The sequence below is a fragment of the Momordica charantia genome (assembly GCF_013281855.1).
Source record: "Momordica charantia cultivar OHB3-1 chromosome 6 unlocalized genomic scaffold, Mcharantia_2.0 BLBB01000006.1, whole genome shotgun sequence".
Lineage (NCBI taxonomy): Eukaryota > Viridiplantae > Streptophyta > Magnoliopsida > Cucurbitales > Cucurbitaceae > Momordica > Momordica charantia.
In genome coordinates, this window is record NW_028275164.1 from 5336944 (window position 1) to 5475259 (window position 138316).

Sequence of the window (138316 nt, forward strand, 5' to 3'; positions counted from 1 at the left end):
CCATGATAGTGAAGCAAAAGATAGTGGGACCCACCCGGCATTCTCCAAAGCCGATGCTGCTTCCGGACGCGCCATACTGTGCGGTGGTGGGGTACCCAACCTGTACCTGGGCCCCACAGAGTTCTGACTCCTGAGGTAATATTCTCAAACCTCTATTATTTTCCGTATATATTTTATATTTATTCTATTTTAATTTTTAATACATACATTATCCCCATGTTTTTCAAAACAACTTTGTTTCCATCTTTCCTATTACAACTTACAGATATTAATCTTCCTATTAATTTAAGTAGAATTTAATAAATGAGGAAACATAATTTCTCTTAAAATATAGTGGTGAATGTAATACCATTTAAAATACAAAAAATGAAAAGTATAATTTGAAAATAGGTTGATGAAATGTTATACAAAAAATCTGAATTATTGCACCCACAGGCCGCATCTTTTTTCAATTGAAAATTTGGATAATTATTGACTCGTGACTGTATCTAGAGACATTGCTTCTGTTCCATGGGATTTATTATTATTTTCTTTTAGTACTATTTGATGGGATTATAGTTTATGCAATCAAGAGATGAAAGAATTTATTTTCAAGAATCATAAGATGTTTAAAATAATATCCTTATGAAAGGAAAAAATGGGCAGCCACATTTTGAACAGCGAAATAGATACGCGGACCTGGTAATATTCGTCCAACCACACGGACGAGCCAGGTCAAGCTCGTCTTATCATTGCAGCCATCAGTGCGCTTAAAAGGTGAACTCGATTGAGTGTATTCAGCGCCCATCGCCAGTCTGGCCACAACCAAATTTGAGGGAGAGAGTCTTGACCTTCCTTACCAATCGATTTAGCTTCTATCACCCATAAGAAGGTTGAGTAATCTGTTACCTAAGTATGTTCGAATCTCTTCTAAATACACTAACCGCCTTCTCCAACCAATACTGACTTAGGCATCGGAGTGTTCTCCTTTATTTTGTAGGTCACTCGACTTACAGAAGAGACAAACCTTACTGTTTTGACAGGTCTATGCATGAACAAATATTACTTAATAATATTTAAAAATCATTTGGTTAGTTTTGAAATGCATATTTATAATAAAAGTTCGAGATCCATTGATATAAAATAAAAGATGAAACTAAGTGTTGATATAAGTATAATTCAACTAGTCATGATATTACATTTGTTTTTTAAATTAGAAGTTCAAATATCTACCCCGGTTAAATTTAAAAGTAAAAATAAAAATATTAAATCTTAATTTGGACTTTTACTTATTTTAGGATGGTCTCAAAATGTTTAAATTTTATATTTAAAGATTAAATCTTTGGATTTTATTTTTATTTTTAATTTTGCATATAGAATCGACCAAATAGTGGAAGGTGCAATAAGTGGGGTTGAGGGAATTCCAATTCTTGACCTATTCATTGGAAACATGTGCAAATTACCACTTAACTAAGCTTATACTTACATTTTTATTGTGTTCCTTTTAACTGTCTAATAACTAGTATTTTATTTATTTATCTTTTTCTTTTTTAAAGGTTAGCTTTTGTTTGAAGTTTTTTTATTTTTTATTATTATATTTTTTTAGCACGGAGGTAAGAATTTGAACTCACAAACTTCTAGTTATAGATAAATGTCTTAATCAGTTAAACTATATTCAGATTAATAATTTTTGTTAAAATTTAAATTAAGACTTGAAATACAAAAATTAAATAAAAGATAAAAATACCAAAACGAATATAACTCAGCAGTAATTAACATATATGTCAATAAAAAAATTGTGGTTTCGATCTCCAACCTTCATGTTGTACCTGAAAAAACTAGAGAGTAGTAGAGAAAGGTAGAATTAAATTTTGGTCATTGGTTGAAAAATCACGAGAAGATTGGGTATATGGGACACACGGAAGAGTGCAGGCTGCAACTTTGACTTCACTGATCGCCCCCAGTTGGTTTTCTGGAATTGTCCCACCCGCTGCCTCTCCTGACTTTGGTCGGTAAAATCATTTCCAACCAAAATAAAAACCAAAAAATACAACTTAATGTTTTTCTTTTGAATAGAGAGAATTTACCTTTTTTAATTAATTGAAGGTTTGGCCTATGCTATGTAATTGGTTGTTTGGAAATTGGAAAATAAGCGAAGCCCACGTGAATTTGAATATTATTCTGACAGACTTTTTTAAGCCACTGTATATGCCGCGATTGTTGCTTTCGTCAACCAAAAATAAAAGATGATAACAATAATAATTATGGACTTATAATAATTGGTACTTTGATCTTGGAAATATTATGAATTGAATTGTACACTTGCCAAGTCCTAGCTTGATTCAAACTTCATTTTGGATCATTTGCAAACCATCTTACACATCTTCAATGTAGGGCTGGTTGGATACAAGACTTGGAAACAAAGTTCAATATTGTTCAGAGAATAGAGTAATTCATGGTATATAGATATAGACAATTATTTTCATTGATATGAGGTATTTTGGGTAAAATCAAAAGTAAAGTTGCAAGAATTATGTCCAAAGTAGACAATATCATACAATTGTTAAGATACTTGGAGATACAATGATACCATTGTATCTTCTAGCCACAACGTTTTTTTATAGTGGTGAGGAGTGAAAGCAAATGACAAAGAAAAAATATCTAATATCAACTAGGGGTAGATCAATAGTCTATGAAAAAATATTTTTCTTATAGAATTATAATGATTTGTATCTCACGTCGACTTAAAAAAACTCAATGTTATGATGTTATTAGTTCTAAGGCTAAAAAACACATTTGGTGCTGGTATTTTTACAACAATTTAATTCATCAACTTTAATAGGTAACAATTTAATCTATGTACTTTCAAATTGTGAACAATTTAATCATTGAACTTTAATATGTAACAATTTAGTATTTATAATTTAAAGTTTGTAATGATTTAGTCTTTATTATGAATTTTTTTTTCAGTTTCTTTAATATATATATATAGATAAACTAAAGAGGGCCTCAATATACTTATAAGTGGGAAAGATTAAATTGTTACATAATAAAATTTGAAGCTTAATTTTTAATTAAATTTTTTACAATAGGGATTAAATTATTACAAAATTTAAATTACAGAGACTAAATCGTTACACATTAAAGTTTAGGAACTAAATAGTTACTTTAGTGAAAATAGAGGGACTAAATTGTTATAAACTAAAGTTTAGGAACTAAATCGTTACTGGACAATGACCAAGTGTGTTTTTTAATCCTATTTGGACCAAGTTTACGAAAAAGATTCGATATAATAAATTTGTAAAAATCAAGTAAATTTTGATATATAAATGTGTCTATTATAATGCACGAGCTCAACAAATGGACGGGCATTTGACATTTGTGTGATGAGTTTGATAATGTAGCTGGAATTCCAGTTTCATAATAAATTAAAGGCCTGGTGCCTGCAAATTAAGCCAATAATTATTATTAGAAGCACTAACAATGGGAGGCTTCTCAACATAATTAATCACACGCCTCTCTTCTTCCCTAATTCTAATCTCTGTGATTTGTCTTTCACTTTCCAGTTCACATTTCTTAAATAAGAAAAAAAGAAGAGCAGCTTTTTGTGTCATCTTTTTACATGCAATTGCAAACAAAACCAACCCCAATCCGCTCCTCCACTGACAAAACGCCACTTGTGCTTGCCTTTTGCCATTTGCCACCTAAACAAAATCAACCCAAATAATTTGAATCCAACTATACATCATGAGCCGATTTCTTTAATTTAATCCATCAGAAAAGTTCGTCTTTAGATTATATTTCATATGTACATTTTTGTTAGGCATTATAATTTAAATATAAAGATTCAATATTTTTAATATAAAATATGCAGGAGTAAAAATTTTAACTCATCAATTTTTTTGGTCAAAAGTTTGTTTTATGTCATATTGGTAAACCTATAAATTAAGATATATGTAGTTATAACGAAGGTGAGTTCAACCATCGATATTGTTTACTTTGACCTTAAACTTGCATAACTTTTTTTATTCTTAAAAGAATTTCATACTGAGTTATACTTTACTTATGTACCTGTGATCCATAATTTAGGTAGGACTATTATTTGCATCCCCAATCTAAGGCTCAATTTTAATAGGTTTAAATATCATTTTGGTCTCTACTATATACTTTCCACTTTGGTTTATTTTGATCTTTTAAAAAAGTTCATTTCGATTTATGTAATTTCAATTTTTGTTCATTTTAATCATTTTACTACGAAAATATCTGTTTAAAGACAGATATTTAAAGACGGACGATCAAATATTGGTAATTTGCTGCATATTGACTAAAATCACACAGTTTAAAGACACAAATGGACTAAAATGAACAAAAAAAAAATTATACAGTTTAAAGACACACATTGACATTTTAAAAATATATAATCCAATATATTTAAAGTATTCTAATAAATTTAGAAAAAGCAAATTCAAACTTTTGTGTAAACGACTCCGTTTAGACGGACAACCAAATATTGGTAATTTGCTGCAGATTTCAGTCTAAGAGAAGAGAACTGCGAATAGAAATCCGGTGGTCCATGCGAGCGCGACACACACGTCCAGAAGAGACCTTATCCAGCGGGGCATGAGAGCGACACTACTCAGCGTGGGCCTCCCCTCTCAGCCGAGCGATTCCAAACGAGCTTTTTTAATCCGGCCCATTTCTAATCCAATAAGTTGGCCCACTGGATCCACTCATGAGCCCAAGTTGGCCCAACTGTATACGTTTCTCGCAAAACCTTATTTCTCGTTTACTATTTTTGTTCAATCTTAAATTACTGTTGAATGTTGTATCAAAAATAATAATAATAATAAAATTATTCTGTTGAATATATTTTTTAACTCAATCTGATCTGATGATGTCTTAAATTTTGGGCACAGGAATGTTGGGTTGTATTTTAGGAATTTATAATGGTACTTGATATCCCCTACAAATTCAATAATCTTCTCATCCAACAAATTACACCTCCCTTCTCCTCGAGTAGTTAACAACAGTCCAACCACTCTCGAGTCGAGTCAGAATGAAAACTAGCTCACTGCTTCTTTGTTCGGCATTCGAGATTTCGCTGACACAGTTAGGTTTAGACCATGACTATGATACCACTAAGGACAAGGGTACCCTCATACCCTTAAGTATCTCCACAATAATACGATATTGTCTGCTTTGAGCATAACTTTTACGTCTTTACTTTTGATTTTATCTAAAATACATCATACCAATAAAGATAATTGTCATCATTTATATACCGTAAATCATTTTCGTCTAATCAATGTGAGACGTTGGTTACATTCCCCCTATAATCTCAACACTTCAAAATTGTTTAAACATGGATTTACTATTCTCTTTTCCTTTACGTTTCCTTTGTATAAATTCTGAACCTTTAACACATTTAAATTGAGGCAATTAACGAATATATTTATTGATACTTTATTTTAAATAATATAATTTCTGATTTTTTCTTTTCTTTCTAAAACTTGTTCTAAACTATATTCTGTCAGATCAAATCATTTAAAAAGTTCTTTTTTTTCTTTTATTTAAATGTGGCTTCCAAAAAGGCTGCTCTACTCGATCTCCAGTAACCCAGTAAGAACTTGAACGATTTTCGAAAACCATCGTCTCACAATCATTTAATGAGACATAGAACAACGAGCAGATAAATTAATTACGTAAAAACAAAATCGTAATTTTATTTAAAGAAAACTGATCACTTCTGAGTTCTGTCACTCCTTTTGGTTGGGTTTTAAATGTGCAATAAGAGACAAGAACCATAAGGCCTACTGCCTACGCGAAATCAGATCACAAGAAAAAAGGGGCTTCCCGCTACGTTTTCTGCCGCTTGGTTGCAGAAATTTGAGAAGACCCGTGAAAAAAACTCGAGTGGTTTCTCGATTCTCACAACCAAAAACGCTATCCCCAATTCTTTCCATATTGGACAAGAGCTCCGATTCAAAAATTCAGTTTCTATATGTGGAATACCAATTCTAATTGGGCGCTGCCCCTGCTTGGATTCAGCTATAACTACAACTCCGTACTTCTTACAGCAACTTCAATGGCGTCAATTTCAAAATTCGCTTTCAAAGATTGCAGATTACAGAGAAACGATGCTATCTGTAGGCGAAGCTACTCTGCCTCTGCTATGAAGCCTCAAGCTCATCTGGGTATGTTTTATAGCTATAGTTTAGGGCGATTCTCTATCTGGGTGCTCTATTTTGTGCTTGTAGTTTAAAGTTTCCCGAGATACGAGTTCTTGTTCGCTGAATATGGTGGACGGATTTAATTTTGGTTTCGTTTTGTCCTTGTCTTTTGATTTAGACGTAAAGGGCAAGCTCTGTTTATCTGATAATGGGAGAAGTTTAGTAGCCCAGTTCATGCTGCTTAGGCCGGTCCTTTCTTCTGCTTCTCCTTGTGCAGTAGGTCAAACTTCAAGGTGTGTTCTGGAACTTGTGGCTATTTCTCGTATTCAATCTTTACTTTGCTAATTGTCAGGACCATGCATTTTTTAACTCGTTCATACTGTGAAGTCTTTGAATCAAACATTTATTAGATACTTTTTAAATATCAGAACGTACCCGACATGTTAGACATTTTCTCTGGCTCCTTTTTTTATTTCTTGTTTTAAAGTAAGCATTTAAACGATCTTGATCAGAATCTGCAGTCTAGAATTTCGTCCATTCTCTATGCTTATTGGTACTGTTCGTGGATATAGTTAGGTATTCATATGTTAGAGACCATACCATATAATCATGCATGATGAAACATCAACTCAGGAAACTTCAAATGTTATGCAAAGCTGCAAATGATGCATCTGGAAATGTCCCTGGTAATTCTCCCAGTGGAACGAGCCTGTACGAAAGAACTATTGAAACTTTAACAACACTTTTTCCTCTTTGGGTATGTTTATTACTTCTGTTTTTTGTGAATCTGATACTAGTGCATTAGTTATTGCATTTTGTGCTAAAATGTGATGCTTTAGCTTTATATTCTGGAGCATTGCCTTTTAATCTCAAGTTTTCCACTTATCAACAGGTTATCCTTGGAACTGTTATTGGTATCTATCGACCCGCTGCAGTAATGATCTCACTCTTATTCTTCTCGATTGATGATTGGTGAATCAACTAGCACTCACCATGAGTCTTCCTGCAGGTAACTTGGTTGGAGACTGATCTTTTTACCGTGGCATTGGGTTTTCTTATGCTTTCGATGGGATTGACATTGACGTTCGAGGATTTCAGACGTTGTTTAAGAAATCCATGGACTGTAAGAGGCATTGTTTGCTTTTGAGCCGTATAATACTGATAAAATGTATATGTTTATATTATTTACATCTCTTTTTCTGGTTGCAGGTTGGTGTGGGATTTCTTGCCCAGTACTTAATTAAACCCATGTTAGGCTTTACCATCTCCATGGTAATTACTAACTACCACTAGTTTCACGATGGGATGTATTAGCTCCATATCAAGATGAAATGATAGAACCGATGAAGATAACAACTAATTTTTTTTCATTTCAGACTCTCAAACTGTCTGCACCTCTTGCAACTGGTCTTATATTGGTCTCATGCTGCCCTGGGGGACAGGCATCAAATGTTGCTACTTATATATCTAAAGGAAATGTTGCACTTTCGGTTCTCATGACGACGTAAGACATGTTTGGATAGTAAGATTTTCCTGTTCGATTTGAGCAGATTCTGGCGATCATTTTTTGCACACTAATATCCTACTCTAGTAGTTTGATTTTTGTTTGCAAATGGCTGTCCTTACTAACTAACCTTCTCTTCTCTTCGAATTTATCCAGGTGTTCGACCATTGGTGCTATCGTCATGACACCGCTGCTTACCAAGCTTCTTGCTGGTCAACTTGTTCCAGTTGATGCTGCTGTAAGTTCAGATCACAAGCTCACCTTTCCTAATATCCATTTGTTAAGTTGTGCTTAGATCCGATCCGACCGATGATCTTTAGGTTCATTACTTGGCACAGTAACTTAAGAGACTCATCTAAACTATAGTTGCTTGAGGCAGGAGCATGACACCAGTGATTTCCAAAACTCAAATTGGCTTAAACATTGTTTGCTTCTGTAAATGATCATATGTCAAAAAACAAAAAGCAGAGGTTTCCTAATAAAAAGTAATCTGAAGACACTTTTGAATCTGCTGACAATGACATTGATCATTGAAGAAAGAAACTGAAAAAGTAATTAACATTTAATTATCAGTATATTTTGTTGGAGAATTTATTTGAACATAAAGAAACAAGATATGATATGAGGCTGTTTACACTTAAAGAGTTTAGAATTCCCTGATCTTATCCTCCAATCGTTTTGACCTAAGGTTGTCTCTCTTTTCATTGCTGTTCTTACAGGGTCTTGCTATCAGCACTTTTCAGGTGGTTTTGGTTCCAACTGTTATTGGAGGTAACTTTATGGAAAAAATGCCTTCGAAGAATGAATAAATATTCAAATTTAGTTAGCGAAATTCATCCTCAACCGTCATTGCTCTTGGTGGCAGTTTTAGCCAATGAATTCTTCCCCAAATTCACTGCAAAGATAATCACAGTGACACCTTTAATTGGAGTTATCCTTACTACTCTCCTCTGTGCCAGCCCTGTAAGTTTCAAAAATATTATGCAGTCTTAGACTCAGTTTTTTTTTACATTCCTTTTCTCATTTATTTGTTGTAATGTCCTTTGATCAATGTCTCTGACTCTCTCATGTTGAAGATTGGGCAAGTTGCAGAAGTTTTGAAAGCTCAAGGAGCCCAACTGTTGTTGCCAGTTGCCATTCTCCATGGTGCTGCATTTGCTCTCGGTTACTGGATTTCAAAAATATCATTCGGGGAATCCACCTCCCGCACAATTTCGATAGAATGCGGGATGCAGGTAACAGCTGGCTTCGTGACAGAGAGCGAGACTTTGAGAGTTTTAATGTCATTGAACTATGTTTAGGTTGACAAGCAACAGAAACTTCAAATAACCTTTTTTCCTTTTCTAATTGTTATCTGTAATGTCATTTTGTTTTCAGAGCTCTGCACTTGGGTTTTTACTCGCTCAAAAGCATTTCACGAATCCCCTCGTCGCGGTCCCATCCGCAGTTAGTGTCGTTTGCATGGCTGTAAGAGTTCTCTCTGTTTATTGGCTTGGATCTTCATTTTCTTGCTCTTGTTCTTGCTTCTTTTTGATTTCCATATACCATTCTATGAACTATTTTGTTGGGAAACCTGTGTATAAAACATTTATGTTCTTCATTTGTTATCTTCCCAACAGCTTGGTGGCAGTGCTCTTGCTGTCTTCTGGAGGAACAGGCCGATTCCCATCAATGACAAAGACGATTTCCAAGAATAAAATAGAAAGAAGAAAAAAAGAGGATGTTGTACGAGTTCTAGATCCTTGCTAGTTTAGGTTGATTCTATTGTATTTAGTTAGTGCAATGAATAAACAAGGTTGCCCTTGCTATTCATATTTCCATTTTACTCTGCAAATATTTTCAGTTGGATCTTGGTCTTGCATTTTTACTTTATTTGATTAAATATATAAAAGGGACCAGTTTGCCAACGTTTTCGTTTCTTGTTTTTCGTGTTCAATTCTATTAGGATAGTTAAGCATTTAACCATTATTTATGTCTTTTGTTTCTCACTTTTTTAAAACATCCTCAAAATTGTATATAAATTTTGAAAATAACATAAATTTCTTTTTTCTCGTTTTCATTTTGTTTCAAAATATAAATAAAAATATTTTTTTATCATTCTCGAATTTGTGATAGTTAACATGATTTAAGTATAGCTTTCCCCTCCAGATTGAGGTGGTTAGCATGTACTTAGAGAACTCTCTCAGATGTTTTATAAGCAATAGACCAAGAAAAGTGGATCGTTGATTACCATGAGCAGAAATAATATGACTTATCATTCGAATAAAAGAAAAAAAAAACGTTACCAAACGGGTTCTAAATAAACCGTTTTAATATTTATATGTACATTGTCTATTCTCCAACCACTGGCATAGAGTTTTTTTATTTTTTTCCTTTAAGAATTGCTTAGTTGAGACGGAGAGAGTGGCGTGAAGAAAGCAGCCAGTTGGTGAGAGGGAGAGAGTGCGTGACGAGGCCACACCTGATGCGTGAGAGAGGGGGAGAGAGAGACTAGAGTCGCCTTGGAGGGTAATTTTCTAAGTCTTTAATTTTAATTTTGTCATAACCACTTTTAAATTTTTAATTTAATCCTTATCATTTGAATTTAATTTGTATGAGTTTACATTTTTTTCTAATTTAATCTATATAGTTTAGTCATATTTCACTAATCTGTCTTTTGTTGTTATCTGAATTAATACTTTACATTTATTTTTACTTATATAGTGTTTTCTATAGTTTGAATCTCCAATATTAAGAGAAGCGGTGGGTGTGTTGAGTTTTGTTTATGTGGCCATGGTATTTTCTACGAAAAAAAAAAAACATAATTTGATAGCTTATTATCATCATTAAATGTTTAACAACTAAAAGAGAGAAATGTAAAAACGTAGACTTTAAAAAATTAATAATGAGTTGTCAAATTTTCAATGGTGATGAAGACAGTATTTGATCTTCACTGTTTTTTTTTTTTTTTTGCATTCCTCTTTCTTGGTTGTGAAACATTTATTGTTGGTGAGGACAAAGTTGTTCCTTACCGTTAAGAGCGAAGTATTTTCGTTTTTTTATATGTTTTCATATTTCAGGAAATTGAGACTTTTTTCTTTTTACCAAAATTACTTCTCTTACAACAAATTGAGGTATGAGATTTCGAACATTTGACCTCAAAAGAAAGAGTATGTGTCAATTACTGCTGAGTTAAACTCAGGTTGGTAATCACTATTCTCTTTTATTATGCTGATTTTATTATTACTAGTAAGAAACACGTGCACCAAATTTCATATTTTTTATTTCAATGTTTAAAAATATAAAATTTAATTAAATAGTTAAAATTTATAATCTAATTTGGTTTTTTTTTATCTCTAAATGTTTACCTCACCAAGTTTTTTCGTATTTTCAATGTTTATCTCATAAAAGAACGTCTCAATAATCCTTATCACTCATTGATGCGGTTAGTGTGACTAAAAGTATTATTCTTCAATTACTTTAAAAAAAATCTAAATAAAACACATATTCATGGATTTTTCATTTTTTTCCCTAAACATAACGATACATAAAAGTAAATAAAACTTTGTTTCAATTTCTTATTTGAGTCATTGAAAAATAAAATGACAAAAAAAAATAGTAAGAGATAGAGATGCGTTAAGGACAGTCATTCTTTGTCATGTTCGAGTTCCGGTCCAATTTCTTGCCTTAGCTCGTCGGGAATACCAACCACAACCATGTTCCGATGGATTGCTTCGACTATTTTCATCACACGATGATCACCTTATGAAGGACGAGGTCATTGAGAGAGTCTTCGTGGTTATCAAGTGTCATCCCAAAGTAGATCCATCCAAGGTGATTCGATCTTATCACTCATTTTATCTTTCCTTTTTCCAGTTGATTGAGTCATTTGGAAAAAAAAATAACTAAAAAAGTTGAATATTCGATCAAACAATCTAACTAAATATAAGAAAACACAAGACATTGACTAAAGGAGAAAATTAACATACCGAAAGAGAAAAGAAACTCAAGTTTTGATGAAGAAAAAATTGGGAGAAAAAGTAAGAAAAAACTCTTTATATAGTTGTAGAAAATAAAAAGTTACGAAACTTTTGAAATTCCTTATTAATTATAATTCAAAATAAGTTATAACTTTTTAACATAGAAATAAAGAGACAAAATCCTCAATATTCTAACTCTTTATATTCTAACATTTAAGATGGAGAGTTTATTAGAAAGAAAAAATAATTTTAGAAAAGTAAAATTTGTAATGATGGAGATTAAATATTTTAAAACAAATAAAAAATAAAAGGGAAAGTAGCCTGTGGAGGAGAGAAAGAGGGAGGGGGAGAGAAAAATTTATATTTGAAGGACAAAATTGTCCTCAAAATATTTATGGGAATGTTGAAATTAAAATGACAAAACAGGGAGAAGAAGTTTCTCTCCATCACCCCTTTTATATATACTCTATTATTACCCCTTTTATATACACTCTAGATTATTACGTTGTTTTCTTAGACTTATTTTATTTAAGGTAAGAATTGAGACATTTATTATTGATCTACTTTTTAAAAATCAGCATATGTTTCCGTTTTAATCGAGACATTTATGACACATATAATAAATGGAATTGCTATATTTTGAAAAATCAAAATTCCATTGAGACACTTATTTGGAATGTGGAATAAATAGATTCCATTTGAAAATTTTCTATGAACGGAAGGGAAACGACAATATATTTTAAAATGTCTAACAAATAAAAATTAAATTAAATTAAAAATAAAAAAAATAAAAAAATAAAAAGATATCAATGGAATTGTAACAGCTTATAAGGAATAATGCTCTCTTATTTAATCTTTTCCGATTCCTTTATTTTCCCTCTTCCATTTATCCATTGCATTATTCATCAACACCCGTTCAACTTCCTCATCAATAACATTTTCTACTATTTAAAAGGGTCCAAGAAAAATGATTAAAAATCCTGTTTTCTAATCATTTTATTTTTAAACATATTTATTTCTAATTGTTTTGCTCACAAATTTTTTTTTTTCATGTTTTAACCTTTCCTAAACACGACACGCTTGTTAACAATATACTTTTGAGTCAATCTTTACAATATATGGTCATTTCCATCGTACGTATTTGGTCTCGCATTATTCATACTTGGTCATCTTTTTATTTCACTAACCTTTAATCATCATTTCTTGAGGATGAACTCATATTTATTATTGTCAAAAAAAAAATCATATTCATATAATCAATATTAATATATATACATAATATTATGTAGGTTTGTTAGACTTAATCTATTACTAATTATGTATCATATATATGTCCAAATTCATACTTTCATGAATGCACATTAATACTAAGTTTGTTTTTAGATTCAAAACTCTATTTGTGTGCGATACTAAACCAATAAATCATGTTCTTCAAAAAAATAATAATAATAAATAAATCATATTCCCACCGTTGAAATTCCTATCCTCAAAACATATACATACACTTATATAATTTATATTTGACATGGTAATGAGTACACTTTTATCCAACTAATTATATCCGGATCCACACCAACTTGATTCCAACTCAATTAGTTATAAATATCATACATTAATGACAAAAAATTTAGAGATTCGAATCAACAACTTAAAAAATATGAAAACATGTAATATTAAAATATTATTTAGGTGTGAACTTTAAAAGTCTTAAAAATTTGAAGACCAAATAGGAATAACATTCTAAGTTTAGAGATATGTTGATCTATCTTTTTGGCGGTCATAACCTTTCTTATTTGAATAAGAAACATTTGTACAATTGTGTATAAATTTTAGAAACAACCCAATCGAATTTATTGTTTTTGTTTCTAATTTTTTTTCAAAACACAAACAAAAATATTATTTTATCATTTTTAATCTATAAAAATACAAAATAAACATTTTTCTAAAAATTATTTTATTAATTATCATAACTTCTTTCATAATATAGATAAAATGCTCATGGTACTCTTTTGGGAAAATAGCTTCAAAACACCTTGATGGAAAAGTGGCACTTTTAAAAAGAAATAATATATATATATATATATATAATTCCCAAAATTATTTTTACTTTTTCAATCTAAAATTATATAGACCAAGAAATAAAACATAAATATTATGAAAGGAAAAAAAATGAGAAACAATTATTAAATACAATACAATTATGTTTCTTTTAATTAAAAAAAGAAAAAATGACAAACAAGAATTGAAAACATTTTAAAATGGTCCTAAGAAACTTCAGCAGCAAGCTATAGGCTATAGGGGCAAATAGGAGTGTGAAGGGTGAACTTTTCAGGGAGCGATTACGTGTCATCATTGCGCGTAGCAGAGGAAGATGGAGAAATGGAGGGACTAGGGTCTATGGAGGGAGAATCAGAGCCCCACTAAAACCCGTTTTTTTAGAATCCATTACTTATCCTTAATCGTCCCCCGAAAACATTTCAAAAGCCGTTTCCCAAAACCAAGAGATTTTCTGAGCATTCGTCTCCAGTTCTTTTCGATTTCTTTCAGTTCTTGGGATTATCCGCTGCAGAACTAAATAATACTGTAGTCAAATCATGTCTGAAGCTATGTGGGAAGTTGACAAAATGCAAGTACCATGCAGCCTCTACTATTTCAATATGATACTCATACTTTTTTTTTTCTGGGGTTTATTCATTCTCCCGCCTTGTCCTGTGCTACTGTGTTAGTTTCAAACTTTCACTTCCAGTCAAAGAGTGTTTTCTTCCCTTTTTGGGGGTACAAATTTTTTATTGTATATCCCTTTTTCGTCGTGGGGTTTGTTTTCGTTTGCATTTCTTGTTTTCTACTATTCTTTTTGTTCTTCCTTGCCGCCCAGATGTCGTATCAATCGTAATTTGTTAATGCTTCATCTGCCCTTTGTTTGTTGTTGTTTATGTATCTGGGAGGAGGAACTGGTATTTCCATCTCTTACATTTATTTGTTAGCATTTTGCTTTTTTTTTTCCGAGAGGGATTTAAACCTGCTTACTGGTGGCTGACCATTTTTTGGCTTTTTAGCATCTGATTTTCACCTTGTTTTGCTGCCCTGCTGTTCTTGGTGTCAATGTTCCAACCCTTTTTCTTTTTTGATGGGATGGTGGGTACTTTGGGGTTCCTAGGCATCTGTACACTTTTCTTTGCCTATTTTCTTCCATGTCTTATATTGCGTAGACAAACCGGCTAAAAGGCTAGTAACAGTCCCCTAGTCTGTTCCTTCCACTGTTTAAGATGAAGTTACCATTTCTCATCTGGGATTGTGTAGAAATATTAATTTAGAAATTTGTAGTATTATATTTTATTGGGAACCAGACAGAGGACGAGTTCTTATGATTGAAGATGAGAGGCAAATAATAATAAATATATAAAATAGAATAAAAAGCGTAACAGAGGTGAGGAAGGTTTGGAGAGGAGTTGAACATTAGTTTGGTGTTTCAGTAAGCGAGAGTATTGAATATGTAATTGCTGCTTCTTACTAGACTCTGTTTTCCAACTCAATATAGTTCTATTATTCTTTAATGTCATACTTTTGCCAGGATCTTTTGACTTATTGATATATGTTTTTTTAATCATTCTACATCCTTCTGAGTGGGGTCTGTTCTCGTTCTTTTTGATATAGGCTGGATGTTTATATCTATGACTACCTCTTGAAGAGAAAACTACATGCTTCTGCAAGGTCTTTTCTGGATGAAGGAAAAGTTTTTATGGATTCAGTGGGTACGAATGTGTGAAGGATCACTGTAATTTAAACTTAATGATCTCCCAACTTCCATATATCCACAGCTAAATCTGCCATCTCTTTTGAATCCCATTATGCAGCTATTGACGCACCTGGTGGTTTTCTTTTGGAATGGTGGTCTGTCTTCTGGGACATATTCATCACCCGCATAAATCCGCAGCACTCGGAAGCTGCTGCATCTTACATCAAGGTTCATTTGAGATTTTAGCTGGATTAGATCCCCCAACCCCTCCTGGTGTTTTAAGGAGAGAAGGAATGCTACACTGAGCAAAACAATAGAACTATGTTGTTATGATATCTAATCCCTTATTACATGCATCTTCCAGAACTTGATATCTATAATTAATTGCATTATATATGTGTTATTGGACAAGTATTTCTTGAAAAAATGATTTTATTTTGGATCTAATAAACTCAGTTAAAGAAGGCTGGAGATTGGCAGCTACAGCAACAACATTACTTACAGAGTGTTCAGCAGAATCCTACAACTGTGAATAGGCCTGTCATGAACAATTCGTTCGATATACAGAACCCAACAAATGCAAATAAAATGGCTGCAAAAATGTATGGGGAAAATTTGACACTCCCTAATCAAAGGAATGCATTGATCACCAATGGGCTTCCAAAGGTATTCTTAAAGATCTCAATGTAATTTAATTTTCTGATCCTTCAACTGTAAGGATTCAAACTCACAAATTATATGCATGCTCCTTCTTGCACTAATTTGCATACTCTTTGTTTTTATAATTTAAAGAACCTGTATAAATGTTGATTATGGAATGTAGCTGGAAAGAAAGTCAGCATTTATACGTTTTGCTCAAAAGAGAAATATTGGAATAAGAGTTAAGGATCCAAGTTGCATAAAGAGGCGTGTATCTAGTCCCTCAGGTACTTGTAGACAAGGTCATTAAATATCTCGTTCTTTATCTCCCCACTGTTTGTAGTCGACTTGTTTGAATGTCACCTAAATGAAATTTTACTCATTGATGTTCACAGAGGATCAGTAGTAACTTCTGTTCAATGTTCTCATTTAGAATATGGGATCTAACACGTGTGAACTGAACTAGATTCCCTAAATGGAACTGCTTGACATGCATGTTCTTCCACCTGATATGTATCATGGGGGGTGGTGCTTTTTTAAGGCTTCTTTTACCGTAGTTGCTTTTCTGATCTAATAATTCTAAAGCCTAAAGGCTATAATAAATTAATATGATGGTGAGATTTGTCTTCCTTTCTGATACATTTTACTGCTTTTAGAGATTGGATCCTCTTAGCTCTAGGATTCTTCAACAACCTGAGCTGTTCATCCAGTTGCGTCATACTTCCAATCAGTTTCAGCTGCAGCATCCATTTGCAGTACAGACACCTCGAAACTTGGGTGTTCCTTCTGCCAATGTGGCGTGTAAAAGACCGGGAGTGCCTTTAAGTCAACATATGAATATTGGAAAGAAAAAACAATTATGCTTTGTTGACGTGTCTGGTGTTGATCCATTGGCACCAGTTTGTCCTGTTTTGCCACATGTAAATGCAGATATGCTGACCAAGGTATCTTCTTTTTTTCCACATTTTCTTTTTAATTTGATTGGAGTTGAAAATATTTCCTTTCAAACTTTATTTTTAATATTATTTTTTAAAAAATATCTTGGAAGCATGTGGGATCTGTTTGATGCGTTTTTAATTTTCAGTTTTTAAAAAATTTCTTAACTCATGATTTCTATATTTTTCTAATTTACTTCTTAGATAATGTTTATAGTATCCTAGCCAAAACTTTAAAACTAAAAATAACAAGTTTGGCTTTTGTTTTACAAATATGGCTAAGATTTCAAAAATGTTTTTAAAAATTAAAAACACAGAGAAAGAATTTTCTAGTAAACAAGCTTAAGTTTTGTATGCCTAAAATGGAAGTGTTACCAAACAGGGACTTCTTTATATGTATGTTTATCTTTGATTCTTCTTCTTTTTTTTTTTTTTTAAAAGAAAATATCAGCCGTTAATAGCATTTATCAGTTACAGCAGCAACAACTGAAGATTGATAACCAAAAACAGGAACAATTCATGCAGCATCCAGTTTCAAGTCAACATTCTCTGAATTCAAATCACCTAATTCAGCAGCAAGATAAATTGAACAGTTCGGGGATCACCAATGCTGATAGTTATATGTCCAATAACTTTCAGGCTAATGATCAGGTTGACAAACTTACACAATTATGTTTCCAAATAATATTGATACTTATTTATTACCCTCTTGTTAACTATGGATGTGTTCTTTGGATTTCTGCACTTCAGTGCTGAAGGCTCAACTATATATCTCTCTATTCTTTCTTCTCAACATCAAAATTGCACTTCCAATTGAAATAGAGTAGCCTATAATGATAAGTTTTTGCTAGAAAAGGCACCATATTGACTTGCTATATAAAAGAAGTTTTTCATACAAGTCTTTTTAAGTTTTTTCTAGTCAGCCACCTGAAGTCATCTGGTTGTAGATTTGAGTATTTTCTCATTATTACTTTTACTTAATCTAATTAGCAAAGATAATAACAATGTTTAATTTGGCAAATAAATAATGAATTAACACATGGCAGGCTGATGTGGATTGTCTCGTGGATGATGGACCATATGATGTGGAGTCTTTCCTATCTCCTGACGGAGCAGTTGAGAGAGATAAAGTTGGTTTGTTATCTGATGCTAACGAAGGTATGATGAACTCTTTAAGAATAGCATAAGGCTGTAATTGTAATTTGATCAAGGAAATGCAGTATAATATTTTTCATTCTTATATATTCCTTTCATGTAATTGAAGGTCCTGCACTGAAGGAAATTCGTCGTATTCCTGGCAGTAAAAATAAAGTTGAATGTTGTCGCTTCTCGTCTGACGGAAAACTACTTGCTAGTGGTGGGCATAACAAGGTAAAAAATGTATATTAAGTGGCTTATCAGAATTGTTAAATCTTTTACAGGTCGAACTTTTAATGTTCTTGATGATTTGTCAAGTATGCTACTTTACAGATATATATGTATGTACGTCTGTATTAGTTTCTAGGACATTTCTGAACAATTTTACGGTGCAGGTTACAGTGTGGTGCACAGAGTCTCTTGCAGTGAAGTCTACACTTAGTGAACATTCTCAAATGATAACCGATGTCTGCTTTAGTTCAAGGGCGTTAAAGATCGCAACATCTTCAAGTGACAGGACTGTCAAAATTTGGGATGTCGATAATGTAAGTGAACCTGTCTTCTTCATGCATGACGGATCATATCCATGATATCTTGTTTTGTTTTATTCTGTCAACTTCCTAAAATATTCTCAAGTTTTAAGTAGAGAACAAGAAATTTTACTTTGATAAGCTTTGAAGGACAATGACTCTTTTTCATGGGGCTACGTCTGTCATTTGGTTGGTCCTTGCACTCTTCTCACCTGATTTTCCTTAATGATGAAGATATAAATTCATTTTACAGGGTGGACCGTCGCTACGGACTTTTACTGGACATTCTACTGGAGTCACATCACTGGACTTTCATCCTAGTAAAGATGATCTCATTTGCTCTTCTGATGTTAATAGCGAGATTAGGTACTGGAGCATTAAAAATAGTAGTTGTGTTGGCATTTTTAAGGTATTGATTTGAACTTATGCTTAATTATTCGTTATTAAACTGTACCTTGTATTTAATTATAAAAACATCGTATTCACCTTCTGGATGGTAATATGTTTGACAACTAAATCAGGGTGGTGCAAAAAAATTAAGGTTTCAACCTAATAATGGAAGAATTATTGCCGCAGCAGTGGGAAATGCCGTTTCCATAATTGACGTAGAAACCCAAGTTTGCAGGCTTAAATTACAGGTTTGTGGATGTTAAAATTACAGAGTTTCAGTCTCATTTAGACTTGTAAAAGATATTTTAGGATTTTTACATGGTAGAAATAAGTAACTTCCACCTTTCAGGGGCTGATTCATTTATTGAATTGTGAATTTACATGAAAGATGGTTGTTTTATATGTAAAATTTTTTCATTCATTGATTGTTAAGGATGCATGATTCTGGAAAATTTTGAAATGAATACTTGAATGGGTACTTCCTAGCAAGCCTATGCATAATGTCTTCAATACAATTCTTTGCTCACATACACTAATCAAAATAATAAGTTGTACCCTTGTGGGTGTCGGAAGGATTTTTGTAATTATAAGTTAAGTATTATTCTTTTGGATTGCAACCTCTTCTTATAGGCTGGTCCCCTTTTGTTAGTTTTTTTTAAGTACAACATGTGGGTGTGGGAAATCGAACTCACAGCCTCTTAGTTGGATATATATGCCAATTACCACTGAGCTATGCTCGCTTTGCTAGACTCATTTTCTTTTGTATGCTTTAAAGCGCAGTTTCTTATAAAAAAAATGTATATAGTTGTATCTTCAAATAATTGAACTTGGATCTTATAATTAGTAAACCCTTGATTTACAATTGAAAAGGGAGCAAATTATAGCAGTCTCTGATTGTTTTAGCTTCCCCTCAATTCTCCAAAGTAGTGACTAACACTGTCTTCATACCATCTCTCCTTTTAAATTTCTGGTTTGCCATTTCAGGGTCACAAAAACCATATCCATTCTGTGTGTTGGGATCCTTCTGGTGAATATCTAGCATCTGTAAGTGAGGACCTAGCTAAAGTGTGGAAAGTTGGTTCTGGTGGCAAAGGAGACTGCATTAATGAGTTGAACTGCAATGGAAAAATATTCCATACCTGTGTTTTTCATCCCACCAATACTTCTCTTTTGATCATTGGCTCTCATGAGGTAAGTCGAGGCCGCTCGAAGTTCATGTGCTTTTTACTAATTCTTCTGCCAAGATTTGGAAATTTCCTCTGGAATCAAATAGCCTCTGATAAACGCTTCATTCTTACAGTCTTACTTATCATGGGCAATATGAGAATTGTGCATGAGTTGAGCTTAAGCTCAGCTTTTATGATGTTTCAATGTTCAAGTTCTATAATTTTTATGCATTCTTGCAGTTACTAATCCACCTAGACCACTAGAAACATGTCACTGTAAGATGACTAAATCCATATGGTCTTTTACACTTTATGATATTATTTAGCATCAAAGTCGTGAAACAATGAGCACACCTGTAATGAAGATATTAACATTAAGATTGTTCTGTTCTAAATGGAATTGTTGGTTTCCAGTCACTGGAGATTTGGGACATCACAGAAAACAAGACAAGGACACTGCATGCTCATGGCAAGCTGGTATCAGCCTTGGCTGCATCACATGTTACTGGTCTAGTCGCTTCGGCGAGTCACGACAGCTGTATCAAGCTCTGGCAGTAATGAAACCGACGAGCTCTCTTCTACAACCAAAATGGTAACCTGAAAACTGTCTGTTGTTGATAACCATACGTCCCGCGTCTTTTGTATTTAGATATGGACTAATCCCTTAGTAACTAAAGTCAAAAGTAATATTTCTGTAAGGACAGGTAGAAGATGTCCATTGAAGTTCCAGCATGTAAATATTAACCATACATGATACAACTTTTTGTTGTATGTGATGTGCCTTTGAAACAGCTAACACAATCTCTTGCAAGTGAAGATATCCATTGCCAGACTTAAATCTATGTTGTTATTGAACGTCGTAGATAAAGAGTCTGTTCAGTAACGTTCTTTCTCAATTATATCAAGAAATCTAAACTTTGAACAATTATTTATGTTTCTTATTTCTATTTTTTGTAAATATTTTAAAATTGTATAGAAATTTTGAAAATAAGAGTTTATTATTTTTATTTCTTATTCTCTTTTCAATTTGTTCCAACATAAATAAATATCTTGTTTATTATTCTTAAATTTATGGATGTTGGAACCATGTAACTATATTATTTTTTATTAAAAAAGAGAAACAGAAACAGAAATAGAGAAATTATCGAACAATCCAAAGTTATTTTTGTCAAGTTAGTTTTGTAAGGCAAAATGTCATTGGAATTATAATGGGTTAATATAACTTTAATACTTAAAAAATGATGGTTTATGAAGTCAATATCTTTAAATCTGGATATTAAAAAAAATTAGAGTAAATATTTAAACATATAATTAGACCTTTTAATATCAATATGTAGAGTAAATCTTTTATCTATCCTCTATATTGGGTATCATCTAAGTTCAATATTAATTATCTAAGATCTATGTTAATTATTTTGTAGTCACATTTTTTTTTTCAGAATATTCTCTATTTTACAATGACTTTCATTAAGAACAAAAACTTGGGTATCACAATCAAAGTCGGGCTTTCATCAATAAAATAACAATATCTGTGGATCTTAATGTTTGTGATTTATTTTATTTTTATTATATTAATAAAACAATTTGATTTTTTAAAAATTTTTAATAGCTTCTCAATATTATAAATCTAAACACGACTCACTCATTAGTAACCGTTCTAATATGTTAAAATTTTGCTTTATTTATTGAAAGATAATAAAAAATAAAATGTAGAGGTTAAAATATTGACCCTCGCCCTAAAAAAAATACTGACCCCATTGAAAAAACCATTCTAAAGTTTACTTTTCGTAAACAAGTGATTGTTGTGGGAACATACACATTTAATTCAAAAGAGAGGGTTAAAAAACATATTTATTTCGATTCAAAGGGAGAAATGCATTGGAGCACCGATTTCCACTATGCACCCGTATTTACATGTAGTAATGTCCTCCTATAAAAAAACAAGTCATTTATAAATATTTTTCGAAAGTTCGTACCTGCAAAGTAATCTCTTTTTTCATTTTACAAGGATCAAACTTAAATTAATATTTATTCTCTTTCAATTGAACAAATATATATTTTTAGCCTTTCAAAATAATGGTAAAGCAAAAATTTTATAGTTTGGATCTCTCTTGTAAAAACGAAAGTGAAATTCATGATTATTAATAATTTAATCCAATCCAATGTATGACTCACATATCATTCTATTTTCCAAGCGAATGTAATACTAAAATATGGAAAAATTTGATTATTTATTCGATTTTTCTATTTCTTTTCACACACTCTCATCAATATCAATTCCCTCTATTTATAAGCAATTTGGGCAACAAGCAGTTTCTACCCATAGACATTAACAAAAAATTGCAACTAAGATACATGAAACACTGGGCAATAGACACAAAATTTGGATGCTAAATGATGAGTATTTATGATAGTAAGATTGAAGATATATGCCAATTATCGTTGAGCTATGCTTCCTTTGGTTATTTAAATCATATTTAATGCATATATGACTATTCACATGAAATTTCCAGATAAATTATAATTCGTTGACTAAGTACAATTTGTATAGATATTTAGGGTTCGTATAATATTAGCTGATTATTTTCTTTGAATTCTTGGCTGGTTGATTTTGATCGACTTATTGATTTTGATCGACCTTTATCTTGTCTTGACGATGATCTTGATCGGTCTCTGATTTGATCGTGATCTTGATCGACTTCTTGTGATTTGTCGAAATTTTGTCATTATTATGTGGCAACCCGTGATTTACCAAAATTTATCAGTCAACCATTGGCACCCTGGTTAATAATTGGTTATCGCTTCAAATCTTTTAAAAATTAGTATTTCAACAAAATAACTGTCTTTCGAACAAATTTATTTTAGTTCATCCTTAAACTTTTTGATGTAGAATATATGCGAAAAACATGTCAACAAAAAAAAAAGAAACATTTAATAATATAATTTATCTTAAATTAGGGTATATGATAGACTTTCTTTAGAAGGATTTCCCACGGAAATGTTCGAAGGAATCGGACCGGTTAGTGAAGGCAAGTGCAAATTTCAGCCAAGGCGCGTAATCACATGGAGACGACGACGGATAATTCCGTCGCTGTGCTTGAAACATTACGAGCGAGAGGATGGAGTTTCGGCGATTTGGACGAAGTTAGGGGCGTAATCATGATCAGTAGCGCCTTGGCCGATGATCCGAGCTCGGTGGTTGATTCGGTGGAGTTGGAGCTCTTAAACATGGACCTCAGGTCATTTGGGGGCAAGTCATTGCCTGAACCTTCTCTTCTTCGCAAGTCTTCTCGTATTCTCGGCCCTATTGTTCTCCAGGTGAATTATACTCTCTCCTGGTTCTCAGATGTTTTATAGTTGCTCAAAAATTCATTATTCCTACTATTTTGCGGCGATTGAAAACCCAAGAGTAGCCGAACTTTTCTTTGTATTATTCGCTTTCTCATCCATATTATTTTCATGAATGATTTATTAGTAGATGATTTCAGCTGTTTTAGCAGATATCATCTGTAAGAGACATATCGCGAAGCAGCCTAGATGGTATGTTGAAGGCTTCTAGTGGTCACCGTCTCCTACGGTTCGGTCTCAGTGATGGACACTCTGAGATTACTGCTATAGAGTATTCTCATATACCATCTGTTCTTGAAGATATTCCTCCTGGCACCAAGGTAGGTATTCAGGATAATTTCCCCTTGCTGGTCTTTATAACTTCTATATCTCGAACGGTTAAAGTTCTTGATTTTGTTATTATTTTTTTAATGACTGAAGTTATTGACTGAAGATGATTATCCTGATTAAATCTGTCATTGAGCTATTAATAAATTTCAAAGTGTGTGGATACCCGTTATATATCAAGAACAACTACCCTTTGGTCATATGACATCAAGTTGCTTTACGGGGTTCAAATTGATAGCATAATTATCAGCAAGGGTATAGAGTCCTTGCCTCTTTCAAGCTGCAGTTACTGTGAACATATAAAAGCAGGACGACTATACTTGAACTTGGCTACTGATATGATACTTTTGAGCTCCTTTTCCCTTGGAAAATTTTATTGTTATTTATTTTATGTCATTATAAGCGTGCATCTCATGGAATTAGATAGAACGACTTTTTATGACTGCAATGTTTAGCTTTGGAATGCAGCCAGACAGTAACTGTAAAAGGATAGTGGATGGCTGCAGGCTGCAGCATTTCTTATATTTTCTCTTTTCCTTTTGGAACATGTTTGATGTGGGAAGGCCTCCTCATCGGCTCGGCTGCTTATCCTACATTGTTCAACCTTGTTGAGAGCAAAGGTTTTCCCATCCATTTCTTATGGAGTGTTGCTGCTGGGTGCTAGAATCTGACACCCATAATGAGAGGGATGAAGGAAAGTACCTCAATTTAATCCGAGGAATGGGTAACTTTCAACCTTCTTTGCAAAACGGGGAATCTCCACATCAAACACCTTCCCAAAGGGGAATTTGGAACCTGTGGCTGTGGAAGAGAAGATCTCAAGTAAACTTGTGAACTGGAAGAATCCCATGTGCAAAAGGGGAAAACCAACTCTCCTGCAGTTTGTTTTGTCTAATATCCCTACTATCTCTTGTCCTTATTCTGAATCCCTAACAATGTGGCTAATGCGTTGGAAAATAAAATCAGGAACTTCTTTTTGGGTAGATTTTAACGAATGCAGTATTAATAATCTAATTAGTTGGAAGTTGGAACAAGCCTGTCTTCCATGGAAATAGGAGCCTGGGGATAGAAAACATCAAACACGGGAGCCTAGTCTTGATTGCCAAATGCTGCTACAGAATTTTACACTAACTGGGTGCTTTGTGGTTCAAAATTGTTTCGCATGAGTATAATTGGAAAATAATGGGTGGTGGAAGAAGGCAGGGAGAAAAGGAAGTAGGGGAAGTCCTTGCATCTCTAATTGCATCAGTAAGGTGGCACAATAGTCGTAACTGTCAAGTCAATTAGGAGATGGATCTAAAATTCTTTTATGGGAGGATAGATGGGAGGAGGGACCTATGCTTCAGAAATTAGTTCCTAAGATTTGTATAGGATGTCCCTATCTTATTCTTTGACAGTCAAAGATTGCTGGTTGATCCAAAATCAAAGTTGGATCCTCAGCTCTGGCAGAAACTTATTGGGTTTCTTTGTCCTCTTCAACTTAGGATGTTCACTCGATCCATCTTTTGGATGCTAAATGTGTGGAGGTTGGATAATTTTAAGCTCTTCATGTGTAAATCCTTTTCTAACTACCTTTCTAGCAGTACTAAAGTATTGGAACCATACCTGCCTAAGATTATTTAGAAAGTGAAAATGCCTCCTCTAAGCATCGATGTATTTCTTGGGCTGCAACTTTCTGAAGTTTAGATTACATCCGATAAGAATCAAAAGGAGCTCCCTAACATGGCCTTTTCTCTTTGCAACAAATCAGACGAAGGTCAGAATCACCTTTTCTTCACCTACCCTTTTGCTAACTCCTGCTAGAAGTGTGGGAGTTCTCTAGCTGGTTGGTTTGTTGGGAATACTCCCCATCATGATTTTTGTAACTAAACTTTTCCTTGTATTATGGGGTTTTTCTTTTATATATATTTTTAATTATTTTTTATTTTTATAATCGGGTGCCGGCGCTTTGCTCCCCTATACTTGATCCAAGGGCACCGTGTCTGCCCCAAGGCTCGGATTCGGCAGACATCAAGAGTTTTTGGTATTAGGCTCACCGGAAGGTTCGAACTTGAGACCTCTGAGCCACCCCAAGCTCTTGCCAACCGAGCGGTCCTTGGGGGCATATTCTGGGGTCCTTTTATATTCCCTTTAGCTGACCTACTCCTACACTTGTAACTTTCTAAGTTATTATCTCAGTTACCAATTACCATTTCTTATGAAAAACACCTTCAATGATGTTCTACAAAGAAGAAACCCAATAGGTATCTTTTTCCTAACCTGTGCACTTTGTGTAATAGAAATAGACAAAAAGCATGCACATGTTCTTGGACTACCCATTTTCTCTTAGATAAGCTAGCCCTTTTGGTGTTTCTGTGCTGGCGATGGTTCAAGAAGCAAGGCAAATTTATTCAGATGAATGTTGATCCATGTTTTGTTTTGGGAGCTGTAGTTGGAAAGAAATGGGAGACTTTATATTCAAAGACAATGGGAAGACGAAGACCTTTGGAATATCATAGCTTTTGTGGCTTTTGTGTGTCTTCATTTTTTGTAATTATTTAATCTCTACTATAGCGCCCAATTGATAGCTTCTCTGTAACTCCTTCCTAGGCTTTTATGAGAGTGGTTCTCTCTCTCTCTTGCAAGTCTCATTTTATAAAGTTTCTATTTCTTATAAAAAATGTTTAGGATCAAAGTTTACTGCGATCTGCTGAAGAATTAGCTTGTTACTATTGTTTACTTGACTGGTTCATAATGTGTAATATAAAAAGTACATTTTATGAAAATGTCTTTTAACATACTACTTTTTGGTGGCAGGTCCGTCTGGAAAATAAATCTCCTGTGTATGGTGGAATTGTATGTTTAAGTTCAAAGGGGTTAACTGTGCTTGGAGGTATGGTTCCAACACTTTATGAAGAATGGAAAATGAACCAAAAATACTCTGGTTTATCTCGTGCATCTGTAAGGTTATCTCAAGGAGGAGATGTCGATGGTCCTCCTCCATTTGAGAAGTTGCAAGTTGGGGCTCCACGTAAATTTAGTCAGAAGGAAAAATCTTCATGTCAGTATTTTTTTTCGATGCACTTGTATTCTTGTATTACTTGTATTCCCCTCATTTTGCTAGCTGTTACTGTTGTCAGCTACACATTGTTGTTTTTGCTTTCTTCATTTATAATGCTATCATTAGAGTGGCACATTTTGGGACTGGTGTGCCTTGTGAACTGCAAAGGTTATTAGTTTTTACATCTTTCCATGGTAGACTGTACACCACATAGTTTAGTGATATATAATGTCATGACTTGAGAAACATGTATGAATGCACGGCGGAAATTTTTATCAAGACTCGTGACTGGAGCCTTGGAGTTATAAGTTGTTCTAATTTGTTCAATAAATTAGCGGGACATTCTTTTAACTTACTTTTATTGGCTCCTTATTCATGTTACTTGATGGAATTTTTTTCCCATGTACTTTTTATGGTTGTTTATGCATGATACTTGATGTGATTCAAATTGCTGGAATAACCTTTTGTCTTCAGAGTTTTATATCTTATTTATCTTTTTCTCTGTCCTCTTGGATTATTTACACCATGAAATTTCATACCATTTTTCAGTTGTGTGTGGATGTTGATAAATCTGTACACTATTAAGCACATTCTTGTTCTTAAGTTCTTAGTGCTTCATCTAATGGAGAGAGTCGTTACAGATCAACAGGAGTCGTCCTCAAAGAGCAACACGCCGACTGCTGATTCAGGGAATATTGGAAGTAAATCAACTACATTGCAGCAAAGTATAGATGTGAAAGCTACCAATTCTGTCAATTCTGCTTCCGGTGTAGAAAAGCTTGAAGAAAAACCTAGTAGCTCTGAAACAAGACCAAAGGAAGGTAATTATGTCTTTAAATCTATGCTTTTCTGTCTTCTGCCAGACTTTTCATCTGACAGGATGAGGGAAAGAGTATTTTCAGCATGGTATTTTCTCCTGGATACCCTAAGTAGTGAATGGATTCCAATTCTCCATACTTGGAGATTGTAATAGAAACACGAAACAATACCTTAATAATGAAGTCCATTAAGACATCCTTCCATCTCATAGTTTATGTAATTTTGTTCACATATATGCTAATTGTACTCTGGACCAATTAATTCTTTATTTATTCTTAACGATAACTTACCGTCTTATGTTCCCTCTAGTTGTGGAAGCTGTTCCTGTTCAAAATCAGGCCGCCTCTCAGAAACTACTCCACAAAATGAGTCAACAAGATGGAAACCATCGGCATTTCAATAATAGAAAGCACAGGGGAAAGGGCAGAATGGAAGATCCGGTGGTCTATACTCTAGAAGAATATGAAAGGAGAAAATCTGGGACAAATCAAATACCAAAAAATGCATCTTCCTATACGAGTCATGATGAGCAACTTGCATGGCAGCTTCAAAATCAATTTGATTTGGAAGATTCTCATGTTAGCATCACTCTGGTTTCCCACATATATGTTTTTAATACAACATTCTACTATCCTTCACATTAAAGGTTTGATGTTGGATGCAACTTTTCTAGGTACAAGAGAGCGCAAGCAGAGCGAATGCGGAACATTTAAGAATGAGCATTTTCAACTACGAAAGAGATACATACACAGCACATGATGGTGGGAGAGGAAGGGGAAGGGGAGGAGGAAGAGGGAGGAGAGGAAGAGGACGGGGAAGAGGAAGGTATTTTTGAGAATCTCACCATCCACACAAATGTTTTATCTTCAATTCTTCATATTTCATGATGAATTCTCAAGTTCTGTTATTAGGCTGGGCTCTAACTTGTTTGTTTGAGCATTTTGTTGCTAAGTTTTTGCTTAGGTTTAGAGAACTGGTGAATAGCCATAATTTTGTTAATTTAGTTGGATTACCTATTTGGATTGGTACCTACTCATGATAGTTCAACCAGTGAAGTTCAAATGATGTAAGATATCATTTTGGTTTTTTTTTTGTTTGTGAAACAGATGTCATTTTGGATTTGAATGGGCCAACTTGTGCGTACAGCTTTATTTGGTTGTACATTTGTTAATAAAGAGAGAGTTGCATGGTTGCTTCATCTGATAAATTAAAAATTTGTAAACTTGCCTTTCTCGCCTTCAGAAAATAATGGTTTTTTGGACAATAATTTGTTGTACATACAAATTGGACTTCAAAATTAAAAGTTACAATAGTGAAGAGTTAGAATTTGAGAATAATATAAAAAGTTTATGTCAATTTATTTCTAAAATAAATCTGGTGTTACCTCAAATTGTAAAAGTGTAAATGTAATTTTTTTAATGATATTAACCTTGAACTTTAGGTAATACCTACATTAATATATTTTTAAATTTTAATTTAAAAAATACAAATTAAATTTAAGTCTTTATGAACTTTTCATTTTGCATACTTAACCGATTTTGTCACAAGTCAAATTCTAATTGGTTCATGTCCGCTGTGTCTTAAATATAACTATTGTGGTGCCATGTCATCAATATCATGAGCATTGGAGTGCCATGATAGATGCTATGTCATAACATTACCATGCCCATGCCTTCGTTTTTGATTCACACATTTGTCCAAGTCGTTATGCCACGTAGGATCGCTGTTTTGATCTCTACGATATATGAACACCTCAAAACATCAAATCATTATTAAAGATTGATTATAAATAAACTATATAGTATGATTTGGAGCTCATAATTAATTTATGTATTATAATAATAATAATTCTAACACATCAAAAATATTAATACTAAGTGTGCATGTTATCACAAAACTATTAATTAATGAAATTAATTAATAAAGATTAAGATCGAAAAAGTCACTAGATAAAGAAAAATAAGCACATAAACTCAAACAAATATAGAACCAATAAAATTTACCACCTCAACTAGGCCACATCGTTTTTTCGTTAGTCAATTAACGTAGAAATGGTTCTATTTAGAACTAAGGGACTAAGAGACTATTTAGAACCATTTCTCAACTTTAAGAATTAAAATGTTATTTTTTGAATTTCGCGTTCAAATAGACACTTAAAACTTCAGGGGACTATAAGTAAACTTTATCTCTAATTTACATCATACACAACTTTTACCACCATTCATTTAAGTTCCTTTAACTATTTATAAACTCAAATAAACCTCTTGACATTGTTTAAAAAATAATAATAAAAAACCTCTTGACATACCATTGTCGCCATATTTTTATATTTTTGTAAGTAATGCAATGAGTTTTTTTTAACTATTAATAATTGACATATGTTTTTTTTACACGTCACATTGGAAAAAAAATCAACAAAAATATTTAAAAAAATATTGAAATTTAATAATACAATTTCATTTCATATCACGAACACTGTAAGAGGGTTGTAATCTAAATTTATATTTTAATTTTATATTTTGTGATACATTCCTCTTTAAGGTTGACTTATTATTCTAAAAATGTTAGTGATTGATTTGTATCTTAATGATCAAACAATTAGAAATTAATGTATCTTTTATGGGGCATAGATTTGAATCCATTCCTCTTATTTATAATGTAATTTTTTTTTCTTTTACAACAAGTGGGGTTTAGAGATTCGAATTGATGACCCCTTGAACAAGTACAAATTATTAGTTCGACTTTATAGCTTAGTTTGAAAATGGAAGAACTGGACTAAATTTTCATATTTTTGGCTTGAGTTCAACCACCTCGTAGAACATATGTCGCATGATACATAAATTGAATAATAAATAATAATAGCTAGAGAAAACTCAGAAAAGTAATTAGTGAAGCTGTAAAAAATGGGTTCATCGTTCAACCTCACCCCCACTTTTTCTTTTTCTTTTTCTTTTTTTAATAATAAAAAAAAAGACACTCTGTAGCCTCCCTCCACTCCCAGTTCCGAGGGATGATATGGCAGAGACTCGTACAAGCCTGTTGGAACCACGACTTTCACGCTTTTATTTCCCGTTTTGAAGAAACAGATAATCCGCTTGAAGATCAAAATGGAGTATAATCTGATTCAGCCCTCTGTTGCGGTTCTAATCTCATCGATAATCGCTCTTAGGGCATATCGAAGGAAATCCTTGGACCTCTCTGGAGCTCTAGCGGGATTTATTGTTATGTCAACACACTTCGCCATCAGTTACAGGTTTGCTAATTCCATCTAGTTGTTTTGGTTTTATTGGGAAGCTGAATCTTGCTACTTCTTTGCTATTATCCGCTGTTGAGTGTTAGGTTTGCCAATTTAATTGTGAATTTCCCGGTTCTCTGAATACTAATTTGATATAGCTTGGGCTGTTTTGGTCTGGACTGTTGAATTAATACTATCTTTGAAGATACGGAGCCGTGCTTTTGGTATTCTTTTTCACTTCCTCTAAGCTTACCAAGGTTGGGGAAGAGAAGAAACGAGTCGTTGATGCCGATTTTAAGGAAGGTGGTCAAAGAAATTGGTAATTCTACCTCCTCTACTTTTCTCCCCCGAGTGTTATTTGTATCAGTGAAGCAGCTCGTAACAGATTTTTGACAGGATTGTTGTTTTGGTTTATTTCAGGATATTCACCTTTTATATTTATTGTTTAGTTGGAAGTTTTGTTGGAAATTTTGATGGAAAATACTGAAATTTGTGTTTTAGTCGTTGCGTTGATTCCATACTTCAATGCCAGAGCTTAAAGTTAAAAACTGAAATGTCACAATTATGTAAATTTTGCTCAATTGTAACGTCGGATATATGATTCAATTCAACACAGAATGTAGTCAATGATATCTTCACGAACTCAAATCATAATGAACAAATAAGAAGTTCTGTTTGTCCTCGTTTGATGGTAAACCATCAGGCAAAATTGTCTCTAATGGTTCCAGAAATTGAGTTGCTTCCACATGTGACATGACTAAATTAGCTTGTCATGCATACTGCATGGAACAACACTTTGAGAAGAGATGAAAAAATTAATTTGTAACCGTGATGAAGTCAAAGATAAAGCTTGATGGAGAACAGCATGTCACTGATTTTTTGTAGTTAGATATTTCAGTACCTACTCTACTGAAGTTTTGGCCAGATCATTGATTAATTTTTTTTGCTCCTTTTCAGGATTCAAGTTCTTTCTAATAGTGGTATTGCTACAGTTTTGGCTGTGGTTATTTGGAACGTTTCAGGATGGCAAGATAAATGCCTGGACTCTAAAGACTCGGCTCTTGTCACTGGCCTCATTGGCGGGATTCTTGGGCACTACTCCTGCTGCAATGGGGACACGTGGTCTTCTGAGCTTGGAATTCTTAGTGATGCAACACCTCGATTGATCACAACCTTCAAGGTGTGCAGTTCATTCAAATATATCTCGATTCTAACATTTTGTCTCATTTATTAAATATTTCTTGATTATAACATGTTCTTTACTCGTTTGATACATAACCTTTCTGGTCTATTTTAGCCCCTACACATCTCTAGCATAAGGGACACATATAATTTGAGCTGTCATTTTCCTTTTCTAGAATATGTTTCATATTGAATTCGAAAATAGCAAGCCAAATTTCTGCTTTCTGATTGCAATTTTTTGTTGTTGTTGTTGTTGTAAAAGATGTTGGTATTTGTTTCAAGTTAGGAATTTAGTTTTCCTTCGTTGATTTGACTCTTAATGCATGTAACCGTAGGCGTAGGTCTTACCAGCAACCTGACATAAATTCATACTGAATGGACGAATAAATTGTTGTTGATCTGGATATTGTTTCATTCTGGATGTGTAGCCTGTTCGTAAGGGTACAAATGGTGCTGTTACAAATGCAGGGCTCCTTGCAGCTGCAGCTGCAGGTGGTGTCATAGGATTGGCGTTTGTTCTCATCGGTTTTTTCACTACAGAATGTGCTTATGGCACAGCACTGAAACAGCTATTGGTAATTCCCCTGGCAGCCATGGCTGGACTTTGTGGAAGTGTCATAGACTCTCTATTGGGAGCAACAGTGCAATTCAGTGGATTCTGCACTGTTCGTAATAAGGTAGGCTATAGTTATTTCATTTTCAGGTTATGGATTTAAAATGTATTCTAATTTCCCACAACTGTAGTTCACATGCCCTTTAAACGACTGATTTTGTTCTTAGCAAACTAAAGGACCAGAATTGTTATACAGGGGCATTACCTTCCATAGAGGACAGAAATATTGTGGTATATTAGTGAAAAGTAAAGCCTGTTATAAATAATTGAAATTTATGCAGTTACTAGAGACTTGTTTGGTAATGTTTCTGTTTCTTGTTTCTTGTTTCTTATTTCTCGTTTCTAATTTTATTAAGAAACATAAGTATTTGGCAGCCATTTAGGTTTCTTATTTCTCATTTTTTATAAACATTCTCAAAATTTTATTGAAATTTTGGAAACAATAAAAACAAGTTTTTTGTTCTCGTCTTTGTTTCCAATTTGTTCCAAAACATAAATAAAAATATTGTTTCATCATTCTTGAATCTACGGGTGGTGTGATTGTGCAATTCTATTTCTTAAAAGGAGGAAACAGAAACAAGAAACGTGAACGTTATAAAACGGACCTAGATCAAATAACCAGCTAACCTATTAGCTTCTGAAATAACAAATATTCAACATGTCTGATTATCGTTATTTGACGCTCAAAGAAAGGAGTTTTTATTTGTGCAGGTCGTTGGAAAACCAGGACCAACAGTAAAAAAGATATCAGGTCTCAACATTCTTGACAACAATGCTGTCAACCTTGTCTCAGTATTATTAACCACACTGCTCACTGCAATTTCATGCATCTACATTTTTTGAACGATATCTACAATTTCAAGATAAAGCCAGAGGCATTTTCTACAGATATCGGGATAGGCAAGGTAACCATTCTTAATACAATAAACTTGGATTTGTTATGGTTGTCGTGTGTTTCTCTGCTCATTTTGAGTCACAAAGGAGGAAGACTTTTCCATTAATTTATAAAGCCTTATGTCTAAGATTTTGTTTTAATCCCGAGCCCCTCACATGGAAGGGGGAGAACATGGCCACCAAACCTCTGGACCTACCTGTTGAAGCTACGTCAAGATTGACCTCAGACTTGTTTATCTAAATTAGGGGGGATTGTATTAGTTCATAAACATATATCCCTTTCACTAGTTGACTTCGGGTTTTGGTAGTCAGTATGGTTTCCAAATAAATGGACAAACTTTAGGTCTTATTTGCTTCTTTTTTCCAATTTTTTGTTTTTTGGTGTTTAACCATTGTGGGTGGGGGATCAAACTTTTAACCTCAATAAAGATAATTGGTACTATACCCACTATGCTATACTTTGATTGACACGAACTTTAGATTTTTTTGAGTTTATAGTTGGTGAACACACTTGCTTCTCATGTAAATGCAGGTTCTGATTCGGGTTGTACGTAAATTAGTGATATAATTGGTTTAACAAAATCCATATCTCAGATTGCTAGCTATATCTACACTTAATATGACTCTGCCCTCCAAATTACCCTCACTCACTTGATCATATAAAGTAAGAATGTTATTTGGGGCAAGTAATATTGTTACATTGATTACTTCAAAAAAAAAAAATTTAATTCAATAACATGGGTGAAGATTCGAACTTTCAACCTTTTGATTGATGATATTGATAGGAATGACCTTAGGGATATTTAGGGTTATTATTAGAGTATTAAGGATACATTAATAATAAGTAAGAAAGTTGTTAGTAGGGTTCTATTATAAATATAATTGAACGAGGGAGTAAGTATGAAGGTATGTAATTATTTAGTGGTTCAATCTTGAGTGATATCTGGGGAGGGTCTAAGTACCTCTAATAATAATCTTAAATACTCTTAAGGTCCTATCAGATATATACTTCAATCAGTTGTGCTATATTCAGGATATGCTGTAATTGTTTGTAATTATCGAATACTGTAATATCTAAAAAGATTACTATTCAAATTGACATTTATTATACAAAATTAACGAAGGCCTAATCACATAATCAAGCCCGGGGCCATAACTACAAGCATGTTTTGAATACAACTTTAACAAATTAAAAAAGAAAAAGAAGAAAAAAAAGGTTGTTCATCCAAAAGCTTCATCTCCTCCTTTTCATGGGGTTCTTGGAGCTGCATAAAAGTGAACGACAAACTCACAAATCAATAAAACATGCCCTTTTTTTTTTTAATTTGGGAAAAAAGAAAAGTGAATTTCCTAATTAATAAAGAAAAATACCTATACCATTGGCCTCTGAGCCTTTCATCAAACGAATACGATTGCAAGATTCAATAAACAATCTGGCAATTTAGAAAGGGAGAAGTTTAACTAATTAAATTATATCATGTAATACTAATAAAATCAAACAAAAAGTAAGTGATTAGGAGAAATAATAATTAATCAAACTTACTTCCAAGGGACATCTCCAACCAACATCCAATCCCCATCTTTATCTTCATAAGTTGGCAAGTACTCATCTGCTCTCTTCATTGGGTTCAAAATATTGCCTTCTTCCAAGTAATCACCTAAAACTTTAACTTTTTAGCAATCTTGTTTAAATTCCAATCCTTAATTAATATCAAAATTATATGGGTTGAATTAGAATTGAAACTCACAACATATGGGAAATGAGATGAACAATTTCCGAAATGTGTTGAATAGCTCTTTGTAGCTGTTGAACATCTCGAGATCGATCTTACGCAAATATGGCGCCCCATCCGCTGCCACTTTTACGTACTTGCAGTTGTTCATTTCTATTGTCTTTTTTCTGTATGATCTCACCGGCGGCCAACCCATTACTGCCCGCTTTTGCCCTTCAAAACACTTCATTTTAATTAATATTTTCGAGATCCAATGAGTGACTATCAATATTAATGAAAAATAAATGATGAAAGTTTGAAGGCAAAACTATTCTAATACTTGGTTCCTAAACTGTAAGAATCAAATCTTGTCCTTACTACAATGTAGTAAAAGTTAAAATGTTCTTTTTTTTTGCATTTCTCTCTATTAGTTATGGTATATTTAAACTTTACCATCGGCGGAGGAGATGAGTTTCGCCTTGTCGCAACTGCCACACTGCTCACTTATCGAGCTCCCGACGCTGGAATCAATGGTGTCATGGAAGCCACGTTTGGCTGCGTTGGGTCTGTGATATACTTTGTTCCCCTCCGCTGGCCGGAACTCGGCGCCCGGAAGGCCCAAGGTGAGCTCTGTTTCATCGAAATTGACGTGGGTCAAATCAGATTCCGGTGACTGGGGGGCGGTTTCCGACGGCATAACGAACACGTTTTCCAAATACTTTTTTTTTTTTTTTGGGCCTCTGATCTTTTGCAGTGAATGAACCGTTCGTTGGTTTGGGTTTCATAAATAGGAACTGAAGTTGGTACAGACTACAGAGAGAGAGATTGTATGAGGAAAGGAGCAAATGGGAAGAGGCCACGTGTTGAGCGGTGGGCCCCGCAGTTGAAGCATTAGCCCACGCAGGAACGATGCAGAATTGAAAATTGGGTGGTGATTGTCGGTACATTCAATCTTAATGCCTTTTCCGTCTCCTTTGTTCTCTTCTTTTACGTAATTTGTCAGCAAAATCAATTCTTCACACAGTATTTTGTTTTTTAAATAACTCTCGAAAATATTCATCTTAACTTCTGGTACCACCACTCAAATTTTTACATGCGGTAGAGAGAATGGAAAAGGAATTTATTTTTTAATAACTTCTTACTGCTCAAAATTGGATGTTGTCTATTCAATGTGATATTTTAATGACCAAATTTATGTTTTTATTATTATCATTATTATTATTTTGCATAATTTTGCTAGAGATGTTAAATATCAATTCATACATATGAGAGAAAATTTTGTGCATCTTTAGACTTGTGTTATAGGATGAGAGAGTCAAGTGGCACCAATCAATTTTTTTTTTGTGGAAATTGGTAGGTTACAATAATCATGTCACATAATTGGATGAGATACAACTTGAAGTTTGATGCTCAAATATTCACTGTAAAATTAGAAATACATTTATCTTCCAACATCCTTACAATTACATCTCAATCATCTATATTATATTTGTAAGAATCATTAATTGGTCTTTTATGTTTCAAATTAAAGCTAATATCAATCAAGATAAAAATTTATGTTATTAGCCTAAGCCTATTAATATCGTAGCCAAGTAAGTAAGTATTCTATTCATCGATATTGTATATTTTCTTGAAACCCAACGGAAACATTATAGGAAGATGCAGCACAAGAATTCAAAAGGGAAAAAGAGAGACAAATCTTTTTTTTTTTCACATAAAAATCACATTTTTGAGACATGGGGAGGCAATTATGGGAATATGATTGGACCCGACCAGTTGAGAGAAGGGGCCGTGACGTGGCACATAAAATGGAAGGGAGTGGGACCCACAAAATGCTAAAAAAAAAAAAGAAAAAAAAAAGTCAATGAGCGAAGTGATTGACTCTGCAAGGTTTGGGGCAGCTTCCGACATTGTCGACATCCTTGTCGCTTTACCCATTCATTCATCGTATCCTATTCTTCACAAAATTTCATTTATTAAAATAAAAAATAAAAAAATAAAAGAAAGATTCAAAGCATATTGGATTTGGATACGTCTGCGACTGTGTGTGTTGCTGCCAAAGCCAGTTGCCGCACGCGGCTTCATATTAAAATTACAAAAAAAAAAAAAAAAGAAAAAACCCACTGATTATGCAGTGCATTAAACTTCGACAGTTCTATTATTAGATTTGGAAGATTACAAGAAGTAATTATCAAAAAACTTTGATATGTCGATTTTGGTTGCTACAAATAATGATATATGATACCATGGTTGGTATGACAAGCAAAGCAAGGCGTTTTATTTGTGTTAATTTTAGATTAATGTTAGAGAGGAAATATTTTAGGTATTGGTCGTTGTATATATTGTTTTAATTTTGATCGCGATCAAGACGTTTGAATGGCTATTCATAAGAAATAGAAAAGTGATTAGACCACCATACAGTGTTTGGTTGTCTAGTAATAATGGCAGGGTGTTCAATAATGTAATACTTTCGACCCATCGGGAGGAATTTTTGTAGATTATATGTATTTTACCTTCACTTCAACACAACAAATCTACAAATATAGATGTGGAGATTTGAATCTCAATTTCACGAGAAAGAATAGATATATTAATCGGTTGAACTATATTATATTTTTACCTCATATTTCTCAACAAGTTTTCCGACAAAATTTTTACCATTTTTTCTTTTTTTTTTTGCAAACTCATTAGCATATCTCACATATTTAAATTAAGGCTCACAAAATCTTACATACTCATAGTTTACTAATACTTACAAATCTAATATAAAATGTGCTTCATAATGTCTAGAGTTCACTAACAAAGACAAAAGACAAATGGGAGGAAAATTAAATGTCTCTAAACTAACTTAACTATATTTGGACCAAGTTGTAATGGGTAACCTCTTGGCTCTTGGTTTATGAGTTGGGTCCATAGTTCTAAATATCTATCCACATATCGACATTTTCATATTTCCATGGGTTCGACATCAACACAAGGGGTAAATTGACATTTCTATCATAGTATAAGAAAATCGACAAAATATGAAAAATATCAACAAGATGTCACTAATATATACACGATATTAATATTAGTTATTTTTAACTAATTTAGAAATAGGAAAATGTTATTTCTTAATTTAAATATTTTTTTACGATTTTTAAAATTTTTCTACCTTTTACACAAATATCCATCGACATCGATATTTATTGATATTTTCATCGATATTTTCATGAAATTGATACGTGGACGAACATTTAAAACTTGGTAGGTCCAACAAATCAATAACTTAACCATAATTTTGTTGAAGGCTACTTTATTTTATAAGAGAGAGAAGCATTGTACTAATGCTTGACATGTGTCTCAAGTAGAATGGTGTTTGTGAGCAAATACATTGCATTACGTTTTTGGTAGTTGTTTAAGAATTGAGTGGGAAGCTTCCACTGAATGTGCTTCCATTTTCACACACCCAATTCCTTTATTAATTAGTACCACAGTTCATGAACTTGGGTTTTGCTAATCGCTAATCTTTATCCTCTTTTTACGCTTAACAATCCAAATCTAATTGGGAAGAGACACCAGAAAAAGAGAAGAAAAGAAGAGAGGGAAGTGTTTTAATCTTTTAAATATAAAGTATTTTCGACTTTGATTTATTTTAATCTATGTATATTTTATGTACTTTTCGAACATTTTTGCTTTTTTTTGTTTTTTAATACAAATTTATAGTTACATCTCAAAAAACTTAATGAGTGAAGTATCATGTTAAAATTTTGATTGAAACAGATGAAATAAAATAAATTAATTAAAAGATAAAAAATATATATTTTTTAAAAGTATATAGACTAAAATAAATTTTTTAAAAATATTTATATAAAATTATAAAAAAAAAATGGAGAATATATAGAACGAAATAATAGAATATTTAAACCTTTCTTTTTATACAGTTTATGTGCATTGCTTTATTATTACGAAAATAAAGGTTCTTTGTCAGAGATATTATAATTGAGGATAGTGGGTGCAATTATAAAACTATACTTTTTTTTTTTTGTCTCAATAATGAGATCGCTGTCTGACAATTGGCTATAATTGTCTAAAATGATGGTGTGGGCTTGATTTTGCAGAAGGGATGGATAAATTTGTCCTGAAGGGCAACCTAATTATTAATTAAATTTCCTAATCTATCAAATCAAGTTTTGGATAAACGCAAGGGATTAGCACCTTTTGAACTAATTCTATGGTAGAAATTGTCATGTTTGATCATCATCTCAAATATCAATCCCAAATACGAAACTAATAGTGATGATAGTAATGACTAACGAACCGTTTCTACTCAGTGTATTTAAAAAGTATCAAAATTTTATTAGATAATGATTTGATGATAACAAAAATTAATGAGTGAATGACTCCAAATTGATTCATACATTACTAATTTAGTTTGCTCAATCTAGACATGCAATTAGCTATTTTGAGATGAAGGATTAAAGTTTCTTTAATGGAGGGGTACAATTAGAATTCGTCTATTGACTTTTGATTTTACTTCTTCTGATTTTATTTCTTCTTTCACGTGAATATATATATAGATATAAAGCTTCTTTAAACCAGAACTTACTCATATGGATAAGAGAAGAGAGCTCTCCCCACGAGATGAATTGCCCCATTTCCTTTTCGAGGAAATGTCAGTCGAAAATTCCTTCCAATAAATCAAGAAGTTTACAATGAAGCAAAAGAGGAGAAAGCAAGAAGAAAATGCTAAACTACAAAAAGTACTCTTGAATTTGACATTTGTTTAAAAATATCCCTATCATTTTTTCAATATCACAATTGACCTTTCATAAACATTTTAAATACTATGTAAGCAAACATCCATTAATATTTGAATGAGAAATTTAATTTGAAACTTGCCTGGATGAAATGTAGAAGCTATTGGTTTTAAAAAGGGGATTAGGGCCAAGATTGGATAGACAAGGGAGAAAAACTATGATGACAATGGAAGAATTATCCTTTTAAAATGAAATTGGGAGATTAAGGTCTGTTTGGTAACGTTCTCACTTTTTGTTATCTTGCAACTAATTTTGTTTCTTGTTTCTCCTAAACCCATTTTTCTTCATTAAAAATAAACAGAAACAAGAAACAGGAACGTTACCTTTTTGGATATTACTTTTTGGGTATTTGTTCATAAATCTTTTTTTTGCAACTCAGCCAGGAAGAAAATGATAGCAAACAGAAACGCAAAAATGGCCAAATATGTCTCCATTTCAATGTTAATAAATCCTTGCATTACTTGTTATTGCCATTTTCTCGATTATTAATCATTTCAGATAAGGTCAGTTTCACGTTATCTTCTTTTCAACACAGAGAAAGACAAAGGTGGAGCCATTACAGAACGTGAAGGGAACTGGCGCCGGCAACCTGAAAGTCTGTTTGTCCAGCTAAGAAGCCAGGCTGCAAAATACTTATAAAACGAGATATCATCATATCCTGCTACGCTATACAAAACTATAATAAAAATAATAATAATATTAAAATAGCCATCCCAATACACAACCAGGCTGGCAAAGAATTAAAGATCAATCAGTACAGAATAAAATGAATGAACCCATAGAGAGAAAAAAGGAAGAGATTCCACAGTTTCAAGTCTAAGTAAATGAAGGCTCACATATATGCAATGCAACCTAAGAGCCAAAAACATTAGGGAGGTGTTATCTATATTACCTTTAACGTTGGGGCAATAAAAGAATGACTAATTACAATGGGGCTGCATAATTCTTCTTTCTTTTTTCTTCCCAAGGAAAACAGATAGTTTAGGGAAGGACTGGAAACAAATAAATATATATATGTATATATAAGGGGCTTTTTTTAAATCCGAGAAAAACAGAAGCCTCTAACTACACAAGCAATGAATGCACAAGGGGAACCCAGTGGGGGCTTCCAGCTACGAGGTAGCTTCTTGAATTTATGTATTTCCGGCGGGAATCTGACCCACCATCCCGAAGTTTGTAGCATGCTTGGGCCTCCACCCGGTCCTTCCTCTAACAATCTCTGCTCCACTTTCAAGTCGAAGTAGGTGCTGACACTCAATGTCACCAGCATCCGCTAAATTGGTGATACCAGCATCAGATACAGCAGTAAGGGATTGCAGCACGCTGTCCCTTCCACATTCTCTCCTGTATTCCAAAGTCATGGTAGAGAGTTCATGACTTTCCAGAATTGGCAGCGGGGCACTCTGTGATTACAAACTCTTGTGGTAAGAAACGGCTGCGGGTTCTGAGTTTGACACTCAGAAAAAGGAGGAACCAAGATAATTATGAGGAGAGAAGAACTACCTCCAGAATCCAGCCAATGTACTTCACGTTGTTAACATGCTGGTTGATATCTAAATCACTCCATCTAGGCTGTAATTTGAAATACAGGTCATTCACGAGAACCACACGAGGGAAAGCGTCCTACAATAGGAAGTCACTTACCGTCAAGCCTTTACGAATGTAATCAGCACTATCATCATCAAGTTTTGGAAGTTTTCTGCTATCTTCTTCCACAATTGGGGGTGAATTAGCAAAATAAGGCTCTATTTCCTCTCTAACTTCTCCAGGAATCTTCGATAATTTTCTTGTCAGCTTATTCATCATCACCCATACACTGCCATTGGAAAAAGGAAAAAAGAAAACAATCCCACATAGTTATTAGAACTGCAGCAATGACTTATATATAATAACCAACTGTTTCCATCTTTTTCCTTCCTTTCTTGGTTTGGGTATAATTTCTGGACTGGTGGATGTTAAAGAGTCACAGCAAGCTTATTTACAAGCCATAGGCATTAGATTTGAGATGCAGAATTCAGAAATAACTACTACAGGCACCGAGAGAGGGAAAGAAATAATAACTAGGACTACTTGCAGGCAGGGAAACCTATACCTTGAGGCCCTAGTAAGAGTTTCACCAGTTTTACAATCACGAACAAGCCAGTCTCGTCGCATGCCATTCTTCCCAGATGCACAGACCCACGTGTCTACTTGAACGACATCACCCCTGAAAGAAAAGACAACAATTCAGTCTGTCAATCTCCAATTCGTCAGCCATTAAAACATCCTCAAGAGTTTTAACCTATAAATAATTGGCAAGAGATATTTAACTCGACAGATACAACGACAACCATGGGAGTGAAGTTTTCCAAGTAACATATAACATATTTCATATTAAGATAATGGAAGCAGTTGCAACTCTGATCTGAACCAGCTATAGATAACCTAGAAAGCATAAACTGGATGTTGCCTAAATATCCTGAAAATATAAAAAGTTATGAAAGTCAAACCTCTAAATCATTCATCTTACATGATCAACAGAGACATAAAGCTCACGTAGAGATATGAATAAATATCAGCAGTCGCCAAAGTATTTTGCCTTTTAAGGATATATATATAAAAGAAACCTATGACTTACCAAGTAGGGTATCTATCGACCACAACCTGCATCTTTGCAACTACCCATATCAAATTCTTTTTGCACATTTCTGGTGTCGAACCAAATCCATCACCTAGTAGTCCGGCGGTTTTTACATGATTAAGTGCAGTTTCCTGCAGCAAAGACCAAGATATCATTTTACTGTTCCCAATAAATGAAAGAAAATAAGAACTAACAACCCATTATGCAGACCTAAAACTAAAAAATTTTGAATCCACTACAGATAAACATCATAAGAATTGAGAACCAACAGGAAAAGAGTACATGATTAATTATGTACCTGTAAATGGTTCATTAATGTTTCTATAGATGCAGTTCGATCTGCACCAATTTCATATGACCTAATTGAAAAATTCTGCCGAAACACAAGACCATCCTGAACAATTCTTCCCAAACCAAATGGATCGATAAGCATGTCAGCCCGCCTAGGCTTCCAGTCAAGCATCATCCACTGCTTCTCAGCAGCCAGGAATATGGTAGTGATAGCAGCAAGAAGCATACTCCAGTCAGGTAACAGGTTAATGAAAGTCCTCGGGGGAGGTGATGTCAGATCATCATCAAGCTTGACACCCTCCAATCCAACGGAAGTACCATTTATTTTTGGAGGAGCTTGGGCATTCGCCTTAACTTGCAACCCACGAGAAGAAGATTTTGGCCTGCTTCCTCCAGGATTGACAGACCCACTACCGAGCTTAGGTGTCTTTGCTCCAGAGTCCAAGGATGGAGAAGTAACAGGAAAAAAGGCGGATGTAGCTGCAGTTGCAACCATGACGAACTTCTTATCAGAAAACCCGTCAATGCACCAACCAGAGACTTGTTCCAACGAAATTCCTCCTCTATCAATGGAAGCCTAGGTACATGAAAGATGTCTGAGTTGTTGTGTAAATAACCATCAGCAGCCAATACACAGTTACATGGAATTTTGTATCGATTCAGATAGCTTAATGAAGTTGTAATAAAACTCATCAACATTCTATCACATACAATTTACAAATTCTCTTTCTCTACAAGCATAACAATAATAATCGGAAATTTCAATATTCTAGAAAATTACGGAAGTGAAGACAATCGTGTACAAGAAGGCCAGATTTGGTGGAAAGTCATAAAAGGAAATAGAGAAAAGGAGTATCCATAGAAATGAAGACATAGAACCAAAGATTGGACCTAAAACAACAAATTTCTAAGGTATTTCAAAGCAAAGCTTCAAGAATCGGTAAGCTCGCATGAAAATGAAATTCATGAAGCCTAGAATGATAGAGAAAAACAAAAATCTGATCCAAGATCGTCAAGAGACAGGTGTTCAAGCGTAGCCAGTATTTACAAAAACAAGAAGGAAAATCGAAAGAGCACAAAATGAAATGGTTATAAAATGATAATGATAAAAATAAATAAATAAATAAAAATGACACCAACACTCAAAGAATGCACGAGCTCAACAGCGAATCATCCACTTGCATGGTTATAGCAAGATCAGAATAAATCCTTCCTTAAATGTACAGAAAACAGAGAAAGCAGATCTCGTCCAAAATGTAGAACCACAAGAGGAACGACAGGTCAAAATAAACAAAACCTTGAAAACTGAAATGAAAATAAGGCATCCGGTAAAATCACAGTGTAGGCAGCGGCGTAGAATCAAGAAAAATTTGTCACACCAAATACAGAAACCGTATGTGAGAGTAAAAATAAGAATAAAAAGCGTGCAAACTTCCAAGACACGTCCCTTCGCCGACGAAATGAAGAACGACAAACAACAAAAATAAGTAAAAACTTTTAAAACGTAGATCTCAAACGATGTGTCAGTTAAATACACGACAGCTCGCACATCAATAATCTTCAATACGGAAGAAACAGCAGAACGCTCTCATTCTCCACTCCAAACCTCAAACATCCAGATCAGACAAGAAACAGAGGGAAAACGAAGGAGAAATCTCCGGCGTACGTACCTTGACCGTCGGTGGACTTATGAAAGAGAAGCAAAGCAAAAACAACTCTAAAAAATTCTCCGGCGATGAGCTGATACGTAATGGAAGAAGCTGGAATGCAGATCCCTCCTATTCTGCCGCGGATCGTAGGGTTTGGTATACGATTGTCTGTTCTCCGGCGTTTCGAATTTGATCTTGTAGTTTTTTAGAGAGAGAGAAAGAAGAGAAGGCGTTTGAGACCAACGGTTCGTGTTAGTGGTGGGGAATTGTCTTCCAGTTTCAGCGTTCAAAATAAATACATATATCCAGCGGACACCTGCCTTCTTCCTCCGCCTTCCCTCCCTTTTCAGTCCATAGTTCCAATCTCCAATTTACGATTTTGCCCTCCTCCCCATTCTCCAGAACAATCTTATTTTTCGTTCAAACGACAATTTTAAATTACATAATTAATCTCTAATTTTTTAAATTATTTCCATTCTGGTCTCTGAATTATTAAGACATTGTAATCTATCTTTCGACTCTCTATTTTAATTTTCATCAGCTTTTACTTTTGAAAGATTTTTTTAGTATAACTTATTTTTTACACTTGAAATTGTTATTTAAATGTGTGATATGATAAGCCAATTGATATAGCACAATATAATAAGTTAATAGAATTAGAATAGAGGTACAATCATGTGTACTAATTTAAGTATTAGTTCACATTTAAGTTATATTTATTATTATTATAAACCAAAATTTTAAAAGGTCATTTTATTTAAATTACTGTTTTAAGAAAGTATATTTTGCACTAATATAATATTTTATTTATTTATTATTATTTTAGTACAATATAAATAGAGCGGGAGATTCGAACTTTTCACTTATCAATTAGAAATAAATACCCATAATTACATTGAACTAAAACTAGTGTCCGGATATGACTATTGATGTATTTTCTTTCCGTCGTTTTTTACGTTTCAACGGTGCATAAAAATTAGGACAATGGTTTTGTCAAAAAAAAAAAAAAAAAAAAAAAAGTTTTCCATAGAATTGGACCGCATTAAAATCAGCTTTTTAAACGGTTAAGATTTTTAATTTAGTTTTAACAAAAAGACATAATGGCACACGTCATTTCGAAAACTTCTTTTACATATTTATCATCTCGTTTAAGAAATTGACAAAGAAAAAATAATTAAATAATTAAATCTTCTGCAAATTTTACTTTGTATTATATATCATCTGCTTTCTAAGCAATTTATCATAGGATCTTAAATAAAGTTTTCTTGAACTATGCAGATATAATCGTGCAGCTACCATGTGGATGAAAATAGATTTTCTATCTTAATTCCTCAATCAATCAACGAAAAATTATATAAATATTGTTCAGTATGATTGTGATGGTTGTTTATACATTATAAAACAGCTCATGAATAGCTGATTTAATAAAGGCTTATAAAAATTTGAAATACAGAAAATAAATTGAAACTGAAGATAATAACATAGATGAATCTCAAGTTGTATAAAAATATATATATAATAATAATAATAATAATATAGATGAATCTCAATGTAAAACAAATAATACTAGAAAGCGACCCGAAATATCGGATTCAATAGTTAAATTTGACTTTTATTTTATCTTTCTTTTTGGTTAAAGCCAAACAATAAATGAGCTTTATTTATTTATTTTTTTTTAAAGAAAAATCAATGAGCTTTATTTGTTGGCAACAACGAATTGACCAATATCAGAATCCAACTCTTTAAAAGAAGAGAAATAAATATATAAATTTTTTTAAAAAAAGAGGGTAGCTCAACTGTACTCTGCTTTCTTTTGAATTTAATTAAATTTGACTTTCCCTTTTCCTTTTTCACCATTTTGCAAGTAATTTTGCGGTCGACCACTTCATCTAATTTGTTTATGATTTTTTTTTGTTTAAAAAAAAAGGATAAGTTAGGTTGAAACTTGACGAGTAAATTATCGTGTTAGTATTGTATAATTTAAATCTTCATTAATCGTTTTAAATTACTACACTAGAAGATTAAAGATTTGTACATAAACAAGCTACTCAAAATGAATGTCAGTGAAGTTTTGAACTTCATTGACAAAAATTAATTACTTCTTTTTTTAATGAAAAATAATCATAAATAGAGCAAATATCTCATTAACTTATAATAATTTAAACGTGAGTAATCCTAATGAAATTATTTAAAATATGATTTTATTTCTTTGATATTGTTTACTAAAAATTTTCTTAGAATCAGATTAACGTTGTTTATTAAAACTGTCGGTAATCGAAATGTAGAATATCTAATTCTTATTATTTATAACTAATTACATAGTTAATATCATTTTTAATATTTTTTTTATGACCGTAAATATTTTTATTATAATATTAACAAATAATAAATAATAAAAATATAACTAGATCAATTAAAAAATTAGTATACTTTTTACTAGAACTAACCATTATTAATAAAAGAAATGTTGTTATATTTGATTGTTATAATATTTAATATAATAATTAAAATAACAATTTTATTGATATTACTTAATAATAACACAATAAAATTAAATAAAGGATAAATTAAATAAAATAGTTGTAATATTTTATAATTAAACTACATTAACTAATAAAATTAAAATTATTTGTATAAATAAACAAATAAATAGTAAAATTATAAAATCATGAATGAAAAAGTTATTAGTTTCACTAATAGATGGTAAAGAAAAAATAAGAGTTGTAAAGTAATTATTAAAAAAGTATAATGCCACCAAATAAGAAATGAGAATAAAATTATAAAAGCGAGCATAGTTCAGCGGTAATTAACATATATTTCTATCCATGAGGTTGTGAGTTCGATTCTCCACCTACATATTATACTAAAAAAATAGTAAGAAGAAAAAATGACAATAAAATTGATAAAGTTTTAGGAGGGCAAATTAAATTAATTGGTTCCAAATTTGAAGTGTTTGCACCAATTTGATGAAAAACAATCCTTTGGAGTGACTAAACTTTCGTGATATGTATTTTTTAAATGAGTGGACAAATTTTATCATTATTTATTATCTTTTGTCAAAGTGGTATTTTTCTCTCCTCCTATTACTCTCTCCCTTCTCTTCTCCTTCCATTGTTCCACAATTCCAACATCATCACAATCCTTTACGTGTACTTATCTCCAGTTTAACATGACTAGGTTCTAATTTACCATGGGAATCATCAAGACAGTCAACTGAATTCATTGACATTCATATTGGGTCATTTGAGAGACTTTTTATTGTCTAATTAATATATGTTAACTATCGCATTATCATTCCATTAGATTAACTAACAGTCAATCCAACTCAAGGAGCAATTAGAAATAAAAAAAAAAGTTATAAAACAAAATTCAAACTTCAGAGACAAAACATATCACTTTTAAGACTCAAGATCAACCACAAACGGTTTTTTAAACTCATAGACCAAATAAAAACTATATCGACCAAAAAGTGTATTTAACCATTTTTTTATTACAAATTAGGATATTTTAATTGTTTGAAAATTGAACTCAAACAAAGAAATATATGTAATAATCCTTTCATTTTTATTTAATTTTGAGAATTACGTTTGCTTCCCAGTAATTTTAAATTTTAACAACTAATTTTTTTAGCTTTGAAGAAAAAGTAGATAATAAAAGAAAAATATTAGTGAAAGTAGTATTGATACGCTTAGTTATTTAAAACAAAAATTAAAAATTAAAAAATAATTTTCATAAGAGGGAAAAGAAAAAGGAATTAATAAGTGTAGAAAGTATTTGGTGACCAAACAAAATATTGGGAACGAAAAGTAGGAAAGGCACATTTGGTCTTCTGAAGTGCTTTCATTATCCTTCCCAGAAACAGCTCAAAAGCCGCGGAATATTTTTCTGCGTTTAAAATCTAGACGCTTCTCAATGCCGCCTCCACGATACACGTGTCCACTGCCAGTTGTACGTGGCAGTCTCGTAATTAATGCTGTTTAGTAGCATCAATTCCCATTATGTCGGGAACAACGTTGCCGTTAGCCTACTATTTAACGCCGTATATTCCTCATCTCGGCCCTGGCTTGGGTCCCCCCCCCCCCCTCTCCCCGGTTAATTATTATTATATTTTTAAATTGTTATTATGTGTGCTTAATTATCTTATAATTTTAGTTTGAATTTTATCTCGGTTGGAACGTGACAAGATATTTGTATGTTAATTTTAGAGGAGAGAAAAAAAGAGAGGGTATATAGACAACAATAATTTCATTAAAATTTTAAAATTTAGATATAAATACCGAATACCGAATATCAAATATCGAATATCGAATACGTATTATTAGTCTAGGATTTTTCCTTTTAAGCATAGTTATTCTTTAAGGGTAGTATGGACTAATGAGACATTGAGATTGTATATGAGAATTGGAACCATAGAAATTTGGACATTTATTACTTGGACCATATTCGCAATTATTTACATAAGCGAATAAATAAAAAATTTGAAGGTGTAAATTCCCGAGAGTTTTCTTAAAATTTGGATTTGTCAGTCAATCTATCAAAGATATGACTATATAGTTATGCTTCAATTACATTAACATCTAATTTAGTAAATTAAGGAAAAGGTATAACTAGCAAACATCTTAATAAAATTTATCAATACGAATGTGCCAAATTACAATTCTAGTATAAAATAAATTTAATTCAAATAATATGGTCTCTAATTATATCTAATTCAAATAACATAATTTAATAATATAATCTAACATCATAAATACGACAGATGTCATGATATTTTGTTTAATTATTTGGGTTTGATAAGCTATAATATAGATCACATTTTCAAGTATTATTTTTATTGAAAAATAGAAATCCATTATATGTATTTTGGAGTGAAACTAATGATGCTTACTATATTTTCTAAAAAAATACATCTACCCTCTAGCTTGTTCCATTGAAAATTTGTCTATTTTCATTTAAGGATACATATGACTAAAATTTTGTAACTAATGAAAACCATTAATTAGGGTGAATTTCACTTTGCGGTGGTAACAAATTACACTTGTAATTCTATTACACAATGCATGTTACATTTATTTAAAAAATAGTATAAAAAACGCATCAGATTTGTGATTATGTATCAGACAATTCTCTCACTTAGTATTATCAAAATGAATATATATGACACATGTAAATAGGTTAATTGTGACTCATTGGTCTAAAGGACTAGATTAATTAAGAGGAAATTGATTCAAATCCCGTGATGAGACTTGATAATTTTTATTAACTTTTGTAAAAGGAGGATAATGAATTTTAACATAATACTGCAGCTGGAAGCATTAAAATGAAAATGACTTGTCGTAACTCTGGCAAGTGCAACTGCCAACGCAGGCTTTTTATTTCAAAAAAACGGTGGGAATTGTCGGCTATTTGATTTGAAATTTGAACCAAAAACAAGGATTCGTTTTTCAAAAGTGTGATTCGTTTATCAACATTTTAATGTAAGTTCGTCCTATACAGGAAATAACAAAATCAGCACAGTAGAAATGTTACTATTATTCACACAAAATCACCTCAAATCGGGCAAATGAACCTCAATTTACAAAGTTTTCTTTACAACATAAGAAAATTGCAATGACCATATAATTAAACACTCCCTCCCTCCTACAAAGAAAAAGACAATAAAATGAAATGAGAAGGAACGAAAGAAAAATGTTCCCAACTGTACAAAGAACTTTAATATACACAGAATTTATGCACCCAGGGCCGTAGAATTGGGGTGATGGCTACTGTTATACTTCAACATGTTCTAAAGCTGATTCTGTTTTCCATTAGGAGGCCTTGAAGATTGCCCAGGGGGTGCAGCAAGTGCGTAGGTTAATCTAGACGATGAATTCTCTATTAGACCAGCAACTCCGGCAGCGGCAGATTGAGCATTTGATGGCAAGAAAAGATCATGCTTCTGATCTTTATAAGCACTCCAAACCTACAATAACACAGCCAAATTAAGAGAATAGATGGAGTTAAAAACTACAATCACAATCTGTATGTTGACCTCCATCATTCCAAACAGCACTAAGAAACACAGAGATTAGTAGTCTAGTCCCTGTGTGTAGGTAAGTATTGTTTTTTCACTTTAGGAAAATCGTGTTGTTTAATTTTCCTAATATCATTCAAAATGTTGTAAATATGTGGTCCCTGTAACAGAGGATTAGTCCCTGTAACACACTGAGTTATTTTCTGTGCATTTGTCATCTCTCTTGATGTGGGTTCTCCAATGTAAGCTAAATGCAAAACTATGGAGTATCTCGAGAAAAACCCTCCTCAAAATAACACAATGACATAAAGCGAGTTATGATAAAATCTTAACAAGTAGATAGTAAATGGTCAGTAGCAGTTTAAGTTCCAATTGAAGTTATTCTTATTCGAAATAAAGTAATTCAAGGGCCAACTTTAAGGATACTACAGTTAAGGGGCTGAATATATGGTTTATTAACTGCACAAAAATAGTAAATAACTAGCTGATTGTGCAGGCACAAAAACCAATTGCACCTGTTACCTTGCACGACTGGCAACACCCCTTTTCAAATATTGAAAAAGGATTCAGGGACATTTATGCAGCATGAAAGATAGAAAGGTAAAGGAAACCCATATTTTAAAAATGCAGGATTTAACTATCCGTCAATAGTTACCTCTGAGACATCCAAAATATCTCGCACTTTAGAACAATGGGCCCCTTCTGTGGCAAACGCATGCAAAACCTGTATGAACAATGGACACATGAAAATAAAAAATTTATATATGTAAAACTGTTGCGTTAGTGGAATATTTTCCGACACACATATTAGTTCTAAATTAGAAAGCTCCTCCTACTTTAAGCCAACTTGTTAAATTATTCAGTTAGTGAAAGGGTAGCTAAACAACGAAACTTAACAAGATCTCATTTCTCAAGAAATATTGGTATTTAGCGATAGGCAAAAATTAAAGGAATACATAAAAAGTTCCAGCAAATATCGAGCAAAACATCTGAAGATGATGGTTCTTTGCTTAGCCTTAAACGACTTTCAAGGATATTCAAGATCAACATGCATATCCCTTTTTCAACCAAATCTCTCTCCAGAATCCTACCTGATTGGCTTCCCCTCTACTCTGATTCATCTCTTCAGCCACGTCCATTATTTCCTCCAAAAGCCTGATCTCATTTTCACTCGTCTAATAATTCTTCTTCTAAATTCTCTCATAAGTCGAAGTTATAGTCCGTCCTTCCGTTAAAATCTTTATTGTTTAACCGAACTCATTTATTGAGAAATCCATTTAATAAATATAATTTCGGCCTAATGAGATTCACATTGTACCAAATGTTTAATGACTATAAAATTTTCTAGAATGAATTAACAATTCCAAAAAAATCAGTTAGAAGATTACTCATTTTCCATGATTTGTTCCAAAAAGGAAAACAAAACTATAAAATATTTCAATTCAGATTCCTATAAATGAATTCAATTGAAATAAATTTAATTCTTCATCCTATTTGCTGGGTAATTCCTTCCAGAAAAATCTTTTACTTTGAGAAGTCATTAGTAGATTGCATATTCAATACCAGAAAAAGATAGAAGCAGTGTCAAGTGATTAAAAACAATAACTACAACACTCAACAACAAAAAGGCATTTAGAACTACATACCTCTATTGCAAGCACCCTGCCAATAGAGGCTTCAGATTCATTCCATTTCATTTGAGAGCAAAGTCCATTCCTTCCGCCAGCTCTCCAATCAAGAAGCCCAAGGAGTACTTCGACAAACCCAACCCTTCATCATAATGCAATGCATACTGATTATAGAAAGCAAATGAAGAACGAAATTCCAACCACACTTCGTACTTCTCTTTTCTCATGCACAAAAATCCTACAACATTTCTGTTTTATCAGATCGAAACTAAAACTACCCTTGCAGTAATTGACGGTCCCTAATCCCACGAGATATTTAACATAAAAAGTGGATCAAAGGGGTCTTGAGTCATTTTTCAACATCATGCCGAAATCAATCCATGAGGTTTTCATCTCAAAGTCTACAGTATATGTAGATCAATAAAATTTTAGTCAATAAAATAAGTTCCCATCAGACTTACTCAACAAAGATAGAGATAAGCAAGAGTCAAAGGTACCTAACCACAGGAACAAGCACAGAAAACAGTACACAGAAAAACATTATGTTAACTACTAGACACATACTGGATCAACCTAGCATTAGAACGTTACATTTGTTGAGTCTTTTTTTTTTTTGTTAAGTACAGTTTTTTAGTTAAATTAGAAACATTACACATCTAGAGGATTCTTTTATGTGTAAAATTATAGTACATACAAGTACAATAGTTACATGATACTGATAGCCCCCGATTTACTATACAAATACTGGGAAAGGAATGGTAAAAGGTAGGGCTCACTGCCATGTGTTAGTTGGAGAAAATTACAGCTGACGGTTAGTTGTAGACAGAAATGCAACCTTAGAGGGAGGGCTGAGAGAAGTGCAGAAGAGAGAATAAAGTATTTAGAAATGTGTGGAGAGATCAGGCAAATTAAAATCTCCCTAGGTGTACTCATTTGAAGTTTGAGCCCCTAATAACATTCTACTTTGAGTCCTATCAAGGTGGTATTAGAGAGTAAATTGTTGTTGATATGGTAACCAACAAGATGGAATCCAAATAGGATGCCGTGGAAGAGAATATAACAAACATTAAGGGTGCTTTTTAGAGGAGTTGAGTGTTAATGTGAGTTGAAGGGAGAAGGAAAACGACCAGTCTGAATTGGCCAGAACTGACCGAGCCAAGGACACAGAAGGGGAAGAAGTACAGGTAAGTAGGAGAGTTGAATCGACACGATAGGAAATGTCTATTTCTCATGGCATTAATTTGAATGATTGGGGTAGGACAATATTTGTGTCAATACTTGTATGAGAGTTAGAAACTGTATAGAGAGTAAGGCAGTCGCATGGTTTGAGTGTAAAGAAAGAAGACGTCCTTTCTGAGTTGGATAGATGGAAGCTATTAAGTAGGGTTCTGTTAGACACAAGAAAGGTCCCTATGCAAGCAAGTCTTGCCTTTGAAAGAAGAAACAGTGAAGGTGCACTGAAGACAATCTGAAATAGTCACATCACATTTACTGAACGCTTGTATGGGTGTTAGGAGTCAACTTTATCAACAGTTTGTCAAGGTTTAAATGTTGCAACCAGGGGGGATTGGGCTCAAAGATGAGGTTGGCCCAATGTATAGAAGATGAGATCCAATCCTTACATGTCGTAAGAGAAGCACCCTTCATTTCAAACACAAAAACTACTGTACAAGGCATATTGGGCGTAAATGCTAATATGGTGTTAGCAGAGAGTAAGCAACAAGCAAGAAAAGAAAAAAGATGAGTAAAAGTGTCAAACCCTCGATAACCATCAATATGAAAAGAAAGAGTTGTAGGTGGCGTACAATGGAGAAAATGAATATGAAGGAGCAGTATTTTTTAAAAAAGAATTGCATGGACAAAAGGAGATGGATTTGGTCACAGAACAAAAGTTGAGCCGTTATCTGAGTTTCATAGTTGGTAGACTCACCTCAAACTATGTAAATCTAGAGCTAGATTAAAAACATGATGTCATAGAGGTCAAAGCCTACGGGCTATGGGCCACTCACAATTTTATCGCAAAAGAGGAGGTAAAAGAAGTGAATGTCCTAGTGCCGAAGACTTTAGGTTATGAAGTTATTATAGGCACTCGTGTACCAAGAGGTAAAGGAATTTGTTAAAGTGTTGAGCTTGTGTTACTTTAATTAAGCTCATTTGGGATAGAGAATCCTCTCCTTGGAATATTATAACCAGAAGGACATTGAAGGATGGGGAGATCGTGGAATTATCTGAGCTACTATCTTGGAGAACTCGGGTCTCTTTTCAGTTTCATCTCTTTGTAAGCTTGGAGGTGTAGAATCGCAGTTTTCAAAAGCTGTTATATCTTCTCTTTGGAATTTGGGCAGTCCTAAACGAGTGAATATGTTAGTTTGGATTCTCCTAAATGGAAAAGTCAATACAGCAGAGGTTCTATAAAAGAAGTCCCCTAATATGGCTTTGCAGCCATCCATTTGTTTGTTGTGTGCTAAAGAGAGTGAAAGTTTGAACCATGTGTTTTTCTTCTGCCCATATGCCTCTGCCTGTTGGATTTCTTTCCTCCAGACATTCAATATGGATTGGGCATGGGACCGTGTGGCTGCTTGCAACATTTTCTAGATTCTTAATGGAGTTAGTCTGATGACTAAAAATAATCTTCTTTGGATTAATGGCTTTAAGGCGATTATTTCATAATTATGGTATGAGAGGAATCAAAGGATTTTTTAATACTCTAGCCGTTCATCAATTGAATGCTTCAATCTTGTCAAATTCAAAGTCTCTCAATGGTATGCTCTATCCGATATTTTCTCATCCTATTCTCCTAATATGATTTGTATGAATTGGGAGGCTTTTATAACTCCTCTGTAGTTTTGTTCTAAAAGTTAAAACTTCTGTTTTTTTTTTCGTTTTTCTTTCACTCCCTAGGGAGTTTGTATCCTTGAACAATTTTTGTTCCTTTTCATTTATAAATTTTTCATTTATCATTTATCAATGAAAAGTTCTCATATCTTGTCAAAAAAAAAAAATTAAGCTCATTGTGGCCAAAAATTGTTGCCCTTATCACTAGGAATTACAGACATGATCCTGGGGATCCAATGCCTTTCCTCATTGGGTTGCCAGAAAGGTGGATTCACAAAATGGTATTATATGACCCTTTTAAGGGAGAGAAGGAATCGTATAATCGAAAGGTGGTCCTACCAACACAGTAACGGTTCACATGGAAAATTGGTTATGAAAGGAATAAAAGATAGAAGGCCAATAATTATTGGTGGAGAGATCTCCCTGGGCTGTGTACTCTTTTGTGATTCCAATAACATTCCACTTGGTCCCATTAAATTCAACGATTCAAGTATAGAATCAATAGGAGAAATGAAACCAACAGATTTTGTGATGACAATTGGCAGTTCAGGTACATAAACCAATTGAAATTAGTAGACATCTTTCCCATCGAAAAAAATTAGTGGACATGATGAGGGACAGAAGAATCATGCGACACTTAGAATGCAGTTCAGGGGACCAATGCAGGAGACAATATTCTATACAACTCATCCTGGCTCTTCACAGATGCAATAATATAGAAACTTCGAAAAAATTGTATGCGATATTTTATAGCCCATTTTTTAGTCCGTTTATGAACTCTTGGTGCTTAGAACATCTGATAATACTGATACAAAGAGTCAAAATGTGCAGCAAAAGATGTATCATCTACCAGGCTTCTCTACTAGAGTACAACACTAGGAGTCATGCAATAATAATATCATACTTTCTATTGAAAGTAAATTTTGATATACTAAATAAGATACTCACTTAAGCCCTTGGGCGACAAGAGCATCCCTGGCTCGATTTCCAGCAACCACAACACGCTTTAGGGTTTCAAGTGCAAGTATGCTTCCACCATGCCATCCTATAGCTTTCATTAGAAGCGGAACCACCTAGAAAAAGATGAGATATAATACAAGTTGATGATATCAAAGCAAGTTAAAGATGATTGATGGCTCAGGATTCTAGATATTGACAAGCATTTCCAATGTACAGAGCACTGTAACCCTAATGGTTCAACAAGAACCAAGAGTGGGATAAGCACGTTAACAGCATTTTTTAAAATCAAAACTAACATCCCACAAATTCCTTTCATGTAAAATTAACATTAATGTCCTTAGAATGACAAATTGTCTTTCTATGGCCAAGGAATATAAAATTCTTTTTCCAGGGTGTTGTATAGATAATATAAGAAATATACCTGAGGAGTTCCAGCACTAGTTGCTGCCATAGCTTCTGCACATATGGTACTAGCTGCCAGTTGATGTAGGACACGTAAACAGCTGAGACGCACACGTTCCTGTGGAGTTTGTGCAGGCTGTTCAGATCCATCACCAGGTTCATGAATTCTCTCCTCATAGTTGCCATTGTTTGCCTCCCCAGATGACATGGTTTCTCGTCTGGCCTCATAAGCCACGGCAGCAACAAGTTTAGGTACATATCCAAGATATCCAACATGATCTGCAAGTGCAGGGTGCACTCGCAACAATGAAACCAAAGCAGCAGAAAGGAGAAGAGGAAGCTCTGGGTTAAAAGATTCTGTATCATAATGTGTGGCAGCAATTGATGACAGATACTGATCCAACAATCCTTCCAAAAATCTCTTTGGATTTCTTAGAGGAAACTTTGGATCTTTTAGAAACAGTCTAACATATATTCCTCCAACCTGCATGAACATAAAGCTGCTGAGTTTTGCAGCAAAGTAGACCGACAATGTAAGATGGAAGATATGTCATGTTATATACCTGAGGCTCATCTCTCATTTCTTGTTGTGTAGATGCCTGCTCAGGCACATCCCAATCAATAACACGACCTTTCATCTGCTCACGATACAAGTCTGAAGCCATGGTTGCAATTTGGGCAGACAATGAGGCTGCCATTGCTGATGTCCATACAAGTTCCGGAGTCTCAGTGGTCTGGTCCACAGATGCCACTACAGCTTCACCAGGACCATCCCTGATAACTGAAACTAGGCCATCTGGAAGAAATCTTGCAAGAGTTATAGCAACTCTAGGACCATGCATAGGCTGCCCAATGAGTTTTCCCAACAAGGAGGCGGCAGCAGCTCTTTGTTGCAGCGGAATTTCATCTGCATGTTATATATTTTATAACATAGGTTAATAATTGTCCGTTTCAAGATGCATAGATGGAACAAGATAAATTTAATTTACGATTAGTTACCCTGCAAAGGTAAGAGGATTTCTAGAATATATACAACACCACCATGCTTGGCAGCTGACCAGGCGAGTTCTGCAGTACTTGCCAGAGCATAAAGAACATGAAGAACCCCTTCACGACATTGTGGATTGGAGTGGAGCATTTGCAATAAAAGGAGAAGACCGGACCCATCAGCAACCATAGCCTCTAAGCAGGGAGCATATGCAGTTAAAAGTGACAGCACATTGAGACAAAGTTGAGCTATGTTGTATTTCGATGGAACAGGAACTGAAAAGCATTCAAAAAGAGGCAACAGTTTGTCCTTGGTAGAAAAGATGGATGCCAGATTGGGATAGCGTGTAAGCAAATTCTGAAAATTAAAATGGAGGACAAGAGTGTCATATATGTTGAATTGCTTCCATACCAAATAAAAGATATCAAACTTAACTCTTTGCATTTTCAGTATGATCCACAAATCCAGTAGATAAAAAACCCATCGAGTGAATTCCATTTGATGAATATGAATCAGCAGCATACCTTTAAGGAGGTCAATCCAAATTGAAGGTTCTTAACTAATAAAGCTTCTTCCTTTTCAGCACCCTGTCCATCTGATGCTGACATTGTATCAACCGGCACTTTCAGCTGACTAATTGATCCAGAAGCCTCATCGTTAAGATGCTCAGAAGAATTGGGAGATGAAACACTAAGATTATGTTCATTTTGAGAACTACAACTCTCACTAGTAACAGGTTTGTCCTCAGAAACAGAATCTGCAAAGTACTGATTATGCACAAGGTATGCTATGAATTCAACCAAAGCAACACCAAAAGCCTCTGGGCTACTAATCTCAAAATCTGGTTGATCATTGTAAACTCTCAGATAAACGTTGCCAACATAGAGTTCTTTTGATAGTGCCTCATACACAAAGCCATGAGAATCTTTCAGATCATATGACCCGTCAGGACCCTGACTACTGCGCTGCTGATCCACAAACTTGAGAAGTTCTGCTCGTGTTGAAGAGTTCCAAATAATCTACAAGGCTCATATTTAAAAAAATTAGGCAAGAATTATAATTTAAGAACTCTAAATTCATTATACAGATGGTAAAATGTCTTATACGGTACTGATGGAATGCATGTCAAACAAGAATGCCTTCAAATATCTAAGAGTAGAAAGGCAGAAGAATAGAGAAAGGTAAATGAATAAACCAGCATATACCTCAGGTGATTCCAAGTTAGCATTTATTTTGGACAGCAGATCTTTAGGTTCTTGATCCTTCAAAAGACTGGCAAGTTTTGGAGTTAACAATGTATGGAGAGCATCAGCAGCAGCCTGATTATAGGGTGTTGTACTTTCGTCAATGCACATCCCACTTAGCCTTGAGAGGGCCTGGGAAGCACGTAGGGCATGCAGATTTTTTGCAATTTGAACACTGGCACCAACACCATGTGACTCTTTTGTGTCAGAATCCTCTGCTGTTGAGTCATATTGAAGCAACAGTGGCAATAGGCACCTAAAAATATTTGGAATTAAGAATACATGATCAGGAGGTTTTCATATGACAACAATTTCAGGCTTCAATAGTCTATAGCCATTAATTGAACCGACGACCTGGAAGTAGATGATAAAAAGACAAATGAAAATTTCGCCCAGTGAACACCATATTCAGGAGATAGACGGGAGCAAAACAGATAACAGCATCAAATCATGGTCAAAAGCAACAAAAAGATACAGAGATAAATTAGATAAGAAAGACATACCATAGCACCCCAGATTTTAACAAGGCATCCTGGAATTCAGAGGAAACAGAAACATGGACTATAGTCTGGAGAGCAGCATCAACAGCTGCTGGAACCAGCTCAAGTTCAGTGCAATGAACTATATCATCCACAAGACCAGAAAATTCAAGCATCTCGATCCTTGCACTATCAAACTGGCTTAGGACAGAAAAGGTTCGCATGACATTTGTAACAATGATAGCAGATGGTTCACTTGCAGAAGTTGTTGGCTGCACCACACACATGCAACGGGAAAGAAGAACGGCAAGAAGTTTAATTCCACCATCCCTCACTAGTTCTTCACCATTCAATGAAGATGATGCACACCTAACGCATGAAGAAGAAATTTCAGTTCATCTTATCCATCTCAAGAAACAAATGAACTGACAATGTGAAAAATAATACTGAAATAGGGAACAGTTACGTGAGCCACAAAAGTTCTGATGCTGCTATGAGGAGCGGTGCTCTATCAGATGCAAGAAAATTGTTATCTTCATTGTCCACTGTTACAGCATTTAGCAACATTGGATACCCGGCATATTTAAATGGTTCAAGTACATTTCCATAGCGCCTGTACAGGATACATTGACCTTTCAACAAAAGCAGCAATCTCCAAGGTTGTGGACCTTGCAACCCTTGCATGGTAGCCTATGAAGGAAATTAGAAAAGTGTTTATCATAAAAAAGTGTGATTGACTTGTACAGATACACAGCCAACGGCTGTCATCTGTTAGTAACAAAAATAACTTGAGGTACACGCTAAGGAAAGGCTCTATGTAATGTATCATGTGCATTCATGAACTAAAAATTCCGAATATAATTAGAAAAGAAAAGCTAAAAGAATAAATATCAAATAATTGTAATGCTACACGTCATTGGTCATCATATTACGTATATGGGATACTAGATTTCACATTAAGTTCCAAAGCACATTTAGCACAGAAGATTAAACAAGCAAAACCTTCATATTACAGAATCTGGGCATCATAAGCGTCTCAAGCACCAATAAGGTTAAAAATTGATGGAAGAACTGGTTTCAATTCCCATTTCTCCTTGCTCTTTTTTTCACTTACCAGACTTCTAGAATCCTACAAATGACGTTTGTACCCTATTTTCTAGCCGCTTTTCTTCTCTCTTTACAAGACTTACCAGACTTTCTGGGTTCTGTACATGAGGTGGATACTCTCTTTTTTTTTAATGAACATGAGGTGTATGCTCCATTTAGCTCAATTGAGCCCATTAGGATCCACAACCTTTGAGGTACAGATATGAAGTATATGCACTAACTTCCTTTATAGCATACTTTGAAAAGGGACTAAAATTCCCGATTCTATATATGATATCTGCCATATTATCAACTTTATGAAGAACAATTTATGCTGTCGGCATCAAAATGAAATGTTTTGAAGGCCTACCTGTAGGCGCTCATAAGCTTTCTGCACAGCGAGAAATTTTTCCCTTCCTTCAGGATTTTTGTCAGGATGGTATTTCATTGCAAGTTTCCTATATTGCCGTTTAAGCTTTTCTTCATCAATATTCTCAACTTGCTTGGAGATGCCAAACATCTCTTCACCATTTTCAGAGGAGCGCCTCATATTACCAACATCATTTGACACATCCTCGAGAGATATCTCCAATATTTTGCAAGCTTCTTCTTCTGAGAGATCCATAGGTCTGCGTGTTAGTTCTTCACGCCACATAACAAGTAATGACTGCAGAAATTCAACATGTTCAACAATTGGCCAATTGGGAAATCGTATCTCATCACATAAGTTCCTTAGATAGTAACGGTGACACCACATTTCATCCCTCAACTCTTGGTATGTCACTGGTGGCATAGGAGCATATTCGTACAAAGAATGGCAATGCTGTGACAATTTTTGGGGAAAGTCGCCAAGATGCTGTAACACCTGGTGAAAAAGAGAGAGAGTTTCAGGTTTGGACGTATGTGTTGTATGTAAACCAGAAGAATATGTTTATGGAAGCAAAAATAAACGGAAATCAGGGGGTCAGCACCTGACAAATTAGGTTCTCTGCTCTCATTTTGTGAGTCCATATGATCTCAGGAGTGTCTGAATCAGAAACCATTGCAGCAGCAAATGCAGCTGGGCCACTTCGCTCCAATACATAGAGCAAGGATTCAGGAAGAAGTCCACCCAATACACTACGTTTTGCAAGAGGCAAAGAAGAGGAAACTGCAGCTTCTTCTCCACCATGAAATGCTTGATGAACATGAGTCACTGAGAAGAGTTGTGCGATTGAAAGAAGGTTAGATCCTGGATATGCAAGGGCAAAATAGAAGGCACCTGTGCTGTAAAGACGGATCATGGCCTTGGGATTTCTGGTGACAACAGCTCTTAATAAAGCAGCTGAATGTTCCACAATGTTTGGTTCCCCAGAGAGCATAGCCTACATACCACAAGGGGAAAAAATAGCCACTGACATACATTCTCCCTGGCTAGGCCAAAAAGAGGAAAGAAAGACGGCAAGAGAACTCAAACAAAGACTAATCATTAAGGTCTCAAACTCTAGGTAAGCCAATATAAGTAAACAGAAATGAACCTATCTAATATATATTAGTAATGAGATAATATAGAATAGAAACTACTGAAACATGCGATAGATTTAGGCAGTATCATCACCACACATGAGAGAGATCATGCGTTATTGTTTTATTGGGGGAAAAAAAAAGATCACCATACTTACAATTGATACAGTTTGTTTTCTTGAAATATTTATTATGAGTTACTACTGGTCAATTTCATTACCACATCATTATAGTAGTTCATATTATTAAAGAACCATAACTTTAGTTGTTTAAAATTGACAACGATCTTGTCTTTAGAGGTACTTTTTCCTACGATTTATCATTCAAAAGTAATGCCTCAACTAGAATTTTCTTGGTTCTCACTAGCCTAAATAATTCACAGTTTAACACCATTAGGCATAAGACCCATACGAAAAATAATGCATGATTCAGCCAGACCATCACTTCTGGGTAAGAACGAGATAACCAGAAGTTCCTTCTCATAAGTAATCGTTGAAAAACAGGAAAAGTTCCAGATCTCACCTGAGCAATGTGTGGAAGGCATCTGGGACTGGACAAGATTCTTTTCACTCTGGGGGTTGGGGTGACTATCTCTCCAGCATCATCCAAGTCCGAATGTGCAGACACCATACTATGTAAAATAGACAATGCAGTCTCACCAATCTATACCACAAACACATTATATCAAGATATCAGTGGAGAGAAAGAGAGAAGTTGCAAAACATATTCTACACTTAGTTGTTGGAGTATATAGCAATGATCAAGCAGCACCAACACCCTTCATAAATTGCTTAAATCCAGAGAGAGAGAGAGATAGAAGGATTGTGTTTTATTGACTCGATTTGTGCGTGTCATCCTTGTGCAGGGGCCATGCTAATCTTATTTATATCGTTCCAATTTTATAGGATGTCCCCGAAGGAACAGATTGTTCTTTATCGACAGGAGAGTGCAAAAGGAATTGACAAAATAATATTCTCTTCGCTGCTGCAATATTTTTTCCTCTGGAAAATCCATAGTGAGGGAAAGATGCCTAAAAATACTGTAAGGTTCTGAAAACTGTATCTTCCATATAGAAATCTATCACTGATTATTATCCGAATGGAAGATGAATTCCCACGTATGACCAATTTATCTAAGAGAGAAACAATAATCTCAAAGATAAGATCACTGGGCCGAGAGAAAGGAGATAGAACTGCAAATGCACATTCACAAGGTATTTGCAGGAAGACTGAATAATGGCCATAGGGTCTAGAAAAATAGAATGATGCAACAAAGTGATTACTAACATGAGATATAGCCAATCAATATGTATGCAGACAATAAATATGTATACATATCACTACTACCTGAGCTGGTGTAAGAACAGAAACTCGAACAGCCAATGCCCACCGTAGTTCACGTATATCACGCAATCTCTTCCAATCCAGCATTCCAGACGCCCAACATCGTGTTGTCCAATCAATAGCTTTCTTTGACCACAACCTTCTAACAGCATCCTTCTCCAATGGCCCAACTTTTTCATTTTCTTTGTCAATAAACATCCATTCTTTGAGTGGTTCCATAAAAGCAGTGGCGGCAAGTAAATTAGACTCCAAAGGAATAGCGGTCCTCTCTGAGGCTTCATGAACCACTGTCAGCAGATCAACAGCTAATACACATCCTCCAACCAAAACACAGGCCTCTACATTTGATAACACTTTCATTAATGCCTGTAAGCAAAGTCCGTGTAAGTGATAGAAATATCTTTATAATATCTAAAGATGATATTAGTCATCTTGAAGAACGTTCTATGCTAGCTTAGTAATAGGAACTGAAACAGTCAATTCCATAATTTTGGTTAAAGTGGGCAATTGAACTGAAAAAATTAACAAACTAAGATAAAATGAGTTTTCTTTCTTTTACTTAATGATATTCACGGTCTTTCCAAAACAAGTACATCACTCAAAGTGGCAAGGAAAGGAGGACAGGGGGAAGGGTTTTGAGAATTTATCCACCTTCAAAAGAAGAAGAAGACGATGCCTCAAAGCTCTATCATCTGTTCGATCCAAGAGAACTGTTATATGAGCAGTGCCTTCAAATGGACCAATTGTTTGATGATGCTGTTCATAGACAATTGACATAGCCCTTGCACATAGCTCTCTAACAGAAGAGCCTCCACCTCCTCCAAAACCATCCAGTCTTCCCATATCACACCAATCATCAGATGCACCCAATTCATCAGGAACAGTACCATCTACTGTGAGTCCTGTGTCTGCATCACATAAGAATCGATGATAGAGTGCTCTAAAGAAAGCAACTGGATCACGGAGTGGAAAATCTTGAGCCCTGCCAGTACTGCTGCTCTCAAGCAACAATCGCAAATAATACTGACCTACACAAACTTCTTTAGACAAACTAGGATAGCTAACTAAGAACTCAGAATAGTTCCAAGAAATTTTTGGTAGGCTATCTTGGCCCGTCATACTTTCTCCAACAGGTGCAACCCCAGGAACAATATCTTCAGACCGTTCTTTCTCAACATCTAATTTATGAACCTCAGCCTGCAATGTTTCTCGTAGTTCTTGTCTCGTGCGCTCATTCCAAATCAAATCAGCACGATTATGATCAAGGCTAAAAGCTCGCCAAAATTCAGGCCAATTACAGAGTAGCCTGCCAGATCCAACAGGAGTGTTCTCCACAACAACCTGAGCAGGAGCAGGAAGTCCTGAATCCTGAAAACTGATCATGTTAGCATCAACATTGTCAACAGTTGGTTCTGATGCCTCGTTTGTGTTAGTAGTTGGAACCTCAATTGAAGAAGTAACAGCAGATTGATCGCGTTGGGCTACTCCTGTAGCATCACCAATGATGCTGTCACTAGGATGAGCAACAGAAGTTGGAATGGTTGAAACTGGACCAGCACTTATCTGTCTGGAAGAATCGCCAATCTCAAAATTATTCTGTGGCAAGTTTTGCTCTTGAGATGTTATCACTCTACCTGAACGACCTCTCCTCTGGAGTAAGCGTCTCTGTCGTCTACTATATGATCCTTCTTGATTTGAGTCCTCATGCAAAACTCCATCAGATCGTGTGTGTAAATACGCAACAAGCCCAGGAGGCAAGACTCTAGATAACAAATCTAAAGCCGGTTGATAGGAGTCTGCCCAAAGAGCAACCAACTGCCGACTAACATCACGTCTCTCACCAGCAGGAAGGAAAAATGCATGTGATAAATGCCTTAGTATAGCACCATCTCGTAAAGCAGCATCACGCATTGACTCTGCTGCAATGGCATCTTCTTCTGCGATTGTGCGCATTATCACAGCCACAGTTTCTCTTACACTTTCAGCTGGATGTCCAAAGAGTGCAAACAAGCGACGCTTGAGGCCAGCCACTTGGCGTAATAATTCAACAAAAACTGGATATTGAGTTGTTTCACCATGTGGTTCACATATCATCGCATCAAGAACTTCGACAACAGCCATGGAAAGCAAAGGAGAAATAGTCATTGGCTTCAGTCGGTTGACAAGAATGATCACGTAACTTTGATGAGCAAATAACACAGACTTGGTATGCATGATTGTAGCATGCCGCTCTCCTTTAGAATCTGTCACAATGTTTGAATCACCAGGCCCACCACCAATAAGCACTGCAATTAGCCCAGCGGCTTCAGCAGCCACACCCTCAGAACCATTTCTAAGCAAACCCATTATTCTCCCAACAGCAGCAGGAAATGACATCACATGTGAGGATGCACTTGTTGATGCTAATAATCGACGTAAACATGATATGAAGCCCATTACAGTTGCAGCTGCTTTAGGTGAAGGAGGTGGCAATGGAGGGGACTCGGGAGGAAGATTTGGTGCAGCTGGAAGCATTGTGATCAAGGCCATGAGGGTCACCTCCGGTACTTCAATATTGGAAGGGACCCCACTGTAAGGTATACAAGCATTAAACTCCCTTATTCTACGCCAAAGTTTAGCTCTTGATCCAGGTATAGAACCACTTTCAGCCACAGCATCTTTAGCAGCTGCTGCCAAGTGCTTCAAATGCATGGACGCATTTTCCAAATCAATGACAGATTTTTGTGGACCAAATTGTAGATGGACTCTTCCACAAGGTGGGTCGATACGGTGACCAGGCATTGTTAGCCTAGGTAATACTGGTACTGGATACTGACCCTAAAGGTAAACAGCAGAAAAGAAAATAAACAAAAGTAAGTTACCAATCACTCCAAAACATAGCTTTCTATTTCTGCATGCTCGATACTAAAACAATTTCAAGCCAGACACATCTCTACCTACTTCTGTTTGCAAAACATCCCGAATGGCTGCAAGTAAGTTATCACGAGACGTACTTGCATAAACCTGTTATTAATGCCATGTCCATTAGAATTTCATTAAAAATAATAATAATAATAATCTAGACTGAAGCTTTTTTTTTTTTTTTTTAAATTTAGACTGAAGGTTTTAAAAGGTAATGCTTACATGAATAGGACACCCATCATTGAATTCAATTGCAAACATCTGGGGCTCCTCTGCAAACCGCACAAGGGAGCTGACAGCAGATAAAGGACGAACTATAACTGCCTGTACATAAAATTTCAATGATTTACAAAATTTCATCTACCATGCAAGATGCATGAGAAAAACATGCTGAATCTGAATGGTTGCCTTGATATTTCCATTCAATTATTCACAATTCTTTGACATATTTGCCTCTCAAATTCTTCATGAAGATAAGTAATTGCAGAATAAACCCCCTTTGAATTAGATTATGTGGATGAGTATAGGAATAAAATGCCTAAGAATTGGATGTTTGGGAATTCAATATCTACAGTTATTATGCTATCATATTTGACTGAAAAAATAAATCAAGAATCTGAAAAACCATTAGTAAGTAACCATTTAGTAGAATGCAGATATAAGCATCAATATTATTTAATTAACATATAGTGGATATCCAAAACAATAATTAAATCAAGTTTAACTAATTTATACCTGTTCAGAACAAAGTTTTGAAAATTGACATATCAAATCAATAAATATTATTAATTTATAATTCAAGTAAATGAACAAAACAATTTGTTGCTTAAACAATTACTATCTTAAATGTGCTAAACCAACCAATTCAAATTATTTCAGATTCAGAATATTTACCACTGAAGCTGTAACTAAAATATTAAAATATTTTATTATTATCAACTGATTCAATTTAATAGGGGTAAACAAACAAAACCAGTGGGCATATTAAGAGACATTCCGATGTAGAGGTAAAGAGGGGGCTTCGACACAAGAGATAAGGGTGTGTCAAACACAAAGGGAGAGTTTTTCCATGTGACGTCTCTCCAATGGCTGAGAAGATAATGATCGTGAAGAGAACAATGGGGCTCTGCTGGGAATGCGTGAAGCCGTGAACTTGAAGTGTATGGGCACCTGAGTTTTTGAGTGAGTTTATTTCCCAAGACATAGAAAACCATCGGCTAGGGTAGTGATCAGATGCCAAATAGAATAACTAGGGTAAAGGACGCCTTTAGGTTAAAAAAGAAAAAAAGTGCCTCCAACATGAGAAATAATAATCCATTTGATTTCTCATGGACAAAAAAGACCTTCCCGAGTTGTGCAGTGAATGATCTTGAAAGTATAACCATTTTTTTATTACACCAATACAACTTTGATGCCTCTTGTTAGTGTCATATACCCCTTAAAAAATTTAATCAGAAAATTACAACTGTTAAAATTTTCCTTGAAGGACCTTGAAAAAGCCTCAAAGTTACTCGCTTGAAGATGTATCACTTTATAGGAGTTTTTTGCACAAAATGAAGATGAGGGTAAGGGTGACAACGACAACAAAAGCAAAGTTTCGCAGGAGTTGTTTCACACAGCAATGACAATTTCAAAGAAGAATTTGATAGACTTCTCTAGGATGAAGTCACGGCAAACAATCCATAAGAAATAAGCTAACACTACAAGAAATAAGTAGTCAACAGCTCAAACTAATGATAAAATTAATAATAAAAAGCTAAGGATCTGTCACTTACTTCATAATTTTCTGGGCGTCTTTCAAATATTGAGACCTTTGTAAGAATGAGTTGACGAGACACAGCATCACCGTGCTCACCAAGTCCTCCTTTAGGGCCAACTCCCAAATTCAATCCTGGAACATTTAAAGTTCCATGTGCAGCAGATCGCAGTCTCGTAACAGACCAGCCACCGCATGGGGTTTCATCAGCTCCAACAGCCTCTTTTGCTAGATTTAATACAGTTTTCCAAATAAGCTATAATATAAATAAATGGAATTTTTAAAAAGTATGGAAGTACGTGTAAGATGGAGAATGGTATAATGACATACCCCTTCGATTTATGTACTCTGTCACACTGAGGGATTGTGAAATGTCCACTGTAAGTGACAACCCAACCATGGATTTTGCTGTTTTTGTCTACAATAACACTTCAAATTAGAAATTCTTGAAAATGTAAAACCTTTCGAGGTAATTGTTTTGGTAGTTTCTCCCTAATGGAAGCCTCCTAGTAACACAAACTGCTAACCAACATTAAGCCAAAAAATAGAGGAAAACTGTATGCAACAGTCTGAGATGCCAACCTACCAAAATTGAGATGATGGCACTGTTAGAAGTTCCCGAAGAAGCTTGAAAGGCTTTCGATTTCCTTCCATATAAAGGGCAGAGAACAAAACCACCATATTCAGCACTTTTTTTACCATAAGCATCAGGTAGGATTATTATAGCAGGAGAGGCCATATCTCTGAAGTCCAAGCACCAACGAAGGTCTCCAGATTTCACGTCTATAAGTTCGACTCCAACATTAGAAATTTTTAATTTCTGTAAAAGCAAGCACACATAATGCCAGACCATTTAGCAACTAAATCTAATCAACACACTAGGCTTGAGAACGTGTGAATGTAATTATCAGAAATCATTCATAAAAGTGCTTTAATCAATAGTATCGCCATTTTGATTAAGCTCTTCTGACTGTCGACTCTTGGTTTTATTTTTTAACTAGACGAGAAAAGTATAGAGACAGTAGCTGATACTTGAGCATTTTATATACATGTCCGCAAAGAAACATACCAACAGCATTAAAACGTAGTGTAAATAAGTTTGACAGCGTTAAACATCTAATTTTTCCCTTGGTTAAAGGCAAGGCAACACGACTTTCTTCCAGTTTCTTGTGTCTGATATTCTTAACCATCGGTTGCAGCCTAAGAAGTGTATATTAGGCTAGAGAGTTCCTCAACATAATCGCAATATTCAAAATTTATTTTTATAAAAAAAAAAAAACATTACTTGGAGGCAAAAGAGGGAACTTACAAAGGGAACCCACTCCGAGCTTCGTCGCCGAAGATGAAGCACCGAAAACTCCGCCACGGGGGCCAACTTATTCCACCTAATTCTGTGCAACTCCGTCAGTATACTCGCTCTGTATTTGGAAGAGAACTTCATCCCCTTGAACTTTCCGCGCCCATCCGTGCGAACACTCAAGTTAAACTCGTTCGAATTGTCATCTCGCCCAATAATCGGTGCGGCGCCCTCGTAGTCACTGGAGACGTCGTACGAATTGGTCACCGCCAGTGTGGAAGGGTCCAATGTAATGATTGAGGCGGCCGAAATACATAGAATTCGCTTGTAGCGGCCACGCCACGAGTGCTTAATGACCAAGTAGCGTCCCAAGTATTCTGGCTCTTCGGGAGGCGCAGAATTGGATGGCGGAGCGGTGGATTGTTCCATTGCAGGCGGACGAGCAGAAGCTGGTCGAGAATCAGACGTAAGCCGGTTCACAGATTCGATATTGGCAAGGTAAGCAAGAGTATGGGCAGGAGGCACATTGTTAGATCGAAAGAACCAGAGTCCCGCGCCGGATTGGGCAGATGTAGCCGCCGACGGGCTTCTGTGAGACCGAGACTGATTCGCCCCCAGCTCTGACGGTTATATATCCAATTCTCCAGCTTCAAATTGAACAAACTAAACCCTAATTAACTCTAATCATCAAAATATTCTGCAAAAAAACACAAAAATTATCAGCTGAAATCCGTGTAATTGATCATGCAGTCAACAGAAGGGCATTTGATGCCCTCAATTGTATACGATCAAGTAGTAGCATCAGAAAACCAATTGCAAATTACTTGGAACTGAAATTAGTCGATCGGAGAAGTGCGAGCGTGGCGGAGACGAGAAGTCGAATACAGGTCGAAACGATTGTTCCCTGCGTTGAGAGGAACCACTGTCAGTTGGGCACCGGAATTGGGGTGAGGTTATCGTCACCTGTCAGTGACCATCTAATGACGTGGCGTCAGTTCCATTGCGAGATGTGTTAAATCTAAGCCGTTGATTAGCAGGAATAAGCGCAATTAAATATAATCCCCTTGATTTTCTTTCCTGTCTCAGGGCTTTGATTGAGGGCTTTACCTTAATAGCTATATGAAATTACGAAGTCAACTGCCTCCTGTGGTAACAATAAAATTTCAGCCAAAGGGACATTTTTATTCAAGGTTCCTAAATTCGACACACTTTATTAGACAAAAAAAAAAATATATACAAAAGTGTATTAGAAAAATGATGATAAATCAAAACTTTTTACATGCGAGGGAAATTATTCCGTTTGGTCAAGACCCTAAATCTCCTTGAATGAGTTTACTTTTTCTTTTTTTTTAATTACAAAATATTTGAAATGTTTGTTCTATCTTGGGCCAGTTTGGCTGGAATTTCTCTTAAAAAAAAAAAAAGTTTTGCTTTAATTTCTTTTAATGTCTTTGTCAGGCTTCCAAAGTAGTGTAATTTGAAAAACACTTATAGAAAATATTATTTCTTTTAATTGATTGACGATATTAATATATACAACAAATATAAAGTACAACAAGTGATGTGCCAAAACGAACATACAATTGATATATATCTTCAACTAAGAGTTTGTAAATTCGATTCTCCACTCTTACATATTGTCATGTAAGTTCAAATTTCTACTCTATTTAATTTAAAAAAAAAAATTATATACTATATATTCTCTGTCAAAACTCAAATATTCAAATTCTAATTTTTTTTATGGTTTGAATTATGAAAAAACTCAAAGAAAGAATTCTTAACAAAACAATCTCCTAGGAGACCAAAACAAGTACGTTAAATTTATTTTCAAACCAACGTATTGTTAGGAATTTATTTTCCCAAGTTCGTTCTAGATATGAAGGGGGAAAAAACAACAAACTAGTTGATATTTGCGGGAATCTTAAGCCTGAAGGTAAGTTGGAAAAATGGCCTTTTTTTTCCCTTTGCAATTTCCAAGAAGCAGCCACGTGCTTTTTTTTTCCCCCCTATTAATCTATATACTTTATATATATTACAAAAAGTCACAAGTATGTATAAATTAAAAGCTAAAAATTAATATTGTATGTATGCATTTTTGAATCAGAAGCAGCTCTAGAGTCCAAAATAATCAGGAAAACAGCAGAGGAAATTAATTAATAACAACACAGACACGTGCTTTTCACGTGCATGTCCCGGGAACCATTAGGTTTTAATTAATCGTACACAAGAACTGTGTGAATTTATGGGTAGCATTTTCCGGCAGGCAAATGCAGAGCAGCATTGAGCCGTTGGATCCGGTCGCTCCTCCCGGCAGGAAAACGCAGACCTGCGGCGTCGGAGACAGATCAATCGGACCCGCATACACCGGCCGTCCCCACCCGAAATCCGCAGATTCATAGATCGAAAACCTAGTCCACTGCGTGATCGTCAATTTCCCCCCAAATTCCAATCTCCTCGGCCGGTCCACTTCAATGTAATCCACCGTCGATTTCACGTACTCCTCCGACACGCCGTTCCTCGCTTCCCGGACCAATCGAGTCGTCCGCGAGAGACGGTTCTGGACCAGCTCCGATACGGTGCTCGTCACGCACGCCAGGCACAGCACATTTCCGTAAAACCCTTCTTTCAATGGCGGGTTTTTGAGTTTCTGCCGGGAATTTACTGAAAATGTTAGTCGGAGCGTGTAATCCACTGGCTTTACATCCAGGGCTTTTACCCAAGACCTCCAGACATGAGCCGCCATGGCGTCGAAGGTGGAGCAAGCCGGCATATCGTCCGGCTGGGCGCGGGTTTTCAGCCAGAGTTGGAACTCGCGGCTGACTCGGTAACATCTTTGAACAGGTTTCGATTGCCAGAGGGTCATCGTCAAGCTCGAGCCATCGTCGATTTTCATGAATTCGAGATGGGGGAATTTCACAATTGGTGGGTCGCGTGGCCTGAAGAATTCTCTTTCCCAACACGGCTCTGGGTTCGCTATTAGCCTGCCTGATTTGGCTGTGGCGGCCCAGGAGCTGAGGAATTGCATAGCGCCTAGGCCGTCGCAGATGCAGTGGCAGAGCCTCAAGCCCAGGCTGAAGCCTCCACACTTAAACAAAGTCACTTGGGCTATGAGCAATGGCATGTCAAGTACTCTGTACGGCTCTTCATTTGGAAACTTGTAGATCAATGGCTCCCATGCTGGGTTTGGAACAGTAATGTCTCCCAAACTGGTCAATGTTATTTCAGAGTGAGCTTCTACCATTAGAGCTCCTTGTTCTGGTCCGAAGAACACTTCCACCTTCCCATTTTTGGTTTCTCTGAGCCTGCCTGATAAAGGGTAATAAGGAATCAAGACAAGGGAAAGTGCTTCTCGAAGCACTTCCATGACTGGCTTATCGCCGGAGTTGAAGCTGTCCAACTGGTAAAAGTAGACCGTTGGAGTGAAGACACGGGCTCCGATCACATCATCCAGGTTAGAGAGGTAAAGGTAGTCGCCGTGGGTGGTCGGTATAGGGCCTGCTGGCATGATTGGGACCATGCTGTCAATGGTGACGGGGATGTCCATGGGAGGAATATGGAGCTCTTGAACCCACGGTGGAGCCGCCATGAGAGAATGCTGAAACGGGTCTTGCCGGTTGGCGGCATTTGTAGAAGAAGAGTGAATTTTTACCAAGCCATGCAAAGAAAGCTTGAGCTAAAATATAAAGGCTTGATTTTAAAGTTCTGTTGGTGGGTAACAGTTGATACCGACTTTATTCATGATATGAAAAATACACGACCAGTATCATTGTTAATTCTATGTTTTGCTGATGATCTTACTAGTTATTCCTAAAAATAAGAAACATGGTGTGCAAGAAGCTAAAAAATTTTAAACTTTTTCCATTCAGATGAAGATAAAGATGACTGAGAAAATGCAGATGGCCTCATTGTACAATGAATAAATGAAACAGGCATTTTTCTTGAGCACGATTTGACAAAGACTTAGCCAAGTTGAAACAAGACAACGGGAGCACTGTTGTCGAATGTAGGCTCAGCAATCAACATTCTGAATGACAAAACCATATATTTTTCTTTTTAACCTTTCCACCTTTTCTTTCAAAGGATCATCTCGCTTTGAAACTACACGGTCCAGCCAGTCGTTAACTCGCTTCAACTGGGACAAAACGGATGCAATAGAGCCACGATTCGGGATCGGAGGTGACGTTTTGATGCCATCTCCTGAGCTTTCTCTAAATACCTTCGAACCAGCATCAAGGGACTCCTCAACAAACTTTAGAAACCAAAGCTTCATCTCAGACTGCAACTCCATAGCAAGCTCTACAGTCTCTTTCATTCCATGGCCTCTAGTCCATGGAACCACATTGGAATTGGTAAGTGAAGAGGCCTCCATAGTTTGCCTTCTTGATACACTTTTCTGCAAAGAAGTTGCAGGGCCAATATCTTGACTGGTGAGAAGGGAGACAATCTCAAGGTTGGTGGCTAAGGCAGCTTCAACCCAGAGAGAGGCAGGTTTTGATTGCTCCGAGCTAATAGCACCAGGCTTGTTGCCATTACGGCTGCCAAAAACTGATTCTGCAATCTCAGTTGATCGCACGACATCGTTATAAATCATGAAAAACCTGTCCACTACATACAGAAGGTCTCCAGTCTTGTGCGTAGAGGAAAGTTCTGAAAACATGCTGAAATGAAATGGAAGTTGAAATCAATTCAGTTGTGGACTTTGAGACTTTAATGTATTGTAAAGCCTATTATTTAAGACAGCATTAAAAGTGGAAAGATGGGTTAATAATACCTTAAGCTCCTTATTATCGATTCTGTAGAAATTGCCTCTTCCAACGCTTCGGCTGCAGCTATAGAAGCAAGATTTCTCCTTTCCATGGCCTCCTGATAACATCAAGTATGAATAAAACCTCACTCCAAGTTTTCCACTAAAAGTATACATTTTTCTTAGACCAGTCTGTTTCAATTTTCAAACAGCATATTAAATCAAATCATTGGCTCAATTCGAACCTTTGCAAGTTTAACAAGATTTGCAGGAGCTGCATCAACTAGAACGCTGCCATCACTCCATTTCTTTTCGTGAACAGTGATACCAAGACCCGAAAATTTGCTTTTGTCTGCAACCTCGCCCTCGGATGGGCTAGAGGACTTCCTTTTTTCTTTACTCCCCACCTCATCACTCTTGGGTCTATGATCATTAACGTCACTCAATCGTCTTGAAATGGCAGCCTAGAGAAGATATAGCAAGACCATGTAAAAATTGTAAAGGAAGAAAACAGCCAATTTGATTGGTTTGGTTCGAAGGAAAATAATGTTCTAGTTAAAATTTACCTGAGTCCGTAGAATTGCTTGAAGATCTGGCTTGTTCTTTGAAACCCCACTATCTTTCTGCTCCTCAGAGGTAGAAGAGACAGTTGATTGATCATCCCAGCTCTTCCTGTTCGATTTTGCAGACCCAACAAGTGCCTCAGAAACCTTAGAAATCCCAGCAGCAATGTTAGTCATCTTCTTCTTGCTTGCAGAATCTGCGACTGCCAAAAGGGGGGAGACCTTCAAACCCCCTGATAACCTTCTAGCTGGAGAAAGTGAAGCCCTGCGTACACTAGGAGAAGCTTGTCTCCTCCCATTTGGGGATGGCTGTCGATACCTCGACGGGACTATAATGGCGGCTTCCTTCGAACTCACCCGATTCTCTTCACGTGCTGCTACCAAGCTTGGAACTACAGATTTCGACGGTACCGGAGAAGCTGACCTCTTTCCCTTCCCAGCAGGGGAAGGATCTCGCTCAACCACGGCCACATTCTTCTTTCCAGCCGACATAGGTCTTTTACCTCCCGCAGGAGAAGAAAACCTCTGAGGCTTATGAGAAACTTTGGTTTCTTCTGTACCTCCCAGGTTTTCAATCGGTACGTTATCTCGAGGAGCGAGAGCTTGCCTCCCTCTACCGTTTCCAGTCTTTGAATTGCTCTTCGATTCCTCTGATTTATGGTTCGATGACAATGCGGCAATCGGATCAGCCGATAGATCCGAATCCGTTACAGGCTGGATCACAAACTCACGCTTGGAAGCCGAAATCCTCGCAATTAGAAGCTCCGGGGTTCCGACGGAAGCTTGCCGGCCCGAAATTGGACGAATTCCGCAAACGCGAGGAACCGGTGTATCGAATTCGAAGCGATCGACGTAGACGAATTGGCCGAGATGGAGTCGATTGGAGAGGATGAGATCTGTTTCTCGGTCGGAAAGCGAGACGTAAGTGGAATTAAGGGAATCGGAGAGCTGGATGTAGAATCCGCGATTGGGCCATAGTTCGGAGCCGGCGAGGGCCGGGACGATGCCGATGACTTGGAGGAGAGCTGAGCGGTGGTCTCCGGTGACTCTGGTGTTGGAATTCATGGCCTGAAGGAGCTTCAAGAGGATTCCGGGAGTGAGAGAAGCCATGGCGGAATTGTGGAAGGTGTGAAGAGTGAAGAGAAATGTGGGAGAGAGCAAGGTATAGAAGTGAGGTGAGGCCGAAGGACTGAGGAAAGAGAGGAATTTGGCCGTTACAAGTTTACGAGAATTCAAATTTCAAATTCAAATGTCAGCTATTATCCCATCCGCATCGTGAATTTTTGAATTCGGTCGCTGTTGCTCTGTTACTGTTACCGTTAACTTTCTTATTTTTAGGCCGGCGACTCGCACGAGGGAGGCACGTAGTCAACGGCGGTTAATGAAGTTTTGACTTGGAGTTGGATCTCTGTCTTCCATTTTTTAGGCCCAAGGAGATATTGTGCTGGGCCTAAAAGATGGCTGGATTGTGGGAAATTGCATCAAATGCCGAATTTTGATTTTTTATTTTTTCCGAAAAGGATCAAATTCTCCTCTAGTGAGTTTGGAATGGTGCTGGTAAGTAAAACAATATTTTTGGTTTATGCACCACGTAATTAAATTCTACTAACTTTGCCGGTACATATAGTTTCAATTTTCACCACTATTGTGTTTTCAAACAAAACTAGTGAGAGAGATATAGAGTTTATTTATTACTTTAAAAGTACTCTTGTTAAACTCAAAAATTATATGTATATAATTTTTCCTCTTTTACTAAGACAATTCCAAACTAACTACAAGCATAATTCAAATAATTAAACATGAGTAGATCAGATTCTATCCTTCATTTTCATTTGCCATTACCTTAGTTTAATATTCTACATGAAAAGTTCAACTTCAAAGAATATTAGGGATACATTGTAAAATCTTCAGTCAGAAAGATTTCTTTTTTTTAGCCTCAATTTTTTGGTTGCGAAGTATGTAATTGTTCCTTTCACCTCACATCCGTAATAACATATAATTTTTCTTTAATGATACAAGTGTTTCTTAAAGTAAAAAGAAAAACAAAAAACTTGTAATATAATTAAATTAAATAAACGAATATTATTTAGTTGCTCTTTATAAAATAGAAAATGGGATTTGAAGGGGTTGAAGGAACCTATATGCCACTGATTCGGATCATTTCATGTCCCATTCGACATTTGTTGACTATTTCACTACCTAGCTGTCAAACCAGTTTCTTGCCTCAGTTGCTGAATGCTGATAGAATGAAGAAGAATGAGAGAGAGGGAAAAAAAAACCATTGTTAGCTCATATGAGTTTGGGGCATGGTTTCTAAATAGAACAAAATTATGTAAAAGCACCTTCTTCCAAAATTATCATAAAACTTATGAAGTTGTTGCTGATTCTCTTTTATCCAAATCGGTAACCATCAAAATTACTAGTTGACCAGTTTATATTAACAAAAACTTCCGCAAGCATGCCAAGAGTGGACTGATGTAAATTTTTTTTAGACATTGTCATTATCATTATGGTATATCCTTTTGAATTTTAGGCCCTTTTGACTTCTTAGCAGAGGAGATTCATGATACTGCGGTTCACTTTTATTTTAAATATTTCTAGATCAAAATTCATAACAGAAATGAGAAAATGTTGTTTACTTTACCTTGACTGGAAGGGAGAGAGCCAGAAAGCAGGATATTCACCAACATGGAGAACTGCTATGCTAATTTATTGCAGCCAGTTTCGAAAGAAGCGTATTCCCTGGTTGAAAAAACACAAGTGTCTCTTAAGATACTGAAGCATAGCAGAAAGTTGAAATGAGTAAAAGCGAAAAAAAAAAAAGGGTCCGGCGCACCTTAAGTGCAAACAGTACATCGGCTTCGTCAACTTTCAACAGCACTCGCCTCAATTTATTTTCTCGAGACTGACCAAGTTTGAGAAGCCCCTGTAGAGTTCAACATCAAAATGTTGGAGAATTGTACCGTTAGAGATGAGGAGTTTCGAGAACAAACTGTTGCGAGGACTACCTGGTCGTTTAGCACTGTGAACATATTTGAAAGTTCTGAGGTTCCCATTGGTGGGATTGAGGCTGATCTACAATTATCTACATACGATTTGTTTAGCTGCATATAATGCAAGACACTAATTCAAGTTATTATAAAACGTTCCAAAATAAAGACATGTTATGTCCTATTAATTCATCTCAGAATTGAGAAAACTAACCTCCCCTATGGTTGTATCCTTCTTCCCTCCATGAACGAGTTTCACAACAGAGCATAAAATAATCTGATACAATATTATAAGTTTAGAAGGAAAACAGTTACAAAACAACGTTGGAATAATCACATTTATTGAAGATGCACATGAAATAAATTGATTTTTTTTAAGTTCAAAATAAATTGAGTTGAATATAACTACCTTCACTTTCACGTTTCACCTAATATTTGCTACATTATCCGTTACGATGGAAAACATGTAATTTTTGCCAATGCCAGAACATCGGAATCGTGTATATTGAAGAGGGGACATTCTGGAATATACCTGTTGATGCTGAGGAAGAGACTGTATTGTTTCCACTACTGGTGATTTAAAAGTTTTCGATAAGGCAACAGCCATATGATCCAACGTCACCTATAATACAACCAAGTTCAAACCTCCAAGTCATGATAATAAAAGTAAATATATGAAGTGCAGAGATGTACAGGCAAAAAGGGTAAAACCCGAAAGAGAATTCTCATTAATAAAGAGGTGTAGAAATCTTGAGAAATATTTTCACCAGTTCAAAGAAACAGAAACACAAAACTGTTTTGGATATTTCACACTTTGGATATATTTCTCCCCTGGTAAGAACTATCAGGGCGCACACACTATAACTCAAGCCTCAAGGACTATGGTTTATCAAAAAAAAAAAATAATAATAATAATAATAAATACACACACACAAACACACATATATAAGAGAACAAATAAATTTAAAATATTGAGAATGCTATCATTCCATTCTAAGTACAAACTATATAAAAATAATTTCTTGGGATTATACATCATCACCTTTTCTTTTTGTAAGAAAAAGCTTCCAAGAGTTTAAAAAATATGGAATTTAATGAAAGATTTATCATGGCAAAGACGATCACTTACAACCCCAAATTCTTGTCTTTTTACAAGCTCAGGTGCTGAAGTGTCACACGCCTCATTATGGTGCAGCTCCTTAGAGGATGCTTTGAGTTCCACCTCTAACAATTCAATGGCATTCCTGTACAAAGAAGCTGATCTTAAATACATATTGGTGCAACAAAAGGTATGTTAAAGTGAAAATTTCAGACAGATTGGAAACACGATAGCAAAGGATATTTTTCAAGAAACTGAGCTGAGAAACTAAATATTCCCATTATGCAATGATATTATATCACCTATGATGCTGACACTAAAGTTCTAATCTTGAAGTTCGTAGGCTATGATATAAGATATAACTAAGTTTTATGGAAAAAAAGTCGCATAATGAAGTTAAAAACACTGACCTGCAAACACAAAGGGCTTTTCTCATATCTCCAGACACAGCTGCAACTTTCTGCAAGTTCAAAGATAAAACTTGCATTCAGTCCCCATCTAATATCAACTTTGTTTTTAGTTTTGTTTATAAAAACAAAACTTTTTGATAAGAGTTTATAAAAACAAAACTAATTTACTAACCATTTCTTTGTTAGGTTTTCTATTTTTTGTCTTTGAGGAAAAAAAGGAAAAGAAAAAGAAACGACTATTATTTAAAAAGAAAATGGTTAAAACGTAGATTACAAATTGACAAAGAATATAAGTTGACAAGCATGAATTTTTGGAAACAACATGAACACGCACTTCATTATGCAATAAAGATTTAGAAACATCTAAACACCATAAGTGAGAACTAAAATTTGAATACTTTAAAAAAAAAAACTAAAGTTTGAAGTAATTATAATGTTTCTAGATGTGAGCATGTGAGGTTTTAAAAATATACAAATGAGAAGCGAAGCTCACAAAAAAATTTTGTTTCCTAAGAGATAGATTTAGAAAAGAAGATTTCATTGTACATACTCTAGCACAGAACTCCAAAGCTTGTGGCTGAAAGACAACGTAAGGAAGCACCTGTACAAAATATCATTCAGCAAAGAGGCAAAAAAGTGTAAAGAATCATTAATTGAACTCCTAAAACGATAGAAGATTTCTAAAATATTAAAACTAGGAGATAGCTATAACTTACAATTAACCTTTGTTGAAGAATCTTGAGGATCTGATCCTTGGAGTAAGCCCTGTAAGTTACAACATGAGGTTTGCCTAGGAAGACGCAATTTGCAGAAGCAAAATCAGTATCATGTGAAATCCAAGTAACTGTTGTACTTTGTTAAACATAGATCAATATAGATGGACATGACATGTTAAGTTAATAAATGAAAATTGAGTATGAACCGGGCAAGCAAGAACAACATGAAATGATATAAGAATTAAAAGATAACGTCTTAGTGAGAAGTAAAAACATTATTGGTACGAATAGAACAACTTTGTTATCATAGAAATGCTTGGCTGAACTGCGTCTATTAGTGACTCACAATTCAATGACTGAAGTTTCGGAAGAAAGCGATCCGCTAAGTCAATGGCATTTGCAATTCCTGCAAAATACGTTGAAGACCAACCTAATTTGTAAATTTACATTTCACGAAAAAGGAAAAATGGGAGATTATAAATATTGCTGTCATAGGCATACCTATCAAAATACATCTTGAAAATGGGAAAGTTGTGAGCATGAACAAATCGTGAAGCACTGCTCTATCTTTTGTAATTAAATAATCCAATTCATCAGCCATTATCAACCTGATATAAGAAAAATGACGTTAGTAGATGTTGAGATGAAATTTAAATTGCAGCAAGTACGTTTTTACATCATCTTCACGCTAGATGACTCTGCCTTTTGAGAGTATAAGCGTTGGAGATGTTGCAAGGGTGTTGAAGAGGCATTCCTTTTCTTTTGTGATTGGGCTTCACCCACCATCTGATAAAAACAAATATTAGATAAGAGTATAGAAAACTTAAGTGAAAAATTCTTTAAGCTTATTGTATTCGTACCTTCATGAAAATGTCGGAAGTATTTGTTAACGAGGTGCAGTTTATGGACAAAATGTCTGGTAGCTGAAGACCTGACTGGTAGCACAAAGAATGTTTGAATGAGTGATGAATTGAATCTTAAACATCCAAATTTTTTAGCTTGGACTTGAACTGTAGATTGCATGTAACTCGTAAAAATGAGATTGTTTAACAGGTAAGAGTTAAAAGCCTACCTCTCTTACCCAAGCAGCCAACTGCTCTTTCACTTTTTCCATGGACAAAGATTTGCCTGTTCCTGGACACCCACAAACATACAAACTACCGGCTTTTTCTTGCTCCACACAAGTCTTGCAGAAATTTAAGATTCTACTTTGCTCGTCCTCACGGCACATGATTATAGTCGGGGCCGTCGATACGTGCAACACTTCCTTTGCCGCTTTTATATGTTCAATATCTAATAAATAGATAAATAATAAATCAAAACCTATTTGAATGGCCAGAGAAAAGTAATCACATAATAAAACTCCATGCTACCATCACAAGCTAAATACTAACCTTTAGGATTCCAATCTGGTTTGGCAGTATGGCTCTTGAACAAGAATTTTGCCGGTGAACTATGTAATTTAGAAAAGCCATCATCAAACGTTTCCTCATCGATCTGCATGTGTTTAGAAACCTGTTTATCCTACTTGCAAGGGATATAAAATGAGTGCATCACTCGATCAGATACGATGAAAAGAAATAATGCAAGCATATGCAAGAGATCTACAATTAATTTGTGAGATCTAACTGAATGACTAAGAGACTTTAAAATCTTCCAATTAATTTCACTCATCATCAAATCCGCTAAAAAATAGCCGGTAACCTAAAGGCAGTGAAGAGATACATATATTCAAATGAAAAATGGCCGTTCTGAATCAATAGTGTCGAACTTACATGTGGAAAACTTTTTGGACTCAAATTGAGACACCGAGGATGAATACTACTGTGACATGATACTTAATGGTTAACCAGCTTTAATTTTCTACTAATTAAATATGAATTAGCGACTAACTAATTTTTGTTGTCAGTATGCTACTAAGTTTTAATCGCATTGATCTATCATTAATTTTTTTCTAGATATCAGTGGTTTAGCCGATTGCTTAAAGACAGCAAAAAAAATACGCATACACTCAAAGGAATAAATGTCTGTTCTGAATCAATAGTATGGAACTTACATTCGGACTTTCTGGACTCGAATTGAGGCGCCGGCGAGACGATTTCCGATTCATCGGCTCAGAGACAGGGATTTGGTGCCTCTGCGCATCACTCGATCTCAGTTTGCGTTTCGGAGTAGTGGACTCCATTAAAGATACGTCAACCACTGGTTTCCTTCCTGATCTCGTAGCCATAACGTCGTCCAAATTCGTCCCACTCTCGATCTTACAGCGATTGCCTCTCGTAGCGGCTGGCGTTCTTTTGATCTTTAGCAGCAAGGGTGTTGCGTTTCATCGGTTAAACCGAAATCGAACCGATGATTTCGGTTTGATATTCAGGACCGAACCAACGTTCTGTGAAAAATAACTCAACTGGAAATTTTCAATTCTGTAAAGCACAAAATCGAGGTTTCCAAATTAATTTTTATAATAACCGAATCCAACCGGTCGGTTTGGCCCGATTCGTATCGATTTGTTGGTACTGTACTTTTGGCGGGAAGATTAGAGATGTGCAGTGATTTTCCCGCTAGTGCGTAGTTTTGAACTGCTTTATGGCAACGAAGGGTAGCGGATTCAGTTAATCGTATTTGGATCGGAGTCCAAAGATCCAGCCCATAACGATATCCACTCTCTGGGCCCATTAAACTGCATCTCTGTTAGGTTCGGTTTAAATCAATTTTTCGAATATGAAAAATTATTTAAAGTCTTTTATCATCGAAAATATTTACAAATAATATAATCAAGAATCAACTTGAGATATGGCAAAAAATAATAATAATAAATAGCAACCGTGTTTTTGTTTTTTAAATATAGCACTTAAAAAAAACGAAGACCAACATATTAAATTACAACATTGCACTGCAGGCCCAAATGCATACACATAATATGAGTGTCTTATATAATTATATGATTTACTATTTGTTGATTTACCACTGATGTATGTGTGATACATATTTGATATGTCTCTGATATACAATTGATCTATTTCTAATATAACTATATCTACTAATATAACTTCTAATATGGTTTACCATTGATATAAGTAGAATATAATTATGATTCTACTGATATAATTTTTGATATGATGATATGATTTACCATTGATTTATACCACGTTAATATAACACTTACGTACCTGTGATATATACTTGATATGCTTGTAGTTTATCACTTATATACAAATGATATACTACTGATGTAACTATAATATATACTAATATAACTTCTTATATGATTTACCACTAATATAACATTGATATATATGTGATATAAATATAGCACTTAAAAAAAACGAAGACCAACATATTAAATTACAACATTGCACTGCAGGCCCAAATGCATACACAATATGAGTGTCTTATATAATTATATGATTTACTATTTGTTGATTTACCACTGATGTATGTGTGATACATATTTGATATGTCTCTGATATACAATTGATATATTTCTTATATAACTATATCTACTAATATAACTTCTAATATGGTTTACCATTAATATACGTAGGATATAATTATGATTCTACTGATATAATTTTTGATATGATGATATGATTTACCATTGATTTATACCACGTTGATATAACACTTACGTACCTGTGATATATACTTGATATGCTTGTAGTTTATCACTTATATACAAATGATATACTACTGATGTAACTATAATATATACTAATATAACTTCTTATATGATTTACCACTAATATAACATTGATATATATGTGATATATACTTAATATGTCTCTAATTTACCACTGATATATCTTTGATATAACTATGATACCTACTGATATAACTACGCTATCTATTTTTTGATATATCTACTATTTTTTTTTCAAATGAAAATAATGGTGCAAAAAAAAAGAAATCTAACGTTATTGCATAAAAGATTGACGTGGACCATAGATGTAAAAAGAAAGAAGAAAAGGAAATGCAAGGGATCGAACCCTGTACCTCTTGCATGCAAAGTGAGCGCTCTACCATTTGAGCTACATCCCCAAGTTGTTTAATGAGTCCTTAGCTCGAATCTCCTTTATTTAAATGTATTATATGATGAAGTGAAATATCATATCAATGTGCTTACTTCAATCATGGAACATCGGATTCTTTGTTAGAGCAATTGTTAACTTATTATCTACATGGACCAAAGTTGCATCTTTTTGCAGTACAATTCTCATTGTTTTCAACAAATGTCTTAACCAAACTGCATGATACACACATGATGATGCAACAACATATCCTGCCTCACAAGTAGACTGTGTCACAATAGCCTGCTTTTTAGAACACTAGGTTAAAGCAATATTGCCACTAAAGAACACCAATCCACTTGTGTTTTTTCGATCATTAAGATATCTAGTCCAATCACTATCACAATAACCTTCAAGTTTGAATTCTCCAGATGATTAATAAAATAATTCATGATCCAGCATACCTTTGAGATAATGAAGAATTCTCTTTGCTACTTTCAAATGAGTAGTTGTAGGAGATTCCATAAACCGACTCACCAATCCAACACTAAGAAGAATATCATGTCTTGTGCATGTTAGATATCCCAAGCTCCCAATTTAAGCTTTTGAAATATGAAGGATCAACAACATCTTCATCTTCATATTTTGACAATTCCATTCCAATTTCGATTGAAGTTGCAATTGGTTTATAATTGAACATCTTGAATTTCTCAAAGATTTCTCTAGTGTATCGTTTTGAGAAATAAAAATCCCTCCATCTGATTGCTTCACCTCAATGCCAATATAATCTGACATAGGACCATTGTCTGTCATCTCAAATCCTTGGACCATTGTCTTCTTTAATTCGTCAAACATGTTTGGATAGTTTCCTGTAAAAATCAAGTCATCCACATATAGACAAATTACCATCAAAATATCTTCATGATCATTAGTCTTTGTATAAAGAGAATGCTCATGTGGGCATTTTAAATACCCATTGTCATGCAAATATTTGTCAATTATGATATTCAGTATCTTTGGAGCTTTCAACTCGTACATTATCTTTTTTAACTTTAGAACTTTATCCTCTTGTCCTTTCACCACATAACCAAAAGGTTGTTCTAAATATATTTCTTCTTCAAGATATCCATTCAGAAATGCCGATTTAACGTCAATCTAAAAAATCTTCAATCTACTATGAGCATCGAGTGCAATCAATAATCTTATGGTTTCTAAGCGATCAACATGAACAAATGCTTCATCGTAATCAATGCCTTTTATGTGAGAGTGACCTTTCGCAACTAATCTCGCTTTATGTCTCTCCACTTCTCCTCTTTCATTTCTCTTTGTCTTGAACACCCATTTGACACCTACTGATTTCTTCCCACTTGGAAGAGTAGAAAACTCCTACATTCTTCTTTATAGCCTTTATCTCGTCATCCATTGCAATCTTCCACTTTTTATCTTGTATAACTTCTTCAAAATTTAAAGGTTCACTGTCACCAAATAAACAAAAGAGAGTTAGATCATCAAAACTTTCACTTAATTCTTCAGTTTCATCATATATGTCCCGCAAACTTCTCATGCAATGAGCCCCTTCACTTGAACTTGATGTAGATGATGAAGGTGTGGTATGTACTAGTGTGATTGGTGATGAAGGTGGTGTTGATGGAGAAGCAATATCACTAGTTTCATCACTATCTTCCGGAAAAAATAGATACCTGTAGTCTTTTGGTTCATTACTCCTATTGCATGCAACTTATTCATTAAACACAACGTCTCTGCTTACCTGATCTTCTCTGTAGCAAGATTATAAAGCTGCTCTTAGAGCTTGCATTGTAGCTAAAAAAAAAATGTGCTTCTCACTTTTATCATCGAGCTTACTGCGCTTTTGATACGGTACATAGGCATAAACAATACTTTCAAATACTCTCAGGTGAGAGTAATGGATGATTTTCTTCCCATGCATGCTTCTTGCGGAGTTATTCCATACACTTATATTTATATGAGTCCATGGAAGAATCTAGATCCCTACAATAAATCTCATCTTATGAATCTATACATACATGGAACCCAATTAATCCATAGGAAAATGTTAAATACATGAACCTAAGTAATTCATCTTAAAAAACTATAATTCAGGTATAAATGTCATGTAACTAGGAAGGTACATGTTTAATTTCCAATGATTAGTTCATCTTTTAAGTTGTTTTTATTGTTGGTAATTGAGTATTTATTCTTTCTTTCTTCTTTTTTTTTTTTTGAGAAAAGTTAGTAATGGAGTATCATTAAACAGAAAATTAGGATTTAGAAAAAAAACTGTGAATTTGGCAGATTTTGTCACATTTTTAATTGGGTAGAGAGCAACCTATTGGTTTGTCTTTCATGACCAAAATACTAAATAAATAAATAAAAAAGGAGAAATTAAGGTACATGTGTAATTAATTATTTGGTACTACTCTCAAAGTCATGTGAAATTGTTGCATTTGTTATAGGCTGCATGGCTCCATCATGGCCCTGCAGAGAATACAATTATTTTGTTCCACAGTTAGTATAGATAAACCAAATTATTTTAGCTCACTTTTCAATGATACAGAAAATACAATTTAGTGGGCAATTGCTTTCTTTCCTCTTTGTTACCTCTTTTCCATTTGATATCAAGACAGGTTAGAAAATAAGAGAGAAAAGGAAAATAAGGTAATGATAACCCTAAATAATGAAATATTCAGGATGAACCAATGAACATCCAAGCTGTTATGGAGAACGAAAATGACCCGAAACGAGACAAGGAGTTGAAGTCTGATTGGGGAAGACTGGCCCGGGACATAACGGGCCGGCCAAAAGAGTGACCTAACGCCGGGGTAGAGAACGAGGAAAGCGACCAGAGGGAAGCCCACTGAGCCACGAAGGGCTCGGTCCCAACCCGGGGCTCGATCCCGACCCGGGGCTCGGCCCACGGCCCAGCCAGTGATCCCCCGTCTTCGATCGACGATGTCGCCCAGGCCCTGCAACGGTGAATTAGGGTTAACTACGGAATATTCTGGAACAACTTCACACTATAAGTATTGATCCAGCCTTAGAGGTATGTGGGAGAGAGTTAACTACATTTACGTTATTCTCTTGCTAACTTAAGCATCGGAGCCCGTGTGACTATAGTCACACCGGTTTAGCTCGACTTGATTTTGCAGGTACTAGTCCCGGATCAACAAGTTTGGTGGATGCGAGGTAGTGAACCGGAGGACCGAAATCCATGCATCAACAATTGGCGCCGTCTGTGGGAACGATACAGCAAAACGAGTTTCGTCGAAGCAAAATCCCGATTTGAGGTGAAATTTCGATCCAAGGCGTGTAGAGTGCAGTGGCCGACCATTCAGGCGAGGTAGGACGAAGCCCTGATCATCGACTTGGTCCGAAAGCGACATGAATCCTGATGAGAGCCATCGGTGCTTCGAAGAGAAGAGCCTGAAAGAAGTGGCTGATCACTTAGATGAGGCAAGACCGAGCCCTGATCGTCAACTTAATCCGACCACCCTTGACGGGGGAGAACCAGTGTCGGGCCTGAATAAAGCGACAGACCTCTCGGGAAAGGCAAGGTCGAGCCCTGGTTATCGACTTAATCCGACCACCCTTGATAAGGGAGAACCAGTGGCGAGCCTGATTAAAGCGACAGATCTTTCGGGAGAGGCAAGGCCGAGCCCTGGTCATCGACTTAATTCGACCACCCTTGACAGGGGAGAACCGGCTGAAGAGGTAGAATCTGTCCCTCTGACAGCCGAAGATCGATGGGTCAATATCGGACCCAAGTTGGGGAGTGAGGAAAGAGAAAGCCTTATAAACTTCCTCAGAAGCAACGCTGATGTATTCGCATGGTCACCGGAGGACATGCCGGGAATCGACCGAGGAGTTATGGTACATCGACTCAACGTCGACGAGAGCTGTAAGCCAGTGAAACAGAAACGTCGCGCGTTCAACCAAGAAAGGAACGGGATTGTAGCTGAACAAGTGGATGAGCTACTGAAAACAGGCTTCATTCGGGAAGTACATTATCCCCAGTGGATATCCAACGTGGTGCTGGTAAAGAAGCCAAACGGCAAATGGAGAATGTGCATCGACTTCACGGATCTAAATAAGGCCTGTCCAAAGGATTCTTTTCCTTTGCCTCGAATAGATCAACTGGTTGATGCCACTGCAGGACATGAAAGATTGAGTTTCATGGATGCCTACTCTGGATATAATCAAATCAAGATGCATGTATCGGATCAGGAGAAAACCTCTTTTGTCACGAGTCGAGGCTTGTATTGCTACACCGTGATGCCGTTTGGATTAAAGAATGCAGGTGCAACCTACCAACGAATGGTGAATCGGATGTTTGCAGCCTTAATCGACAAAAATATGGAAGTCTACGTAGACGACATGCTGATAAAGAGTCGAAAGAACGAGCGACACGAGGAGGATTTGGCAGAAGCGTTCGACATCTTGTGAAAGTACAAGATGAAGTTGAATCCCACCAAATGTACGTTTGAAGTGACTTCAGGCAAGTTCCTGGGATTTTTAGTGCACCAAAGGGGAATCGAAGTCAATCCAGATAAGATCAAAGCTGTTCTGGAGATGGATCCACCTAAAACTCTAAAGCAGCTGCAGGGACTCAATGGAAGGATAACAGCACTCAACAGATTCGTTGGTCGTTCCACTGACAAGTGCCTACCATTCTTCAAAATCTTAAGGAAGAAAGGACAATTTGAATGGACGGAAGAGTACGAGACTGCCTTTAAGGAGCTGAAACAGTACCCAGGGGCAGCTCTACTCCTCGCAAAGCCGATCGTGGGTGATGAGCTCTACTTATACTTAGTTGTATCCAACACTGCAGTGAGTTCCGCGTTAATAAAGGAAGAAGATGGACGACAGTCCCCAATTTACTACACAAGCAAAGCAATGGTAGATGCAGAACTTAGATACCCACCAATGGAGAAGCTGACATTGGCACTGGTCACTTCAGCTCGGAGACTACACCCGTATTTCCAAGCTCATAAAATAATGGTCCTCACCAACTTTCCCTTACGACAGATCTTACAAAAGCCAGACACTTCTGGACGACTGGTAAAGTGGGCTGTAGAGCTCAGCGAGTACGACATTCACTATAAGCCAAGAACTGCCATGAAAGGGCAGGTTGTGGCAGACTTCATAACGGAATTAACACCAACAGAGCCTCAAGTATATAGTATCGACCCACAAGTGGTTGAGGAAGAACAATTCTGGACACTCTACGTAGATGGGTCCTCAAATTTTCGGGGATGCAGTGCAAGACTCCTACTAATCTCTCCAGATAAAGAAAGATTCGAATATGCGCTGCGATTCAACTTTCATGCATCCAACAATGAAGCCGAGTACGAAGCTCTACTAGCAGGACTAAAAGTGGCCAGATACGTTGGGGTCAGTAACATACTAATATTTAGTGATTCACAGCTGATTGTGGGTCAGGTGAAAGAGAAGTTCCAGGCTAGAGAACCGCGAATGGCGAAATACCTTTCACAGGTAAGAAACCAGCTCGACCAGTTCTCAAAATATGAGATTCGACAAATTCCACGTGCTCAAAACGTCAACGTCGATGCCTTAGCTCGACTAGCTGCGGCTTATGAAACCGACTTAGGCAGAACTGTACCGGTCGAGATTCTACCCGAGCCAAGCATAGAAGCTCAGGAAGCCATGGATATCGACAATCAAGGGCAACCAGAAGAAAACTGGAAGAGCCCTTTGATCAAATATTTGAAAGATGGGATCCTGCCTACTGAAAAGATAGAGGCCCAGCAGCTACAACGACGAGCGGCCAGATATGTGCTTAAAGACGACAATCTGTACAAAAGAGGCTACTCGTTGCCGCTTTTAAAATGTCTAACGCCCGATGAAGCCGACTACGTCATGAGAGAGATACATGAGGGTGTTTGTGGGAGCTATTCTGGAGCACGATCCCTAAGTCACAAAATAATTCGACAAGGGTACTACTGGCCGACCATGCTGAATGACACGAAGCAATTCACTTAAAAATGCGACAAATGCCAACGGTTTGCAACCGTACCTAGACAACCGTCAGAGCCTCTGACAAGCATAATGAGTCCTTGGCCCTTTGCTCAGTGGGGAATAGACCTTATAGGGCCTCTCCCACTAGGAAAGGGCCAGACCAAATTTGCAGTAGTGGCAGTCGACTGTTTTACTAAGTGGGCCGAAGCCAAAGCCCTAGCGACAATTACAGAGAAAAAGGTCACCGACTTCATCTGGAAGAACATAATTTGCCGCTTCGGAATACCCTACGCCATTATCAGTGATAATGGGAAGCAGTTCGACAATGCTGCCTTTCGAGAATTTTGCAGCGAGTTGGGCATTAAGCACATCTGTTCCTCACCAGCACATCCGCAGGCTAATGGGCAGGTTGAAGCAGTCAACAAAATTATCAAAAGAACTCTGAAGACCAGATTAGAAAAGCTCAAAGGGTTGTGGGCAGAGGAACTTCCCAACGCATTATGGGCATACAGAACAACACCTTGTACTTCGACAGGAGAAACGCCATTTTCATTATCATTTGGCTCTGAGGCGGTAGTGCCAGTCGAGATCGGACTCCCCTCCCCAAGGGTAGAGCAGTTCACTCTACTTGACAACAACGAATCCGTAAAGCTCAACCTCGACCTATTAGAAGAACATCGAGAAACAGCACGACTACGAACGGCTGAATACAAAAATCGAATAGCTCGATACTACAACTCAGAGGTCAAGCAACGTGACTTTAGAGAAGGTGATCTGGTGTTAAGAAAAGTTATGCCCAATACAAAAGATTCAACAAGCGGTGCGCTCGGGCCAACATGGGAGGGCCCATACAAAGTCACTAAAGTGGTGCGAATAGACACTTATGCTTTAGAAGACCAGCGGGGGAAGGCCTTACTACACCCGTGGCACGCCCAACACCTCAAAAGATACTACCACTAGTTCGACATATTTCTGGACATTTTTATGTTTCTCCATTATTTGGACCAACTAAGCTTATTGTAACCAAATCTTCGACAGGACGATTTTCCTACTAATAAAGTATTCGACGTTCGACGTGATACTTGAGTTCTTATGTTCATTCTGAAATAAATTTCTCAAGCAGGGGGCATCATATAAATATCTACATATCTACGACCTGAACATCTACATATCTACGACCAATCAAGGAACTCAAAATTGGGACGGACCTAGAAGCATGCCGATAAGCTGAAAGCCAATCAGTGAAACCAGGGAAAAGAATCCCGAGGTGCTGAGAAAGGCATGCGTACGGGCCCAGCAAGGTTAAAACAGAAAACAGGCAAGCCTAACCGATCAACGAAACCCACGGGTAGAAAATCATATGGCAAAAGCCAAAATAGGTTAAAAACCCGAGGGTGTTGATTTAACTGAGGGAAAAATACCGGCAGAAGCCAAATATGTTAGAAACCTAAGGGTACCGACTAAACTCAGGGTATAAAGGCTATGGGCAAAAGCCAAGTGGGTTAGAAACCCGAGAGTAAACCCTGAGGTATAAAACATGGGCAAAAGCCAAATAGGTTAGAAACCCAAAAGTATCGACATTAGTTCTGTTAAAGTTAGATCCCAAGGCCAAAATGGTTTAAACTCAGATGAGAATAAAACCAGGCTCAGGAGACTTGATTATGGTCAACGAAAATTGGAAAAACTTCCAATTCATGAATAGTATCGACAAGTTCAAGGTACAAAACCAGTGGCAGGAACCAAGCACTAAGATCCAAAATTGGATCAAAAGCTTTTGGTAGAAGCCCTGTGCGTTAGCAACCTTCCCATTTTTAGCCACTGATATACAGTGATCTCGTGGTAACGACAAAGCGACAAGTACTCTCAAAACAAAGATCATTACACAATTATTCGTCTTCTGTTTTGAGAGTGTGGGTCATTGTTATGGAGAACGAAAATGACCCGAAACGAGACAAGGAGTTGAAGTCTGATTGGGGAAGACCGGCCCGGGACATAACGGGCCGGCCAAAAGAGTGACCTAACGCCGGGGCAGAGAACGAGGAAAGCGACCAGAGGGAAGCCCATCGAGCCACGAAGGGCTCGACCCCGACCCGGTGCTCTGCCCACGGCCCAGCCAGTGATCCCCCGTCTTCGATCGACGATGTCGCCCAGACCCTGCAACGGTGGATTAGGGTTAGCTACGGAAGATTCTGGAACAACTTCACGCTATAAGTATTGATCCAGCTTTAGAGGTATGGGGGAGAGAGTTGACTACATTTACGTTATTCTCTTGTTAACTTAAGCATCGGAGCCCGTGTGATTAGAGTCACACCGGTTTAGCTCCACTTGATTTTACAGGTACTAGTCCCGGATCAACAAGTTTGGTGGATGCGAGGTAGTGAACCGGAGGATCGAAATCCACGCATCGACACAAGCTATTTAGAACACAGTTAATAATTATATATTAAGAATGGAAGAGACAAATATTTGTTATCAAATCTGCACAGAAGTAACCCAATTCACGACCCGACAAAGACAATATCAAATATGTAAATGATCTATTAGGCACAAAATTAAAAGTTTCAAAACTAATAGTTTCAAGTTTAGCTACTCTTAAAATATAAAGTTCAACGACTTGTTTAACGGCGTTTAGGGTTAAATTAATTATAGAAAGTATCTTTTAATTATAGAAAAATCTTTGTACTAAAAATATATATATATATATATTCAGAAATCTTATCACTCGACCACATTTCACTTTTTCGCTATCTGCTCGGGTAGTTCCGGCGGCCTCTCCTTCAATTCAACCCATGGCCTGCAAATCTCTGGCTCCACACAGATTTTGTAACTTCCCTGCTATCTCTTTCATCTGCGATGCTTCCATGTTTCTCCGGACGAGGTTTCCAACAACATCTACATTTCGGCCAACAGTTCACCGCTCAATAACTTTCGCCTCGGGTTCTGTATCGGTCGCCAGCAGCAGCTTCACTTGGGAAGACGCTCTCCACATTTCTTTGCCAGAAAGCTTTCAGGATGATCCCTCAGATCTGACGGGTTACTTCGAGAAGGTCAAGCTCTGCAATCGCGGATCAGTAGGTGTCTTTCTCCTCTTTTATTCTTGTTTGGCTGTATTAACAAAAGTATCTACGTTCCGGTAGCAATTGTACGCTTTAATTCGTTTTACACTTCGAATTCAGCGCAGGAAAAGCTATAGACTGATGAAATGTGGTTCCATGTCTGTTTGGAATTGACTAAATCTTCTAACAGGATATGCAATCCGAGTTTCTTCCGTTTGTCATCGATAACCAAATTATTGGTTACGTGCACCACGGGTGAGGTTCTTACTGCTATATGTCTCGTAATACACAGCATGCATTGAAGATATTGTCTGTCCATGTAGTCTACTTCGTTTATGTGCACTAATTTCATCAAACTTCGCTTGTGTACTATTGCTATATACAACGGATAGGTTCTATCAGTTTGTTCCAATGTAATTTATGCAGTTTCGCCGAACACTTGAAGAAGTATGCGAATGTGTTTACCTTCCCCCAAGATGATTCTGTTCAATGTGGCGCTTACTTAACCTTGAATGAATCTTTGACGACACCCGAAGATAGGACGCGTGGGGTTGGAGATGTAGTCAAATGCTTGGGCGAAGAAGTTATTCCAGGTACACGGAATGAGGTACTGCTTATGATTTAAATAAATGGTTCAATACTTTTCACTTCCTGTCTGTTTGCAACTGTGAGATTGTATATAAAATACAATTGCCTTTCCTCAGTTTAATGCTCAAAATAAGCTGGTCCTTTTTAGAACAAGATAATGTGCCTTGTGGCTAACTGTGTTCAAGTGAACTCTGTCAGCTATACCCTGTAACTTCGTCCTTTGGTGCACCGGTTTTTTTCTCGCTTGAACGTGCTGCAGCTCCTTATTTTGGAATAAAGGTGCAAATGTTCCCCTTCTATAGCATTGTGGAAACTTATTCTTTCTTGTTTTAATTTACCGTAACAAAATCTGAAGCCCTTATTTTGATCCAGCTTTCTATTTAGGTCCTTCAAAATTGCAGGCTATATGTTGTATGGACTCTGTTTATATAAGCTTGGTTGTTAGGTCTCGATAAATTTGAAACCAGTTAATATTTGATCGTCATTCTGAATATAAATACAAAATCTGAAATAATATTTACAATACTATTCAATACCCACCTACATTGCTGGAAATATTTATTCCACTGCTTAGTTATTCTAACTTCCACCTGCCTTCTCTTGGTGCTTTTCTCATCACAGGTTTATGGAGTTCAGATGAATGGTTATGTTGAGAGGGATGGACAAAAGTTTTTGTGGATAGCAAAACGAAGTCAAATGAAGCAAACTTTTCCTGGAATGTTGGATGAATTAGTAGCTGGAGGGCTGGTTTGTAATATTAGCTAACTATTGTTTAGTTTTCTTGCATGTCATGTCATATATGCGTATGTCCTGTTAAAATGTGAAAAGAAAAAGGTTTTCCCTCCTCTTTTCTTCATGATTTGATGTCATTGATCACATACTCCTTTCATCTTTCAAACATAGCCCTGAAATGTCTTCCGATTGACTGAGGATGAGACTTTTGTTTGCTTTCTGGATGATTGGTTCTCTTATTCCTTTTGTTTCTTCTGCTAGATACGTTTAGTATTTTTCTTTTTAAGTTTTAATAGTACAACAAAATTGTGGTATATTGTTTTGAACCTCAAACTTGAAAAGAAATATGTTTGCCAGAAGCTTGCAGTTATATGAAGATACTTTCTCTTATTACGTTTCTTTATATGCATTTGCCTATTTAGTTTAACTTAGTTAAGGAAGGCAACAGCAATTGATTTTTATTTGTTTGGCTTTCAATTTGGACCATAAGTTGGGATAATTAATAACAAAATTAGATAGGTTCTGATACTAACACATTTATTAACTTTGTAATAAACCCTAACTAAACAACCGGAATTTTTGGTCAAGGCCAAGGCGTGAAATTTGATAATTTCCTAAGAAGAGCAGTTTAGAGTCTGCACAAACATGTTATTTAGAAACGTGCACTTGGATGCCGAACACATCATGCTTATTGTGCCTTTATAGCTAGCCCCTGACATTATGATAGTGACAGCCTCAGGGTGTTCCTTGTGGGGAAAATCTGAGGAAGGAATGTGAGGAGGAAGCAGGCATACCAAGATCAATATCGAATAAGTAAGTTCCTAACATGAACTTAATCATAATTTCATGCCAGTATAACCTTTTATTACATGGCTGTGGTAGACCTAGTGCCTTTACAATGCTTTTGTTTTAGGGCCATATCAGTTGGTGCCGTTTCCTATTCAGACATCAAGGATTATAGTTACAAGAGAGATGTTCTATTTTGTTACGATTTAAAGCTTCCTGAAAGCTTTGTACCGAAGAATCAAGGTTAGCTAACCTGATAATTTTAGTCTACATTATCCTAATAACTCTATATTTTTGTCCCATCCGCGGTGTATGAATGCATGTATATATTTTCAATACATATCATTGTATAGTTAGAAGTTTCATGCCGCTAACTTTGCTGAGTAAACTTTTGGCAGATGGGGAGGTTGAAGGATTCAGGTTGTTGCCCGTGGAAAACGTTGCAAATGTGATACGGAGGACACAGTTATTCAAACCTAATTGTTCTCTTGTCATCATTGATTTCCTGTTTCGACATGGGTATTATATACTATTTTCTCTATGGCTGTACATTTAACATTTGTTACACGACCATTATTTGCTTAAATTACAACCCCTAGTGTTGGTCTTGACGATAAATATTTGTGGATTTAACCAAATTGTCGGTGCCTCGTGGGTACAAAATTTCTCATCAAGACTGGTGGTACTACGGTATACTATACTAGTTCTTTTACCCTTTCACTAACCTTAAAATTTTGGTAGGAGGTAGAAATGTAGAAAAGGAGATTTTTGTTTTGTTTTTAGATAAATTAAAAGAACTGTCAAATTTTTGTTAATAGCAAGTGTGAAGATAGAACACCCAAGTATTGTTGTTTTATTTTTCTTTCCTCCAGGTCCTGATCATTTTGGTATTAAATCTTTTACCATCTATGTAGTCCATCTCAAGGCATCCATAAAAGTTTATAGTTGTTTGTAGTTAATATATACATTTTTTTCTCTTTTAAAACTTGCAGGTGCATTAAGCCCGAAAGTTTGGGGTACCTGGAGCTACTACAAAGTTTGAAGAGTGGAACTTGCTTCTGAATAAATTCATTCGCCCTACTCCATGAGAGGAATCGGGTCAATCTTATTAAACATCGAACTTGGATGGTTTATACTGTCTGTTGTTTAGCCAGAATTTGCTCGATCAGTAGGTGTATTTGTGAAGACAAACAAACTGGCCTTACATGGCCGTAGAATATAAAATTAGTTTCATCATTTTAGTACCACATTTTATCCGTATTGACCCAATTGAACTTTGAAACAAACACCAAGTGGCTAAGCTAATCTGATCTAGTTTAGTAGATAAAATACTTAATTTCTCTCTCAATCGAAGGTTCAATTTCCATTCTCCCATACTAAAAGTTTTGTAAGGTTGCTGTTTGGCTGACCCTCTTCTCATTTGAGTTAGGTTGGCACATACAGGAGAGTGTTCATACTTGGACAAAGATGACTGACTTTATAAGAACATAAATCTATTACTGGTATTTTGAGTTCTTATTGAGTGCAGTGAAATCAAGATTTAGTGAAGTCAGTGAAATTTTGGCATTCTAACTTTGTATGGTCTTGATCGAAAATGAAGATTTTCTTTCCAAAGAGATTTAATCCGAAACTGTTATGTTTTTAAGAAAAACTTTTATCAGCTAATTGACTCTAGTTCCAACATATTTGATGGATAAAACACTCCTTCAATCCTCCACTTTACATTTTGTGGTAGAAAAAAATAAATTGGGTCTTAAATCCTGAAATCTTGAAAATTCCCAACTCTTTTATTATTAGGGTAAAGTAGATCTTTGAAAATGGTTATCAAAGATGGGTGAAGTCAAAATCAGTCTCAAAGTGCTAATGTGATTTTATATTATTTTTCTTTTCTCCTCTCTCTCCCCCATCCTTCGTCCCGCTTCTCTAATTTGATGGGCTAAAACTGCCTCTGCAGATAGATCTAAACACAGATGCCCATCAAAGAAGGAGACCCAAATCTCCCCATTCTCTCCAATTTCTTCACCGCAGCTAGAGACCCATCTCCAAGCTCCCCAAAATAAACGGACCCGAATCCTCCATTCCCGATTTTCCTCCAGAAATTTCTCGTCGCCCGCCGCAGCTCTGGAATTAAAACTACTTTTAGTGATTTGTCTCGACTTGGTCTACAAATTACATCTAATTTGATTCGGTGAAATAATTTAAATATTGATCAAACTTTGCTTACCATTCAGACTTACCATTTCTTTTAAGAGAAAAATAATAGAGTTAAGCTATTTACCATTTCTTTTACGTGATTAGGGTTTTGTTCTCAACAGTTGAAATTTCGAAACCTTCCCCTCTCTTTCTTTCGTCTATACTCTTTAACTCATCGCCAAATCATTAATTCAAGAAATTTGGTATTGCAAATTATTCTGTTTTCTCTACTTGAACGATTATGGTTTCGGTTGACGTGTTTCTTAATCTTTTAGGATAGAATCTTCTTTGAAGCAATTGTTGAGGCCCAAACAAAATGAGATTCGTTTCTTCTAGTTCTTGTTGTCAAATTTATAATTAGTCATAGACGACATTGAAATTTGGATTTTACCAATTGTGTTGCTTGGTTCCTTCCATATATGCACCGGCTATTTTCTCTGTCTTAATCTTGTTTCACTGTATTATTATGTTTTTCACTCGTACATATCAGACTATTTCAAATAAATATTCCTACTTTGATTCATATCTCGTTAGTGTAAACCAATACAACCGGAAAGAAGATATTTATAAGTGTAAATCGTATAGGGTGCGGAGGAATGTTAGGACAATTAGGTGCCAAATTCGGATTCCGTCAAATCCTAAAGATTTCACTCTACTGTTTAGAATGGATGTAAGTATAAATGTTTTGTAAAAGTTCATATTTTATTTATGAGGGTAGTGTCATAATATTTTTCACTCGTGCATAACATTTTAGGCAGTTCCAAATAAATATTATCGTAAGTTGTTATAATTCATATGTTCACAGCGATCTCGTTAATTAATTTTTTTTTGTCTTTCTTACAAATATTTTTTATGGTTTCTTCAAGTTCAAGCATTGCTGGTGAGGATAGTTGTACTTTTCTCTGTGGCCTTCGTGAGATGACTGATGAAGAGTGGATAAAATACTCTCTTGCATGGGAGAAAACTGAGGTTTTCCTCATCTTCTCTTAATTATATTCTTATTTCCCTCTCGTTTTATTAATTATTTGTTATCTTTTTATTATATGTATGAATGCAGGGTTTTGATATGCCCTCTTTCCCCAACACTTTTAATTTGGGTCTTATTTGCCTTATACCTAGCGGTCGATTACATTCAAAGGAGCTTCAAGAATTAGCAGAGAGAGCCGTTAACTATTGCAACAAACAAAATGTATTTCTTGTGGCATTCTCATTAGAAATAGTTTGATGATATTTATTATGAATATAGGATACAACCTTTGAATTTGTGAAGATGGTAAAAACAACTCATGAGTTGTTCAGGGTATAATATATTACTTCACCCTTGAAGTCAAGCAAATGGAACCCTGTTAAACTCTCCCATCATAACGTTCCAAGCTCGAGTGCTTGCTGGTATTCCATGATGGTGATGGCTTTGAGGTAGAACTTCTACTTGAGTATATATTACTGCATTTTTAGTATTTCTATATGGATTGGGTATCCGTCTTTATAGAAGCTTTAATTTTCGTGCTTATCCTAACATGCGAAAAGGAGCATTGGAATGGTCTTAGTTTTTGAATATTCAGACCATTAAAAAAAACATTGAGACATTTATAAATTGTTGCATCGAGTTTCCCTTACTTGATCACCGGTTCAGATAGGTTGTCTGATGACCTCCATCCGTTTTTGATACGTACATGGATGGAATGGATGCATTTCCTGTCTCAAGTACCCAACTCCTAATATCAATATCTCGATAAGGGGAATGAAACCTCTTAGTACCAAGCAAGGGGAATGCATGCTATATTTCCGTTTCTTCACATCCCACCCAACCCAGTTATGTTGTCTCGTAGATAGCAAAGGTCAGAGTTTAAATCCACTTATAACTGAGTAAATAGATCGGGTACATTTAATTATTTAATTTATATTCGGGATACAATGGTGCATTAAAAATCTATTTAAAAGAAAAACAAAAAATGGTGCATTAAAAATCCCAATGCTTTTTCGGAGTCGGCACAAATCTTAATTCTGTTGACCTTTTAAGTGTTTGTAAGTAGATGAGGCCTGCAGTTTCATCTTTGAAACTGGTTTGAGTTAGGGAATGTGTGGATATATGTTTTAATTTACTAATATTTCTTTGTTTTTTTTCTTGAGAATATTACCAAACGTAATTTTACCTTTTTTTTTTTTTTTTGTTGTTGTAAGAATGAACCGAGTCTAACATAAGAGCCAATTCTTCTTGCTAAGTATTTGACATAACCTATGTTATCCTCTCTCATCTCCCATAATATGAACGAAATGGCCAAAAGCTTAATCGAATATAAAATTGCTAGTTTCTTTTAGTCTAAAAATGGTCATTTAAGCAATACAAGGAATGCAGGGATCATAATTCATAGAAAAGGAAAGAAAATGGTTATCTCACTGGCAAGAAATAAAAATGAGTTCGAGCTGACTTCCAAATATACAAGGAATGAATAAACAACATAGTTATTTTAGGATTCGTTTGGTAGAAGTGATTTCTTAATAGAAATGAGAACTTTTAAAATTATGTTCTAAGGGTCATGGACAAAATTGTCTCTTTTTGAAATTCAGAGATTAAATAAAAACCTAATCTCAAATTCAGCACCAAAAGTGTATTTTGAGGGAGATTCTGCCATATTTCTTTGGATATTTAGAATCTATGACTGACGAGTCTATCTTGCTTCTTACCATGAGTTCACACATGGTTCAATCTATATTTACTGTGTGATGTTGGTTCAATTTTATAGATTAAAATTAATTTGAATTATTGGTTTATAATTAAGAAAAAAGTAAAGGATGCATGGTTCAATCTATACTTACTGTGTGATATTGGTTTAACTTTATAGATTAAAATTAATTTGAGTTATTGGTTTTATAATTAAGGGAAAATTAAAAGGGTATAATGCGAAAATGTTGAGTTTTTAATATATTATAGATTATAGATTTGCTACAGTAGTTCCAGTTCTGGAAAGATGGCTCCAATCCAATTCATGGCCTGCAAATCTCTCGCTTCACACAGTCACAGGTTTCGTAACTTCTCCACTATCTCTTCCAATTGCAATGCTTCCACAATTTCCCGGACGACGTATCCAATGGCGTCTACATTTCGGCCAACAGTAGTACACCGCTCGATATCAGTCGCCTCCCGTTCTGTGTCGGTCGCCAGCAGTTTCACTTGGGACGACGTTCTCCGCATTTCTTTACCAGAAATCTATCAGGATGATCCTTCAGATCTCACAGGCTATTTCGAGAAGGTCAAGCTCTGCAATCGTGGATCAGTAGGTCTCTTTCTCCTTTTCTTTTTGATTTGTTGTACAAACAGAAGACGGAAGTTATAGGTTCGCGCAGCAATTGAACGCTTGAATTCATTTTACATTTTGGAATTGATTAAATCTTGTAACAGGATATGCAATCTGAATTTCTTCCGTTTGTCGTCGATGATCAAATTGTTGGCTACGTGCACCACGGGTGAGGCTCCTATGTTACATCTTTCTGGATACACTCCATCTGTATCGTCAATACCATTTATTTGCGCCCATTTCATTGTACTTGGCTTGTGTATGGTTGCTATATACAACGGATAGGTTCGATCAGTATATTTTAATGTACTTTATGCAGTTTCGCTGAACACCTGAAGCAATATGCGAATGTGTTTACCTTCTCCGGGGATGATTCTGTTCAATTTCGCGCTTACTTAACCTTGCATGAATCGTTGAAAACACCCGAAGATAGGACACAAGCAGTTGGAGATGTAGTCAAATGCTTGGGTGAAGAAATTATTCCAGGTACACGGAACGAGGTACTGTTTGTGATTCCAATTCAAATCAATGATTTCAATAATTTTCAATATGTCTTGTATATTAAAAGATAATCGCCTTCTTCTGTTTAATGCTCAAAATAGGCTGGTCCTTTTTAGATAGGTAAATTTAGAGCAAGGTAATACTTATTGAGGCTAACTGTGGATAACCATGAACTCTGTCAGCTATACCCTGTTACATCGTCCTTTGGTGCGCCAAACTTTTTCTCTCTCGAACGTGCTGCAGCTCCTTATTTTGGAATAAAGGTGCGAATGTTCACCTTCTACAGCATTGTGGAAACTTATAATTCTTGTTCTAATTTTCTGTTACATGATTTGAAAGCCATATTTTGATCCAGCCTTTTATTTAGCCCCTTGAAAATTGCAGGCCATTTGATCTGTCGAAATCTGTTTATACAAGTTTGGTTTTTAGGTCCAAATAAAATTTGAACCAATAATACGTTCTGTATATACGTACAATATTCGAAGTAACTGATGTTTTGGCAGACATCATTCTGGTACTAGTTCTAGAAAAATTTTACTTGGCGACTACATTATTTCTGTAAATACTCCTTATAGACACGTGCTCATCTCCTGCCTTGTTCAAAAGTTAAATCGTGGAGTGTGGCACCCAATAAAATCCACCAGCATTTTTCTTCTAGTTTTACCTCCTTTATGTTTCTTCAGCAGCTATTTTGACACACCTCTATGGCAAGATCGACATCATTTTTATTTTTCTTCTTCCCTGCTTTTATATGGGACTAAACTCAACCTTCCGTTGGTTGAAACTTAGAAATACTCTCACACGCACTCTCAAAAAACATAGATACACAGAATTCATATTGGGAATAAATTTCCTGCAAGAATGATATAATGAGACGTGCCTACTTTTGTGCAATAGCCCTCAAAGTAGTCCTAGTTGCCCATGGTAAGTTGGTAACACATTAAAATTTATCCTGCCTACCTTCTCAAGGTTGTGATCATGTTAAGGTTAATTTTTGGGAGGTTCCTTGGAGAAGCTGCAGACCTCTTTGTTAAATTTCTAAGACTGTATAACTTAACCAACAGAAATGTATAAAAGAGGAATGAAAAAGTGATATAAGAGGGAATTCTAATGCTAGGGAGATTGGGAATGGATTCCTTTACTTAAATTGTTGCCTTTACTCCTTGCATGATGAGAGGATTGTAGGGTTTGGAACCTGGATAAATCTAGTATCTTTTCTTGAGAGTCTGTGGATCACCTTACCACCATGTTCGATACCTGTCCTGCAGCCACAGAGCGATTCCCTTCCTGCAGTGTTTGCAATAATAAACTGTACGGAAATTAAAATTTCCCCAAAAATCAGACTTTTCTTGTGGTCCCTCGCTTGCTCATGCAAAAGTTAATTTATCCAACAGAACCTAAAAGAAAAAGCTCAGCTTAACCATATCTCCTCAAAGGTTGCAATAAGGACACTGAAAGACTGAAAATCAGGACTCAGGAGCTACTTGTAACTTTCCTTGGAATTCCTCTCTCAAAAGTTGTAGCAGGACATCGTTCCCATTCAACATTTTGGGCTCAGGACAGAAAAACCTTGTTGTCAATGTAGTGATTGCTATGTTTTAATCTTGTGGACTTTTATAGACAGTTTCTACGACAGGCAGGGGAAATATGGAGGAAATCGGTCTCAGCTTGACATCTTTTGTAATTGTTCTTCCTTTTTTAAATAAGCCAATTTGAGAGCCTTTTGTAACCCTTTTTGGCCTCTGTTGGAACTTTTCTTGTTTTCTCTTTTTTATATTCCTTTTGGATCTCATATCCTTGTTACTTGCCAGAATAAAGAATTTTCTTTAATGTGGCTTCAGTCTGGAGAAGATGAACAATGTATTGGTTCATTAGAAAATGATAGGGAAATGCCTTGAAGAATAAGCTTAAGAGGGAATTTCCTTTATATATAATTTTGCAGGTTAAGTGAAACTTTTTGAAGGGTTATCTAGAATTTTACTCGATGCTATGGTGTTTGAAACCCTTTATGTTTGGGATTTGACTCAGTAGTATTTATCCTACTGTTATCTGATGTTGTTCATACAAAGTGAGTAAATTATGTCACTTGTCTATTAAAAAGAGCCTGTACATTGAAGGGCAATTTATTGTTGAACATGCCTGTCGGAGACAGAAACTGGCCGCCTGGTTGTAGATTACTGAAAATTTTATTACTCCAATACCGGGTTTCACTAACTTCTACCTGCCTTCTTTGGCGCTTTTCTTAGCACAGGTTTATGGAGTTCATATGAATGGTTATGTTGAGAAGGAGGGAAAGAAGTTTTTGTGGGTAGCAAAAAGAAGTCAAACGAAGCAAACCTTTCCTGGAATGCTGGATCATTTAGTAGCTGGAGGGCTGGTATATAACAAATAATTGCTAAATATTGCTTAGTTTCCTTGCATGTGCTTCTGTCTCGTTAAAATGTGAAAATAGAAGGCTATTCTCTTTTTCTTCTTTTCTTCATGATTGGATGGTATAAAGCATTCTGTTCCTTTTAATTTTCTTCAGCTAGATGTTAGACCTAAGTACTTTCCAGTAGGTTAATATATCGACGGGTCTTTAAACCATTTTTCAATAAGGTCATTGAAATTGAAAAAGGAATGTTACATGACATTAAAAGTATTCTTTTCTACTAGTCAAGTAGATGAAAAGTTATAAATGTTAGAAATGTGCCGAGCATCATGCTTATTGTGCTTTTGTAGCTAGTCTCTGACATTATGATAGTAATAGCCTCAGGGCATCCCTTGTGTTGAGAATCTAATGAAGGAATGTGAGGAGGAAGCATGCATACCGAGATCATTATCAAATGAGTAAGTTCCTAAGAATTTTATGATAATTTCATGATACCATTAACCTTATATTCATGGTTGTGGTGGTGGCTTCATGATATGTTTTTGTCTTAGGGCCATACCAGTTGGTGCCGTTTCATATTCAGACATTAAAGGTCACACTTACAAGAGAGATGTTCAATTCTGTTACGATTTAAAGCTTCCTGAAAGCTTTATACCAGAGAATCAAGGTTAGCTAACCTGACAAATTTTTGTTTACATCATTATTCAAAATGTATCTTACTAGATATGTTACGTTGCATTTAAATCTAGAATGGCTCTTAATAACTCTCTTTTTTGCCCCACCCCCGGTATACATACTGTTTATATTATGTTCAATACATATCTTTGTACATTTAGAAATTTCATGCCTCTAACTTGCTGACTAAACTTTCGGCAGATGGTGAGGTTGAAGGATTCATGTTGTTGCCTGTCACAAATGTTGCAAATGTGATACGGAGGACGCAGTTATTCAAGCCTAATTGTTCTCTTGTCATCATTGATTTCCTATTTCGACATGGGTATATTATATACACTATTTTCTCAAGGATTCTACATTTATTACACGACCATTATCTGCTTAAATTACTATTCAGTGTTGGTCTGTTCTTTTTTTTGAGTGAAAATTCCAATTTTCAACTGAGTTTAGTCATGAGTTGCGACTAGGGAACTATGCTCAGTGTTGATCTTAAGACTTCCGAAAAGTGGTAAACCCGACAATTTGGCTGAATCACTTATAATTTTAGATTACCAAATATTGTTAAGATAGGTGGACTGGTAGGCCATTTTTTTAAAACCATGTCCTGACCTGATGATTTTGACATAAGATCCTCTTCCCCATCTATATGGCCAATTCCAATAAGTTAATAACGACTACTTCTCAAGCGTCCTTAAAAGTCTACAGTCGTCTGTCATTAATGTCTTTCTTTTGAAACCTGCAGGTACATTTATCCCGAAAGTTCAGGGTACCTGGAGTTACTGCAGAGCTTGAGAAGTGGAACCTGTTTCTAAATAAAATCATTCGCCGGCCTACTTATTGATGAGAGAAATCAGGTTACATATTGAACTCGGATGGTGTACATTGCTTATTTTTTCCCCAGAATTTTCTTGCTTATGAGATGTATTTCTATTTGTGAAGCCAAACAAACTAACTTACCTGGCTGTGTAGTATAGAATAGTTCCATCTTTTGAACTTGAAACAAACTCCGAGAGACTAAGCTTGGTAGATCTATTGGATGAAAATACCTAACCAATTACACCTGAAAGCCATTACATGAAAACAATCTTAATTTCATCTACTCTCCAGCAACACTATGAATTTCCACACTAAATTTCACACTGACTTATTATTCATTTCCTTTTCTGACCCCACTCCAAAAGAAAAGAAAGAGAAGGGTCAAAAGCCCAAGACTGCTCCAAGAACTTGAAGCAACTGGAGGTGTGCGGTTAAGTGAGGGAAATGGCCTTGGGTGTCTATAACTTCCACTGTGGAACTGCCCTTAATCTTCTTCTGCATATAGGTAGCAACCGAGGCCGGGACGACGATGTCGGTTTTAGTTTGTACGATGGTGCATGGAATGTCGACCTTCTCAAGAACATCTCTCTCGTCTGAGCAGAAAACAGTCTTGGCCAAGCTTACTGCAACTTCAGGCCTCATCTCGTGCAAGCACTTCTGAAACCTGCCCAGCGAGACAGGATCGGATTCGTCCACAACCAGAGAAGAAAAGTTTGTAGCCCAATTCTCGTAGTTTGATTCAATATTTGCAATGATCTGCTCTATGTCCGAGTTGTCGAAACCACCTTCATAATCTTCTGTATTTATATACCTAACAACATAACGGTCAACATGATGTTAAAAAGAACACATTTACGACTCATTTTAGCATGGAATCAAACAAAGAAAAGTACTTGCTTACATCCACTAGGAGCTTTAATCGACTTATGTGGAGTGTTATTAATATAATAGAAATAAGACCAATGAAATCAGAAAGTTAGGTCAACTTGAACTTAATTAGTTAAGACACTTATTTCCGATCAACAAGTCATGAGTTTGAATTCATCCCACATGGTTTTATTAGTGTTGTTATATTAACAACAATAATAACAAAATAAAAAAAAGTCGTGGAAGTCCTACTGATGTGTAGGCAAGTATATTTTATCAAACAATTTTAACAGGATTTTGGTAAGCTCAAAAAGTATATTCCAACATCTATTTGATTGATTGGAGTTTGTTAAGTGGCTTATAGAGAAGTACTAAAAGCATAATACAATTGAAAGGAAAAAAAAATGTTTAAGTGCTGTTGAAAGTATTTAAAACTTTTTAGAAGGTATTTTATGTATCTCACCAAACAAGATGAGAAACTTTAAAAGCACTCTAAAATCATTTTTTACTATCTTACATGTTTTTTAGATTGAAAATAAGTAGATACCAAATATAACATCTTAAATGTCATATTTTAAAAAACCACATGATATGCCATTTGAGGCGATAACATACCAAAAAAATTTCATTTTTTTTAAATGTCATTTAGTTAAAAGTCTACAGATTTTAATACGACGTCACTTATAGATAAACTTTGTTGATTTGTTGGATATTCTAAAATTAATTATTTAAGATGGAAGTATTTTTTCTCTCTTTAATGGTTGCTTAATTGACAAAAGAATAATAGATGAAAACAACCCTTATTATTATTATTTTTTTTAAAAGAGAGAATTTGAAATTGTGTCAAATTTTCACATCCCTCCACTCTTGGTCAAAGCGAAGAATGAGGAAATCAAAATTTTATCTTTTTGAATATTTTATCTCTTTTTCTTCACGTATATATATATATATATATATATATATATATATATATATTTCTTTTTTTTTCTTCCTTGTAAAAAATGTAATACTAATTATTTGTAAAATATGGGTGTTGGCTATAATGAGTGGCAAGTATCTAAGTATGGCCAATACCTAACCTGGTGATTATAAATGATTAGTTTAATCAGAGATATGATACAGTAAGAGATGCGATAGACAAATATTTCATGCCGAGAGGAAAACCACTCCACAAACGATTAAAATAAGAATATATCTTCCAATATAGCTACAAAAAAAAAAAAAAAAAAAACTCAGTTTTTGGGAGGCTTTGACAATTACCTGGGGGAAGCACAGAGAAGAATGAGTCTTTGGAAGAGGTGAGGGCTTTGGGTGTAAGCAATGCATCCAATAAGGCCGGACATGGAATGGCCGATGAAGATGGTGGAGGAGAGGCCCAGTTCTTCCAGGAGAGCGATCAGATCCTGGGCAAACCCATAATAGGAACAGTACTTTTGAGGGTCAAACAAATTCGGATCTTTAATGGCGCCCGAGAAGCTCCAGTCGAACACCACGACCCGGTAGTGCTGGCACAGCTTCGGAAGGATTTTGTCCCATAATGACTGGTTTGTCCCGAACCCATGAGCCAGAACCATGGCTTCTGCCCCGGAACCCATGATTCTCGCGTTTAAGGCCCTTGACAATAGTCCATTTTCGATCATAACAACCATGTCGAAACAAGAAACGGGAAACAAGAACGAAGAAGAAAAAGGCTTTTATTTTTGTGGCTGTGGACTGCGGCTGTGGTGAGTGATTGTGTCTATATAGGGGGAGGACTGAGGAGGGAGACGGGGGTTGTTGTGCTTGCTATAAATGTTCCTCTTTTTTTTTTCCCTTCTACTTGTCAGAGGTAAACAAAACAAAAAAAAAGAGTATACATTTTTTTTTAAGAAAAGTATCGGGTTCTTGGTGGTTGACATGAATATTATTTTTAACCCCATTGAATATTTGATAATTAAAAAAGAAAAATAAATAGATAGAGTTTTTTTTTAAATAATGAACTGTCAGGTTTTTTTAATGGTTATCCAGATAAGATGAAATCGTTTATTTATCGTGTAATCAATACGCTAATGAATTTGATAATAAAGATTTCTTAGGCACACAAAATTTAAAAGTTTAAGAGGTTATTATTATATAATGTTTTTATATATATGTGGATGAGATGGATAACTATCATATTTAAAGATTTATTGGAGATGATTTTTTAATTATAAAGATTGTGATGGACACACCACATTAAACAAATTGAGGAATAGAATTTATAATTTAACTAGGTATTGATTAAATAGAGTAAAAATAATTCATACAAGAAGGCCAAAAAAAGAAAAAAAAAACTCCTTATCATAAGTGTTTTTTAATGTTAAATTATCAATTTAATATTTGAACTGTGTCTATTTAATAATTTTGACGTCTATATACTTTAACTAATATCATAAGTGTTTTAAGATTTCTTAAAACTAATGTTTTGTTTGTATATATATTTTTTTCCTTTGAGTTTCAACGAGCCGATTAAAGTTGATAATTATACTTTAACTAATTAAATTAGGTTTAAATTTTTATTTTAATTTATAATTTTATTTACTGTGTACAACAAACCATTATTATTAAAGATTCATTTAATTAACTACTGTTTTGTTTTGTTTTCTCTCTATGCAAAATAACTGGATAGCCATTTATTATAGTTTCTAGTTGACAAAAGTCAAACCAAAATATTTAGTTGATAAATTGGTGTGTTTTTTAATTTCAAAAGAGAAAAGAGAAATGTTTCGGTTCTAAAAATGTCGGCAGGTATGTTCTCACTTCTCAGCCATGAAATATAATTTCATTGCTAAAAATCTTTTTTTTTTTTTAGAGAATTTAAAACATGTTCCTACGAGTTGTCATTAAAAATTATATTCTTTTAGGAGCGCTGAAATAAATTAAAGAAAATGTATGCAAAAAAACTATATAAATTGACAATGAAATCCCTATTAGAATCAAATTAAAGCTTATAATACTATATATTAATTGAAGCACGAATTTTCTTTGTGCAAATCTTGAGAGTATTAATTTGAAATGAATTAGCCAGCAACGACTGCCAATTAATCGTTAATATGATTTAAGAAAGCCATCATTGTGTTAGGTTTAATCCAATACCATACTCAAAGGTAAATTAGTACATAAAGTTAATTTCTCTTTATTATATTTGTAACAGTTGAGATAAAATATACAGTAAAGAAGCAGGAAGACAAAAAGAGCATGAAATAGTGCATAAAGAGAAGATGAATAAGAGAAATTATTGGGGTAAATGAGAAAAGAGTAGGTAGGAAGAGATGAGGAAGATGAATAATATGGTAAAAAACAATCTTTCTATTTTATTTATATATATATATATATATATATATATATATATATATAAAAGCTCAACAACTCATAAACGAAAAAAGTAAAATAATTAATATTTTATTTATTGAGCTATGCTCGTATTGAGCACACAATGCACTAATTTAAGTATAGCTTAGATGATTTTGATATTGGGAGAGAGGTGCATAAGCTCTCTCTTTGACTCAGGAGGGCGTTCCACCACTTCGACTGATGCGGTATATTTATTTTAATTTTTTTTGTTAATTTTTTTAAAAAATAACCATATGAATTTTTTTATATTTCAAAATGTCAAATTTTAGTTTAAAAAAAAATAACTACTTTGTTTTGCTATTATTTTGCCACCTAATATATACATGTTCAATACATACCCTACTAACATATATGTCTCGACTACATACCCACACCGACTCATAACCATAAGTATTCAAAAGTGATCATATTAGCTCCATTTTTTTTATCCATTTTGCAACAAATTAATAGCAAGGACTATATCCAAAAGAGAAAAAAAAAACAAAATATTTAAATTATTATTTTTAAAAGTTTGAACATCAGTCAATTTTAGGGTCAAAATAGAACCAAATAAAAAATTTAGACTAAGATAAACATGATAAAAATTCTAAAGGAAAAATTAAAAAGTGAACACACTAAAATAGGATATTTACAAATTTAAAGAGGATCAAAATATGATTTAGACACAGAAATAAAGTTTCAAAAATATATAAATTAAAATAAATCATTCAAAATTACAAGAGTTAAACTTCATCAACCACTAAAATAGATAATTTAGAAGTACATAAATCAAATTGAATTAAAATAGAAAAATAGAAATCAAAATAATATTTATAATTAAGAAAATATAATAATTGGAGAGAGAAAGAGAGAGGCGTGGGAGTAGAAAAAGTAGGGCGTTGTCTTCTTATAAGGTGATGGAAGCATTTATTTAATGAAAGAAAGTGAAGGCGAGGGCAAGGCGTGAAGATAAGTCCAAGATCCAACTTTTCTCATTAAATTTTTAAATTTTTAAATTTTTAAAATTTTAAATTTAATGTGTTGTGTTCCCACCACGTTATCTTCCCTCTCTCACACGCAACCACCTTCATATAATACAAACAAACATTCATGCTTCCTCTCTACCTCTCCTTCATAAAAAATAATAATAATAATAATAATAAATTAAAAATTAAAAATGTGCCCATTTATAAAAGGAAAATACTTATGTCGCGAGGATCAAATATTATCTTTACTGTCACGAAAAATTGACAACTCATTAATTTTTATAAAAAGTCTATCTTTTCATTTTTTTCTTATTTTTTGCTTAGTTGTCAAATATTCAATGATCAAGAGTCGAGTATTTTCTTTATCAAGTTCAATCCAAAAAGGGTCAAACTCATCCTCACCTTTAAATTATTTGAAGATGAACAAAAGTGCACTTTTGTTTGCTTTTGCCAATTTCTAATCAAGAATCATTCAACCCAACTTTTTGCCTCATTCAAGATATGTTACAAAATTTCCTCACTATTTTTTTTTTCTTAAGTTGATATTAAGTTATTTCGAATGAGTTGTCTAAGAATATCCATAATAGATTTTATTAGTTGTCGAAAAGTTTTATATTATTATTGATCATTAATAGTGGAGGATGAGTGTAAGTGGTAAAATAATAATAATAAAAAAATGAAAGATATTATAGTAAATGATTTCTTTAATAAAAGCTCTTTATTAATCCTTGCGAGCGTAGGGGAACCTCGGCTTCCAACTTTCACTTTGTCAAATATTTATTTTTTGAATGTTTTTTCCTTTCTTTCTTTTATATACTTCATATTTAAAAAAATTTAAAGGGTCAAACTAAAAAAAATTACAAAATCTTAAGTATTTGATATATACTTTCTAAATTATAAAGTAAGAGGTGTTATTCCTTCTTTTACGTTGCTCTTCGTCTAGTTTCACTTCATATTTAAAGCATTTAGCTTTCAAGAATTTCACTCTTGAAGCTTTTCTTTTCTAAATTGTTCTTGCTTCTAAAGGAGACTAAAAAAAAGAATAAAGGAAATTAGTTTTCTAAAAGGAAGCTTTTATGTTAGTTTTTTAAATTTAATTTTCTCACCTAAAAACACCCAAACTATTCTAAAAAGAACAAAAGACTAAAGAAAAACCCAAACAAGTATTTCATATCTTATAAAATTAATTGTTAGAACTAAAATAACATAAATTGGAAATTAGTTTGATATTTTGCTAGCACGTTGATTGGATCTGAGGGTCAACTTTGGTGGGTCCGACGTGTTCATAATTTTCAGGAGTATGGCTATTTATGTCCACCACATTTAATAGATACATCAATAGAGATAATTATATATATAGATAGATACATGCACACAAAAATTTTAATGTTCGAAACCTCCATCCCAATAAATTAAAAATTAAAAACAAAACCAAAAGTTTGATCCTCGTCGAAATAATAATTAATTTTTTAAAAAAACAAATCTTCTTTTTATATTCAAGAATTTATGCATACACCACCGATTAACTGACAAAATTGAGTTAATTTAAAGTTTTTATTCGATATTCAACATTTTGGTTAGGAAAAAAAATGTCCATGAACTCTGATCATATCAAAGATGAAAGGGGTCTTTGGGCAAAAAAGTTATGGCAAAAGTCAAAAAAATCAAACGCACGTGCACAGTGAAATCAAATTCTGTAAACGGAAAGAAAAGGAAAAAAAGGAACCTTTACCTTAAATTTTTTTTTTCCTCGAAAAGGTAGGAAGTGGGTTTAATCGCATAAAAACACATCAACATATTACCTACTCCACTAAGGAAAACGTACTAAAATAATAATAATAATACTCCACTAAGGAAAACAAATATTCAGTACCTAATCCAACGCCTAGTATTTAACGTCAATAAGAGAGAGAGAGAAAAAAAAAACTTTGGTTATGTTGTTGACCTTTCTCTACTCTCTAACCTTAGTCGTTACATAAATATAATTTATATGATAAAGTTTCTGTGGAGGAAGTCTTGTCATATTAATTGTTGTATGCACAGTAATGGGAGAAACCAGGAAGAGAGAAAGAAGTTAAATTATAAAAAAATATCTATATCACTTAAAAACTTGCAATTATATCATTCACCTTTTATTGACATTATAAAAATAACATTTGAGTAAAGATTTGCAATAGAAGCAGAAATTTAAATGGCATGTGGGGTTGGGTACAATTAAAGCCAAAAGGTTAGGGTGGGGGCGTTTTGATTGGTGATTGGTGATTGGAGTGTTTTGGACAATCCGTTTGTTTGAACTTTAAAAGCTTTGGGGCAGCGGCTTTAATGGCGGAAATGGACAGTGGACAGTGGAGAGGGTCCCATTTTAAGAAAATTAAACGGTTGAGGAAACCAAGCAATCCATTAACACACATTGCCTTTTCCAGTTTCAATTTGGCTTGAATTTTGATAAAACAGTCTCTTTTCAAATATATCTGCAACTGAAAGCATGCACCTCATTTATTAGGCCGGTTCCTAATTCAATTCTCTCTGCACCACAAAATTAGATGGAGAAACTCTTCTTTTTCTTTTCTTTTTTTTTTTTGGTTTGATAAATTAATTAATATAGGGGTGAGAATTGAGATGGAAGTGGAACATCCAATCTTCCATCTTCTATCTCCATTTGAGCTAGTGTTCCAATTGACATGGAGAATCTCCTTTTTACTTCATATTTATGGATATTAGCGGGTTTAAGCATTTAACTATAAAGAAAGATATTAGCCTTACAAAAATATGACTGTTCCCAGTCCTTTTGACTTTGATTCATTTTAGTCCATGAACTTTTAAAATATTAATTTTGATTTATGTACTTTGAAAAACAATCAAATTAGTCTATATTTACAAAATTTTAACTTAAATTTTATTCACAATCGAAACCGTTACAAACTTATGGTTATATTTCAAGAAATTTAGAGTGAAATGTCATGCTAAAATTATGATGAGAGAAAATGAGATAAAAATAAAAATAAACAGACCAAAAGGACTGTTCTACCAAAATTAACTAAAGCAAACAAAAAAAAAACATGAAAAAATAGTATTTAAATCTAAAAATATATATTCATGTATATTTTTTAAGTAAGAATCTGCGTCTCGCAAATTCCGTATGAGGTATTCTTGTCTCAATGCATGTCCCTTCTCTTCTGGAGTTTGTGATGGGACAGAGCAGAGACGTGGATGACTTTTCTGTTCATGGGTGAGAGCTTAGTTGAACTATTTAATTTGTCCAGTCTGAACTGAACTCCAAGAAATCTAGCCAAGATTCGCAAATAAATCGGTCCACTGATTCTTTCTCCACTGAAAAATAGTTTTCATAACCTTAGAGAACGCAATCAGAAAACAAATCAAACAGAAACAATTGGGATTTCAAATTTACATGCATCTGATATTTGATATTTCATCTTTCCACTGCTTTTAAGCATCATCTATAACATTACAATCTTACAACATTTCAAGAAAAGTAACTGAAAAAAAGGGATTCTATCTCCAACTCCATCATCCAAAGTGGGATGCTTTTAATTCAACGATCTAGCTTTTTCATAGCCTAATCTTCTAATTTTCTTGAACTCTACACTGCCTGCAGAGGACACCCCCCAAAAATAAACACACTATATATTACAATGGAGACAGACAAAATTCAGGAATTCAATAGTTTACCTGTGCAGGAGCTAGCTGAGGAACATCAACTAACCTCTCCATCATTTGCAGTTGATCATAGGGAGCAATCTACGCAGTAAATAAGGTTTAAAATTTTAAATTAGAACTGCACTATAGAACTCAGTTTTGAAATGATTTGTTTCGTTCTTAATTTGAGCAAAACTCTCCTTCTGCATGATAGACACAGGAAAAATAAAATAAAAAACATATTTCTTGTCCCAAGCTGCTTCTTTTTAATTGTTCTTTTCCTAGTTAACATTTTTGTTATTGAATGCTCCTCACCGGCTGTCCACTGGGAGGGACGGGGTGTAGAGTCAGAATAAGCAAGAAGCGAAAAAAATAAAACATTTAGAATTTTCCAATGGCACAAGTCATACGTAGACAGTAATCACTCTAGCTACCTTCCCCCGGATTTAAATTAGTTGGTTTGGAAGCCACTCAGTCCCCCTCGCATTTATTTGTGACATCAGCGTTAGGTGTGTGTTATAATGCTAGAGATCTTTTTCTTTGTGTTTTCCCACTTGAGATAAAGATAAGGTTAGTTATTGAGCTGACTTATTTCTTTGATATAATTTTTATATCAATTAACAAACTTCTAATGTAGAAAAGGCATTTTGTATGCCTCGGCCTTTTGGAGAATGCCTTATCCTCCCATTTGGCAATTTTTTTCTTCATAATGAATCCATTCCTTACCAGAAAAAAAAAGAAAAAGAAAATGATCCCCTCCGTAAACAATACTATGGACTTGATCATGTCGATTATAAATCCATATGCAATTTTGCTCACCTGGTTAAATCCATCGGGCCAGGTAATTGTCACAGCATAATTTCCCATGGGCTTGATTTCCTCCGGTTGAATGTCATCTGGAATATCAGTGTATTGCAATTTTTGCTCACCTGTCCATTCGTCCTGATTTGGGAGAGAAAAAAAAATCCCAAGAGTCTTAAGCCTTAGACAATCAGAGTCTTAATGCCAATCAAGTAATAGTAAATCTAAATTATGACATTAATCAACCATGAAAGAAAACCGAGAAATGTTCTCTTCCCACATGAAAGATACACTTTTCTAGTTAGATTAAATTAAATGATCAAGCAGAAAGTTTTGGCTGCCATTAGTAATCATTCCATTTATTTATTGCAATATCAACCAAATCTCAATCACCAGAATCCTCTTCTCACCTAGATCTGATAATTCATACATTGATAATCATGGCTTTGGAGGAGCTGGGTTTAATAGCCAGATTACAATTCAAAATTTTCCACCTCTAAAATATTGTGTACTAGTCAGCTGATGAGTAAGTGTATAATGACAAGCATGAAACTGACTCGCCAGCCGCACAGTTTCTTTTGTTGACCGCTTACTAATTGTTAGCATAAATTTCTAATTGCATCCCAAACTTCAATATCTGAGTAGAGCAAGATAGGTATAAGCTAGAGTACAATTATCATTAATCATATTAAGTTTAATTTCACACGGGCAAACGTGTGTGTGCTTGGTAAATTTAAAAGGCTATCAAGTCAATAATAAACAGGTAATATATAAATAAGCTGGCAAGCTGTTTTCTTCATTAGTTAGTATATTTATATACAGAAGGAAAGAACCAAAAAGAAAATTGTTGATTTTTACTGCAATCTAATTTCTCAGAGAAAAGGTATCAGAACACATTCATTGTACTTCACCGAGGAAAAAAAAGTAAGAAAAGAAAAGGTTAAAAGAGATTGATACATATATATATGAAATTGTAATGTAGATAAGATACAGTCGGATGCATGCAAGAATGCACTTTATTTTTTTCCTTTGACTGAAATTGATAGCTAGTCTTCCCAATTGCCACTCTGCTCTTGCCTTCTTTGGCAATTCTTTCTTTTTAATATCAAAAAATCATTTCGAAGTTGTCATAAAAAATTATAAACGCAATCAGAAATTTCTGAAATGTATGGTCGCTAGCAAGAAATGCTATGTTTTACTTGAATTTATATGGTCTTTGTTAACTCTAATAACAAATGAAATAGATAATTTTTCAATTTATGGGAAAATTATGTACTCTCTAAAAAAAATTCAACACTAAAAATAATATAATAGGCATCAATCAAGAAGGACTAATTTCCATTAACCAGGAGTACAAGTACAGATAAGATGACCTCAGTCCTAACACTCACTTGTTACTCCCTACCTTTATCCAACTATTACAAATCCTATTCTCAAGACACGATACTTCCTAAAATAGAACCTTTTCTCGCATCTGACTCCTACCCTCTAGTTTTCCCTTCTTGTCCCTCCTCATGTATGTGTGTATGGTGGGAGGCCTATCATAAGACTAAACTTGTTATAGTTTCATATTAACGTAAGCCTTGATGACAAATAAAATATTCTCCTACATTTCTCATATTGATGAAATTAGATTCAAAATTTTAAATAAATTCCCTATTCAGCTTCATCTTGACAACACGCTAGTTTAGAAAGATATCTGTTGTTAAATTTGTAATCTTTAAACACCAAATAAATATGTATGAAGAAAAAGCTTGTTCATGTGCTAATATAAATTTGCCCGCCTTATACAAGTCTTTAGTTCCACTAGCATCTCACCAAAGATCCAACTAAGAGGTTTAAAGCGGCAGTTAGTGCTACATTACTAAAGCAGCTAGTTGACTTGTAAGATACGATTGGATACTGTAGTAAAGTAAAGGTTGCATTTAGGCAATAATCGAAGGACTAAAATAAAATCAACTATCTACATGACTATATCGAACATACCACACTCTGGGCAGAGCGGTCATTTCGTCTCACAGTAGCAGGATGTAGAAGGAATTCTTCATCAGAATCAGGTACCTTCACCCTGATTGCTCTGATCGTTCTATCATAGGAAACAGCTGTTGATACTGACATTTATAAAGTTTACTGAAAATTAGCATTCAAATTGTAGCATGAGCAATCAAATTCGCGCTTGTGAAGGTCTAAATAAAGATTTAGTATAATACCAGGACAATTTTCAGAAGGCGAAAACAGCTTACCTTGTTGCCGGATCTTGGCACACTGTTGCACAACACAAACCCCAAGATCCTGAAATGTCTTGGCGACTTCTCCTTGAGGATCAGCCACCGCTTCAGGTATCCCACTATCTCCTGATGCTGATAGCTATCCAGATAAAAGAACAAACTTTGAAGTGATCGTACAAAAATCCAACTCCTGGTATTACAACATCAGAGTACACGAGAATAAAGGTGGCCAACGGAATTTCTCGTCAGACTTACAGTTGGTCTAATGGGAAGATCAAACAAGTGAGGAATTCCAAACTGCTGGACAACCTGCGACACACTACTTCTTAGCTATAGTTGAGTAAAATTTTTCACAATTTAATTTCATCTTTGAAAGAATTCTCATGATATATTACGTGCCTGAGAACCTGAACCTCTACCAAATGGATAATAACGTTTTCCATCCGCATCAAAGTGGCACATGTTCTCGACCACGGCAACACAGGGGACCTAGTGTAAGAGTGGTATCTCAAAGTTAAGAGTATGTTTGATCATAAGAACCTTCTGTCTGTTCTTTCATGGATTCCACAATAAACAAAATTGACACAATGACAAATCAATTATGCAGAAATTTCAAACCTTCAGTTTAGAAAACATGCGAACTCCTTTTGCAACATCAATGAATGCTAACTTTTGGGGTGTGGTAACAATAACAGCAGCAGTTAATGGGACCACCTGCAAATGTTTTCAATCAAATCACCAATAATAAACAATGGAATCAACAACTTCAGATTGGAAAGGCCATCTACAAGTTTAAGTATACTCCAAAAACAATAATAATAATGGGAAATAAACCAACAATAAGACATCAAGGAAGAAATTGTTTTATAAAGAAAAAGAGTGGAGAACCTGATACATCAAAGAAAAGGAAAATAAATTTTCAATGAACTCTTACTTGTTATTGGAACGGGCTTGGAATATTATTGAGTTAAAAGGGAATTTAAAGGAAAAACAACAAACCTGACAAAGAGTAAGTTGAATATCACCGGTTCCAGGGGGCATGTCAATAACAAGGTAATCCAGTTCACCCCTACATTATTTATAGCTGATTAGGATTAGATGATGGTTACATATTCGTACACTGTTAATAGATAGCCGCTTGTTCGATTAAAATAAGGTTAAAATAAATCAAATTCTTGTGTGTTGTTTCATAGTCATGGCAACTGCAAGCAGATGGAAAAATAATAGAAGTACGCTCCTAAAACCTGGTTTGCAAAAAAGAGTCTACTAGTTATCTCTCTATTCCTTATTTGGTTACGGAGAGGGGAATAAACTGATTAAAACATTCTAAATAGGTCACCAGTATTTTAAATGTGCCTATTAGAACAGTTTAAAAACTCAATATTTTAGGTTCAATCAGACCATCTCGTTTATCTGGTTAAAGGAGGAAGAAATTGATTATAACCTTCAAAAGAATAAACTGGTATATGAAACGTACCCAATAGATTAGTTCAAAACGCAATATATTGGATTCTACGAAACCATCTAATAATTAAGCTAAACCGAAAGGGGAAGACTTAAATACTTTTATAAGTTTGTACATTTGAATATCATTTCTCGGTAGTTTGAACTTTAAAAAATGTACTTGTTTGGACATGAGAGGAAACATGCAGAACATGTCTGTCTATTTTTTTTTTTTGGCCTTGAAACTGGTCTTGCTTTATTTCTTTTTCCGTTAATCTTAGGAGAATTTGTTTGTGACGGAAAGAGAAATGTGATGAAAATATATTAGATGATTAAATATACTCTAGTTCAGAAATTTAGTGGTAGTTTAATACATACGGTATAAATATGTTTCCTTTACTAATATATCCCTGACTTCTAATTAGTTTACCAAGAGCACAAACCATTCAGCAGTGGTCAGTAGCTGGTTAATGACACCAGAAACCATTGGACCTCGCATTATGGCACGACCTTGTCCTGCAAATCCAAAAGATACCAACTTGACTCCCAAGTATTCAGTTGGAAGAATGCTTCTCGTCTCAGGGTTCTGTAGAAATTTTAGACAATCATAATCTACCATCACTAACTGGAAGAAAATTTAAATTGAAACGTTGAATGGTTACCATTTCTAGCAGTCTGTTTTCAGGGGAAACCATAGTGGGCAAACTTGGTCCATAAACATCAGCATCAAAAATACCAACTCTAGCACCCATACCAGCCAAAGTATACGCCAGATTTACAGCAACAGTTGATTTCCCTACACCTCCCTGCATACATGGTTAGCTATCTCTTTTAACACGAAAAAAATAAAAAAAGAGAACATTAAAAATTCCTGAAAAGGACTCCAAATCAGTAGCATTTTTTTCCTCAATGAAAAAGACAATAGATGACAGTGTTTCATAATGTTTTTAGATATAACATCAAAGAATTTAAAGAAATTATGAAACAAACTTTTTCCGGAAAAGGAGTCAATCTTGGAAGTTAATGATTTACACTTAGATAGATATTCATATCAAGTAAGTTAGCTTAAAAAATATGAAATGAGTAGCCTACCTTGCAACTAGAAACTGCCACGATGTTTGAAATTCTCTGCAACCCAGGTGGAAGTTCCCCAGAATAAATAGGCTTTGCTGGTTGTGCCGACATCGTCACTTTCACATTTTTAACCCAAGGAAGTGCTGCTACTACCTCATTAGCCCTCTGTTCAAACTGTCATGCAATGTATTGTGTATGTTATTACCTTATCAATTATGACATTCAAGCAATGGATATTCATTAGGGCTTCAGATAAATTTTTTTGAAGGAACTGTGAAGTTTATAATAAATGAACAAAAATATATATCAACTATGAGATTGCTGCAGCGCACCTGCAGACAAAAATCATGGAAAGAACCATGGTGCAAGACAAAAACACAGTTCCACTTCTAAGAAACGTGTGGTAAAAAACAAAAAGTCTACCCTTCCAAACATATGTCAGTTCAACGTGATTGGGTCATTTACCATGTCCTTGACTGGACATGCCGGTGTAGTGAGCTCTAACCGGAAAGAAACCTGTGATCCAAAAGCATCTAGTTTAATTAGTAACAAGGGGACATCACAGAAAACAACAATCAATTCATCAATTTCACGTTCTCAATAAACCTCTCCTAAAGCCTCATCAATGTGAAGATCTTTCACGAAACCACATGAGACAATATCTGTTCCAAAATCTGGGTCAATAATTTGTGATAAGGCTTTTAATACATCAGCCTCAGCCGTCTCAATGGACATCACAGAAGCACCAGCTACAATTTACAGAAAACAGAAGATGTAATTTGGTCATAATATGATTGATGAAACACCTATTCCAGTGAATGGTTAATATTAGGTAAAATGATAACAAAATTTTTCTTTTACAGAAATGCTTTGATGCTAAAATAACCTATCGTCGTACTAACTTGATAGTCTGGGGACTGATGTGACAACTTCTTTGCGTTGGTAACATACAAAAATGAAATATAAAATCCTTTTTCAGGATATAAGCATGAATGCATAGCTAATAAACTGGACTTCATAGTGTGAAAGGTATGCTTCTTGGATTCTCAGTTTTTGCTAAAGTCTCACATGTAAAGTATACTACAATGATATTGACTGATTCCTCATCAAATTTAGAGTACCTCGTTCTTTCACCCTTGAGAAATCTCTAATCAAGTTAAAACGTAAAGTGATGACCAAGTTTCCTTTTCTTAGCCTAAATTCAAAATTAAACCTTGACAACTGAATCACTTAATATTTACTCTTTTATTAGTTACGTCTTCAACCTTCCACGAATACATTTTTTTCTTTTAAATCTGGAAACTTATTTTTTTCTTAATTCAACATAGGCCTATTTAGAAGTTAATTCTGAAGCAATAAGGAATGATCATTTAAATGAAAATCTATACTCCGAAGTTGTGAGTCACAACTTGTAGGTTCGTACATTATAAGTTACAAAGTTGTTAATGATCAGTATATATCTGTATTTAGAGAAGCAATAGCGACCATATTACAAAATGTAAAATGACAGAATTTAATGAAGTACTTCCATAGACTTCAGAAGTTATGCATCCTATTCACAATACAATAATTTATTATGAAAAACTTAAAATTTGTCAACTTAAAAATCGTAAAGATAAATTAATGACAATTTCGCCGCGAAAAACAAAATTGCCAACTAATCAAATAGATTGTCTCGGGATTCCAAAACCATAATGAAATAAACAAATTCAATTTAACAGAAATTTGCGTCTGGCAGAAGATTACAAAACTCAACAATCCTATATACGCTAATAAATAGAGGTTTCGCGCTTTTACCGGTGAATTTAACAAAAAAAGAAGCAATAAGCTGAAACTCACCTTCGACAGAAGCAGCATTTCTAGTAACTGAGCTCGGAATGGACCTTCCACGTGACACGGAAATCGACCTTTCAGTTCTTTGGTTACGAACCAAAGACTTCAAATCCGGAAGGAGAAGAACATTATCTGATGAACAGAGTACGAAAGTCAGGGAGAGAGAAAATTATTGAGCATATGGACTGAATTTAGCAAAAACAGCGCATAGAAACTTACCTGGTTTTGATTGTGCCTTAATAATCTTGAATGAGAGACATGGTGAAGACGGAGAATGAAGAAGCATTTTTAGAGCGAATGGAAGTCGGAAAGTGGTCTCAGTGTGGCTGATACAATTGCGAGTGAACTTCCTGCTCCGCTCTTGCGGTTGCCATGTAATCTTGTTCCTAATCCACCCGATTTCGCTGCGACGTCGTCGTTTCGTTGCTTTCCAAACTTTGACAGTAATTTATTTATTAATTATTTTGCGAATTTGTGATGATTTTTTGTTTTCCGTCTTTCCGCTGGTACCCGGCTGCCATTGTTCCACGTGTAGCCATGTCATTATTTGATGAATTTATTATTGTTTTAATTATATAGCTTAAATTTGATGTATTTTTTAAAAATATCACTAACTTTTTTTTTTTTAATATAATATAAGTTTGGTTTGATTCCGACTATGTTTTCTTCATAAAATTTTAAACTTTTTATCGAGGTTTAAGGAAATAACACACATAAATATACCGTAATTAATAAGTTGTGACCAACAGGAACCTTTTGAGTTATTACCTTTGTAAAAAAATAAAATATTTAAAACTATGAAATTGTAACAAACAAAAAATACACATTTTTACAAAAAAAAAAACACACACACACTTATACATAATTATTATAAAAAAAACATGGTCTTGGAACTGGACAGTGAATTTTAATTATTTTCCAATTATTTGTTCTCTAAATAACTCTATTTAAACACTCTTTACGAAAGAGTTGAAAAAAAAAGTTTTGTTTTATAATTAAAAAAATGTTTTTTTTTTAAGTTCAACTTCAAATAACATGTAGGGTGAGATTCAATATATATCTTAATCAGTATTGTCAGATTAGTTAAGAAAATAATAATAAAAAAAGCAAAAAAATAATTATGAAGTGGTATAAGATGAACTTTTTTTTTAACATGGTTTTATTAATAATATCTAAATATTACTTTACTCATAAAATTAGACCTCCCTAAATTTCTCCATAAAATAGTAGATTTATCCATTACAATTGAACAATTGACTAAAGTACCTTTCTCCAATTATACACATAACAAGTATGTAATTTACGTATGTTTCTGATTAAAATAATTATTTCTAATTCTGAGTATTTATCCCTAGAAAGTTTCAAAATTGTTGATTTGTCCTTGTCGACTTACATACACCATAATTTGATACGTTCGATCCAGACAATTTCCTTTCTATATTTTACTCTTTAAACAGTCCTTCCTTATCCTTTCTGTCTCTATTTGTTAGCAGCAAACTTTTTGCACTTTCTTTCACACGCTGGGATTGAAATGAGAAGGTCAACCAATTTTTTACCTTTAGAAATGCTTAGATGGGCATTGTCTAAGCAAATATGTCGTATGTTGTATAGTTTTCTATTACAAGAAAAATAAGTTGCTGAAACGCTCTACTGCATACTAAAAATATGCTTAACTAGCTGCTGCTAAATTCTCCATCATTCTCCCTCATAAACCAACCAAGAGAAGTTTCATTAATTTACCAGGCCAACTACACTATTGTACCAAACAAGATGACATTAATCATGGAAAATTCAAGAATAATTTCAGTTGCCTTCTTTGAATTGGAAGAAGGCAATGTCAATATGATAGATATTACAAATTATCCTCACCGACACCAAGCACTTGAGAAATATTCCATGCTCCCTACAAGGTACCGGCCACCAACAATTTGTTACATTCTAAGAAAAATTGAGTAATCTGTCTCTGCAATCAGAATCAGCATTCAATTTCTTTGACCCGGATGACATTGTTGTCCGAGGTATAAATAGATCACTTGATGACGGTGATCAAGGAAAAATGCCTGTACAAATAATGCCAGACCAATTAGAGGAGAATAGCATAGAAAATGTAAGATAAGTACTGAGTTAACGGCGATTTCTGCATGTGAGTATGCTAATCTAATGCCAGAGCTTACTGCAGAACCCATTTCGTGGCTTCTTGCAGGATATGATATCAGAAAAGGAGTCCACTAACTGTCCAGCCAAGCAACTAGGTTCATCAATCAGTGTTTGGATGAAGGTGTTGACTACCCTGCGTTCTTGCTCTGTTGATCTCAAGCTAAACCATGTTAGAAGTTTCAATCTAAATTCCTGTTTGATGTGACCTTCACATTCCAGCCATCGAATTATCTTTACACAATACTCGAAGTTCTCGTCCAAGAAACATGAACCATTGGATACTCGGAGTGGGGATCCATTTATCAAAGTGCTGTCACAATCATTCGGTTCTTCGTGTGTGCTTGCTGCCCTTTTCCTACATAACCCTGTGAGGGAATCAACAGCCGGCACCTCTCCATTTGGGCCACAAGTCCAGATCTGAGAATCGTCACCGCTACCGTGTGATCTAGCCAAGCCATTTTTCTCCATGTCATGGGAAGCAGCATCTTCATCTGCCTCAACAGCCTGCTGCAGAGTGCAGTCATTACCTTCATCCCTAGAACACTCAAATGGAGGAGTTAGTTCTTCATTCAGATCAGGCACTGAAACCACATTTAAATCAAGTTCACGAGAAACAGGAGGCAGCTGCTCTTCTTCTTCCGGGGATTCAGGCTTGACCCCCTTCATCACTCCACAACAATTTTTTACATCAGCACTGCAAAGCCTCTCGAGGCAGCCTTCTCCTTGAGTCCAAGCAAGTTGCAGAATCTTTCCAAGTTCTCGTACTTGAAATCCTGAAGATGAACTGATAATGGTTGTATTATCTGGACCCCTCTTGTGGATACAGCTTTCTTCGATAATGGGAATTTCTTTCCTGTGATTTGGAGGAGTGGGAGAATGGGAGGAGTTGTGAATTATTTCTACACTCTTTGTAAAACACTTGGCCTCAGAGTGACCAACGTCGCCAGTCTCTGAATATGAAATAATTCTGAATGTGTATTCAGTGCACGGTAGTAGATTGGATATCAAAATCCTTCTCTGAGATCTAGGAAATACACAAATAGGTTCTTCTGAGTATGCCTCTTCTTCTCTACTCTTACGATACCAAAGCTTGTAGCCTTTAGTGTCCTTAGATGATGCATTTGAAATTTCAATTAAAGTTATCACAATAGAAGAAGATTTGATGCCCTCAAAAATAAACTTGCAAGCAGCCGGAAGTGAATCTTCTGTAAAAAAATGAAGTTATGGGAAAAGAAATAAACAACATAAAAGCTTAAGAGATTTATTTAGAATAGTTGGACGGCAAGTAACATATGGTCATGGACTAAACCTCGGCAATTCAGATTTGTATTAGATACTGTAGCCAACCATTGATCTGCTTTTTCGATCGCGAGAGAGCAAAGCTTCTGCACATCACCAGCATTAGTGAGCCTACAGACAATTCCGCGAGCCATCTTGGCAGAAATACCATTTACAGGACCCACTTCTGTTTCCAGCTTGGTCTTTGCATCTTGAATAATTTCGTGCAGTTCCTTAAACCTTGAAGTCCTTTCAAGAAGCCTGTAACTTAAATAAATCCTATAACAGAGAACATCAACACGGCGTGCATCTCTTGCTATAGCTAGCTGCTTCTTCCAGCATCTGCCAGTTTTGAATTTCACAATCCGATCAGGCCGTAGCTAAAAGAGGATAACTGGAATAAATAAAAACCTTGCAACAATACCTCTTTGTGTCCTGAGAACCCAAAATTATGCAAAATGACGATTAAAGGAAACATTGGGGGAGAAAATTACTTACTCAAGTATCCCAGAAACTTTGCCACAAGAGGCACAGCAGTAACTACCATCTAGCTGCATTAGTTGTCCAAGATCAACAACCCCCACCTTCTCACGCTGTAAGGCACACTCAATATGGCAAGATAATCCGCAGAAATCTCCCTGTTCAGATTCAGTAGAGCACACCAGCCAGAGACTAGGGTCCTTGTTGTCATCAAATAAGTGACAGATACAACAAGAGCACCTCTTGCAAAATGTATCCTCTATTGACAAAACAGCTCTACAAGCAGAATTTTTGCATACCCATGTACTCGAAATTCCAGAATCTAGAGATTGCTCAGGAGTTGCTGGTACTCGAGTTGGGTTTTCTGTCTTCCTGGGTTGCTTCCTACTAGCAGATCGATTATTTGAACTGGATGAAGTTTTCTTCATTTCCAGTTTCTTAACCATTCTACTAGTCACCTTTGGAAGTTCAGACATTAAATAAAAGAATGATCAAGTCCGGCTTCTCCTTGTTAAGACATGATCAGAATGTAGAACAAATACATCATTCCAAGTTCCAACCGAGGTTCAGGAAACTACAGAGAAGTTTTTGACCTGTTCAAGCATCACCTAAAAGCTCATTTTCTCTGCTTCTCTACACATCAGGACTTTGAACACAAAAACTGGATAGAAAAGTATAAACAAGTTACCCTTGGCAATAATACAGCATGACTTACTATACTTGAAATATAATTTATCTATTTGTCATTTTCCTACTTCCAAACCAAGAACACATTGCGGAAATGTAGACCCACCAGCTATTAAGTACTATATTATACATGATCAAGTCAGCGTAAGTCCAATTTATTTCTGTCAAGGTTTAAAGAGGAAAAGATGAATTCATATAACAGAACTGATAAAAGACGGATAATGCACGATTAAAAAAATTCATAACCCTCTTACCAAATTCGCAAGGCAAAAGATTCCTTGCCTTCAACATCCAGTGAAAAGGAATTGAGGGAATAAAAAGGGGACAAATTAACATAGTACTAAATTGCATATTATACGTCAAAACATACTGAATTTTCCAGAGTAAGAAGTTAAAAGTTTGCCCATCCCAGGAGTAGAGATATAAAAAATTTCCTATTTGGTTGTTCTTGTGTGTATGTGCCTTGAGAGCATGAAACTAAACTCATGAGATCTTCATTACAACAAAGAAATGGAAGCTAATCTTCAAAAAGTCCAGGGAAAAAAAAAAGCTAGCAGATAGACTTTTTCTTTATGCGTGTGCAGGAGGAAAATCGCCACGACTCCATCTTTTTGCTTAACATTTTACCCTCCCAAATGTAGCTTGTGATTTTCCCGAAATTGATCGACAAACATTGAAATTATTGATTTCAGCGGTACAGAGCCAACGTTTCCAAAGTTCCCAGAAAATATATATACATATACATAATATATATATATATATATATATATATAAGATGTAAAAATATTTTCCACGCACAAAATAATCTTTTTCCGTCATCCTCACCAAAAAAAAACACTGTTGAATTACCATGACATTACCTTCATCAAACATTCTCCACGACTTTATACACGATAGTCAAAACAATACAGGAAAGAGAACACGGAAGGCGCAAGCAGCAAAAGAAAGTTGAAAATAACGCTTCTGAAATTTAGCAAACACATTGTGCGAATCTAGAGGAAACAAATAAAAGCCCAACAAGTTAGATACTGATTATACAGAATTAAAAAGAAGAACTAACGTTACGGAATACTGATACAATACGGATACATAATTTGAAAAGAAAAAAAGAAAAGAAGAAGAAGAAGAAGAACACCGAGAAGGAAGCTCGAAAAACAACGGATCTGCCGCAGAACAGCCCCAAAGAGCCAAGGAAATCGTTTGCAAGAAACGATGAAAACAAAAGAGAAATATTCGGGACGTACCGGCGAAGAATGGGGACGAATCTAGGGCTTCGATGCGCCGAAACCGAATAATTTGTTCTGCGCGAGCATGGAGCAGAGGGAGAGATAGAGAGAGGAAGATGAGAGAGAGAGAGAGTCTTCGTATGTGTTAGTTGGCTTAGGGAGAGAAAAGCTTGTACGAGATGTTCACGTTATGGGACTAGGGACAGAGAGTGCAAATCACGTACGAAAGACGCGCGTGAGAAATCCGCCTTCTTCTAGGATCCATTTCCCGCTATAACGAGCAGATAAAGTACACAAACCACTGCGTTGAATTCAGATTGGGGAGTGAAACCCACTCGCAATTTCCGGCGCGTGATTTCTCCTCAGTAAACGTTATTTTAATTCTGTTTATTATTATTATTATTATATATTTTCGCTTTATCAAGTTTGTTGGAAACCCAACGTGAAAGACAAAATACAAGTCTCATCATCAGCTCCACCACGTGATCAAATCCCAGCCGTCCGATCTGATGACTTCGGAATCTCGGACTCTAATCATGACATTATTGTAATCATTAATTAAGTTAAAAAAATTTCTTTAATCACGTCGACCGAATTTACCATAAAAAAGAATTGAAGAAGACTCGGTTTCGCAGTTAATGACGCGTGCCAGAAGAATAAAATAAAGAAAAGGAAATTAAAAAAAAAAAAACCCAATTGGAGGTCAAAAAAGAGGCACCTGTAAAAAGACAATCTGATGATCCCAGAGACTTTTCCTTGGGTGCGCAAAAATTGCACCTTTTTGGGGTGTATTCTCTGTAACCGTCTTCCTTGCCTTATTGGTTAACTTAAGTGTGAACGAACTTGGACAAATCCGTGGGCAGAAGAATCAAAATCCCCACTTTAACGACGGCTTGACTAGCGTGTTAGAGTTGGAGAATTTGAGGCCTTTTCAGTCTTGGATTGGACCAAATAAAATGAACCCAGTTGGAGTTTTGTCTTATAATTAACGTGGGGTTGAATTAAGTTAGGTGAACAGAATTAAAGGTGGTGAAAAGGGAAGATAATTTTAGTTGAAATAAAGGAAAAGGGGGTGGGTGTGGGGGTGGGGGCATGATTGATTGATAAAACTCGTGAAAGTAGACAAGAAGGGTAATCAAATAAGAGTGTGACATGTAATTATGGGTTTCTTTTTGGGAAACGATGCTAAAGAAAAAGATTAGAGCCATAGGGAGGAATAAAGAAGAGATTTGATTGGGTAATGAGAAGAGTGTGGTGAAAAGAAGGGGCATGCGAGGGGTGGGAACAGACTACAAGGCAGGGGAGCCTGAGCCTGAGCCTCCACTCGCTGCTGTGACTGTGTAAGCCATATGAATGGCTTTCTTGGTTTCATTAAATTAGAGCCTTGTGGGTTCTTGGGAAATGAAAATGTGGAGCAAGTTTGTGACAAATGTTGGATTATTGATTGCTTTTGGGAAAAATATTGGTGATTGTGTGTGTGTGTGAGAGGCTGTGAGGTGAGGTTCTCCACTTCTTGGTTTTGGTCCAGAAAAGTTTTGGCCATACAAGAAAGTGCATGTCGACATGTCGAGTGTTTGGAAGTTCTAGCGCATCAGCGGGGTACATTAACTAAACATAATATTTCTTCCGTCAAGTTTAAGGTTGATGGTGTCGCTTGAAAGAAAAAATGTCCACCAATCTGTCCAAATAATTTTAACATTTTCTGATTTTTTTTTTGGGGGTTTTGGGGGCCGTAAATAGTAAATTATTTAGTGAGTATTTGCAAAGTTAGGCTTGGTCTGAGTTAAGACCATAAAAGAATGAGGTGAGATGGAACGAAGTTTAAATCATGAATCTTATAGCCAAAACGAGGATAGTTCAGCGGTTTTGACACATATCTCCAACAAGGAGGTTGTGAGTTCAATCTCACGCCCCTACATATTATACTAAAAAAGAAGAAAAAAAATCATGAATCTTAAATGACAATAAACTAATTCTCCAATATCTAGATCAATCATTAATTTATATAAATTAATATTTTATTTTCGTAAAATTCCAACATGAACATAGTTCAATTGTCAAGTTTCAAATTCTCCAACTTTCTCATTGAACTAAAAACATAGGCTATCATAAAATGAAAGTATTGATTATCATCATTAAACTTCATAAACGATTGTCAACTTAAGCAAGACACCTATCCTTGATCAAAAGATATTGAGTTCGAATGTCCACCCCTCATGTTGAAATTTATAATTATTTATTTAAAACGATATGTATAATCAATTTAGAAAATCAAATATTTAAAGACGAAGTTTTTTGAGTAAGAATATTTTAAAATGAAGTTATCATTACAGATTAAAATCCCTCCTAAAAGTATGATAAAATAATTGAGATGATTAGTGAGTTTTCCTCAAAATATAAGAAAATAATTCTCTTCAGAGAAATATCTTATCCAGCAGTACTGTCCTCCCACCCTACATAAATAAATAACCCTTAAAATTTTAATGTAAATTGAACTATAGTTTTTTCACTTTGAAACAGCAATAATAGCCCTCCAAGAGAGAGGTTTGACTTTATTATTTAAATCAACAATTTGCCCTTTAAATTTCACTCGGAGGCATCATTATGTAAAAGAAGCTGCTGAAAAGACAAGACAACCGACACCAGAATTTCAAAGTCGTTCACCCCAGATTCCCCCACAGGCCACAAACACAACCAACAAAAATGAAAAAGAAAAGTTAGAGGGAATAAAATTACAGAAATATATGTCAGCTCATGGTCATGTACTAAACAAACATTATTAAAATAGTGTATTAATCCAGAACTAGAAGCAGCAAGAGTTAAAATACGCAGAATTAGAACATACATACAACAGGCTGGGGCTGATACGCCACCATATACACAAGCTTCACATTTCGTTTCTAAAGTAACAATACCCCGAAACATCGATGATAACATGATATGGATTATGCACTGGGTTCATCTATGCTTGAAGATGAATGAATGCCTGCAGCAGAAACAGAATACCAATTAAATAGTAGATTTGATCCAATTTGATCTTGGTAAGTACAAGATATTATATATTCTGCACCTTATGAAGTCAAGCTATTAAATATTTAAAAGAAAAAGAAACAAAGTTGGGGAATCTACTTTTCTTTTTTGCATAGAAATTGAAAGCCAGACAAATGAGAATTCACTTGTTTCTTTATAAGTAATGATGAAGAGATAGCTTCAGATCGCAGCATTGCCTGCCAAACACATTAAGAAAGACGGCTCCAGCTAAAAGATTCTTAGTAAAAGGTATGTTGGGAGTTGCAAGGAAACTTTTCTAGATCCTGGTGATGACCAAGGACTCAGATAAAATACATGTTATATGTCCAAAATGTAAGAAAATTAAAACTATTCACACCCTCTCGTTTTCTTTCATCAAACAAAGATCTTGTGATTAGGGACAGAGATGATAGAGAGAGGAGACCTAAAAAGGATATATATAGAGTTGGAAGTTTTTGTGGTAACCAACTAATATAATATGAGATGTAGTTTGTTGCTTCCTTCCACTTTATATATGAAGAATCTACATCTTACCCAGCCTGGTCCTATATATGTGAAGAAGAATCTACATCTTACCCTGCCTGGTCCAGCTTCCAGAATGAATTTGTACTTCAATCTTGAAAATTGAAAATTTTAGATGGTTGATATGGACCCAAGAAAATCACCATAACAATTTATATGATTCCCTTTAAGACAACGAAGGAAAACGATATTGTCAATAGCAACGGACTTGAGTCCTTGACATTTGAATTTGATCTTACGATTGTAAGACAGTAGCATGTAAATGAAACATCATGAATAATGTATTATCAAAACTTCCAACTTTTCGGAATGATTTGATTTTTCAAAAATGAAAAAGAAATAAAATGGAATCCTTGCAAATAGTAGCTTAAAAGTCGAGAATCATACTAACTACAGAAAAGTTATTAAATGGTACTTCTAAATTTTATGTTTTGCAGGGTCAAAAATTCAAATCTCGACTTCCTATTTGATCTCTCACTCTCTCTCCCTCCCTTTTTTCTTATGTTAAGATTAAGAATGATCTTTCTATTTGTTCTATGTCCCTAGATCCTTGATTCTTTCAGCTTACTAGCAAAATCATCGTCTGAAATTTACAGGTGACATGGTACTCTTCTTAATGATAAACACCACATTGTCAAAAAAGGATTTTGCTAGCCTTCTGGGTTTGGTTTTTTTTTTCTAACGTGCAACTAATTTAGCTAAAAACACCAGTACAGTTCTTAAAAAATCTTTTAATAATACGGGTTTTGTCATTTTATAGTTGTCCCCAATGGCTTCTGTTCTTATTGAACTACCTCCCTAGCACACTTGTTGTAAATTCCAGATTGCAACTCCACACCTTTCCCACTTTAGAACGCCCAATTGTTAAATCCAAAAATAGATAAAGTTCCCATTCATCCAATGAGGCCGATTTAACAAAGACAACCGGTTGCTTTTGAGGGTCTTTGGACTATTGCCAAAACTATTGCTAAAACTAGCCAGATACCAACAATCAATAGATTTGCAAATTGATCCACCAGATCTTACACGATTTATAGAAAGTTTTTCATTCTAGAACGTCAGGAAACTAGGATTTTCTTGTATTATTAATTAACACCGAGAGTTTTAATTATGCTTTCATGAAACGGAAAATATTCCATATTTCACATTTACATTTCTGCGTTCAAATTAGTCAGGGGATAATCAAGAGGGCCTTCGATTGGGCACGTTATCAATGTGGAAGAAATATACAGATTCTGTTCGAAATTCATGGATGTAGAAGATAACTCGAATGCATACCACATAAAAGGAAGACGATAGTTAATTCAAACTAAAGCATTCTCTTCCTACAGAATATAATTCATACGACTGAAACATTACTTTCAACGCAACAATAACAGAGCGATTTTAATTTTGAAGTTAGGTGAAAAGTCTACTTTACTTGCACCTATGCAACCCCAAACTACTGCTAATATTTGAAATCGAACAGTAGAATTAGCCGTAAGAGAAGCAGAAGAACAGCAAATTGAAGAAACCCGAACCTCTTACGAAGCAGAGCGACGACCTTCACATGCTGGGCTCTCGTTGAAACTCTTGGACGGATACTTGGCGGTGATTAACCCAACCTCGAAGACCAAATCATCGCCGGAAGACCTAATACCGGTGATCGACCACCACTGGAACAAAGCGCGAACTCGAATCCCGTCGAGACTGTGGATCCGACCCTTGGCAATCTTACCGGTGACAACCCTAGAAAACGAAGCCACGTAGTTGTCTGGCGGGAGCGTGAACTTGCACGAGTCACCGAGGTCCAGAGAGAAGTCTCCGGAGGTGTCGTTGATAGTGTAGCTCACGACGGAGGATGGAAGAAGACCGAACGGAAATCCATAATTGGCGAGCCGAGCGTGGGCAGAGGACGGTGGAATTTTGAGGTCTTTGGAGTCAGTGGTTTGGGTCGAAAGAGAAACGAGAGCCGAGAAGATAAAGAGAATGAAGATGGATTTCATGGTGAATTTCTTCTCCCGTCCTGTGAATCAAATGTTTCTGATTTCGCAAATCTCTGATATTTCTTTTCTTTCTTTCTGCTTCCTCGTTCGAGTTATCGTGATAGATACGGAACTGTTATCGTCCAAGGACGAAATCCTGACGACGACGAATAACTTTGACCAGTTAAACGACGTCGTGGCATGACCGTTTACGTCGAGAATTTCCAACGGATATTTTGTGAAAGTCAATGAAATTAAGGTGCAAATTACACATTTACCACACTTCCACATTTTGATTATTTAATATTGCCCAGTTTTATGGAGCACAAATTTTTCATACTCGTTTTGAGTGATTTTTTATGTTGGTCAATTATTAAGTATTTATAAAATTTTCAGTGTTGATTTTTTTTTTTTAACAATATTTCAGTTTTAGATCCGTTGATTGACCGTTTTTCTTTTTAATTTCAACTTGATCAAGAACTTATCGTGGAAACCTATACTATAACAATTTTTTATTTATTATTTTTTTTTGGTTTAGTTTGGTTGTTTTATGTTTTTCCCCTTACAAAATAGAATATCAAATTTGTTTGATAATTATTTTTTTGTTTCTCGATTTCAAAATATTAAATAGTTAGAAATTTAGTGAAAGAGAAAATTTTATGTATAATGTAAATGGTAAAAGGTCATATCCATCTTCGGACTCCACAAAATTTTTTAATCTTCATCCTTGCTGTTCCCAAATTCCAAAAATAAAAATTGGGGTCGAGTTATCCCAGGGATACAGATCTTCACATGGGAAATCATTTGCTTAGTAATTAATTTTAATTAGTTTTTTTTTAATAAAAAAAATATGGTAAAGAGAATTAGAAAAAAAAAAGATAAAATGTTAGGAAAAAAATATATTTTAGAGGGAGAGAAATTATAAACAAAGAAGAAAATTATAAAAAAAAAAGAAAGAAAAGAAAAAGTTAGAAACAACAATTTCCATTTTTTATAAGCAAAGGTGTCTAAGGGGGCTTCGGTTTCAAATCTTTCTCAAATCTCGATGATCGTAGGTCCTGAGAGGAGTTATTGGATTCTTCATTGTGATCATTGGAATGAAGAGCGGTAGCTCAAGACTTCCCTTTATAGTTTGCAGTAGTGCTATTACTCTAGTCTTTTTTGTCTAAAAGGGTAAAGAGACACGAGAGATAGTAACGGTATGAGATAGCGGAATAGCTATTGTCAGATTGGACGAGCCAATAATTTTTTATTCTTCTCTTATTTCTTTGATATCTTCATGTTAATTACTATGGTTCGACCTAGTTTGTTTATCAATTTTCTCTTTTAATTTTGAGTACAAGTGGAGATTCAAACTCACATTGGATCGAAGTATCGTAAACAATTTGGACTATATTTAGATGGGCGTTTGTTCATCAATTTTAATTTTCTATTTCTCATTTATTTAGTTTTCTAGTTTACGCGCATGCCATAATTTTATTCTCTTTTTCTTATGTTAATTTTTTTAAGGATATTTTTGTTTTAAATTTGTGATTTAATTATTTGTTGCAATATGCATGCATCTATAGCACAAATTGGGTCGGTTAATTAGGTGGCCCACAATACATATTGGTTTAGTGATGTGTCCATTTGAGTTTTAATATGGCACCAGACTATACGTGTTCATTTGTCAAGCTCATAATTCAGTTTTTGATAAATTATTGGATTTTTCATGGATACATGTTTGAAAAAAATAAAATTGTTCTAGTAACAACAAATAAAAAAATAAATTAACAAGTAGGTGCATTTTTGTCATTTTCATATATATATATTTATATTATCACGACATGTGCACGGATGAAAATTCAAATCCAAATCTTTTGGATGACTTAATCGATTAAGTTATACTCACATTGGACAAGTATTAATTATATTTTATGTTATAAAAAATCAATCAAGTGATTTTGTGTAATTGACCCTTATGTTTGGTCATTTTAACTATAGAGTCATGGATTACAAGTTTAAAATGAATAAATCAATGATTTATGATAATAGGGCAAGGGTTAAAGAGGAGTTTACTTTTGTTAAAAGTTCTGTTATTCAAGCCGATGTGTGGCAAGAAAATGGCCGTGTAAAGGTTTTTCGATATTTTTGTCATTCTTTTTATTACAACAATGTGTGAAGATAAAAATTTGAATCTACATTTTTGTCATAAATACACGCGATTGACTCATGAAATTTTTGTCATATTCTAGTTGAGATATTCTTAATTTGAAATATCTCCATTTAAATGATATTAAAATAGGTCACATCCGTGATTTTGTAGCCTTTCAAAATTAAAGGGATAAGTTGGCTATAATTAGTCATTTCAATTGGACACACTAGATAAATACATGCCACCTAATTTTATAAATTAATCATCATGAATGTAGTTCAACAGGTTAATATATGTATTTATCGATAAAAGAAAGTAGTGCATTCAAATCCTCGTCTCATATGTTATTTTACTAAAAAAAAAAAGACATAGCTACATGTAGAAAATGATAAATATTTACAATAATGTCAACAATTAACCTAAATTAAGTGGTTCAATCTCTTAGGTCACGTTGGTTGTAATCACATTCACACCACAAGTGGTCAAATATGGAAATTAAAAACACGAAATTACACACAATATAATATTAAATATTCTCTGCCAATTCGAATCCCTCTGTTTTAGAACGATGTACACATTTCTAATTGATGTTACAATAAATAATATTAATTATTTGCTCATATGCAAATAATAATAATGGTCAAGCTAGAGAAGATTGCCAGAGCTGTGCGTTTTTGACTTTGGAGACGCTCTCCACCACTTCAAAAGGCAGAATGTCTCCAATAATAATCACCATTTTCGTCTCCAAGTCTATTGTGTACGAGCTCACTCCTGTAAATCATTCAAAGAAAAAAAAAATCCCAACATAATTATATTTTTTTTGTTAATTTGTGGGAGTTGTTAATTTGATGGCTATGTGTTACCTTCCATCTTTGAAATGTGCTTCTCCACTTTTCTTGCACAGCCTCTACAGTGCATGGACACCCTCAACATCACCATCTGCAAAATCAAACCCACCGCAGAACAGGGTCTCAAATATCTTAAATATCTCCACGGTTTTATTTTATATTTCCCCAATCAATCTAAAACTTTGTTTGCATTTCCTTTATGAAACGGTGAAAGAAAAAGGACGGGCAGGGAAATTAATTAATTAATAAAATTACCTTGGGCTTAAGTTGGAAGGCTAAGGTTTGGTTTCCATTGACAAGGTCCTTCAATCTCAGCGACTGCTCCTTCTGGTTGTGGGTAGGCAAAGGCATGAGCGGTTCTTTATCAAACTCATCTTCTTGCTGATCTTCCATGGAGTTTATGCAAAAACAAGAGCTACATGAAGAAGCACTACTGAAACAATCCAAAACACTTGCAATTTTCTTCAGCTTCTTCCCCATTATCATAGTAATGAACTAAAAAGGCTTCAAATTTGTGATTTTCACAGACACCCTTTTAACTTTTAAGGCCTCTCCATGTATTTCCACAACTGCCTCACCAATCCCCCAACTGCAAAGATCAAGTGATGAATATCATAATAACCCTGCCCATGATCTCAGACGACACGGCAGCAGGTACAGTGATATGAAATATATAATATTTCAAGTAGGAAAAATAAGTGCAACTTTAGGGTATTGATGTATTTATAGCAAAATGGCGAAAATAAAGGCGGAGAGAAGAGAAGTGAAGAGAAGAAACATTTGGTAATGGTGGCCAAATGAAGCAAATAATAAAGGGGGAACAATAATGGCCAAGTGCTAACCAGCCTTTCCCAAATAATGAATAAGCCAATAAATAAAATAAATTCCTGAAATTGGGTTGGATTGGAGGAGCATGAAACGAAATGATTGCTGCGGTTGAAGTTAGCACTTAGCAGAACAGGAAGCGAAAGCTAAGGCTTTTTGGGCACTCACCGTCCACCTGCGGGTGACGGGACTGTTTGGGCTGACAGCCTTGTCTTCGTCCATTACTTATATATATATATATATATTATAGTGGCATGAAATGAGGAGATGGCCGCTGGGGGCTTCAATTATTGGAGCCCATCACTTCAATTTCATCACCTTAAATTATTGATTTTTTTTTTTTTAAATTTTGTTTGCATGATTTAGTTCTTTTGGCCATGTGAGGAGGGGGTAGTTTTGGTATTTTAGGTTTTGCGAGGGGATTCAAGGGTCATGTTATGCACGTGCGAGTCACGTGAGTTTTGCTATGTTTGTAACAAACATTGAAAAGCTTGGTTGGAAAGGGGTTTAAATAATATAAAACATAAACCATGTAACATGTTCTCTGTTTGGATAGAGAAGAAAAACAATGGGACATTGTCCCCTCTGGTTTTTCCAACTCCACCCCCATTCCCCTAAAACTCAAATTATTAAATTAAGATTTATATAAATTTGCTTTTCGCAATCACGAACTTTAGTTTATACATTTTTTTTTTTTAATCATGATAGAATAATTTTCCAATTGATGACTCAAAGGAAATGTCCATTCGGCCATACGCAATCTTGAAAGGATACCAAATTTATGGCTTTTACTTTCTGCACACTTGATTGAATATTTGCTCTTGACCTAATTTGTTAAGTACTAAGTATCATATACACTTCTTGGGTGTGTTGTAAAGTTTGTTCTAATATTAAAATTTGCAAACCTCATGTATGCATATTTTAATGTTGCAACATAATTTTAATTAATCAAGGATTAGGTGATTTCTATGCTAGCTTATCAAAATATTAGTGGGATGCATCGTAGTGTTTTTGTCCCATAATCTAAGGCATTTTCCTTGTGGGGTCACATTCCATGGCTTAAACCATATATAAATGTATGTGCTATAATCACATGCTTACATTTTTTGTTTTAGTATAGAGATTGTTTTAAGCAATTTTGGCGATATCTACGGGTGGAGAGGTAAAAAGAAATTATATTATCATGCAATATAGAATAGTATTAACAAAAAGCAGTCAAAATTTTTTTTGGCACAGTGGCTCCCCAATCTAAGCAAAAGCTTGTTTGGGAATATCATAGAATTAATGATTTTAGTAAAAAAGATTTAATGATAATCGATTTTAGGAAAATGATTTTTATATGGTTACTTTAATGTTTGATTACACCTTTTTTTAGTGATCTTTATATAATTAAACTGGATTTGAATGATAATATTTGAAATTTAAAGAAATAATTTGACAACAGTTTTCGAGAGAAAAAAGTTAGAGAAGAACAAAAATCTTAAAACGATAAATTTTAGAGGGTGGGACAAAGATTTTAGATAGAGAAATAAACTTAGAAAAGAGACAGTGAACTAAAAATTTAGAGAAATATTACAAAAGATTTTAGAGAAAGTAATTAGAGAGGATAAACGAAAGCTAATGATAAATAAAGTTAGAAAGTAAAAAAAAAATTAGAAATAAGAAAGATAAAATTTCTCAAATTTCAAGGTAAAAATAAGGTGAAATATAAAGATAAATTTGAAAATTAAAACAATGACTATTTTAAAATTATTATTTTTTTTTTTTACCAAAAATCACTTGAGAATCATCTCTAAATGATTTGGCTATGAATCATTTCAAATAATTTTCGACATTTAAAATTACTTGAGAATTATTAACGTAACATGAACCACTTCTAAAAATACCCAAACTAATTTGGTAGGAGTTGATAGCTATAGTTGAAAGAACTATCTTCTCGTTATTCACAAATAACAATTGATTTTATAGTTAAGTGGGTTTAGTTGGAAGTAATTTAATTTTATATTTTTAAAAATATTATATTTATTTCCTCACAATTTCTTTGGTATGCTTTTCATATTTCTTTATAATTATTAGTCAAATTTTGAAAATTAAAATAAGGTTTTGGAAACTAATTCTTTTGGATTTTCAAAATTTAGCTTACATTTTGAAAACATTATATAAATATTGATAACAAGATAAAGACATACATAGATGATAAAAATAACGGTTGTAAGCTTAATTTTAAAATATATAAAAGAAAAAACATGTTATTAACCAAGCTTTTTTTTTTTCAAATA

At 35.0% G+C, this 138316-nt stretch overlaps 17 protein-coding genes and 1 non-coding gene across 34 annotated transcripts; 6 read left to right on the plus strand and 12 right to left on the minus strand.

Annotated features, from left to right (window-relative positions):
• Positions 1–5738: 5738 nt before the first annotated feature.
• Positions 5739–9560, plus strand: BASS2 (Sodium Bile acid symporter family). The gene is made up of 13 exons (XM_022289398.2): positions 5739–6173; positions 6328–6442; positions 6783–6906; positions 7042–7083; positions 7159–7272; positions 7359–7421; positions 7526–7653; positions 7810–7891; positions 8373–8424; positions 8519–8616; positions 8730–8888; positions 9031–9120; positions 9273–9560. Exons 1-13 carry the CDS (start codon positions 5981–5983, stop codon positions 9348–9350), a joined length of 1338 nt encoding a protein of 445 aa, XP_022145090.1. The 5' UTR covers positions 5739–5980; the 3' UTR covers positions 9351–9560.
• Positions 9561–13915: 4355 nt separating this feature from the next.
• Positions 13916–21081, plus strand: LOC111014438 (transcriptional corepressor LEUNIG). 6 transcript variants are annotated; one of them, XM_088124745.1, is made up of 13 exons: positions 13916–14238; positions 15267–15364; positions 15467–15576; positions 15805–16014; positions 16644–16931; positions 17364–17573; positions 17969–18080; positions 18187–18293; positions 18455–18604; positions 18843–18998; positions 19111–19227; positions 19964–20170; positions 20560–21081. In XM_088124745.1, exons 1-13 carry the CDS (start codon positions 14207–14209, stop codon positions 20701–20703), a joined length of 1941 nt encoding a protein of 646 aa, XP_087980871.1. In that variant the 5' UTR covers positions 13916–14206; the 3' UTR covers positions 20704–21081. The 6 variants fall into 6 exon arrangements, with proteins under 6 accessions (XP_087980871.1, XP_022144856.1, XP_087980873.1 ...); XM_022289164.2 differs by having other exon boundaries at positions 17394–17573; XM_088124747.1 differs by having other exon boundaries at positions 17400–17573.
• A 2036-nt stretch (positions 21082–23117) lies between these two features.
• On the plus strand, positions 23118–28877 carry LOC111014555 (tudor domain protein (DUF1767)). 2 transcript variants are annotated; one of them, XM_022289340.2, is made up of 6 exons: positions 23118–23463; positions 23646–23813; positions 26617–26860; positions 27502–27681; positions 27989–28257; positions 28353–28877. In XM_022289340.2, the coding sequence occupies exons 1-6, from the start codon at positions 23209–23211 to the stop codon at positions 28512–28514; spliced, it is 1278 nt and encodes a 425-aa protein (XP_022145032.1). In that variant the 5' UTR covers positions 23118–23208; the 3' UTR covers positions 28515–28877. The 2 variants fall into 2 exon arrangements, with proteins under 2 accessions (XP_022145032.1, XP_087982158.1); XM_088126032.1 differs by lacking the exon at positions 23646–23813.
• Positions 28878–30652: 1775 nt separating this feature from the next.
• On the plus strand, positions 30653–34061 carry LOC111014587 (integral membrane protein (Protein of unknown function DUF92, transmembrane)). Of its 2 annotated transcripts, XM_022289380.2 has the most exons (5): positions 30657–30932; positions 31120–31233; positions 31872–32094; positions 32525–32773; positions 33421–34061. In XM_022289380.2, the coding sequence occupies exons 1-5, from the start codon at positions 30787–30789 to the stop codon at positions 33550–33552; spliced, it is 864 nt and encodes a 287-aa protein (XP_022145072.1). In that variant the 5' UTR covers positions 30657–30786; the 3' UTR covers positions 33553–34061. The 2 variants fall into 2 exon arrangements, with proteins under 2 accessions (XP_087982160.1, XP_022145072.1); XM_088126034.1 differs by lacking the exon at positions 31120–31233 and having other exon boundaries at positions 30653–30932.
• Positions 34062–34676: 615 nt separating this feature from the next.
• LOC111014532 (auxin-responsive protein IAA1) lies at positions 34677–36097 on the minus strand. 2 transcript variants are annotated; one of them, XM_022289312.2, is made up of 5 exons: positions 35769–36097; positions 35352–35549; positions 35147–35261; positions 34981–35036; positions 34677–34868 (listed from the first exon to the last, which is right to left on the minus strand). In XM_022289312.2, exons 1-5 carry the CDS (start codon positions 36010–36012, stop codon positions 34852–34854), a joined length of 630 nt encoding a protein of 209 aa, XP_022145004.1. In that variant the 5' UTR covers positions 36013–36097; the 3' UTR covers positions 34677–34851. The 2 variants fall into 2 exon arrangements, with proteins under 2 accessions (XP_022145004.1, XP_022145003.1); XM_022289311.2 differs by having other exon boundaries at positions 34975–35036; positions 35769–36091.
• Positions 36098–40967: 4870 nt separating this feature from the next.
• LOC111014514 (palmitoyl-acyl carrier protein thioesterase, chloroplastic) lies at positions 40968–45022 on the minus strand. Its single transcript, XM_022289285.2, has 7 exons — positions 44696–45022; positions 43033–43602; positions 42732–42865; positions 42207–42320; positions 41759–41930; positions 41618–41686; positions 40968–41517 (listed from the first exon to the last, which is right to left on the minus strand). Exons 2-7 carry the CDS (start codon positions 43519–43521, stop codon positions 41248–41250), a joined length of 1248 nt encoding a protein of 415 aa, XP_022144977.1. The 5' UTR covers positions 43522–43602; positions 44696–45022; the 3' UTR covers positions 40968–41247.
• A 5152-nt stretch (positions 45023–50174) lies between these two features.
• On the minus strand, positions 50175–70091 carry GRV2 (DNAJ heat shock N-terminal domain-containing protein). Of its 3 annotated transcripts, none has more exons than XM_088125614.1 (23): positions 69934–70091; positions 69122–69806; positions 68399–68632; positions 68143–68230; positions 67832–68034; positions 66279–66380; positions 66096–66158; positions 63807–65972; positions 63159–63521; positions 62335–62475; positions 61281–61673; positions 60680–61174; positions 59690–59913; positions 59248–59592; positions 58706–59000; positions 58025–58519; positions 57512–57857; positions 57076–57419; positions 56532–56996; positions 56099–56223; positions 52334–52457; positions 51343–51411; positions 50175–50636 (listed from the first exon to the last, which is right to left on the minus strand). In XM_088125614.1, the coding sequence occupies exons 2-23, from the start codon at positions 69536–69538 to the stop codon at positions 50460–50462; spliced, it is 7674 nt and encodes a 2557-aa protein (XP_087981740.1). In that variant the 5' UTR covers positions 69539–69806; positions 69934–70091; the 3' UTR covers positions 50175–50459. The 3 variants fall into 3 exon arrangements, with proteins under 3 accessions (XP_087981740.1, XP_022144872.1, XP_087981741.1); XM_022289180.2 differs by having other exon boundaries at positions 67832–68040; XM_088125615.1 differs by lacking the exons at positions 66279–66380; positions 67832–68034; positions 68143–68230; ... (1 more) ...; positions 69122–69806; positions 69934–70091 and having other exon boundaries at positions 66092–66158.
• Positions 62630–62734, minus strand: LOC148210586 (U6 spliceosomal RNA). The gene has a single exon (XR_015792077.1). It is a non-coding gene; the product is annotated as a U6 spliceosomal RNA (small nuclear RNA).
• Positions 70092–71186: 1095 nt separating the features above from the next.
• On the minus strand, positions 71187–72695 carry LOC111014517 (HXXXD-type acyl-transferase family protein). The gene has a single exon (XM_022289288.2). The coding sequence runs from the start codon at positions 72693–72695 to the stop codon at positions 71319–71321; it is 1377 nt and encodes a 458-aa protein (XP_022144980.1). The 3' UTR covers positions 71187–71318.
• A 252-nt stretch (positions 72696–72947) lies between these two features.
• LOC111014516 (serine/arginine repetitive matrix protein, putative (DUF936)) lies at positions 72948–75526 on the minus strand. The gene is made up of 4 exons (XM_022289287.2): positions 74420–75526; positions 74099–74317; positions 73881–73972; positions 72948–73767 (listed from the first exon to the last, which is right to left on the minus strand). The coding sequence occupies exons 1-4, from the start codon at positions 75524–75526 to the stop codon at positions 73119–73121; spliced, it is 2067 nt and encodes a 688-aa protein (XP_022144979.1). The 3' UTR covers positions 72948–73118.
• Positions 75527–76312: 786 nt separating this feature from the next.
• LOC111014417 (DNA replication factor CDC6B) lies at positions 76313–81937 on the minus strand. Of its 2 annotated transcripts, none has more exons than XM_022289134.2 (17): positions 81688–81937; positions 81026–81155; positions 80704–80924; positions 80492–80566; positions 80308–80417; positions 80133–80239; positions 79978–80037; positions 79632–79705; positions 79466–79516; positions 78916–78965; positions 78536–78650; positions 77939–78028; positions 77621–77683; positions 77425–77520; positions 77253–77342; positions 77061–77158; positions 76313–76654 (listed from the first exon to the last, which is right to left on the minus strand). In XM_022289134.2, the coding sequence occupies exons 1-16, from the start codon at positions 81859–81861 to the stop codon at positions 77126–77128; spliced, it is 1539 nt and encodes a 512-aa protein (XP_022144826.1). In that variant the 5' UTR covers positions 81862–81937; the 3' UTR covers positions 76313–76654; positions 77061–77125. The 2 variants fall into 2 exon arrangements, with proteins under 2 accessions (XP_022144826.1, XP_087981742.1); XM_088125616.1 differs by having other exon boundaries at positions 81026–81128; positions 81688–81933.
• A 10425-nt stretch (positions 81938–92362) lies between these two features.
• LOC111014513 (nudix hydrolase 20, chloroplastic) lies at positions 92363–96041 on the plus strand. The gene is made up of 9 exons (XM_022289279.2): positions 92363–92703; positions 92879–92943; positions 93115–93295; positions 93475–93555; positions 93898–94023; positions 94742–94821; positions 94922–95037; positions 95193–95313; positions 95787–96041. The coding sequence occupies exons 1-9, from the start codon at positions 92422–92424 to the stop codon at positions 95854–95856; spliced, it is 1122 nt and encodes a 373-aa protein (XP_022144971.1). The 5' UTR covers positions 92363–92421; the 3' UTR covers positions 95857–96041.
• A 3876-nt stretch (positions 96042–99917) lies between these two features.
• Positions 99918–104929, plus strand: LOC111014470 (nudix hydrolase 20, chloroplastic). The gene is made up of 9 exons (XM_022289213.2): positions 99918–100262; positions 100388–100452; positions 100603–100783; positions 100967–101047; positions 103036–103161; positions 103534–103613; positions 103707–103822; positions 104032–104152; positions 104573–104929. Exons 1-9 carry the CDS (start codon positions 99957–99959, stop codon positions 104640–104642), a joined length of 1146 nt encoding a protein of 381 aa, XP_022144905.2. The 5' UTR covers positions 99918–99956; the 3' UTR covers positions 104643–104929.
• LOC111014472 (alpha/beta-Hydrolases superfamily protein) lies at positions 104840–107247 on the minus strand. Its single transcript, XM_022289215.2, has 2 exons — positions 106774–107247; positions 104840–105457 (listed from the first exon to the last, which is right to left on the minus strand). Exons 1-2 carry the CDS (start codon positions 107160–107162, stop codon positions 105028–105030), a joined length of 819 nt encoding a protein of 272 aa, XP_022144907.1. The 5' UTR covers positions 107163–107247; the 3' UTR covers positions 104840–105027.
• A 5599-nt stretch (positions 107248–112846) lies between these two features.
• HCF101 (ATP binding protein) lies at positions 112847–121287 on the minus strand. 3 transcript variants are annotated; one of them, XM_088125812.1, is made up of 16 exons: positions 121106–121286; positions 120893–121018; positions 119660–119802; positions 119519–119569; positions 119072–119227; positions 118642–118785; positions 118423–118565; positions 117536–117605; positions 117155–117250; positions 116936–117025; positions 116792–116845; positions 116552–116675; positions 116295–116419; positions 114327–114449; positions 113541–113609; positions 112847–113180 (listed from the first exon to the last, which is right to left on the minus strand). In XM_088125812.1, the coding sequence occupies exons 1-16, from the start codon at positions 121170–121172 to the stop codon at positions 113136–113138; spliced, it is 1626 nt and encodes a 541-aa protein (XP_087981938.1). In that variant the 5' UTR covers positions 121173–121286; the 3' UTR covers positions 112847–113135. The 3 variants fall into 3 exon arrangements, with proteins under 3 accessions (XP_087981938.1, XP_022144904.1, XP_087981939.1); XM_022289212.2 differs by lacking the exon at positions 112847–113180 and adding an exon at positions 113235–113460 and having other exon boundaries at positions 121106–121284; XM_088125813.1 differs by lacking the exons at positions 112847–113180; positions 113541–113609; positions 114327–114449 and adding an exon at positions 114483–114945 and having other exon boundaries at positions 121106–121287.
• A 1307-nt stretch (positions 121288–122594) lies between these two features.
• Positions 122595–126887, minus strand: VRN5 (Fibronectin type III domain-containing protein). 4 transcript variants are annotated; one of them, XM_088125371.1, is made up of 5 exons: positions 126733–126886; positions 126349–126480; positions 124820–125462; positions 124353–124663; positions 122595–124248 (listed from the first exon to the last, which is right to left on the minus strand). In XM_088125371.1, the coding sequence occupies exons 3-5, from the start codon at positions 125275–125277 to the stop codon at positions 123044–123046; spliced, it is 1974 nt and encodes a 657-aa protein (XP_087981497.1). In that variant the 5' UTR covers positions 125278–125462; positions 126349–126480; positions 126733–126886; the 3' UTR covers positions 122595–123043. The 4 variants fall into 4 exon arrangements, with proteins under 4 accessions (XP_087981497.1, XP_022144903.1, XP_022144900.1 ...); XM_022289211.2 differs by lacking the exon at positions 126349–126480 and having other exon boundaries at positions 122595–124245; positions 126733–126887; XM_022289208.2 differs by lacking the exon at positions 126349–126480 and having other exon boundaries at positions 126733–126887.
• A 2531-nt stretch (positions 126888–129418) lies between these two features.
• Positions 129419–132352, minus strand: LOC111014474 (DUF538 family protein (Protein of unknown function, DUF538)). Its single transcript, XM_022289218.1, has 2 exons — positions 131787–132352; positions 129419–129700 (listed from the first exon to the last, which is right to left on the minus strand). Exon 1 carries the CDS (start codon positions 132249–132251, stop codon positions 131790–131792), a length of 462 nt encoding a protein of 153 aa, XP_022144910.1. The 5' UTR covers positions 132252–132352; the 3' UTR covers positions 129419–129700; positions 131787–131789.
• A 2533-nt stretch (positions 132353–134885) lies between these two features.
• LOC111014475 (Heavy metal transport/detoxification superfamily protein) lies at positions 134886–136247 on the minus strand. Its single transcript, XM_088125782.1, has 3 exons — positions 135468–136247; positions 135228–135303; positions 134886–135135 (listed from the first exon to the last, which is right to left on the minus strand). The coding sequence occupies exons 1-3, from the start codon at positions 135696–135698 to the stop codon at positions 135005–135007; spliced, it is 438 nt and encodes a 145-aa protein (XP_087981908.1). The 5' UTR covers positions 135699–136247; the 3' UTR covers positions 134886–135004.
• Between the last annotated feature and the right edge of the window lie 2069 nt (positions 136248–138316).

Coding starts and splice junctions, on each gene's coding strand:
- LOC111014516 (XM_022289287.2), bottom strand. CDS start 75,526: ATGGCTTCTCTCACTCCCGGAATCCTCTTGAAGCTCCTTCAGGCCATG. Junction 74,318..74,419: donor AAGCAATTCTACGGACTCAG/GTAAATTTTAAC, acceptor TATCTTCTCTAG/GCTGCCATTTCAAGACGATT. Junction 73,973..74,098: donor ATCTTGTTAAACTTGCAAAG/GTTCGAATTGAG, acceptor TGATGTTATCAG/GAGGCCATGGAAAGGAGAAA.
- VRN5 (XM_022289208.2), bottom strand. CDS start 125,277: ATGTCTGAACTTCCAAAGGTGACTAGTAGAATGGTTAAGAAACTGGAA. Junction 124,664..124,819: donor AAAGTTTCTGGGATACTTGA/GTAAGTAATTTT, acceptor CAAAACTGGCAG/ATGCTGGAAGAAGCAGCTAG. Junction 124,249..124,352: donor TACAAATCTGAATTGCCGAG/GTTTAGTCCATG, acceptor ATTTTTTTACAG/AAGATTCACTTCCGGCTGCT.
- LOC111014417 (XM_022289134.2), bottom strand. CDS start 81,861: ATGGCTACGAGATCAGGAAGGAAACCAGTGGTTGACGTATCTTTAATG. Junction 79,517..79,631: donor TTCTTCAACAAAGGTTAATT/GTAAGTTATAGC, acceptor TATTTTGTACAG/GTGCTTCCTTACGTTGTCTT. Junction 78,966..79,465: donor CTTTGGAGTTCTGTGCTAGA/GTATGTACAATG, acceptor TTGAACTTGCAG/AAAGTTGCAGCTGTGTCTGG.
- LOC111014532 (XM_022289311.2), bottom strand. CDS start 36,012: ATGCCGTCGGAAACCGCCCCCCAGTCACCGGAATCTGATTTGACCCAC. Junction 35,262..35,351: donor CATCTCATTTCCCATATGTT/GTGAGTTTCAAT, acceptor TTAAAGTTTTAG/GTGATTACTTGGAAGAAGGC. Junction 35,037..35,146: donor GTTGGAGATGTCCCTTGGAA/GTAAGTTTGATT, acceptor CTAAATTGCCAG/ATTGTTTATTGAATCTTGCA.
- LOC111014513 (XM_022289279.2), top strand. CDS start 92,422: ATGGCCTGCAAATCTCTGGCTCCACACAGATTTTGTAACTTCCCTGCT. Junction 92,944..93,114: donor ATTGGTTACGTGCACCACGG/GTGAGGTTCTTA, acceptor TAATTTATGCAG/TTTCGCCGAACACTTGAAGA. Junction 93,556..93,897: donor CTCCTTATTTTGGAATAAAG/GTGCAAATGTTC, acceptor TTCTCATCACAG/GTTTATGGAGTTCAGATGAA.
- LOC111014587 (XM_022289380.2), top strand. CDS start 30,787: ATGGAGTATAATCTGATTCAGCCCTCTGTTGCGGTTCTAATCTCATCG. Junction 30,933..31,119: donor CACTTCGCCATCAGTTACAG/GTTTGCTAATTC, acceptor CTATCTTTGAAG/ATACGGAGCCGTGCTTTTGG. Junction 31,234..31,871: donor GAAGGTGGTCAAAGAAATTG/GTAATTCTACCT, acceptor GCTCCTTTTCAG/GATTCAAGTTCTTTCTAATA.
- LOC111014474 (XM_022289218.1), bottom strand. CDS start 132,251: ATGAAATCCATCTTCATTCTCTTTATCTTCTCGGCTCTCGTTTCTCTT.
- LOC111014475 (XM_088125782.1), bottom strand. CDS start 135,698: ATGATAATGGGGAAGAAGCTGAAGAAAATTGCAAGTGTTTTGGATTGT. Junction 135,304..135,467: donor CCTTCCAACTTAAGCCCAAG/GTAATTTTATTA, acceptor TTGATTTTGCAG/ATGGTGATGTTGAGGGTGTC. Junction 135,136..135,227: donor GCACATTTCAAAGATGGAAG/GTAACACATAGC, acceptor AATGATTTACAG/GAGTGAGCTCGTACACAATA.
- LOC111014438 (XM_088124745.1), top strand. CDS start 14,207: ATGTCTGAAGCTATGTGGGAAGTTGACAAAAT. Junction 14,239..15,266: donor ATGTGGGAAGTTGACAAAAT/GCAAGTACCATG, acceptor TTTTTGATATAG/GCTGGATGTTTATATCTATG. Junction 16,015..16,643: donor TCACCAATGGGCTTCCAAAG/GTATTCTTAAAG, acceptor TACTGCTTTTAG/AGATTGGATCCTCTTAGCTC.
- LOC111014555 (XM_022289340.2), top strand. CDS start 23,209: ATGGAGACGACGACGGATAATTCCGTCGCTGTGCTTGAAACATTACGA. Junction 27,682..27,988: donor TGAAACAAGACCAAAGGAAG/GTAATTATGTCT, acceptor TGTTCCCTCTAG/TTGTGGAAGCTGTTCCTGTT. Junction 28,258..28,352: donor TTGATTTGGAAGATTCTCAT/GTTAGCATCACT, acceptor CAACTTTTCTAG/GTACAAGAGAGCGCAAGCAG.
- LOC111014472 (XM_022289215.2), bottom strand. CDS start 107,162: ATGGTTGTTATGATCGAAAATGGACTATTGTCAAGGGCCTTAAACGCG. Junction 105,458..106,773: donor CTTCTCTGTGCTTCCCCCAG/GTAATTGTCAAA, acceptor TTATGTTGTTAG/GTATATAAATACAGAAGATT.
- LOC111014514 (XM_022289285.2), bottom strand. CDS start 43,521: ATGGTTGCAACTGCAGCTACATCCGCCTTTTTTCCTGTTACTTCTCCA. Junction 42,321..42,731: donor GTCGATAGATACCCTACTTG/GTAAGTCATAGG, acceptor CTTTTCTTTCAG/GGGTGATGTCGTTCAAGTAG. Junction 41,687..41,758: donor ACATTCGTAAAGGCTTGACG/GTAAGTGACTTC, acceptor TTCAAATTACAG/CCTAGATGGAGTGATTTAGA.
- LOC111014517 (XM_022289288.2), bottom strand. CDS start 72,695: ATGGCGGCTCCACCGTGGGTTCAAGAGCTCCATATTCCTCCCATGGAC.
- HCF101 (XM_088125812.1), bottom strand. CDS start 121,172: ATGCTTCTTCATTCTCCGTCTTCACCATGTCTCTCATTCAAGATTATT. Junction 117,251..117,535: donor TTCAACTTACTCTTTGTCAG/GTTTGTTGTTTT, acceptor AAACATTTGCAG/GTGGTCCCATTAACTGCTGC. Junction 113,610..114,326: donor GGCCCGATGGATTTAACCAG/GTGAGCAAAATT, acceptor TTTACTGCGTAG/ATTGCTCCCTATGATCAACT.
- BASS2 (XM_022289398.2), top strand. CDS start 5,981: ATGTGGAATACCAATTCTAATTGGGCGCTGCCCCTGCTTGGATTCAGC. Junction 6,443..6,782: donor GCAGTAGGTCAAACTTCAAG/GTGTGTTCTGGA, acceptor ACATCAACTCAG/GAAACTTCAAATGTTATGCA. Junction 7,422..7,525: donor TAGGCTTTACCATCTCCATG/GTAATTACTAAC, acceptor TTTTCATTTCAG/ACTCTCAAACTGTCTGCACC.
- LOC111014470 (XM_022289213.2), top strand. CDS start 99,957: ATGGCTCCAATCCAATTCATGGCCTGCAAATCTCTCGCTTCACACAGT. Junction 101,048..103,035: donor CTCCTTATTTTGGAATAAAG/GTGCGAATGTTC, acceptor TTCTTAGCACAG/GTTTATGGAGTTCATATGAA. Junction 103,823..104,031: donor CTTTATACCAGAGAATCAAG/GTTAGCTAACCT, acceptor AACTTTCGGCAG/ATGGTGAGGTTGAAGGATTC.
- GRV2 (XM_022289180.2), bottom strand. CDS start 69,538: ATGGAACAATCCACCGCTCCGCCATCCAATTCTGCGCCTCCCGAAGAG. Junction 68,633..69,121: donor GCTCGGAGTGGGTTCCCTTT/GTAAGTTCCCTC, acceptor TTGCTTTTACAG/AAATTAAAAATTTCTAATGT. Junction 59,001..59,247: donor TTAAAATCTGGGGTGCTATG/GTATGTCTTTCT, acceptor AAATATTTTTAG/GTGCCTATTGCCACTGTTGC.